The 144,179-nt window shown below is 41.3% G+C and overlaps 8 protein-coding genes and 3 pseudogenes across 18 annotated transcripts; 6 read left to right on the top strand and 5 right to left on the bottom strand.

Moving 5' to 3' along the window:
• Positions 1–3,948, top strand: part of LOC118392726 (UDP-glucuronosyltransferase 1-2-like) — an 8,501-nt pseudogene extending 4,553 nt beyond the window's left edge.
• si:dkey-165a24.9 (probable G-protein coupled receptor 132) lies at positions 3,844–6,284 on the top strand. The gene is made up of 3 exons (XM_035783668.2): positions 3,844–3,983; positions 4,195–5,153; positions 5,491–6,284. Exons 2-3 carry the CDS (start codon positions 4,567–4,569, stop codon positions 5,885–5,887), a joined length of 984 nt encoding a protein of 327 aa, XP_035639561.1. The 5' UTR covers positions 3,844–3,983; positions 4,195–4,566; the 3' UTR covers positions 5,888–6,284.
• A 92-nt stretch (positions 6,285–6,376) lies between these two features.
• Positions 6,377–10,386, bottom strand: LOC118392043 (prostaglandin D2 receptor 2-like). The gene is made up of 2 exons (XM_035783667.2): positions 9,887–10,386; positions 6,377–8,120 (listed from the first exon to the last, which is right to left on the bottom strand). The coding sequence occupies exon 2, from the start codon at positions 8,071–8,073 to the stop codon at positions 6,994–6,996; it is 1,080 nt and encodes a 359-aa protein (XP_035639560.1). The 5' UTR covers positions 8,074–8,120; positions 9,887–10,386; the 3' UTR covers positions 6,377–6,993.
• An 11,587-nt stretch (positions 10,387–21,973) lies between these two features.
• Positions 21,974–51,026, bottom strand: fxr2 (FMR1 autosomal homolog 2). 4 transcript variants are annotated; one of them, XM_035783664.1, is made up of 17 exons: positions 50,373–51,026; positions 47,613–47,665; positions 44,561–44,654; positions 43,523–43,609; positions 41,432–41,580; positions 40,957–41,050; positions 40,595–40,711; positions 40,305–40,475; positions 40,104–40,182; positions 39,723–39,880; positions 39,273–39,359; positions 26,737–26,965; positions 25,792–25,971; positions 25,134–25,334; positions 24,918–25,022; positions 24,647–24,732; positions 21,974–24,556 (listed from the first exon to the last, which is right to left on the bottom strand). In XM_035783664.1, the coding sequence occupies exons 1-17, from the start codon at positions 50,421–50,423 to the stop codon at positions 24,449–24,451; spliced, it is 2,049 nt and encodes a 682-aa protein (XP_035639557.1). In that variant the 5' UTR covers positions 50,424–51,026; the 3' UTR covers positions 21,974–24,448. The 4 variants fall into 4 exon arrangements, with proteins under 4 accessions (XP_035639557.1, XP_052315652.1, XP_035639558.1 ...); XM_052459692.1 differs by having other exon boundaries at positions 39,771–39,880; XM_035783665.1 differs by having other exon boundaries at positions 43,538–43,609.
• Positions 51,027–60,960: 9,934 nt separating this feature from the next.
• ponzr6 (plac8 onzin related protein 6) lies at positions 60,961–64,764 on the top strand. Of its 2 annotated transcripts, none has more exons than XM_035783662.2 (4): positions 60,961–62,205; positions 63,270–63,398; positions 63,600–63,757; positions 64,054–64,764. In XM_035783662.2, coding segments are annotated over exons 1-4 (504 nt in total). In that variant the 5' UTR covers positions 60,961–62,204; the 3' UTR covers positions 64,270–64,764. The 2 variants fall into 2 exon arrangements, with proteins under 2 accessions (XP_035639555.1, XP_035639556.1); XM_035783663.2 differs by having other exon boundaries at positions 60,962–62,209.
• A 382-nt stretch (positions 64,765–65,146) lies between these two features.
• LOC118392040 (RNA-binding protein 4B-like) lies at positions 65,147–70,589 on the top strand. Of its 5 annotated transcripts, none has more exons than XR_004827288.2 (5): positions 65,147–65,312; positions 65,831–66,258; positions 66,370–67,019; positions 68,547–68,643; positions 69,604–70,589. XR_004827288.2 is itself a non-coding variant. In XM_035783661.2 (4 exons), the coding sequence occupies exons 2-3, from the start codon at positions 65,850–65,852 to the stop codon at positions 66,993–66,995; spliced, it is 1,035 nt and encodes a 344-aa protein (XP_035639554.1). In that variant the 5' UTR covers positions 65,147–65,312; positions 65,831–65,849; the 3' UTR covers positions 66,996–67,019; positions 69,604–70,589. The 5 variants fall into 5 exon arrangements, 3 of the variants coding, with proteins under 3 accessions (XP_035639554.1, XP_052315678.1, XP_035639553.1); XR_004827287.2 differs by having other exon boundaries at positions 68,547–69,771; positions 70,288–70,589; XM_035783661.2 differs by lacking the exon at positions 68,547–68,643.
• A 2,331-nt stretch (positions 70,590–72,920) lies between these two features.
• On the bottom strand, positions 72,921–76,618 carry LOC118392039 (TRAF-interacting protein with FHA domain-containing protein A-like). 2 transcript variants are annotated; one of them, XM_035783658.2, is made up of 3 exons: positions 76,330–76,618; positions 75,048–75,120; positions 72,921–73,962 (listed from the first exon to the last, which is right to left on the bottom strand). In XM_035783658.2, the coding sequence occupies exon 3, from the start codon at positions 73,901–73,903 to the stop codon at positions 73,307–73,309; it is 597 nt and encodes a 198-aa protein (XP_035639551.1). In that variant the 5' UTR covers positions 73,904–73,962; positions 75,048–75,120; positions 76,330–76,618; the 3' UTR covers positions 72,921–73,306. The 2 variants fall into 2 exon arrangements, with proteins under 2 accessions (XP_035639551.1, XP_035639552.1); XM_035783659.2 differs by lacking the exon at positions 75,048–75,120.
• Positions 76,619–82,110: 5,492 nt separating this feature from the next.
• On the bottom strand, positions 82,111–83,359 carry LOC118392725 (uncharacterized; annotated as a pseudogene).
• An 18,299-nt stretch (positions 83,360–101,658) lies between these two features.
• Positions 101,659–109,364, bottom strand: LOC118392638 (immunoglobulin alpha-2 heavy chain-like). The gene is made up of 4 exons (XM_035784679.2): positions 109,175–109,364; positions 103,534–103,899; positions 103,024–103,374; positions 101,659–102,461 (listed from the first exon to the last, which is right to left on the bottom strand). Exons 1-4 carry the CDS (start codon positions 109,230–109,232, stop codon positions 102,337–102,339), a joined length of 900 nt encoding a protein of 299 aa, XP_035640572.1. The 5' UTR covers positions 109,233–109,364; the 3' UTR covers positions 101,659–102,336.
• An 11,991-nt stretch (positions 109,365–121,355) lies between these two features.
• LOC118392724 (uncharacterized) lies at positions 121,356–123,753 on the top strand. Of its 2 annotated transcripts, none has more exons than XM_052459720.1 (6): positions 121,356–121,430; positions 121,865–122,209; positions 122,369–122,410; positions 122,610–122,663; positions 122,829–122,863; positions 122,974–123,753. In XM_052459720.1, exons 1-6 carry the CDS (start codon positions 121,358–121,360, stop codon positions 123,091–123,093), a joined length of 669 nt encoding a protein of 222 aa, XP_052315680.1. In that variant the 5' UTR covers positions 121,356–121,357; the 3' UTR covers positions 123,094–123,753. The 2 variants fall into 2 exon arrangements, with proteins under 2 accessions (XP_052315680.1, XP_052315679.1); XM_052459719.1 differs by having other exon boundaries at positions 122,532–122,663.
• Positions 123,754–127,280: 3,527 nt separating this feature from the next.
• Positions 127,281–128,827, top strand: LOC118392722 (Ig kappa chain V region K29-213-like; annotated as a pseudogene).
• Positions 128,828–144,179: the final 15,352 nt, after the last annotated feature.

Genomic DNA, 144,179 nt, shown 5'->3' with positions numbered 1-144,179 from the left:
AAATGTGTCCTTGGTTGTGTTACCCATTTGGAGGTTGAATGTTACATTCGTTTGTAAGGTAGCCTTAACTTTAGGCTATTTACTGTATTTCAAAAGTTATATTGAATTGTGTTTGGTTGGCAACACAACCAAATATCAACATTTAAAGGAGATGTACAGTGTCGACTGCTTGGATATTTCCATCGGAGTCACTGGCTTAATTCTATTCTTTAACTTGTATTTTCGGTTGAGTTGGAGATGTGAATCCAACATATCATTTGTTAACCTGTCAACAAAAGGGATATTGAATTGTGTTTCATTGTCAACGCAACCAGATATCAACATTCAAAGGAGATTTATCTTCTGCTTGGATAGTTCCATCTGTGCCTCTGACTAAGTCTGTCTAATAATGAACGTCTGCACCTCAACCAAAAATCTAAGTTAAAAGAATAGGACTAAATCAAATCAAACTTTAAATGCACTTTCAATAATGTTTTAATATAAACCATAGCTGTTGCCAGCAAATGTTATATAGGCCTAAATAGTATCATTGACATGAGTGATAAAGTATGGTCGCATTTCATTTGCTCTGTTAAACCTACCCCTTGGAATGACTTCAATAGCAACAGTGAATCTATCTCGTTTTTAATTGGAGATCTCTCAACAATCACTCTCACAATTGCACATTGGCAATAGTAGTTACAAATATCAAAGCTGGGTTTAGTTTAAAAAAAAACCTGTATGGGAGACCAAAAGGTTGCTGAAGATAGATCAACTCTCCAGTAGGAGGTGCTGCCCAGCCTATAGTTATTTTTTCTGATAGTGGATATAACGTTGAAGATCTGACGTTGTTTCTAAGGTACAAATTCGAAGGTTTTTCAATGTTGAAAATTGGGTACCATGATGACATAATACTGTGGTTGAAATTTCACTCTCAAAACAACTGTACTTTTTTCAAATCCGATGTATTTACCACGTAGATTCCACGTCACAATATGTTGTCGAATTACGTTGAAACAACTAGTTTGTCCCCAGTGGGTAGTAACCAATGTTCCCTCTTTGTTTTCCGCACTGAGCAAATTTCAGGTCTTCAACTTCAACTTTGTGAAACTTCTGTGCAACTTCCAGCGCGTTTACTGTGAACACTGAGGCTGTACTCGCTTTAAGTAACAGTTGTAACAGTGGCCAAGTAGGCTTCATAATATAGAACTACCAGAGTGGCCTACCGTCAAAAGCAATGGAGAAAATGCATCACATCACATGGAAATGGTTGTTCTATCATTCAGTCTACAGTAGTAGCCAATGTGTGGTGGTCAATGTAGGCCTACATTCCATGAGACTTTTGAAAAAAACATGCAGGGCTTGAGATTATTGACCTGTTCATCTACTTGGCCCTCAGGCCTACTGCAGCTTTGATTGATTATGCCACACCGGTCTGTGTAGAGTGTGGGCTGAGTCATGCTCAACAGAATCCTACTCTGATGCATCCTGTCTACAACAAAATCTCTTTCATAGTTTGTTTTGTTTCGACATGTTGCATTGGAAGTGGCTAATATTGCGTTGATTCGATCATAATTGCCACAGTAAAGGGAAACGTTGATAGTGATAACTTACATGGAAAACTCTAGAAAGTTGAGTGAAGTTCAACTTGGTACTTCTCTCCGTGGGCTACTGCGCGCCGGCACGCAGTTTAGAGTGAACATTGGTAGCTCAACTTCGAGTCTCATAGCAAAGGGTCTGAATACTTATGTAAATACGGTATTTCTGTTTCTAAAAACCTGTTTTCGCTTTGTCATTATGGGGTATTGTGTGTAGATTGATGATCATTTTTTTCAATGCATTTTAGAATAAGGCGGTAACGTAACGAAATGTGGAAAAAAGTCAAGGAGTCTGAATACATTCAAATACATTGTATTAGTGTTTTATTTTTCATTCATCTTTAAAAGTTACATTATAGAGTATTTAGTATAGATCGTTGACAAAAAAATGAAATTAATGTCACGCCCTGACCTTAGAGATCCTTTTTATGTCTCTATTTGGTTTGGTCAGGGTGTGATTTGGGGTGGGTATTCTATATTCTATTATTTGTATTTCTATGTTTTGGCAGGGTAGGGTTCTCAATCAGGGACAGCTGTCTATCATTGTCTCTGAGAACCATACTTAGGTAGCCCTTTTCCCACCTGTGTAATTGTGGGAAGTTGACTTTGTTTATGGCACATATCCTTTAGCGTCACAGTTTGTTTTGTAGTGTTTATTGTTTTGTTCGGCGTCTTTTCATTCTAATAAAGAAAATGTACGCTCACCACGCTGCACCTTGGTCCAGTTCTTCCAACGGCTGTGACAATTCAGCCAATTGTAATTACACTTTGTAACACAATAACATTTTAAGAAATCCAAGGTTGGTTGAATATTAATGATATCCACTGTACATGATTCAATAAAAACGGATGAAAAGCTTGTTCTATTCAAACTGCCCTTAGGGAAGATGGTATCTTGGAACTGTCAGCACCTATTGGATTTCAGTCTGGTGACATACAGTATTTGAAGGAAAATACAAGATGAGAAAGATTACACTATGATATCATGTGTTAAAAATACAGCCTAGCCACCATTGTCTCACACTCCCATTCTCCTCAAACAATTTCAATTGTGCAGTCGGTGGCTTTTTTCCTGTGACTGAGCTACAAAGTTAATTTAGGGTGGGTGGGGGGGGGGTGTCAATGTAAATTGTATGAATTGTTCAGCAGTCTAATGGCTTGGGGGTAGAAGCTGTTAAGGAGCCTTTTGGTCCTAGACTTGGCGCTCCGGTACTGCTTGCCATGTGGTTGCAGGGAGAATAGTCTATAACTTGGGTGACTGGAGTCTTTGACAATTTTATGGGCCTTCCTTGGCCCCAGTGATGTATTGGGCCGTACGCCCTACCCATCAAAGCAAAGGGTGGCTACTTTGGAGAATCTCAATATATATTTTGATTTGTTTGGTTACTACATGATTCCATATGTGTTGTTTCATAGTTTTGATGTCTTCACTATTATTCTACATTGTAGAATAATTAGTAAAAGTAAAGAAAAACCCTGGAATGAGGTGTGTCCAAACCTTTGACTGGTACTGTATATATATTTTTAAAACTCCATTTTCTTTTCCACCTAAAGGCCATAAAATAAAGTTTTAGTAAAGATGCCTGTCATCTGAAAGGAGTCCATTAACTTGTGTTGAATGTTGAGATTACACTGCCTATTTGGTCCACAGACGAGTGTTGAATGTTGAGTGTTGAGTTTATATTGGTCTCTTTGTTAAGCTCTTATCTCAGCCTGTCAATCACTTCCACATCTTCCGATGCAGAGGCTGATCCTCTCATCACAGAGCCTCTGTGGCATGTTATCTCTGACCTGGAAATACACCTCATGCACACACACACACCTCTGAGGAATGCATTGTTTTAGAGGAGACAAAAGGGAAATATGTCATGTTATAGAATCTAACCAAAAAATCTCAGTTGTTTCTCCAACCAACAATAAACTCACAGATTGTTAGAAGAAGAGAATCCATAACTGTTCATCAAATTACTGATTTCAGTTACACCTTTATTATGTGAGGACAAAGGGAGCCTGAGAACTACTCAATGACACATCACCCAAATGACCACCCTTGGCCCCCATAGACCTAATTTCTTAATTTCCTTTCCTTTCCTACACTCATAACAACCCTCTCCTTCTCACTCACTTTCTCCTCCTCTAATGGTCAGAGAACGAGGGAAGAGGGAGGAAAAGGGAGGAGAGGAGTGAGTGTTTTTGTTCAGGAGGAGAAAGGCGTTCTCCTGTGTTCTCAGGATGTGGCTGTTAAAGCCTGGAGAAGTGGGCTTCCTGTCTAGGGAAACGATCAGAGAACAGACAAGGCCCTGAGGTTAAGACGCTGTGTTCCCTCAGAGGACGCAGACACTTTGTGCTGCACAGATCACCAACAGATTGAGCGAAGAAGGGGTTCTGTGGAACGATAGTGGAGAGGTGAGTGAAGACTCTCAAAATGTTTTCTTGTGCTAAATCTCTTTTTCATGCTTTAGTTGAGTGCGTTTTACCCTGAATATCATGCACCATTGCACCTGTTGACATGGTTGCATTGTACATGCATGCGTAATGTTCTGATTGAACGTTGTAGAAATGTTGTAGTAATGTTGAAAAATTATCCTTTCATCATCATTATCATCACTCTCCTCAGGTTTTCCACAAGGACTAGAGACACCCAATCAATAGATCCTAAGCAGAGCAATATATTGGTGCTGGACACCTGACTCTGGGAGTTAATAGAAACAATATGGACAGATCACAAGCATATGCATTTATGGATGACTTCGATTAGAGACAACTTCATTGGTCAAAAACATCTATTTTCACCTTTTCTACCATTCTACCAGTGCATTTGTGAATGAATTTAATGGATATAAAATGCAGAGACTCTCACACCACCGTCTCTCTCTGGGAATATAGATCTGTATCAGAGGGTGATGTAAGCACCTGTGTACTGTAGCACCTGGTTTCTTCTAAAAGGACTTTTAGGGTTCCGGCCCTCACCCAGAGACTGTCAGAGACCATGTCCAACAACAGTGACAGCTGCAACCTCCCCCTGAACACTGACACACTTGGTCTCACCTACATCTACAGCCTGGCCTTCTCACTGGGTCTCCCTTGCAACCTGCTGTCCCTCTGGGGACTGTACCAACTGGGCCGCTCCGGTGGGGGTGGCTGCCAGCTGGTATACATCCTCAACCTGCTGCTTTCTGACCTCCTCCAGCTGCTCACCCTCCCCCTATGGATCCTGTACCTCCAGGGGGCTCACCGCTGGCCCTACGGCCGCCCCGCCTGCGAGTTTGTGGGCTATGTCTTCTACGTCAATGTCTACGCTAGCGTGGTGTTCCTCTGTTTGATAGCATTGGACCGTTGCCTGGCTATAGTACACCCGTTGAGTAGTCGTGGCGTGCGGACGGTGCGGGTGGCGGCAGTGTCTGGAGTGGCGGTCTGGACGCTGACCTTCCTGTTCTGTTTAGGCGGGTTGCTTCCATCGGTGTTCGACGCAGAGAGGCTGCTGTGTCTGGAGCAATACCCCGTCAGCCTCAGATATGCCCACTTTAAGATTGCTACAGTCATCATGGGATTCCTTCTGCCCTGTGGTATACTGGGGTGAGTGGGAAACTGAGTATGAGGAATGATTGGCTGCCTGAATGTATGGTTTCATGAGGAAAAGGAGGAATGTTGCCTGTACTCCACAAAATGTATGTCCCTTTAATGTTTTTTAATAACAATTTGTCTATATTTGTTGATATTAGACACCCAACATTAAGTTGCTTTTATATACATGTAGTAACTATAGAAACTAGAAACACCACCATAATAACATTTTCTTGCATGGAAAAGTTTGTATGGCTATCAGAAAAGTATTGTCAAATGGTCAACATCTAACATATTTATCTGATACGGACACGACCCTTGACCTTTGTATTTTTCTCACTTTCTTCAGTTACACCTCCGCCCGCATTGGGGTGACCCTCCAACAGTCGCCCTCCGTCTCCAACCAGGACCGCCACAAAATCACAGGCATCCTTGTCGTTATCACCGTCATCTTCATTGTCGTCTTCGGACCCTACCATCTGGTTGGGGGGTACCGTTTTGTCTCCCTCCTCCTCATAGACAACCCCTGCGAGTTGGAACGGTCCATTTTCCTGTGCTACCGGCTGTGCTACGGTCTGACCAGCCTCAACACTCTGCTGGACCCTCTGTTCTACATCTTCCTGTGTCACAACGCCCGCCTGGAGCTCCGCAGGTCCCTAACGCCCTGTCTGGGACGGGGGCACACAGCCCCCAAACAGGTCCGACTCAGTCTCAGAGGGAATCCTGATCCTAGTGACAATGTGTAAAAACACTGGATTGGACAAACTGTTTTTGAATGAAGAAAACCTGGATAATCTGTATTGTGTTTCCTGTTTCCTGTTCTTTGATGAGTTTGAATTCAGCAGGAGGACACATTGTGTAGCGAGACTGGACATACAGACAGTATATTACAGTGTTTTCTTGGACTTGCTCAAGGAACTGACTCCACTGGTTTGACTGCTGAGCATTAGTGATGGAAAAAAGCAGCAATTGTGCCACCCAGTGGGGAGAGCATGCATGTTGCTAGCTGAAATTGGAAATAGCGTTCCATCTACTTCACTTTTCTGCTGTGCCCGTCCTCTCTACCTGTTGATGCAGTGCCATAGCTGCCTCAGTTACTACTGTCATATGAATGCACTATATTAATAATAATGTCATAATGTCTTGACTGTTTGCTTGTCATGATTTTTATACTTTAATTTGCTTATCGCAGTAAATAACGTCAATTGAAATACATTATTTATTCATTATAGATATACAGAATCAAACCATTCCTCGCAGCTGTTCTCTCTTAATCAGTACAGTAAAGGTTGTCCAGCTTCAGGGCAGAGGTTTGAATAACGGGATGCCAGTGTATTCTGAGTTCACTGGTAGAGCTGAAACCGAGTGACCGTCATGCAGTTTTGTGGATCATTTTAATGCTCCTGATTGTCTGTCAAGGCTGTACTACAAGACCATCGGAAATATAGCAGATGTATTTCGCCTATTCGGAATGAGTACCGTAAAAAACATATCAGCAAGCAAATATAAAAGCATACTAGAGTACAGCTGAGCCTATACTTCACAGTTCACATTGCTCTACATATCAGTAGATTAAACACGCTATGAGAAGCATTGCAAAAACACACAAAACATGTCCCTCAGTACTTCTGGGTGTATGTTGTACATGATACTGATTCAAAATTCCATGACATATCAATCGATCATTATGTATCCCACAGATGCAGAACCTGGACCGGAACCAAATTTGACAGACCTCTCAGTTAGCAGGGTGTTTCTTCTCCTACTTCGGCTCCAGCTCCTCCTCCGCCCTGGAGTCTTCTCCTCTCAGGCAGGGGGTGTTGTTGTGGGACCTCATCCCCCTCAGCAGCAGCTATGAAGCACCGATAGAGGAGTGTCGGGTGCTGCGTTGCCGTGAGAACTCACCTAGGTCTTCCGCCAGCACGCTCTCAAGCACCGCTCCCAGAGACTGTCTGATCTTACCACACAAATCCGGGCAGCTGAACACATAGAGGATGGGGTTTAGCACACTGTTGAGGAAGGCTAGACTGGCGGCAGGGGGCAGGCCGTGGGCCACGAGGCCCCGGAGGGAGGGTTGGTACTGGGCTGCAGCCTCCAGTACGCTGAAGATGTGGTACGGAGCCCAGCAGACCACAAAACTCACTACCACAGCTACCACAAGCCGCACAAAGCGGAAAGAGCACCTTCTGCAGCCACGCCGCATGATACCAATGTTCACCAACACGTAGCTCCCCACAATGACCACCAGGGGAGGTATGAAGGCCAGGAGGAGCTTAGAGAAGGCCAGGAGGAGCTTAGAGAAGGCCAGGGCATCCTGGCGAGCCTCACACAGCTCTCTTAGGTCAAACTCCCTCACTCCCAGGTACTGGGCGTAGTTATAGTAACACATGACCCGCCCGTCATGTCGGCGAATAGTATCCCGGAACAGATAGTACGGTAGTGTACAGAGTATTGCCAGGGCCCAGATGACCCCGCACACTCTTCCGACCAGGCGTACATTCCTCCGGTTCTGGGCCCAGACGGGCTTCAGCACCACCAGACAGCGGTCGAGGGAGATGGCTGCCAGCAGGAAGGCGCTGACGAACATGTTGAGGAAGAAGACGGAGGAGTGGGTCTTGCAGAAGGTGGTACCCAGGGTCCAAGTGCCTCCACGGGCCAGGAAGATGGTGAAGAAGGGGAGGGAGGCTGTGGAAAGGAGGTCCGAGGCAGCCAGGTTGAGGATCCAAACACTGATGACTGTGCGGCGGACGCGGAAGCCCACCACCCCCAGGATGAGGAGGTTCTCTAGGATACTGAAGGCGGAGACCAGGCTGTGGAGACACACCGTAACCAGGCTCAAAGCCCCCACCCTGGCCGAGGAGTTGGATGGCATGCTTACGTTCACCATGGCCTGGATGAGAGGGCAGTAGACAGGGCTGCTGGAAGTGGTCATTTTTCAGATTCTGGTTCTGACACCTTGTCCACTTTGGCTCTGAATTCCTGTGCCCAACATTGCAAAGAAAACACAAAGAGTCATTAAGGATTGTAATGTTGTTGGTAGTCATGGCGATCACGAACTTGGCAGGTGACACTGTTGTGCAACTGTTGAACATATTATTAGTCATTGTGGTTTCTGTACAAAAAGTTAGCTTGAAAACATTTCCCTGCCATCTCAAACTAATAAGAGAGAGAGAGATGTGGTTTATCTCTCCATCTCACCCTCTCCACATCCTCTGTTCTCATTGTAAACACTTTGTAGGCTGGCTTTGCCTGTAAAGATGAAAGCCATCGTACAAAATCACATTCTTCCTTTCATGTGTTGATGAAAATGTAGTCTATAGTAGACCTTTTCCAATCTTTAATATCAAATTGAGAGCTTTTGTGTAAGCCTACATTTCAAGTTAAATGGATCCAGATCCAAAAATGAGTCTGTATTCTGGAATTCAGCTACACTGAACATAAATATAAATGCAACATGTAACATTTTATACGATTTTACTCAGTTACAGTTCATATAAGGAAATCAGTCAATTGAAATAAATTAATTAGGCCCTAATCTATAGATTCCACATGACTGGGAATACAGATATGTATCTGTTGAGGTTGTGAGGTTAGGAAACCAGTCCGTATCTGGTATGACCACCATTTGCCTCATGCAGCGTGACACATCTACTTCGCATAGCGTTGATCAGGCTTGTAGTGTCTTAACACTTAGTACTTATTTATGTAATAAGAAAGACTCTGAATACAAGCAATTGAACTGGAGCTTCACATTTACACACTTACTCAAACGAGTTAGTACCAGAATAACATAGAACAACCTGCGCATGACCAAGGGTGTTCCCGCCTTAAAGGGGACATCAGTAATTAACAGAACATAACAAGGCTGTTGATTGTGGCCGTGGTATGTTGTCCCACACCTCTTCAATGGCTGTGCGAAGTTGACGGATATTGGCGGGAACTGGAACACGCTGTCCTACAAGTTGATCCAGAGCATACCAAATGTACTCAATGGGTGAGTATGCAGGCCATGGAAGAACTTGTGACATGGGGTTGTGCATTATCACGCTAAAACATGAGGTGATAGTGGTGGATGAATGGCCATCTCACAGTATCTCTGTGCATTCAAATTGCCATCAATAAAATGAAACTATGTTTATTGTCTGCAGCTTATGCCTGGCCATACCATAACCCCACCCCACCGGTACTCTGTTCACAACGTTGTCATCAGCAAACTGTTCACCCACATGATGACATAAATACTTCCTGCCATCTTCCCGGTACAGTTGAAACCGGGATTCATCCATGAAGATTACACTTCTCCACCATGCCAGTGGCCATCGAAGGCGAGCATTTGCCCACTGAATTCGGGTTTACGACGTCGAACTGCAGTCAGGTTAAGACCCTGCTAAGGACGACGTGCATGCCAATTGCACGGTCCCTCAAAGCTTGAGACATCTGTGGCATTGTGTTGAGTGACAAAACTGCACATTTTAGAGTGGCCTTTTTATTGTCCCCAGCATAAGCTTCTTGATATACCACACCTGTCAGGTGGACGGGATTAACTTGGCAATGGAGAAATGCTTACCATCAGGGATGTAAAACAAATTTGTGCACATTTGAGAGAAATATTTGTGCGTATCTAACATTTCTATGATCTTTTATTTCAGCTCATATATCACTTTACATGTCGCGTTTATTTTTTCCCCAGTACATTTTAATTAAACATTTAAAATGAATGGATTACAAATAAAAGCACATGTTACCTGAGAATTTTGTCTCCACTGTGAGATACAACAGTGTTTCTTGTGCTGAGTCCACGTTGGGAGACATGTTGCGCTGGCTGTGATGAGTGTAGTTATGATGGGTGTGCATTCAAACGCACTGACGCACCTACAGTCACACCTGCTAGTCAGTTGAACAAAGGGATGATAAGCTTTTGACAGATTGAAGACAAAAATCTTAATTTCCTCATTCCTCACTGTAACCTTGTCGTTCTGATACGCTCTATGAATCTTTTGATGCATTCAATCTTTTGATGCATTCAATCTCTCTCTCTCTCTCTCTCTCTCTCTCTCTCTCTCTCCTCTCTCTCTCTCTCTCTCTCAAACACACACACACACACACACACAAACACACACTCTCTTGGAAATGTTGATGAAGAGATTGCTGAAGACCACAGCAAGACAATGTACTGCAATAATCATGTTTTTCTGCTGGCTTTGTTGGTCGCTATGTTTGGTGTGGAAACTTTAAATGCCTTTCAGCAAAGCTCCAAACCCAACACTCCAGTAATCAAAATCAGCGTAGCACTAAAAATAACATAAGATAGAACAACAAAAAACCTCCATAGACTCCTATGGACCCTGCTCAATGGAAGTGCACTATATAGAGCAGGACTATCCAACCCTGTTCCTGGAGAGCAATGGTCCTGTTGGTTTTCACTCCAACCCTAATCTAGCGCACCTGACTCTAATAATTAGCTGGTTGATAAACGAAATTGGGTTAGTTACAACTGGGGTTGGATTGAAAACCTACAGGAGGGTAGCTCTCCAGGAACAGGGTTGGAGAGCCCTGATATAGAGAATTGGGTGTCATTTGGTATGTAGCCCCACAATGCACACTGTGATCTGAGGGTTGCACCTGTGCTCTTCTTCAAATAATACTGCCAATCAGATCCCTTGCCACCCATTTGTAGCACAAATATGTGTGTACTCTGTTTTCTTATACAATTTCTACATGTAAAGGATAATTAAAGGACAACTACTATCAAAAACGGCAAATCCTATCCAAGCAGTTAATGTGTTGTTTTTGTCAATCTTCTAGGTATAGGAGTTGCAAAATGTATGTTCTGGCACTGTGGTATACATCCTCCCCCAGTTCCACTCTAATCTTGAGAGGCATTTCTTTAAAACATGTATCCAATCCCCTTGATCCCTCACATAACTAGACCAATCATATGCTTCAATGTGCCGCGGTTGAAACAGATGTGGCAAGACAGGACAGTGATAAGAGGTTCTGCTCGTGATGTTACATTGCAGGCGCAGATCCTCCGATTTCAAAACGATTTGGATCCTAGTTGAAAAGTTAACGCGCTAATGGACTAATTAGATAAATAAATGCAGTAGTTTACGATGCGTGAGATATGAGGTGTTCTGTGGGAATAGGGTCAGATGCGTGTGTCTCACGGCCAATGCGTGAGACAACTGAACTGTTGGCAGCTCTGCATTCAGATGTTCCGAACTCACTTCACTCGCGCTAAAGAGGCCTCGCTCGGCTGGTGCTAGCAGACGAGCAGATCAAATACACCGCAGGAACACCTTTTCCTAACAATTCGAAATATTGTGTATTTTAATCGGTGGGAATTTATTTCGATTGCTTTTACGCCGATTTAAGATCAACAGGTAAAGTGGTTATATGACTGTTGCATAATCTGCCTACTGGCACAATCAATAATAATATTGTGCATGTAAACGTACTCAGTGGCAATAACACACAGCACACTTGAGTGAAAGGTACTTGTAAATAGGGATGATGGCAAAATAACAAGACATGCTGATCATATAAGGCAGAATGGCAGTCTAGTCTCGCAAGAGTCAGTGGCACTTATGACAAATACACCCCAGGTAATTGCAGAATGTTTCAACAGTCGTTTTTCTGGGGCTCACTCATGGAATGGAGAGACAGTGTTCTCTGCTGATTTGATAAAACTTTAAAAAGAACAGCATGGTAGCAGTGTTTTATGTAAAATGTCAACTAAATTTGGTTGCTGTTACTCCCTTCCATAAATCTATTGCAGAATGCAGCCTTTTGACAGCATGTAGTAAAGCATATTTAATCCACACATTCATTAAATCAAATCAAACTTTATTTGCCACATGCACTGAATAAAACAAGTGTAGACTTTACCATGAAAAGCTTACTTACAAGCCCTTAACCAACAGTGTAGACTTTACCGTGAAATGCTTACTTACAAACCAACAGTGCAGTTCAAGAAGAAGAAAATATTGACCAAGTAGGCTGAAATAAAAAAGTAATAATAAAAAGTAACACAAGAATAACAATAACGAGGCCATATACAGGGGGCACCAATACGAGTCAGTGTGCAGGGGTACAAGCTAGTTGAGGTCATGTAAATTGTCCGGTGGCGATTTGTATGAATTGTTCAGCAGTCTAATGGCTTGGGGGTAGAAGCTGTTGAGGAGCCTATTGGTCCGAGACTTGGCGCTCCGGTACCGCTTGCCGTGCAGTAGCAGAGAAAACAGTCTATAATTTGGGTGACTGTAGTCTCTGGATGGCAGGAAGTTTGGCCCCAGTGATGTACTGGTCCATTCGCACTACCCTCTGTCGCGCCTTACGGTCAGAGGCCGAGCAGTTGCCATACCAGGTGGTGATGCAACCGGTCAGGATGCTCTCGATGGTGCAGCTGTAGAATCTTTTGAGGATCTGGGGGCTCATGCCAAATCTTTTCGGTCTCCTGAGGGGGAAAGGTTTAGTCCCCTCGTTAGATCTAATGAGTGGACTAAAAGTTTTAGTCGTCTCATTAGTCCACTCGTTTGGTGATTGGGATTTAGTCTGTGACAACAAAAATGCAACAGACAGACCTACAGTATGTTTTATCATGGAAGTTTGACCTAATTTGTAACTATGAAAATATTTTTTTTAAACATATTGGGAATCCCAAAAGTTTATGTTTGATTCTAGAGTGGGAAAACAAATAGAAAAATCATTTTGTTAGGGTGTAGGGGCAGATTTATGTCATCATGTCTACAGGAGATGTTATTGTCTATTTACTTTATTTAGTCTGATCAGTAGAACAATTCTCATTCTTAACAATGGTTTAAAATATAGGGTAATTACTGTGCTTGTCAGCAAGAATAGTACTGTTATTCCCCAAACGTATTTTATTATTATTCCACTTCTCCCCAATTTTGCCAGTGTAATCACATATTTTAAATCTGATATGCCTACTCGTGTATTTGAAAATGAATGATAGGAGGCTATATATTTTTGCAGCCATACAAATAAGCATTGGATATTAAATACTCCAGGAATTAAATCTACTTTTTGACATTTTAGTATTGTGCACATGCTAGGCAGAGATGGTGACTCACAACTCATAAACACATCATATTGTGTCTATGTAGAGTAAAATGATGGAAAGGATCTTCAACTAGTAGGCGTAAACCACATTCCTATATTCATTAGATTGTTCTTGAAGTTTGGGTGATTTTGAGAAATGAATTGCTAAACAAGAACATTTTCAAACACCCAGCACTTGGGAAACATAGATCAGGGGGGGGCCAACCGTCCTGGAGAGCAAACAGGATTTTCTTCCAGATCTATTTTAAAGAGATAGTTCACCCAAATTACAAAATGTTTGTGTCCTAACCTTGAAAGCAGTTTATGGACAAGGAGATTGTGGTCTATGATTTGGTTCCCCTCTGCCATCAACCATGAATATAAAACATTCTTGTGCAGAGCCTTGATGTAGTGGAAACACTCCATGGTATGAGTCACATAAACGTCCTCTCACTGTCAACTGCGTTTATTTTCAGCAAACTTAAAACCTCTTGCCGCTTAGATCCCTTTAGCGGGATAATTTTTGTCTACATTCGGTGAATTGCAGAGCTCCAAATTCAAATTAAATTACAAAAAAGATTTCATTTTCATGAAATCACAAGTGCAATACACCAAAACACAGTTTAACCTGTTGTTAATCCAGCCGGTGTGTCAGATTTCAAAAAGGCTTTATGGTGAAAGCAAACCATGTGATTATGTGAGGACAGCTCTCAGCAGACAAAAAAATTACAAACAGCTAGCAGCAAAGTAGATTGGTCACAAAAGTCAGAAAAGCAATCAAATTAATCACTTACCTTTGATCTTGGTATGTTTGCACTCACGAGACTCCCAGTTACACAATAAATGTTTGTTTTGTTCAATAAAGATTATCTTTATGTCTGTGTCCCTGAACAAGGGGGGGAGGGTCAAAATCAGAAGTAACAGTCAGTATCTGGTGTCTCCTTATCTCAGTGGGAAGTGTGCAAAAGGGGGCTACTTTGAAGAATCTCAAATATAAAATATATTTTGATTTGTTTAACACTTTTTTGGTTACTACATGATTCCATATGTGTTATTTCATACTTTTGATGTCTTCACTATTAATCTACAATGTAGAAAATAGTCCAAATAAAGAAAAACCCTGGAATGAGTAGGTGTGTCCAAACTTTTACCTGGTAATGTGTATATTTTTGTTGTTGTTGCTTGTTTTGCATGTTATTTTGGCATTAATTATGTGTCACATATCAGTTTGCAAACAATGTCAAAAATATCATAATGGAGTTAATAAAGCTGCATACAAACATAGTCTCTTTTTTGTTTTCTTGAGTAAGGCAGCTCCAAAATGCAGGTGTTTCAGCCTAGCTCAGTGCTTTCTGTGGTGGTGGGTTTGGTAATGTTCTCTAGTTGCACCGTGATTGGCTCAGTGTTCTGTCACTCATGGGGACACTACATTACCGCAAAATCTACAGATAGAGCTTGAAAATTCAAACCCCTTGGGTGCTGCCATAGAGGTACATTAGAAGTGCATTAGAAGTGCTCATCCAAGGAGGCTCAAGGTCATTGGCCATAGATCAAATTTGGTCAAATCACGATATACATCTACATTGGACTGATCATGTCAACATCATACTTTCAAAATCTTAGCTAGCAAGCTAGCAGTCATCATCACGAATTATGTCGACAATCTACTGGCAAATCATTTTCCATACTTGTCAAATTATAGATAAAACATATCAGTGTTAATTGGTGCTCATTGGACACATTACACAACAACACAGCAAATTCAACACTGAGTAGTTTGAAATGAATCAGTGGCTAACTGCAAGCATTACCTGCCTGCTATTCAGTGAAGTGGGTGTGTGGTCCAAGTCTGGGTTTAAGGGTCTCTTTTTACAAGCTTAAAAGGATAAACATTCAACATTGGCCATGCTGTCAATCCAGCATGATTTATGCTGAGCTCAGCCAAGCTGAAAACACCTGGAAACTCAGAACTGGGAAATCTCAGACTTCGGTGAGTTAAAAAAAACTGGGAACTCTGAAAAAACAAGCTCCGACTAGGAAAATACGTTTTTGTAAGTTGGGAACTCGGGCCTCTTTCTAGAGCTCCAACCTGAAAATGACTGACGTCATCATGATTCAACTTAGTTTTTTTCTCAAGTTCCAAGGTCTCTTGAAACCACCATAAATCCTGGGAATGCCAGACTTTGATGACAAAGTTTAATGATAAAGGTCCACCGCGCCACCTTCCTGTTCAAGTGAGCACAGCACAACAAGGTGAGACCAAAAATGAATTTTGTGCTGTTGCATAAATTCTGTAATATGCCAGGGAGACATGTATACTGTAGCTAAGAAAGTAATACTAAGTGTATGTTGTGTAGTAAGCTGTTAGTAGCCCATGTGCCTCACCATAATAATTTTGTCAATTTTCCCCTCATAATTTAGCCTACTGTTCTGACTTGGTGGTGCACATGTAGCCTATAGCATCCTATAACATCCTATGGCGTTCTGCATTAGCATCGAACAGCCCCCTGTGATATGCAACTTTTCAGGGAAGCTAGAAACCATTATACACAGGTAGTTAGAAAAGCCAAGGCTAGCTTTTTCAAGCAGAAATTTAAGTCCTGCAACACAAACTCAAAAAAGTTCTGGGACACTGTAAAGTCCATGGAGAATAAGAACACCTCATCCCAGCTGCCCACTGCACTGAGGATAGGAAACACTATCACCACCGATAAATCCACTATAATTGAGAATTTCAATAAGCATTTTTCTACGACTGGCCATGCTTTCCACCTGGTTACCCCTACCCCGGTCAACAGCACTGCAGCCCCCACAGCAACTCATCCAAGCCTTCCCCATTTCTCCTTCTCCCAAATCCAGTCAGCTGATGTTCTGAAAGAGCTGAAAAATCTGGACCCCTACAAATCAGCGGGGCTAGACAATCTGGACCCTTTCAAAAATGATCTGCCGAAATTGTTGCAACCCCTATTACTTGCCTGTTCAACCTCTCTTTCGTGTCGTCTGAGATTCCCAAAGATTGGAAAGCAGCTGCAGTCATCCCCCTCTTCAAAGGGGGGGACACTCTTGACCCAAACTGCTACAGACCTATATCTATCCTACCCTGCCTTTCTAAGGTCTTCGAAAGCCAAGTCAACAAACAAACAGATTACCGACCATTTCGAATCCCACCATACCTTCTCCGCTATGCAATCTGGTTTCAGAGCTGGTCATGGGTGCACCTCAGCCACGCTCAAGGTCCTAAACGATATCTTAACCACCATCGATAAGAAACAATACTGTTCAGCCGTATTCATTGACCTGGCCAAGGCGTTCGACTCTGTCAATCACCACATCCTCATCGGCAGACTCGATAGCCTTGGTTTCTCAAATGATTGCCTTGCCTGGTTCACCAACTACTTCTCTGATAGAGTTCAGTGTGTCAAATCGGAGGGCCTGTTGTCTCTATGAGGGTGCCACAGGGTTCAATTCTTGGACCGACTCTCTTCTCTGTATACATCAATGATGTCGCTCTTGCTGCTGGTGAGTCTCTGATCCACCTCTACGTAGACGACACCATTCTGTATACTTCTGGCCCTTCTTTGGACACTGTTAACAACCCGCCAGACGAGCTTCAATGCCATACAACTCTCCTTCCGTGGCCTCCAATTGCTCTTAAATACAAGTAAAACTAAATGCATGCTCTTCAACCAATCTCTGCCTGCACCTGCCTGCCCGTTCAACATTACTACTCTGGATGGTTCTGACTTAGAATATGTGGACAACTACAAATACCTAGGTGTCTGGTTAGACTGTAAACTCTCCTTCCAGACCCACATCAAACATCTCCAATCCAAAGTTAAATCTAGAATTGTCTTCCTATTTCGCAACAAAGCATCCTTCACTCATGCTGCCAAACATACCCTTGTAAAACTGACCATCCTACCGATCCTCGACTTTGGCGATGTCATTTACAAAATAGCCTCCAATACACTACTCAATCAATTGGATGCGGTCTTTCACGGTGCCATCTGTTTTGTCACCAAAGCCCCATATACTACCCACCATTGCGACCTGTACGCTCTTGTTGGCTGGCCCTCGCTTCATACTTGTCGCCAAACCCACTGGCTCCAGGTAATCTACAATACCCTGCTAGGTAAAGTCCCCCCTTATCTCAGCTCACTGGTCACCATAGCCATAGCTACACCCACCTGTAGCACGCGCGCCAGCAGGTATATCTCTCTGATCACCCCCAAAACCAATTCCGCCTCTCCTTCCAGTTCTCTGCTGCCAATAACTGGAACGAACTACAAAAATCTCTGAAACTGGAAACGCATCTCCCTCACTAGCTTTAAGCACCAGCTGCCAGAGCAACTCACAGATTACTGCACCTGTACATAGCCCATCTATAATTTAGCCCAAACAACTACCTCTCCCCCTACTGTATTTATTTATTTTGCTCCTTTGCACCCCATTATATATATCTCTACTTTGCACATTCTTCCACTGCAAATCTACCATTCCAGTGTTTTACTTGCTATATTGTATTTACTTCACCACCATGGCCTTTTTTTTTGCATTTACCTCGCTTATCTCTCTTGTAAATGAGAACTTGTTCTCAACTTGCCTACCTGGTTAAACAAAGGTGAAATAAAAAATAAATAAAATAGCCTGTTTTTAGAGAAATGTAATCATTGAATATTGTAAGAGCATTCATTGTCTGCTTATATGCTCCCTTTTCTTATCCTACGGTTCTGACTTGGTGTACATGGAGAATAATGTAAGAACGGGCCATGTTCTGAATTCTTTTGCTGTACATTTCAAAAGTGCTGAATAAATAGTTATATTGACTATGTCCGTCCTAGCTCGCTCATTTATGTCTTAATCGAAATTACGGATTCCCTCTCCTCCGCTCGTCGTCACCTTATGCCATATTTTGTACATCTCAATTGTCAGTAGAAACCACATTTGTTTAAGCAAGTTAGCCATATCAGTTATGTTTTTTTTAAGACAGTAAATTAAGCTGAATGAACTGTTTCGATGCCAGACAAGGCTCCACTGATTGCCAGGTGTGGAAGTGGTAAGGTGTTGGGACTGCTGTTGTGGGACTTTATGTTGGCCCTAACAGTTTGTGGGCACAGTTTGTCACCGTTATAGTGCAATTAATGTATTGTTTCATGTTGTGTTATGTAGTGACTTTGCTGGCATGCATCCCCCCCAAAAATATGGGCTAGTTTGCCCCACCAAGATTTACATGATAAAATTGCAACTGGGCATAAACCATGGCAAAATACATAACATTGCTGGAAATGAGCTTTAAAACAGTAACATTTTCCAAGTTCCCCTTCTAGGGATTGTGCAAGGGGGGCAATGAAATTCACATAGCAAATCTCACTCCAAGTTTCTTCAAAAGTTGCCAGCCCTGCTGAATGTATGTACCTTAGAAATTGTTCACACACACACATTTTATAGGTCCGAACTCAAAAATAGCTCATTTTTTTCCTGAGATCCCAGTTGTCTAGAATTCACTGAAGTCTGGGATTTCCCAGTTTCCAGTTGTTTTGAATGGGCAGAAGTCATGCTGGATTGAAAGCATGGCCAATGTATTTAACCTTTTCCGGCCCATGGTGTTGAATGTGAATGTTTAACTTTTAAGTTTGGAAAAGAGACCCTTGAACTCAGACTTGGAATTTCCAAACCACTCATTGTTGAATTTGCGATTTCCAACTTGTGTAATATTTATGTCCAATGGCCGATGAGCACGGATACATTTTATCTATCATTTCTCTTCATATGTAGAATTGAAAAGGATTTGCCAGTAGATTGTAGTCTTAATTCGTGATGATGAAAACCTGTCTAGCTTGCTAAGATTTTTAAAGTATGATGTTGACATGATCCGCCATTTGTATTTGTATTTTATTTTACATTTCAGTCATTTATTAGACGTTCTTATCAATAGCGATTTACAGTAGTGATGCATACATTTATATACTATTCGGTTTTTTTGTACAGCCCAATCGAAGCTATGGTAGATATAACGTGTTTTGACGTCATTGCATCTGTGGCCAATGACCTTGAGCCTTCTTGGATGGGAACGTCTGATGTAAATCTATGGCATCACCCAAGGTGCTGCACCAATCACGGCGCATCTAGAGAACATTACCAACCCCTACACTCTGTATTTCCGCTGGCTGCCCCACCACAGGAAGCATTGAGCTAGGCTGAAACACCTGCATTTTGGCACTTGCTCAAAAAAATAAGCAAAAATGAGATCATGTTTGTATGCGGCTCTATTAATTCATTTTTTTTATTGGTTGCAAACTGATGTGACACGTATTCATTCCAAAATAACATGCAAAAAGGTCGCCACTGTGTCAGTGTGACTCCCAATTGTTGACAATACAATACATGCTTTAATTGAATATCATGTGCCCTGCCCGACGCAGCTGCAGGAGGCTACATCCAATACTACCACTCAGCCGGGCCAGTGGTATTACAACTCTGTCACATTCATTAGTCGGATTCCATTTTAAAACGTCTGTTGCAAAACGTTCTGCAACAGAAACCGTTTACTCCAAACGCTCTTCAACGTGATGTAAAAGCTGTTAGGTTCTTAAATGAAGTTGTAGTTTCCACACGTTGCCATTCCAATCCGAATAGTCTGCAATGTGTTTGGGACAAGCTCAGCTGCACATCTATACATTATCGATTCTTCCACGCTCTAAAGTGGAGTGAAGTCCACAGGTTTCCTTCCAACTTCTCCCAGACATGTTATTTTTTGGAAGACTCAATTGAACTACAATTTCAGTTTAAGAACATTTGGAGTAAACAGCCAAAAGTCTTGCAACAGAATCCGACTAATGAATACACCACCGATTCCTCCTTGGGCAAGTGTACACTGCAGCCCCTTGTTGGACTAATTCGGATCTGCCACCTAACTTCTGTAAAAAACTTGAGGCAGCCTACACAATTTACTTTACTCAAATCTGGGACATGATTAACCTTGGGGAGTGACTATCGCTGGGTTTACTTTTTCCACTACTTGGTATTGGCAGCAGATCTTTTTCAGTGCTAATCTGATTGGCCAAAAGACCAATTAGTGGAAAAAATATAAATTGGGCTTCATGTCTGAACGGAGCCTGTACTGGTTTCATAGTAACCTGGCCATTCATAAAATTAATCCGTCCCATTGCTGGCAGTCTTCTGGCTATAGCATCACATCCCTCCTGAGTTCCTTAATCCACAGGCACAGAACAGGCTGTATCGTCATTCTGCATCCTTAATGGAACGATTTTCCCTATATAAACACTGAACAAAATATAAATGCGACATGTAGTGTTTTTTTCATGAGCTGAAATAAAACATCCCAGAAATGTTCCATTTGCACAAATCTTCTCAAATTTTGCACTTTTTTTTTACATCCCTGTTAGTGAGCATTTCTCCTTTGCCAAGATGATCCATCCACCTGACAGGTGTGGCATAGTAAGAAGCTGATTAAACAGCATGTTTACACAGGTGCACCTTGTGCTGGGGACAAGGCAACTAAAATGTGCAGTTCTGCACAACCCAATGCCACGGTTCAGGGAGAGTGCACTTGGCATGCTGACTGCAGGAATGTCCACCAGAGCAATTGCCAGAGAATTTAATGTTAATTATCTACCATAAGCCAATTGCATTGATTTAGAGAATATGTCAGGTTGTTCAACCAGCCTCACAACCACAGAGTTGTGTGGGTGAGCTGTTTGACGTCAACATTGTTAAGAGTGCCCTGTGGTGGTAGGGTTATGGTATGGTCAGGCATAAACAATGAACACAATTGCATTTTATCGATGGCAATTTGAGTGCATAGGTAGGTACCTGACAAGCTCCTGAGGCCCATTGTCGTGCCGTTCATCCGCCGCCATCACCTTATGTTTCAGCATGATAATGCACATCCCTGTCGCAAGGATCTGTACACAATTCCTGGAAGCTGAAAATGTCCCAGTTCCTCCTTGGCCTGCATACTCACCAGACATGTCCCCCATTGAGCATGTTTGGAATGCTCTGGATCGATGTGTGCTCCAGTTCCCTTCAATATCCAACAACTTCACACAGCCATTGAATTGGGACAAGATTCCACAGACCACAAATTAACATCCTAATCAACTCTGAAGATGTTGCACTGCATGAGGCAAATGGTGGTCACACCAGATACCGACTGGTGTTCTGATCCACGCCCCTACCTTTAAAAAAAAAGTTCTGTATTCCAGTCATGTCAAATCCATAGATTAGGACTTACATTTATTTCAATTGACATTTCCTTAACTCAGAAATTGTTGCATGCTGCGCTTATTTTTGTTAAGTGTATATATAATGCCATAAGACTAACAAGATCCAGGGTGACGTGCTGCCTCAGCGATAATGGACCAGATCTAAATGCTCAGCGACTGCTTTTTTCCCCTTATTAACAAAGCTCCTTTCTGTATGTAGACATTATCAATGTAAGCTGCTGTACAACAGGGTTTCCTAGGGCCCGCCGGGAGCACATTTAGGTTTTTGCCCTAACACGACACAGCTGACTCAAAACCAACTCATCAAACTTGAATTATTTTCAATCAGCTGTGTAGGTGCTAGGGCAAAAACCAACCCAGGACAGAGTTTAGCGAAATTCTGCTGAAGGCTATCAATTGTAAAGGTTGGCATTAGACTAACCTATTCAATTTACATGTCATCAGGTGAGTGATAACGGGGATTTCAGTTATCAGTCCCAAGGTTTGTGTGTCAAATGTTCTTGATTTAGCCAAAGGGACAAATGCTTATCAAACAATGAAGTCCTTTATTGCCATCAGAACATGTGTGAAGACCAGCCTACCTGACACTGAGGAGTTGACAGTACCTGAACAGTACTACTAGCATACACACACAGAAAGGTCAACATTCTCTCCACCCAGAAAGACATGGGGATAGTGAGCCACAAGCGGCAGATAGTATTAAAGACAACGGAGCGAGGTACACATTTCACACTATAACAAGACAAAAGTGATCCATCTTTCTCAATCCTACATGCAGGCATGCACACATGAACCAAATATAGAAATACTTAGTGCGCTGCTGACGCATTAACACGCAGACAGTTGAAAAGAAAAAGGGGTCAATCAATCTGGGTGATTGTAATTCAGTAAACACAATCCCTAACTAGCCTCAATACTTGTGTGAACATCTATCATGCTCAATGTTACACTGAGTATTACAATAAGTATTTAATGAGGGTAAGAAAACAATTACACTAAGGAAATGGGGGTTCTTTTATTCTTAGTCATCCTTGTAAAAAGGCAGCCATATTGTGGGTGAATTTGAGTGGTGGAAAGGTATTCCGAAGCCACAACAGTACTTAAGTGTCTACGGTATGGATTCTAAAACACATTCAAGGTGGACATTAGCAGCAGTTCTAGTAGCGGATAAAATGGTGAAACTGAAACGTGAACCCTCTGCCTCGTGCAAAGCTACTGCTGAATGACCATGCAGTTGGTTTGTTGATTGTTTTAGAAAAATAGTGCAAACTCAGAAGAAATCAACCAGTTAATCTCAAAAGACAGTTGATTTCATTTCCATTTTATTTCATATTTTCTATGTGGAAAGAACAAAACGCAGTTGAGAGAGGTAACCAAGACAGTAACATGAGCCACCAAGGGTTTCTGAGTCACACCCCCCCCCCTATCGACCGCCACCTTTAGGAACCGGACAACCATCTCGCTTATAGTTCCATCTCAAAACACTGTAATTTCTCCTTTGACCACAACGCACAGTCGACCACACTGACTGAAGCCCTCCGCCCGTGACTGAATTGCAACAGTGTCGTGGTGCAGTCGTGCATCTGTGTAAGCCCGTGTGTGTATGGCTCTACTCATTCCTTTTGAAGCTGTGAGCATCACAGTCAGTCTAGTCTGCCTGTCTCCTCCCCCAGCCACGGCCACACGGACCATTCTAGAAGGGTGAAACAACGTGGCTCGCCTTCAACCCGTCTACCTCCCTTCCCCCGTGGTCGTCGTGGCATGTGCGTTCAGACCGCAATTCTGCAGTTCACCCAGGCATTAGTAAGTGTGGCTGGAAGCTAGAGCGCCGTGCTACCCTACCTCTCTATTCCACACTGCTAGTGGGCCATGAGAAAAAGAGGCACTAAAATTCTCATTTGTTTAAAGTCTAAATCGATCCACATATCATCAAGTCCTTAACCTCTCATTGTTTGTCGGTCAGTCGGTCTGTCAGGATGTATAGGGACAGCCCTGGACACTAGTGTCGAGCATGGGAGACGGGAAGTGATGCAACACTTCCTCCTACCCCGCCCGGCCAAAAGAGCGGCCTCGCCTGCCTTTGTGACCTCACCACCGACCCAGGGCTATGTTCCAAGAATTCTGTGTTCCCCCCCCCCCATTTTAATCCTGTGGTTGCCAGCTCTCTCAACTGTGCACACGTACGTACAAACACAATCTCTCACGCACACACACACACACAGTCCAAACACTGTCCAGTCCACTCTCACTGAGGACAAGCGCCTTGAATTTTTTTGTTTGGCACCAGACTTTCTGGCCAGTCACTCGTTCCCTTGTTTTCTGTCCTACCACAGTTAACACCTTTACACTCTTAACTCCCATTCCCTCACTACTGGTCTGTTCTCTGAGCAAAAATAAAATAAAAACCTCTTTCCTGTGACACAAAACTCAACAATGAACTTTTTCAAATTCAAGGCACAATGTCTATCAATAATCACATCGGTCTGTCCGTCATCACCAACCGACATTTAGGCCAGGGTACGTAGCACTCCTGACACTTGTTCTTCACCGCTTGGACTCATCCGCCTATCCCTCCCTTTCCCCAGCTGGCATCTATTCTCCTCTCAACTTTTAGAGACGCTTCTGTTTGAATGGGAGAGCGACCACAAGTCCAAACCAGTAATAACATTAAAAAAAAAATTGTCTCGTCCTGTTTTCTGAGATTCAGTTCTCTTTTAAATCAAGTCATATCCACCAGCCCTTTTGGCAACCTAGTTGTTTTTTAAAATAAGCACTAAGTACTGATAGATAGGATAACATACACCGTTACGTGTGTTTAAGTAAGATGCGACTGTCGTTTTTTTGTACTTTTTCTCTCCCCCCTCTCACTCAAAGTATGAATCCGGTATTTTGTTGTTTTTCACTCATCTGTTTTAAGGTTTAAGTAAATGCAAGCAGGGACAGAGTTTGCCATGAAGTCTTGCTCTAGACCTGGGTTTTTAGGGGGTGGGACCTAGTCCTCTACGAGACGCCGTTGACCAGGGTCTCGCTGGGCGTGGCCATGCCGTTGCTAGGGGAACGCTTGGAGGGCACCATGCGCTCGTCCTTCTTGGCGCTGCTTCCGTTCTCCTGGGGGAACAGCAGAGGGGAAACTGTCAGTTGAACAAGTTGCTATAAGCCGGTATTTTCTACTTTGTGTGTGTGTGTGTGTGTTTGTACTTTAGGCTCGGAAGCAGCAAGTGTCTCCTGGGGAAGGCTCTGTCGGCTCTGCGACTCGGCACGGGATATGTAGTCTGCCACGGTCACTACAGACAAGAACCCAGAGAACAGTGATTTAAACAGGATATACTGTTTAATGACAAATCCAGCACAACACAGTGACGAATGAGACTAAGGAAGGATACGCTAGACTAGATCAGACTACCATTTTCCTCTAAGGTCTAGACTGACAACAGGGAGGGAGGTTTGGGACGTCTGACACACTGCTCACCCTCGGCTGGCTGTCTGTCATGGCTGGGGGATCCTCCCTCGGGGTGGTTGCCGCGGTTACGACGGCGGCGGCTCCTGTTGCGGCGCTGGGGTCGGCCCTCCTCATCTGATAAAGGAGAGAAAAAAAAGAGGAAGTATGAGAGACGTAACTTTAACACTTCCAACTTCAAACTAGTCACGCAGCATAACTAACACTGGTACTCTCCAGACTTCCTACCCAGTCCGTTCTCGTTGGGTCCGACCTGGCTGTCTGACTCTGTGGCGGCGGCGTCCATCACGCTTGGCTCCTGGTCATTACGGCGACGGCGGGAGCGTCTCCTGCGGTCTACTCCTCCCACTCCCTCGCTGGTGTCAGTGTCGCCTTGCTCACTCTCACCCTCCAGCAGGGAGAACGGATTGCTGTCTGGGTCCCTCAGCACTGGCCAGGAGAGAGGAGAGAAAGAGAGAGAGGCCTAGCATATCAAACTGTATCACCTTCCAGTCGAAATCAAGGAAAACTTGGCCATTAGGTTTGACCCGAAACATCCCAGTATCACCAAGGACCAATTTGATTCATTAGAGCACACCGGAACACAACATTGTTACAGAACACTCAAAAGAGCATTTCTCATTGGACAAGGTCACAAAGTCCCTCCCAATTTCAGTTTGTTTCCTTCTATATTTGGTGCACAATGAATACAACCCTGTACCCCATTTGGACTATTAATAAGCCTGCTGTATTGCACCATTAATAAGCCTGCTGTATTGCACCATTAATAAGCCTGCTGTATTGCACCATTAATAAGCCTGCTGTATTGCACCATTAATAAGCCTGCTGTATTGCACCATTAATAAGCCTGCTGTATTGCACCATTAATAAGCCTGCTGTATTGCACCTGAGCTGATAGAGTTGGTAGTCCTTGAGGCGGGTCCTCCGCGACCCCGTCCGGTGTTGGATCCACGGCCCCTGCCACCCCGACGGGAACCCCTCTCATCTCCGCCCACGCCTCGGGGCCGCTGGTCACGCTCGTTGAGGTCCTCTGACTCAGAAGCATTGGACTGCTCAGAGTTAGTACCTGGAAAACAGAGTAAGGGGCAGCTAGAAACTAAACTTCAACTGACAATAGTATAGATTACGATAGTAAGTCAGCAGCCGTTTTGTTCTGACAGAGAAATGGAGTGAAATGAACAAATGGCGAGAGGGGGATGAAGACAGGAATGATGGGATGTGGAGTGTTTTGTACAAAACTGTAGTTTTTATTCCCAAGTGTGTGTGGTGTACCAGTTGTCTCAGCAGAAAACCCATGAGAGAGAATACCAAATAAATAGTCAGACCAGTTGGTATTCACTGCAGTAAAGCACGTTACCAAATCGTCATGTCGACTGACGGAGTGTAGCCTGCAAACACCAAGTTCACACAGAACCAAACTATCCACTTGTAGTCAAAATAATAATTTTCCGTTTTAGATGGAAGCATGTGAGGATTTTTGGGTTGATTGTAAATGACTGTTTTATATCTTTACATTTTCTTAACATGAATAGATCAGCCTCTCCTGACTGATATGAAGTAGGTTGATATGGATGAAGGAGCATGGAGAAATCGTGAGTGATGGAGAACTACATCTTCGTGGAAGGGAGGGGGCGAGAGTTCAGGGTACAAGCAGACACTATTAAAAAGGTATGTACACAGCTGTACACAGTCGCTGAGTAAACATTTGAAACGTCACTCAAAGTTTAGCCTCGTTTATGATAAATATGTTTGTATATTGAGATATTGGTCTTATCAGATGATAGAATGCAGTTAGCAGTAAGGGATCTTGGGAGTTGTAATCTCGTCTCACCATATCCAGAGTACTGGCTGTTGGAGGGCCTGCGTCCTCGTCCGCGGCCTCCGTAGGTGCGGGAGGTGTGGGGGTTGGTGGAGTTGCTGCTCTCGTCTGTGAGGTAGCCCTTCTCCCTGTCCCCGGGGCCGGTGCCCCCGACCCGACTAGGGGGGGCACGGTACCCCACCCCGATCTGACGGAGCTGCTCGTCAATCTGCAGCCGCTCCAGACGCAGCTGCTCCACTTCCTGTTAGAGACGGACATGTTAGGACATATATCATTAGGTATATTCCTATAGGGCAGAGAGACAGCGATACATGTTAGGACATATATCATTAGGTAATTGTGTGCCTCGCAGCTGAAAGACTCAGTGGCCACGTAACGGTTGACGGTTATATCAACCACACTGCCATGCATGGTCCGACCATGTTAGGACATAGTGCCTATTAAAAGTCTACACCCCCTTAAACTTTCCACATTTTGTTGCATCATGAAGTGGGAATTAAATAGATTTAAATCGTTATATCAGTCGCTAGGCTTCCATCCAATTTGGCAGATTTTCGTGTGTATATTCTCAAATCTGCGTAAAGGGCTGTGCGTAATGACAGTGCACACAAACAACTTTTGCCATTCAATTCCCATGTACCGAATGAAAAATAAAAAATTAAACGGGTTTCCATCACCTTTTCAACACTGCCGGTTGCATTGCCAATGTGCCAACTCTGGTCTTGGCAAATTAACTCTAGCCAATAGCTTGCAGAAGCAGTGCGGGTAGGCTAACTAATTATAGAGAAGAGCGATATTATTTGCATTTGTCAAACAGCAGCCAAGCATTGATCATCATGTCACCAGAATAAGACCCTCGATATTTGTTGGAAAGGAGGATCAAGCTCATCAGGAATACAGTGTAGATGTTGTTAATGACTATTGTAGCTGGAAACAGCAGATTTAATGGAATATCTACATTAGGCCCATTTTCAGCAACCATCACTTCTGTGTTCCAATGGCACGTTGTGTTAGCTAATCCAACTTTATCATTTTAAAAGGCTAATTGATAAATGGGCATCGGTACACCTATGCAGATATTCTATAAGAAAATCTGCAGTTTCCAGCTACAGTAGTCATTTACAACATTAATGTCTACACTGTATTTCGGATCAACTGGATCCATAAAAAAAGAGCTTTTCTTTTAAAAACAAGGAAATTTCTAAGTGACCCCAAACTTTTGAACAGTGTGAGTTATATATAAAAATCTCACACACACCGTAAAATTCTTATGAGCCCATAACCAACAATGCAGTAATTAAGAAATTTGCTAAATATTCTAAAAGGAAAAAGAGTAACAATAATGAGGATATATACAAGGGATACGGGTAGTCAAATTGCAGGGAGACAGGTTAGCCAAGGTAATTACGGTAATATGTAGGTAGGGGTAAAGTGGCTATGCATAGGTAAGAGGGTAGCAGCAGCATATGTGAAGAGTGTGAAGGAATGAGAATGTATGAGTGTGTGGCGTCAATATGTGTGTGTGTGTGTGTGTGTGTTGGAGTGTCAGTGCATTTTGTGCGAGTGTGCGGTTAGAGTTCAGTGAGTGTTCATCGAGCCTGTGCAAGAGTGTCAGTGCAAAAAACAAGGGGCTTAAGGCAAATAGTCCAGGTTGCCATTTGATTAACTGTTCAGTAGTCTTATGGATGGGGGGGTATAAGCTGTTCAGGAGTCTTTTTGTCCCAGACGTGGCGGTCTGGTACCGCTTGCCATGTGGAAACAGAGCAGTTTGACTTCAGTGGCTGGAGCCTGACTATTTTTAGGGCCTTCCTCTGACACCGCCTGGTATAGAGGTCCTGAATGGCAGGAAACTCTGCCCAAAGGCAGTGTGGAGTGTAGTAGAGATGGCATCATCTGTAGATCTGTTGGGGTGGTATGCAAATTGGAGTAGGTCCAGGATTTCTGGGATGCTGGTGTTGATGTGAGCCATGACCAGCCTTTCAAAGCATTTCACCGATACAGATGTGAGCACTACAGGGTGGTAGTCATTTAGGCAGGTTACCTTAGTGTTCTTGGGCACAGGGACAATGGTGGTCTGCTTGAAACAAGTAGGCATGACAGATGGTAAGGGAGAGGTGGAAAATGTCAGTTGGTCAGCGCATGCTCTGAGTAAGCATCCTGGTAATCCGTCTGGCCCTACAGCCTTGTGAATGTTAACCTGTTTATAAAAAGGTCTTAAAGTGGTTGCTCCACTAAAAAAAGTGTTGCGATTATGCTGCGGTACTTAGAGGTGATTTGTGGTTAAGTGCGGTACCCTGCATCACAACTTCATTGCTCCAGACCAGCGCAAGCTAGAGCAGTTAGAGCACTGATTATGCTTTTGGGTCCCAAGGCGCAACTGTGTCTCTGTAGTACTGTAGCCTACTCCTGACAGGTCACTTTGTACAGCGCCTTAGTGGCGCGGCAGTCTAAGACACCGAATCGCAGTGCAAGCTGTGTTGCTACAGAAGCTGGTTCAATACCTGTGCTGGCCTCGACTGGGAGACCCATGAGATGACTGCAGGTTTTTGGTTTCTCACCCTCAAAAGAAAACACAATTCTAAATAAAAGCTGGCTTTATATACAAATTGAACAATGTCAAGAAATACCCCCCCTCAAGTTATATATATTTTTAAACAGTGATTATTATTCATTTTGAATTATATAAGAGCCCCTTGGATATTTTCACAGATCTATTATTACCCCTGTTATTAGCAGGACAATATATATAAAATATTGGTAATGGCACCCAAATTGCGCAAAATGGGATTGCTTGGCAGATCTCCAGCTGTATCCACTGAAATAGCAGGGCGCGCGCGAGGTTCAAGGCATGGGGGCAGGGGATGGGCCGCAGAGCCACGCACAAAAGACAAACCTAGCCCACGAGGAAGGGGTGGGGGTAGACCCCCACTCCACCCCACTGGGTAGCACAGAGCAACACTTGAGGGGCATTGCACTAATCATGGTGCTGACTAGGGAAACGTTCCTGCTGTTCTTAGTGCCTGTTTGCATGTTCAAACTAAAGCAATGTAACTAATAATGGCGTGAAAAATGCTCCTTAGATATTTATTCAGAGGGCAGATATGGTTAAATATTAAAAGCATTAGACCTCTCACTAAAGGCATAAGACAAGTTATTTTAAAAAATGACATGAAATGCACACATTTGTAAATCCCAAACTCTGAAAGTAATTGGAAAGGTAGATACAAATGATGTTGACATTGTGGTTACAATAAAGAAAGCAAACAAAATGTAAACAAGATGCTGTGTTTTATTTACATTAGCGGGGGACAGCTGGTGGCATTTTGAAAACAGGTTTTCAAACACTTGTAGCCAGATTAGCAGGACACTACTCTTTATAGCCAGGCTACTGTAGGTGTGAAAGTCACCTTTCCAGTACTCTTCACCCCGGCACAAACTGCACCCATAACAGTTACCATTCAAAAACTAGCTGTTTACCCCCCAAAAAAGGACATTGTGACCAAAGAGAACAGACATCGTTTTCATCAAGCCAGCTTCTTTCTATGGCGCTACCCGTTCCAGGGTTAGGATTTTCAAGAGGACTTGAAAATGAGCCGGAACTGAGATGATCACCCGAACTAAAAAAGGAATTTTGGTTTAAAAGCATTTTCTATACAAAAAAAACAAACATGCATATTGCCTATCAATGTGGAGGCATACTGTGTAATAAAAAGCAATTAAAGGTTCAAATAAAAAAATGTGAATGTGTTTTTGCAGAGAATACAACCATGCCGACAACCATCCGTGGAGATCAGTGGACAAAGGGCTGGACAACAAGCTGCACCGAGACAAAACACAAGGTTGCCAAGAAAGCGGTTAGTTTTGCTAGATTCTTAAAATGTGTACGCAGCATGTGTGTGTTGGAATCACTTTTAAGTCTTCATTGATCTACCGTTTCTATCATAGGCCACTGTAATCGATGGGGCTCAGGGTGGTACCATTCTGCTCATCTGATGAAGGTGCACATGGATCAGATTCAAACTTTGAAGACAGAGATTGAGTCATTGAAGGCAGACCAGCAGAAAGAGAAACATTATCTGAGGGAAGAGATACGGGCGACAGCTGATGGTCCAGAGCGAGGCAGCATTGGTGGAGAATGACACGTTGAAGAGGGCGAGGAACGAGAGGAACGAGAAAGTTACAATCCATGCCAGGCACACCTGTGAGCTCTGGAACTCCACCTCCCGACAGGCAGAGTCAACATACCTGGCGGGTTCATCAGGTCATCCTGATACTTCCATTCCTCTTCTGACAACAGAACTTGACCAACTGCTCACTGGGCAGAGCAAGGGCCATCCGGACCATTATGCTGTTCTGCTATGTTTACTTGTGAGACTGCACAGTAGCCTGATAAGATGTAAGCCACCAGCATTTGTTTAAATACTTTATTATCCAAATGTAAAAGCATATACTGTACAATACTGTATTTCTTCATCAGCATCTGTATAATAAAATGATAAATACTCATTCAAAATGCAGATGTTTATTAGTTATGAATCCATAAAATTACTATGGGAATAAATATCACAGAACGACAGAAATATTGGAACAAAGATGTCTAATGAAGGTAAACTAATTTCAGTTTACTGGAAAAATACTCTTTCAAACACACACGGTCACGTTGTACAGCGCCATTATGGCTATTGGCAGGTAGCTGGACAATAGACTTGCCTACGAGGGTAAGGGTGAGAATTCTATCATCAAATGTATTTCTTAGTTAGGTTGGCTGTACTACAACTAGGCGTGATTGGATTAAACTGAAATTGCAACCACCAGAAAAGATCAAACAAAAAAAGTATTATGCATCACATCTGACCGTGATTGGGAGTCCCATAATGCAGTGCACAACTTGCCCAGCATTTCTCTCCCTCTAAAAACAGAAATAAATATTTGGCCTTTACTCAGATTACAATCACTCACTTTAATTCCCCCCCAAACAAAATAACCTCCAAAGTATTGTTATATATTATTAAGTTGATGGCACAGTCCTATAGCCCAGCACCTACATAAAGCTGAGTGACTCACTCATTCATGGCTTTGGATCAAAATAAGTACCAACATTCTTTCTGGTAGTCTTTAATAAATAAATGTTTTGGTTATCCTGACCTGGACACCATGTACAGTATTATAATAGCCCATTATGGGTTATAAGCAGGACAATATACCTTTACCAACACCTCTCTGTATTTTGTTACTTTGTGGATGGGGCCTCACGAGTGGCGCAGCGCAAAATGCATTGCTACAGATGCAGGTTCGATACCCGTACCCGCCATGAGGCGGCTTTTGGTTTTAATTTAGAATCCTCTATATGTAATTATTGGCTGCGAGTCACGCCATATTTTCCAATATACTGTAGGCCTACCGTAGGTGACATGAGTCCCACTAGTGTTGAGTAATGTGCTGTTAAAAGTGGTGTACGTCTTATTTAAAGAGCATATTGAAGTTTGAAGCAATAGGATTTGAAGCAATAGCCCACAACTATTTTAGCACAGTTTCACACTGCGCTGGGGCAAGCATGGGCACTGGTCTTGATAAATCAATGAGATTTTTATTTTCACTGAATCTCCGTTTGGGTATTGGTTAGACAAAAATTATGGTGTAGAAATGTTATGCTCTTAGTGTAACCTTTATTTAACTAGGCAAGTCAGTTAAGAACAAATTCTTATTTACAAGGACAGCCTACTCCTTCCTCCGAGTTGGGGAATTGAACCCTGGTCTCCCGTGTGCCTGCACGACACAGCATTCTTTAGCTAAATAGCCCAGTACTGTAGCCTACTCCCTTCCCTACGCTGCAACTTTTAAAGAACGAACCACTGTACATCGGCTACGGAGAGTGTGATCACACAGTCGTCCTGGACAGCTGGTGCTCTGATGCAAGGTTCAGTGTTGCTTGCCTTGAAGAAAGCATAGAAAGAATTATGCCCGTCTGGTAGGCTCACATCACTGGACAGCTCGCAGCTGGGTTTCCCTTTGTTATCCGTAGAAGTTTGCAAGCCCTGCACATACGATGAACGTCTCAGCCGGTGTAGCAGGATTCAATATTAGTCCCATAGACGCTTTACCTGTGATGGTTTGTCTGAGACGTTTTACACTTTTTTGTAATTTTGCAGACGCTCTAATCCAGAGCGATTTAGTGCGCATACATTTTTGTACTGTCAAGTATTGGTCCCCCATGGGAATCGAACCCACAACCCTGGTGTTGCAAATGCAATATTCTACCAATTGAGCCACATGCGAGACATGCATATGTATGCAACAACGCATGATTGTTGTCTGTGAAACACAGCAAATTCCTACACTTTTTGGCCTAAATGCAAAGTCTTATGTTTGGGGCAAATCCAACATGTCACTGAGTAAATACCTCCTTATTTTCCAGCACAGTGGTGGCTGCATCATTGTATGGGTATGCCTAACATCAGCAAAGACAGGATAGTTTCTCAGGAAGAAAATAAGCAGGATGAAGCTTCGAACAGGCAAGATTCTACAGGAAAACCTGCTTCAGTTTGCTTTACACCAGACACTGGGAGAGGAATTCACCTTTCAGCAGGACAATAACCTACAACAAAGCCAAATCTATACTGCAATTGCTTTACAACACAATGAACGTTCCTGAGTGGTTGAGTTACAGTTTTGACCTAAATCAGACTGAAAATCTATTTCAAGACATCAAAATGGCTTTCTAGCCATGATCCAACAACTTTACAGAGCTCGGAGAATTTCACCCAAAAATTAAAAATGGGCAAATATCGCACAATACAGGTGTGCAAAGCTCAGACTAACTCAAGAAAACTCACGTCAAATCGCTGCCAACTGTGTTAACACACAGTTTTATTTTTCATTAATCCTTTAACACATTTGGAATTGTATTCCACTTGACATTACAGAGTATTGTGAAGATTGTTGACAAAATCACAATGAAATCCATTTCAATTCCACTTTGTAACAATAAAATGTGAATAAATCCAGGGGGTGGGGGTGTAGTCTTTCTATAGGCATTGTGTGTAAGATTCCTATAGGGCAGAGGCCAAGGTACATGTTAAGTTAAAAAGCATAGGTGTAGCTAGAAGTGGAGTCAGAAGTTTACATACACTGAGGTTGGAATCATTAAAACTTTTTCAATCACTCCACAAATTTCTTCTTAACAAACTATAGTTTTGGCAAGTCGGTCAGGACATCTACTTTGTGCATGACAAGTTATTTTTCCAACAATTGTTTACAGATAAATTATTTCTTTCAAACTTAGTGCCTCTTTTGCTTGACATCATGGGAAAATCTAAAGAAATCAGCCAAGACCTCAGAAAAAAAATTGGAGACCTCCACAAGTCTAGTTCATCCTTGGGAGCAATTTCCAAACGGCCGAACGTACCACATGCATCTGTACAAACAATAGCACGCAAGTATAAACACCATGGGACCGCGCAGCAGTCATACCGCTCGGGAAGGAGACGAGTTCTGTCTCATAGAGATGAACGTACTTTGGTGCGAAAAGTGCAAATCAATCCCAGAACAGCAAAGGACCTTGTGAAGATGCTGGGGGAAACGGGTACAAAAGTATCTATAGCCACAGTAAAACGAGTCCTACATCGACAACCTGAGAGGCCGCTCAGCAAGGAAGAAGCCACTCTCCAAAACTGCCATAAAAAAAGGCAGACTACAGTTTGCAACTGCACATGGGGACAAAGATTGTACTTTTTGGAGAAATGTCCTCTGGTCTGATGAAACAAAAACAGAACAGTTTGGACATAATGACCATAGTTATGTTTGGAGAAAATAGGGGGAGGCTTGCAAGCCGAAGAACACCATCCCAACTAGAGGTCGACCGAATCATCGGAATGGCGAATTAATTGGGGCCGATTTCAAGTTGTCATAACAATCGGAAATCGGTATTTTTAGACACCGATTTTACCGATTTTTATTTATATTCAAATATATATATATTTAACTAGGCAAGTTAGTTAAGAACACTCTTATTTTCAATGACGGCCTAGGAACGGTGGGTTAAACTGCCTTGTTCGGGGGCAGAATGACAGAGTTTCACCGTGTCAGCTCGGGGGATCCAATCTTGCAACCTTACAGTTAACTAGTCCAATGCAATAACGACCTGCCTCTCTCTCGTTGCACTCCACAAGGAGACTGACTGCCTGTTACGCGAATGCAGTAAGCCAAAGTAAGTTGCTAGCTAGCATTAAACTTATCTTATAAAAAACAATCAATCATAATCACTAGTTAACTACACATGGTTGATGATATTACTTGATATGATCTAGCGTGTCCTGCGTTGCATATAATCTGACTGAGCATACAAGCATACAAGTATCTGACTGGGCAGTGGTAAGCAGATGCAGGCGCGTAAACATTCATTCAAACAGCACTTTCGTGAGTTCTGCCAGCAGCTCTTCGTTGTGTGTCAAGAATTGCGCTGTTTATTACTTCAAACCTATCAACTCCCGAGATGAGGCTGGTGTAACCGAAGTGAAATGGCTAGCTAGTTAGCGCGCACTAATAGCATTTCAAACGTCACCCGCTCTGAGCCTTGGGGTGGTTGTTTCCCTTGCTCTGCATGGGTAACGCTGCTTCGATGGTGGCTGTTGTCGTTGTGTTGCTGGTTTGAGCCCAGGGAGGAGCAAGGAGAGGGACGTTACACTGGCAATACTAAAGTGCCTACAAGAACATCTAATAGTCAAAGGTGGTCCTTCTGTGGCTCAGTTGGTAGAGCATGGCGCTTGTAACGCCAGGGTAGTGGGTTCAATTCCCGGGACCACCCATACGTAGAATGTATGCACACATGACTGTAAGTCGCTTTGGATAAAAGCGTCAGCTAAATGGCATATATTATTATTATTATTATTATTAAAGGTATATGAAATACAAATGGAAAAGAGGGAAATAGTCCTATAATTCCTATAGTAACTACAACCTAAAACTTCTTACCTGGGAATATTGAAGACTCATGTTAAAAGGAACCACCAGCTTTCATATGTTCTCATGTTCTGAGCAAGGAATTTAAACGTTAGCTTTCTTACATAGCACATATGGCACTTCTACTTTCTTCTCCAACACTTTGTTTTTGCATTATTTAAACCAAATTGAACATGTTTCATTATTTACTTGAGGCAAAATTGATTTTATTGATGTATAATATTAAGTTAAAATAAGTGACGGTCACAAGACGCAGGCCTCCTAATTGTCCCTAGAATTTCTAAGCAAACAGCTGGAGGCAGGGCTTTCTCCTATACAGCTCCATTTTTATGGAACGGTCTGCCTACCCATGTCAGAGACGCAAACTCGGTCTCAACCTTTAAGTCTTTACTGAAGACTCATCTCTTCAGTGGGTCATATGATTGAGTGTAGTCTGGCACAGGAGCGGGAAGGTGAACGGAAAGGCTCTGGAGCAACGAACCGCCCTTGCTGTCTCTGCCTGGCCGGTTCCCCTCTTTCCACTGGGATTCTCTGCCTCTAACCCTATTACAGGGGCTGAGTCACTGGCTTACTGGGGCTCTCATGCCGTCCCTGGAAGGGGTGCGTCACCCGAGTTGGTTGATTCACTGATGTGGTCATCCTGTCTGGGTTGGCGCCCCCCCCCCCTTGGGTTGTGCCGTGGCGGAGATCTTTGTGGGCTATACTCAGCCTTGTCTCAGGATGGTAAGTTGGTGGTTGAAGATATCCCTCTAGTGGTGTGGGGGCTGTGCTTTGGCAAAGTGGGTGGGGTTATATCCTTCCTGTTTGGCCCTGTCCGGGGGTGTCCTCGGATGGGGCCACAGTGTCTCCTGACCCCTCCTGTCTCAGCCTCCAGTATTTATGCTGCAGTAGTTTGTGTCGGGGGGCTAGGGTCAGTTTGTTATATGTGGAGTACTTCTCCTGTCCTCTTCGGTGTCCTGTGTGAATCTAAGTGTGCGTTCTCCAATTCTCTCCTTCTCTCTTTCTTTCTCTCTCGGAGGACCTGAGCCCTAGGACCATGCCCCAGGACTACCTGACATGATGACTCCTTGCTGTCCCCAGTCCACCCGGCCGTGCTGCTGCTCCAGTTTCAACTGTTCTGCCTTATTATTATTCGACCATGCTGGTAATTTATGAACATTTGAACATCTTGGCCATGTTCTGTTATAATCTCCACCTGGCACAGCCAGAAGAGGACTGGCCACCCCATATATGCTCTCTCTAATTCTCTCTTTCTTTCTCTCTCTCGGAGGACCTGGGCCCTAGGACCGTGCCCCAGGACTACCTGACATGATGACTCCTTGCTGTCCCCAGTCCACCTGGCCGTGCTCTGCTCCAGTTTCAACTGTTCTGCCTTATTATTATTCGACCATGCTGGTCATTTATGAACATTTGAACATCTTGGCCATGTTCTGTTATAATCTCCACCCGGCACAGCCAGAAGAGGACTGGCCACCCCACATAGCCTGGTTCCTCTCTAGGTTTCTTCCTAGGTTTTGGCCTTTCTAGGGAGTTTTTCCTAGCCACCGTGCTTCTACACCTGCATTGCTTTCTGTTTGGGGTTTTAGGCTGGGTTTCTGTACAGCACTTTGAGATATCAGCTGATGTACAAAGGGCTATATAAATAAATACATTTGACATTTGTGATCATTCAGTATTGTTGTAATTGTCATTTTTACAAATACATTTAAAAAATAAAATAAAAATCTGCCGATTAATCGGTATTGGCATTTTTGGTCCTCCAATAATCAGTATTGGTATCGGTGTTGAAAAATCATATTCAGTCGACCTCTAATCCCAACCGTGATGCACGGGGGTGGCAGCATCATGTTGTGGGGGTGCTTTGCTGCAGGAGGGACTGGTGCACTTCACAACATAGATGGCATCATGAGGTAGGAAAATTGTGGATATATTGAAGCAACATCAGTCTGAAAATTAAAGCTTGGTCGCAAATGGGTCTTCCAAATGGACAATGACCCCAAACATACTTCCAAAGTTGTGGCTAAATGGCTTAAGGACAACAAAGTCAAGATATTGGAGTGGCCATCACAAAGCCCCGACTTCAATCCTATTGAAAATTTCTTAGCAGAACTGAAAAAGTGTGTGCGAGCAAGGTCAACACTCCTGACTTAGTTACACCAGCTCTGTCAGGGGGAATGGGCCAAAATTCACCAAACTTATTGTGGGAAGCTTGTGGAAGGCTACCCAAAACCTTTGAGCCAAGTTAAACAATTTAAAGGGAATGCTTCCAAATACTAATTGAGTGTATATGTAAACTTCTGACCCACTGGAAATGAAAGAAATAAAAGCTGAAATAAATCACTCTATTTTCCTGACATTTCACATTCTTAAAATAAGTGGTGATCCTAACTGACCTAAAACAGGGAATTTTAACTCTGATTAATTGTCAGGATTTGTGAAAAACTGAGTTTAAATGTATTTGGCTAAGGTGCATGTAAACTTCCGACTTCAACTATGTGGACTGGCAAACATTTATAGGATTTGATTATTTATTTAGCAACATAATGGGACCCACCCATACTTATGGGCCCTGCTCAAAAGTAGTACACTATAAAAAGGGAATAGGGTGCCATTTGGGATGCACATTTAGTGGGGAAAACCCCATCACTGCAGAGTTGACACAACCTTAAGTCATGTGACTTTACCATGTGCAGCAGTTTGATGTGATTTCCCAGTGGTTTTGTGAAATAAGCCATGTAAGAGCCAAACACTACGTTCTGCAGTGTGTACAAGGGGGTGGTCAGTTTAGGCGTTTTAGGGATTGGGCTAAAGTACAGACAGCAGTTTACTGGGAACTTTTGGTTAGGTGAGGTGGTTGAGGGTGGAAGGGTTGGAGGGTGTCACTTCAGAATGCGACAGCTGTCGCCACTGAGCCTTGTGTGAGGTGGCTGACGATGGGTGAGGGGGTGCAAGGATGAGTAGAGGGTGCGTTATTTTTGGAGTCTAGGGTCCAGATATCCTGTAATCTACACCCCTACCCCTCGTCCCAACCCTGAGTAGGGGGCTATTTTTAAAAGCACAGGGTAAGGGCAAAATGGAGCCGCTCTCAGCAGCTTTCACATGAGGTAGGTGGAGGAGGGCGGGACAGGTGACCAATTTGGAATGATCTGACACCACCTTCTACACACTACATCTACTCCCCTCTCCCCATACAGAAGTGGTGGTGTGTAGAATACACAGAAGAACACCAACCAGTGTAAGACAACGTCTTCCATGAATGTCCACATAAGAGTAGCTAGACTAGAACTTGCCCCGGATTCAGGGTCAGATATTTTTTCCATTCCCTTTAACGGTTATGGTTAGGGGGGTTGGGTAATCTGATCCTAAATCTGTGGGTAATGGGAACTCCTACCATGCGTCTATATTCTGGCCATTGGCCCACAGGACGTATGTAAGCATGTATAAAAAATACATAGGCATAAAGGGTCAATATATATCTTAACGTGTCGTAACAGAGAGGGGTCCAATGTTTAATTGACATGAGCAGAGGTCAGGCCTGAGAGTGGCAGTGATCTGTCCCCTCTGTGTGTGTGTGTGTGTGTGCGCCTCACCTGTAGGTAGGCCACATGGTACTCCAGTAGGGCCTGGGCGTTGCTGATGTTCTCTTTAGTTCCCACAAAGACAAAGGGGACCATGCCCTGGAGAGAAGGACAGTGTAAGAGAGTGGACTGGTAGACTGTTATGCTTCATTATACATTTGGAGGTGGACGAGTCCTGATGTTTAGTCATGGACATTTGGACACATTTGTGCATTTCCATAAGGGCCAAATAACTGGTGTCTTTAAATTGATGTAGAAATACAGAGGTTTCTCTTTGAAGGGACATTTTTTTAAATAAAGTGGGGGAAAGCACACTGAACAACAGTGATATACACCAACCGAAGGAGTGGGCCCAAGCAACCCCTCCTAGAATGGGTACATTACAGACATGCAGCGGAAACTGAAATGGGACAACTGACAGCGTCGACAGACCAAGCATATGGATTGCAAAATTCCATTCACCTCTTCTTTAGGGGCAGTGTCTTCTCTGCCAGCCCCCTGCTTGCCTACCTCCTCACGGGGAAGCTTTTTGTCATTGTCCCCCTCGATCCGGACCCGCACCACCCCCGACTTGTCCACAATCTCCTGGATGACTTTGCCATTCTTGCCGATCACTTTTCCTGGGAGAGGAGAGAGAGGAAGAAGAGGGGGCATTTGGAGACCAAGGATTAGCTGGATGAATCTGTAAACATGGGCACCCTCATAGATATCCTGACCAACTTGCCCTCTAGTTTATATCAAATTATAAAAGATGCCACAATTCAGACAATCTTTGTTTCTCAGTACATGTGTATGCAGGAACTTTCCTGATTGACTAAATCATGGGGGTGGGGCGTCACTCACCTACGAGGTTCCTGGGTACCTGGAAGTAGTCTTCTTTGAACTCCAGGAAAACCCTGGCCAGCTTCACCGCTTCTGGGGTCTGCAACGCAAACACAACATAAATCCAACCTGCCATTAAACACATACAGAGAGAGATAAAGGCTGACACACACACGCTGACACACACCAAGACCCCACTCTCACCACAACATACCCACCCACCTCTCCGTAGATCCTGAAGGTGCAGCTCTCCTCCTCCAGTTCGATGGCGGTGACACCAGGCACCTTCCTGGCCTGCTGGATGTTGGCACCGTGGGAGCCAATGGCCAGACCCATCAGGTCTTCGCTTACCTTCACCTCTTCCTGGTACGCGGACGCCAGCTGCTTACTTGTCTGGGGGACAAGGACAATAGGGTGTCTGTCTACATGTTGATGGCCAGTCTCCAGGTTACATTCTCATGCGTGTTTGATTCTAACTGAATGAACATGGGGGGAGAAGTGTGTGTGTGTACCTCAAGGTGTTTAGTGGCTTCTTCGTTGCGGGACATGAGCATGAGCTTGGTACGGATGCTGCGGAAGTGCATGTCGCTCAGGAGAGCAGCACGCTTCACTGTTGTCTCATTTGTTGACTAGAGAAAGCAGAAGTGTTAGTCTGAGAAAGCTGGTTAAAGAAGAAAAAGGGACATTAGTAAAAACGCTAGCCTTGTAGCACTGCTCTCAGAGTAGGAGAGCTGATCTAGGATCAGGTCCCCCCCAGTCCATATAATTGCCTAATAATGAACTAAAAAAGGCAAACTGATCCTAGATCACTAAGCTTCTCAGAGTAGGAGTGCTGAATACAGGCCCTGAAAGCAGTAGTGGCTGTGATACTGACCAGCACGATGAGCTCGTGTGAGGCTGCACTGTAGAAGATGCAGTTGGCTCCAATGGCTTTCCTGAAGTCTTTATGGATGTTGTCGTTCGCACAGCTGTTGGTTAAAAAAAAGAAAAAATAACTTGGGTCAAACCACAGTTATTCACAACAGTGCACTATGTTGCTACTGTGAGAGGCTGATGGCTTGCCCAAAAGACAGCTCAAAGACAAAGCTCCAATGACAACATTTCGATGTGTATAACTGTCTAAACAAGAAACCCTTCACAAACAGCACCCTATTCCCTACATAGTGCACATTGTTACGAAAGTAGCCTTTCAATAAATATGGAGCCATTTCAGGTGCAGCCAATGTACTTCAATGACTAGTGGAGTAACATGTTGCCTCTGGTTGTTCAATCTGAGTACAGTACTACAGCGCCGCCTCAGTGGTGAGGATGGTGTTGTGCACTGCCGGGATCAGAGGTCAAACACTCACATGTTCCGTAGGTCTTCTGGGATGGCGATGGGGACCTTGTGGAAGGAGTTTCGGGAGGAAGGGCTGTTGGGGTTGACGGGCCGGATGCGTTCGTGCGTGACGATCTCGTTGTATGTGGCGTCGCACGCTGCGTACTCGATAACGTAGAACTAAAGGGTTCAAATAGAGAGACAAAGGTTCTCAGAGATGGCGAAATTGCAAGAGAAAGAAAATATTTTATGAATAGAAATAGACCCAGATTAATATAAATATGGGTAAAATAACAAGGATAATTTAAAAAAAAGAGTATATTTTACACAGAGCTCCACCATAAACCTTTATTAATAAACAACGTTTCAATCCTGCAAGGATCTTCGTCAGATCATTTCAAATAACAAGGGTTTTCAGAGATTGAGAAATGGCAAGAGAAATAATGTGTGCAGAATAATAATAATGGGGACTATATATAGTGTGTTAGGCTAGATGAGGTACTTCTACCAAACTACCTAGGGAGCAAACAGAGCAAACAATCAAACAGCCAAAGACGTAAATTATTCATTCCACACAAGACAACTGACATTGAATATTCATAGGGCTTTGGGTCAAGGTTAATCAGAAATGGCACTTCTCTTTAAAAATGTAATTCAGCTAAGGTTTTATTCATGTGATAAATTAACCAATAGTCATTTTCTTAGTCCCTTCTGACAGAGCGCGAGAGATGGAACTCCACACAAAGCACAAACCACACAAAGCTGACATTGCAAACCTTTATCACTGATCAAAAGTGTGGTCAAATCCAGCATCAAGCCTCACTAACGCCGTCCGCATGCTTCCCATTCGAAACAGTTTGTGCATATATTATGACGACAATGTGACGTTTCTGTTTGTTTTGGTCGCCGGCAAGGTTTTTTGGGGAACTGCTAATAATACTAGGTAAATTTCATATTCACAAATGCAAATGGTCTAATTCAAAACCAAACTTTATTCACTTTATAAACGAACTTAAACAATATGGCACTACTTTAACTAAAATGAAAAACAGAAAAAAAATTCTCGAGCCAAGCGGAAGTTCGGAGCCAAAGTCCACACTCCATTGGTCATTAGTAGGGATTCTTCAATTAAGTGTTTGTTGTCATTCAACGATACTCGTTTTCATGCACATTGACAAATAGTCTACAGCGCCAAACATCTTGGACGCAACATTGCACGACTTAGATCCCCTCTGCAAAATTATAAAAATGTACAACAGATTTCTTAAATCATCTAAGATCAATTCTGAAAACTTTGAAGAAGCATAGACTGGCTACGGCTTCTTAGGATGAACAAACAGTTCCATTACCGCCTTCTCGTTTTCCAAGCAAAGGTTGTTTTTTTTAAATGCGAGTGCACTCGTTCTGTTGGCCTAGCCGAGTTCGGTACAGCGTCAGCCAAACTGAAGCATGCGGAAGCCTTAACACCCCCCCAGTCACATTCTACTGACCCAGGATCAGTCTGCCTGTCTGGAAGACAAAGTGGTTGCGTCCCAATAGTGCACTACTTTTGAGAAAAGCCCATAGGGCTCTGCTGGTTAAAACTTAGTGAACTGTGACTATTTATTTTTAAGGTAGTTGCTTCAGCTTTCCTTCTCAAAGACTAGGTGGGATCTACAGAAGTGCTAGGGGTCAATAAGGAATGTAGAATCTGTGTGTAGTCTAGTTGACCCTACAGTACGTGCCTGCCTGCTTTAAACAAGCTATGTGCTCCCTGCTGCATTAGTTATCCCAATTAGCCTACATTAGAGTACTGTGTGTGGGTCTATACAAGGGATGACTGAGGGGTATCCCGTAGTGGACGGAGCGTGTGTGTAAAACGCTGATGCATCACACAACATGCACATGACATTGCACAAATGACTACTTGGACTGATCAAGAAAATTAAAAAAGGGGACTATTTAGCAACAATACACCAAAGTCTTGGTTGAGATACAGGGATGTTGATCACCTCTTCACACAAGAGAGTGAGACCCGACCATGTTGCATGCAAGCACACAGAATTGTTTTTAAATCACACGCACAGTGCCCCCCCCTAAAGACCCCATGCCGGCCCCAGTGTGCACCCGACCCCTAACTCACCAGTCCCTGACTCACCTCTCCCTTCATCATTCTCACCCGGGCCAGCCACCAGCCACATGGCTCCTGGTCATTGGCCCTCGAGTACACCTGTTGGAGGGGTAGACAGGATATGATTATAAAGGGACATACAGGTGTTTATACCTGTTCGGGTTGCAAAATTCCAGTAACTCGCAGGTTTTTACAGAAATTGTGGATTTCCTGATCATTTCATCCTGCTTAGGGATGCCCCAGAGCAATGATACCAGAACAATTACAAGAAGAGGGGAAACTTTCTGAAATCTACCATGTAACATTAACCAAACAGGTCAGGCAGAATATTTAGTAAAGTGATTATGTAATGATATGATAAACAGTGAGATGGAGTGTCTCTCCATGGCGATGATGATTAGAGTGCTGCTGTGCTGAAGAATGGAATCCTAGCTGGCTAATCATGTCTAAATTGGACTGTGGTTAATCCGTCTCCACATCGCTCTGCCGTAGTGAACAGGACTCTGGGTAATCTCTGGACTGGCTGGGACCCGGGCTCATGGGTAGTAATCTCCAGCTATGAATGGAATCACGACGGAGGAAGCAAACTAAACCACTGATAGCGATATGGATTAATGTGTGGTATGGAATGCTTTATGACATCACATGTGGGTAGGGTCAGTGCTATCCAGGATCCTTGAGACATCCCTACCCTTACTTAAACTTAACCATTTAAAAAATGTCAACTTTAATGCGGTAGGGACATCCCAAGTATCCGAATAGCACGGAGCGTGTGGGCAATGGACTAAACAGGAGGTAGAAACCAACCAAGGAAGGAGTTTCCACTGTTTTTCTGGTCAGTTCACACAGTGAGGAAAAACTCCTGGCCCTCAAAAAATAACGAGGGGAATTAGGTTGCAAAATTCCAGAAACATTCCCAAAATTCCCAGGTTCTCTCAGAAATCCCAGGTGGAAGATTCCTGGAATGTTTCTGGAATCTGTTTTGCAACCCTAGTGGGAGATAGTGGGATCTGGAGAATTTGGGGACATAACATGAGCGGGCAGACATACCTCCACCTCCTCTCCCTCACCGATGTCCTTGTGGTAGTCGGCTGGGGGCGGCAGCCGAACATCACTGAAGGGCAGCTGTCTCTCTGGTTGCCAGCTTTTTTTTGGGGGGGGGAGAGAGAGATGGCAGCGAGGTGGAGAGAATGAGGGAGACAGATGGGGAAAGGGGAAACAAACACCTTTCAGTTACAACAGTAGGAGGAACATCAGCTGACCCCCCTCTTCCTGTCATGTGATTTATGAAAGTTCACCTCCTGTCCAACACTTTATATTACATTGACAGACATCGCCACACCAGTTCGGTCCAGAATAAAGTCTGGGTGTGTGATAGATCAGGCTGATGGAGGACCTATAGGAGGACGAGCTCATCGCAATGGCTGGAATGATACCAAACAAACACATGGAAACAATGTGTTTGTTCCATTGATTCCATTCCAGCCATTACAATGAGCAAGTCCTCCTATAGCTCCTTCCACCAGCCGCCTCTGGTGTGTGCGCATGTGTAGCAGAAACTTCCCGGAACACAGACCCTAATGAAAGTACCATCAAGAAACAGGAGCGAGACCCAAAAGCGTGTCAACCCCGAACATAACTAAAGCTTAATAGTCATTCTGCCTGAAGCGGTGTTCTCTAGCTGACAGACAAATCACTTGGTGACAGGCAGTCAGTGGGGGCCAGGAAGTGAGATGAATGAGCATTTACAAGGGGAAAGCCATAAACCTAATAAGAGTTACTGGATTACATATGGTAATGATCCTAAGACACCACCTATAATGTACATTAGATCATTTATCTACAGGAAGACTGTGGGTGAGAATCAAGCATCATATAAAACTAGGATATCCGGTAGGTAGTAGCGTGTCCTTTTACATAACACACTCCAAAGGAGAGCTCAGTCTAAAAAAAAAAAAACAGTTCAACCTACTGGCTTCAGATTCACAGAAATATATTTATGTAAAATGTGAGGGGGTTCATCATAGTTGTATTTAGGGATGAAACGGTTACCGTTTTCACCAAAAAAAAAATCCTGACGGTTAGCATTACCGTTTCAATTTTTAATAATCAAAACCATGTTTGATTAGCGAGGTTGGAAATAACTCACGGTAAAAACTGTCCAGCATCAACCAAAGTTAGCAACAGTCCGCCACGTTTTGTGTGAAAACATGGAGGAAGGCAGTGACAGGACCAAATCTGAAGTGTGGTCGTATTGTGGGTTTTATAAGCGTGCTGAGGGAAACTGAAATCGAAGATGGTTCCCAGTCTACAGAACATGCTAAATAAATATGTTTTTATTAATAAAATAAATAGATGCGAAAAGGGGGCAACACTTCAAATCTCTTGAGTCATTTATGACCACCACCTAATAAATTACCTTGCATTCGCTATAAAATAACTTTTAGCTCATTGCATGACGTGGGGACTTTGGAAAGGGGGAAAATGTTATGGTTTGTCTGTAACTTACTAATAGTTTGTCTATAATGTAAATTTAAGCTTTCAGTGTTACCTACTCCTGTAAAAACACTACACGTTCTGCTGCTGTATGTGTCGTGTGTCTGCACACGATAACACGTTATGTAGTTCGGTCGCCCTACCTAACATATTTTGTTCATTTAATATCTGGCAGACGTCGACTTGGTTTTAAAGTGTTCCAACAGGAGAAACACTCTAGACTCCTGTATTTATGTCAATTGTTGGGCTCATTGCAATGTGTGTTGTTATTTTAAATGTCAACACAGCACATTGGATTTGTTTACATATGGTTGTATTGTTCTCACATGCACATTGGATTTGTTTACATATGGTTGTATTGTTCTCACATGCACATTGGATTTGTTTACATATGGTTGTATTGTTCTCACATGCACATTGGATTTGTTTACATATGGTTGTATTGTTCTCACATGCACATTGGATTTGTTTACATATGGTTGTATTGTTCTCACATGCACATTGGATTTGTTTACATATGTTTGTATTGTTCTCACATGCACATTGCTTTACCTGTGTTGTTTTTATATGCACATTTGATTGGCTTACTTTTTTATTTTACCTTTATTTAACCAGACAAGTCAGTTAAGAACAACTTCTTATTTTCAATGGCGGCCTAGGAACAATGGGTTAACTGCCTTGTTCAGGGGCAGAACAACATTTTTACCTTGTCAGCTCGGGGATTTGATCTTGCAACCTTCCGGTTACTTGTCCTACGCTCTGAACACTAGGCTACCTGCCCCCCCAACTTAAGGTTGTGTTCATTAAAAATCTGCACTTGGGAAACTTACCTCTCATGGCCACATGGTGCAATCTTTAAAGTTATTATTTTAATGTTTACGCACAAAAAAAGTGCATAGTGATTCTAATTTGAATGGATGTCTTTCAATATTGTCACTATAATGGTGATATGAAATTTAAACACTGTTTCATCTCTAGTTGTAATATAGGCTAGCTAGCCAATATAATATAAAGGTCAACCCTATTTTGAAATCAGTGGTTCAAATATGAAGGAGAATGGTGTCAAGGAGCAGTAGCCAGCAGTCTCATAGAAAGCATGGCTTTTCATTCATTCACGTAGTATCTCACAACCAGCTACTCCTACACTTCCACAAGGCAAGAGGACAGGAGGGAGGGAGGTTATTGGAACGGCAGAGCCATTCCAAGAATGGCAGGGGCCACTGTCCAGCCCCCCTGCCTGCATACCATAGGGAACTAAATTTAGCAGGGGACTATATTTATTTACAGAGTCAACTAGAGAAAGAGGAACAGGGGGTAGGAGGAGGGTGGCTAGCGAGATGGGATGGAACAGGACAGGAGTTCCAGAAAGAAGGGGGGGGGGTCTATAAAGGTTTTGTGGACAGCTGTGTCCGGACCACAGGTGGTTCTGAAACGGGGATTTCAGGACAGTAAAACTAGGCCAAAGAACTGGGGGAGAGTGATGACTTGAGCAGAGTGGCTAGACTGGTGATAGTGTGCAACTCGGACAGATCTTCCATGAGTCAGTAACCACACAAGCAGAGGGTCAACTCTACACGTTATGTCACGAGAGAGAATGAAAACTTACTTGTTTTCGAATACTATTGTGAGTGAGTCTTCGTGGACATCTTTGATGAACCCCTGAAAAAGAAGAGAGAAACCCCAACGTTATGTTAGGCAAACGTCTACGCCACTGACTGATGGGAGGGCAGAGGGACTAATGGGTAGACTCATAACCCATGAAAGAACTATGACTGTTACTGAAGACTGTAGCCATCTTGGGGACAGGGAAATATAACTGAAACTCTCTGGATGTGTGAGAGCTCTGGGGAAGTGGCAAAAAAACAGAATTATCTTGACAGCAGTAGACTGTCCTGCTGTGCTGGACATCTCTCATTTCAATGTAATAAATGTGGCTTTGCGTGTTGTCAGAGGGTAAAAACAGGTCTGACTATATGGGTATCAAAAGCGCACACGACCGTGCCCACTGGAGAAAGTAATGCGATACCATATCCTTGATCAACAACCATTACGAGACCCCCTCGCCCAAATCTGTTCCTCATCCATCACAGTCAGCCATTAACAGATCTATCACAGTGGCATAAACTCTCCATCAGGGTGGGAGTAGAGCGGAGACATGGGGGGTTGCCACGGTGCTCAGTGTTACACTGCCTTAAATGGGGCCGATGTCGCTGGCAGTGGCACTAGGGCCTGAGAGGGAGTGTCAGAGCTGAGGTGAGGGAGTTTCACCTGCTGGAAATGAAAGGGCCGGCACTGAGCGAGCATTAGGCTATGTATGAAAGCCCTTAGCATTAGATTCCCTCATATTACACAATCTTACAGTAACTTCACAGCTCTGCTGCCACTTTCTCAGGCCCCAAAGAGATGGCAAAATAGCCAGATGGAAGCCAGATTGAACTGCAATGTCACAACACAAACAGCCACCATTTCTGTCGCTGTCACGCAAAACTGCAGGCATGGGCACAGACTGGATAGGTAGTACCTACCACAGAGGAAAAACACTGTCCTGATAGCTGCTGTGTTGGAAGAAAGGAGGTAGGCCTAATGGCTATATTCCATTACAGGGCCTACTGAAGTAGCCACGTGTTGTGTGATGTAGTGAACAGTGTTCCATTCTATTATCAGGTCAAGGGTCAGGCAAGCCATTTGGCATGGCAGTCGTGGTCACATGAACCCAGGAGAGCACAGAGGTTAGAGTGGTCATTCACGGCCGTACAGTGATGTCACTCCTTCTCCGGCCATGTGCTGTTCCAGGAAGACTAGAACCTCCCCACATGCCCAAAGAGGGTCTCCTCTGGGGGTGCCAGGTCTGCGTAGAGTGGCGGCGCCAGGTCTACACCCCTGACATTACTGGTACAGCAGGATATTCCTTTTGGCATCTGTGTATGGGTTACTGTAACTGTGCAGAAAGGGCAGCGCTGAAGGGGATTGTAGTTTGTGTGTGTTACGCGTGTGCAAGACATCAGGCATGTCGTCTTCACCTAAATTATCCAACCAATCTGGTTCCTCTGGAAATCATAATCACACCTTTAGAATACACAGGGAGAACTTGTTCTCAACTAGCTTACCTGATTAAAAAGGTGAAATATAAATAAATAAAATCTGAACAAGAGTGAGGAGAGAAATAAGCGTGAATGGCCAGAGTGCAAAACTGTCAGCCAGTAAACAGAACAGGTGAGAGTGAGAGGAGTGTAAAAATAGTCTAAACCACGAGTCAATGAGGGGAGAGTGGAGCTAGAGAAGAGACCGGAAAAAGTGAGGAAACAAATGAGACGGGGCTAAACGAAAGAGGTAGAGAATGACAGAATGGAAAGATGAGGAAAAGAGGGATAGGAAGAGAGCATGGAAAGGGGGAGGACTATGGTGTTGACTGACTGGCGGAGTGTTGAGATTAGGATAATCTGTTCTACCAACACCTGATTCAGTCCCTCAGTCATTGTCAGCCCTGGGCCGTTCAACCCATAGCAAATCACTAGGGCCTATTCAACTGTCTGCCAGCACACACACACACACACACACACACACACACACACACACACACACACACTCTTACACTACAGCAACCATTTGGCACAGACATTGAATGAAGTAATTTGACTCAATTTGAGGAGTCACTAAATAAAATGACTGAAATCGTTGATTTCCCCTTGTTGTGTCACGTATGGTTATTAAGCCATTGTGGTGTGATGATGTGATGATTTTTTTGGAAACAGTCATGTGACTGACTGCCTGACAAACTAAGTAAGTCATTTGATTCACTGAAATAATGAAGGCTGACTCAGCCCACTCCTTGGAAAGGGAATTGAAGGGGGGGTTATTGCTCGGGATAAACCGTGAGAGCAAACTAACAGATCGATATTTCATTAGGTATCACCATTTCAGATGTGGCATCCTTCTCCAACCGACATTCTCGCCAATTTGAGAGGTTAGCTAGCAACTCCAACCAAAGAAAGGAGTGCCCGGGAAGATAGGTTAGGTGATGCCAGACAGACTAGGTAGCTAACTAGCTAACGTTAGCTAACTGAACAGCCCAAACAGAAAACATAGTTAAGACATTTGGAATTTAGCTAACAAAAACAGGCCACGACAAGCGTTCACCACAATGGCAAACCCTGATGAAGTAGAAATCTATGAATAGCGACCTTATCATTTGATGTTGGGCCTACTCAATGAATGATGCGACCCGAATCTGCCAACTAACAACGAAGATGAACTCACTACCTAGCTAGCTACTCTAGTTAAAACAAAACTATGTCGACTGATTCATATTTGTGGTTGTTTAACGTTAACGCATGACTAACCTAATTACACCGGTCATTTCCTTTACCTTGTAGAAGGCCCCGTTCGAGCCGCGAACCTCCACCGCCAACCCGTCCATAGTAGTCGGTAGGTCCCCACGGCTGGTCTTTTCTGAAGCCGCTACGACTCCGTGCGGTTCCGGTACCACCCCCAGCTTCCCTGCCGCTGGCCCGTCGCCGCTCTCCAACCGTTTGTGGATTTCCAGTGTTTCGGGTGGTGGAGGGAGAGGGGTGAAGGGGCTGGGGAGTTGGGTGTTGATGGGATCAACAGATACCGTTAGGTAGATACCGTCTCCAGCGGTCAACTTGACGTTTGCTCACACTAGTTAGCAAACTATCGATAGCTTTGTTAGCTGGCGTGCAACCGCACAATCAAGGTGCTGTCCTGCGTTGAGACGGGGACCGCCGCGGTCAAGTTGCAATGTGCTTCAAAGCTAGTAAACTAATGATGTTAGCTATCACCAACACCTTGATTCCGTCACTTGCGGGGATGTTAAAACAGGCATACAAAGGCAGCAGTCGATGTAATGTTTTTGTATAAAGTCGTCAAAGGAATTCCTTTATTTTATATTGAAGTACAATTTTGCTTGGAAGACTCCTCCCGATAAAAACGTATGTGGTGCACTATCGCCCGGCAACTCCTTTTACTCCAACCGCCCGTCCCCTCAAACGCACGCCGTGTTACGGAATGACCTCGAAAATCCCACCCCTCTTGAAAGATCCACCCAAAACGACATCCTGAATTATCATTGGTTAAAATAATCGTCAATCAACTCTAGGTGTGTTTTTATTGGTTCAATAGTTAGAGGTTGGTCAGTGTATTATCCAATAAATGAACCAAATATCAATTTTAGTCATATCTATTGGAGATGATTCCTATCAATTATGTTGGCCAAATTAACGTGCTCTTATGCTGCGTTCGTAACCAAGTGGGAATTTACCACATAAACTGAGAACTCCACTTGAACTGGCCTCCAACTCATAATTTACCAGTAGGAAACAAATTTATCATCCTGAGCTCCCACTTCTCCCACATTCTGTCCTCTGACGCCACCTACTAAGGAAATTACCACGATAACAGCATTTTCGGCAGTTAAATGCAACAACAAAACATTATTTATAAAAAGCAATCTCTTAATATGGTTTTTGAACACTATAATTTGTTTCCTAGATTGATTGCGGTACTTTTAGTGTATGGTTGACAACGTTTGTTTGCTATTAGCCACTCACTGTTTCTCAATGAGTTCAAAGCACGTAAATGCATCTAACTGGGGCCGCAGGTAGCCTAGTGGTTAGAGCGTTGGGCCAGTAACCGAAAGGTTGCTGGATTGAATCCCCGAGTTGACAAGGTAAAAATCTGTCCCTCTGCCCCGGAACAAGGCAGTTAACCCACTGTTCCCCAATAGGCTGTCGTTGTAAATAAAAAAAATGTCTTAACTGATTTGCCTAGTTAAATAAAGGTATAAAAATAAAAAATACATTCAGATTTACTACTTCACAACTGGAAATTACCACCTACCTACGTGGTTATGAACATAGCATTATGGCTAGCCAATTTTGTGGACAACTACATGCCACCATTAGTCTATGGGTGGTCTGCAGTTTCTCAGTGAAATGTTATTGAATGAAATATGCAATAAATCGGTATGACACTTCTTACTGCTCTAAAATCTATTTGGTGGAAAAACAACATTTTGACTGATTTCACTTTTCTATGCATTATTAGAATATCAGGTATAATTCAGTTAGGAAATGCAGGTATTTATATACATTTTGCAACATGTAAAATCATTTCAATTTCTAGTCCTAGTTGAAGAAATAAAAACAAAAGCTTGTAACCACAGATTCCTCCTATTCTACCCTGGTTGGTCGTTATGAAAGGACCAACCTTACAAAAACCCTATCTGAGGGACCATGGATGGCCATGACAAGAATAAGGGTTTCTTAAGCACAATGTTATGGTGTGTCTGTGATAAAGTGCTGCTTTGCTTTCTTGACATCATAATAGACCAAACAAGTCCTTACAGGCCCTAGTTTTATCATACCTGGACGAGTGCCCAGTTATATGGTCAAGTGCTGCAAAGAGGGACATAGGCAAATTACAGTTGGCCCAGAACAAAGCAGCAACATCTGGCCCTTATATGTACTCGGAGTGCTAATATCAATAACATGCATATCAATCTCTCCTGGCTCAAAGTAGAGGAAAGATTGACTGCATCACTACTGGTCTTTGTGAGAGGTATTGACGTGTTAAAAGTACATAACTGTCTGTTCAATCGGCTAACACACACCTCAGACACTCATACATACCACACAAGACATGCCACCAGAGGTCTCTTCACAGTTCCCAAGTCCAGAACAGATGCTAGATTACACACAGTACTATACAGAGCCATGACTACATGGATCTCTCTTCCACCTCAAGTAACTCAAGCTAGCATTAAAATCAGATAAAAAAACCCCAGATAAAACAACACCTCATTGCACGACGCAGACTTTGAAGAGACACACACTCTAAAACTCACACTCTACACACACCCACGCACTATTCTTAGTAATGAAATGTAGTATTGTAATATTGTAATGTAACAATGGAGCAATGTCAATTTGTATAATGTGCAATGTTTTGTATGATCTAATGTTGTATCTCTGTTTGGACCCCAGGAAGAGTACCTGCTGCCTTGGCAACAGCTAAAAATACTAAATACTAATTATGGTGTCAAGTTCTGACCTTTATTTCCTTTGTTTTGTCATTATTTAGTATGGTCAGGGCGTGAGTTGGGTGGGCAGTCTATGTTTGTTTTTCTATGTTTTGGTTGGTCAGGGTGTGAGCTGGGTGGGCATTCTATGTTACATGTCTAGTTTGCCTAGTTCTATGTTTGGCCTGATATGGTTCTCAATCAGAGGCAGGTGTTCGTCATTGTCTCTGATTGGGAACCATATTTAGGTAGCCTGTTTGGTGTTGGGTTTTGGTGGGTGATTGTCCTTGTTCCTGTTGCTGTGTTTTGCACAAGATAGGGCTGTTTTGGGTTTTCACGTTTTTGTTAGTTTGTTCATGTGAAGTGATTTATTAAAACATGAATCAAAATAACCACGTTGCGCTTTGGTCCGCCTCTCCGTCAATGGAAGAAATCCCTTACATATGGACCAGGGCCTGTATTCAAAAAGTATCTCACTGTAGTAGTGCTGATCTAGGATCAGGTCCCCCTCTGCCCATATTATATTATTCATTATAATCTCAAAGATCAGCACTCCTAGTCTGAGTTACTTAAGATGACATTAAGGGATAGTAAGTACTAGGGGGAAGGCTCGTCCGGCCTGAGGGGCAAGTTGTGGTAATCGAACATGAGGGGTCACAGGTCAAAAAGAGTGACAGCTATAACAACTTTGTCACATGGGTCTGACAAACCTATGATTAAATACATCCTTTGGTTGAAAAATAGCAAGTATGGAGATGTCATTGCATTTGCTTTGCTCCATGCAGGAGGAAGACAGGTCCCACTGAGGCACATGTCATTTTACCATGTAAATGTGGGTAATATTTGGCGAGAGATTTCAACCTTTATTCACCCACTCAAAAAGACAGTCTGAAGTTTATTGAATTCTCAATGTGTTATTACTATGGAAAAACAAGGTGTGCTTTTTAGTTAAGTTGCCATCTAAATGTGTTATCACTGTGCTTTCAACCATTTAAAAGCTTAAAAGCACAACAAAGTTCAAATGGGAATACCATGTCAGATATTTTATATTTATACAACTTAATGTGTTATCACTGTGCTTCATCTAATATCACAACTAAATGACCTGGATTATAGTTGAGATTACATTAAAAGTACACAGCGCAAGTGATCAATGCTGGTCAAGATTATGATGGATTATTATAGCAATTGTGAACATCTCCACAGACCTGCGACCTTTGCATGCTATCTTGAACATGCATGCTTTCTATGATTACATAAGAAGACATTTATAGTTACAGTAAACAAACCTCAAAATATGGCTATGGATGTGTTACTAATTTCAAGGTTGAATAAATACAGTTACATTCGTTTGTAAGGTAGCCTTAACTTTAGGCTATTTACTGTTTTACAAAAGCATTAATGAATTGTGCTTGGTTGACAACGCAGACAAACATAAACATTTAAAGGATATCTAATACTTGAATAGTTTCATCTGAGCCACTGGCTTAATTCTATTCTTGAACTTTTATTTTTGGTTTAGATGGAGACGTGAAGCCAACATATCATTTGTGAACTTGTCAACACTTTAGTAGGCTATTTACTGTAAAAGTGTAATTGAATTGTGTTTGGTTTTCAACGTTTGAAGAAGATGTATCTTTTGTGCCACTGATTTAGTCTGGCTTTAATTCCAGTTGGTCTGCAATTTAATAATTGATATGTTGGATTCACGTCTCCATCTCAACCAAGAATCAAAGTTAAAGAACACGACTAAATAAAATGAAACGTTACTTAAAGTGCATTTAACGTTTGATTAGATTCAATTCATTTTTTATTTAGATTTTTGGTTGAGATGGAGACATGAATCCAACATATAAATTATTAATTTGTAGACAAACTAAAGCCAGACTAAATCTGTCACTTTCTGACCATAGGTCTTGTGTGTTTTCCTTGTTTTAGTGTTGGTCAGGACGTGAGCTGGGTGGGCATTCTATGTTGTGTGTCTAGTTTGTCTATTTCTATGTTTGGCCTGATATGGTTCTCAATCAGAGGCAGGTGTTAGTCATTGTCCCTGATTGGGAACCATATTTAGGTAGCCTGTTTTGTGTTGGGTTTTTGGGGATGAATGTTTCCTGTCTTTGTGTTCTCTGCACAAAATAGGACTGTTTTGGGGTTTGCCATGTTTATTGTTTTATAGTGTGTTCATGGTTGATTACCTCTTATTAAAGAGCCAATGACACTTACCATGCTGCGCATTGGTCCTCCGATCCTTCTCGCCTCTCATCTTCAGACGAGGGAGAGGAAAACCCTTACAAAGTCAGTGGCACAGATGGAATTACCCAAGCAGAAGATCACCTTTAAATGTTGACATTTGGTTGCATTGAAAAGCAAACACTTAAAAATCCAGTCTGGTTATAAATTAATAATTGATATGTTGGTGTCACACCCTGACCTGAGTATTCTTTGTTTTCTTTATATATTTTGGCTAGGTCAGGGTGCGATGAGGGTGGTATGTGTTTTTGTCTCATCTAGGGTTTTTGTACTTTCTAGGGTTTTTGTAGGTTTATGGGGTTGTTAACCATCTAGGTGTTTATGTAGGTCAATGGTTGCCTAGAATGGTTCTCAATTAGAGGCAGGTGTTTATCGTTGTCTCTGATTGGGAACCATTTATAGGCAGCCATCCTCTTTGGGTATTTTGTGGGTTATTGCCTATGTTATACGTTAGTGCAGTGTTTCGTTAGCAGTCATGGTCATCTTATCGTGTTCTTCAATAAAGAATGTATTCACACCACGCTGTGCTTTGGTCCCCTCCATATGACAACTGTGACAGTTGCATTCATGTCTCCATTTCATACAAAAATAAGCATATTTTATTCAAGGTTTGTCTACGTTGGAAATTTGTTACAATGATCAAATTGTATTTGTCAGACGTGCCGAAAACAACAGTGAAATGCTTACTTACAAGCCCTTCACCAACAATGCAGTTTTAAGAAAATACCCCCCAAAAAGTAAGAGATAAGAATAACAAAGTGCAGCAGTAAATAACAATAGCAGTTGAAATGTCACCCTCAAAACAAAACAACAGTTAACTTTTTCAAATTCAATGTCTTTTTGACAGATTCCTCATCACAACATTGATTCAACCATTTTGTATCCAGTGGTGTACTGCATGTCAAGTTCAGCCATTTCAGACATCAGCTCAGTCAACTAAAGGGGTCTGCTCTCAGATTTCCTCAATGCTTCTCCATGGTTGGTTGAGCAAGCTCAACAAGCATCCAATGATAGATTTGGGCCCATTTTACTCTTACAGTATGTAAGAGGGGCGGCAGCGTGGCCTCGTGGTTAGAGCGTTGGACTAGTAACCGGAACCGCGAGTTCAAACCCCCGAGCTGACAAGGTACAAATCTGTCGTTCTGCCCCTGAACAGGCAGTTAACCCACTGTTCCCAGGCCGTCATTGAAAATAAGAATATGTTCTTAACTGACTTGCCTGGTTAAATAAAGGTAAAAAAATAGTATATTCCCATAGTATGATTGATAATTTAGTCATTCACATATAGGCTTAGAGAAAGCTTTTCTTAAACCCAAACACTTCATATAGCATGGGGCAAACTCCCCCTTCCCCCACCAATAGTCTCCACCCAGAACCACATAAGGCATAATACCATATTGCTGATATTTGCTCAATCTCAGGGCGTAGGCTTGCTGCCATGGCTTTCAGGGTCAGTAAATATTAGCAAATACATTAGTAAAGGGTGACATACACAGACAATAGTAAATGGGCTGCCCATAACAGTAACGTAGTATGTAACAAGGCACTTTTGATCCCTCACAATCACCTCCATATTAACACCTGACAGTCACCAAGTCAAGACCAGCACCGACCTCTCAATAGGTGGGTCATTTTTCCTTGTTAACTCTCTGATGTTGTTACATGGACTGTTATTGCCACATACATATGGCAGCAAAGACATTACTGTGTTACAGAAAATTGACACCGTGTGCTAGAAATCAAGATTGATTAACGATTCTGTGTTTGGTTTATGCCAAGGTGCCATTTCAGTTCATATAAATCTAGCACTTTGTGACATCTGCTGATGTATATATATGCCATTTAGCAGACGCTTTTATCCATGTAGTAAAAAGGGCCTTATAAATACATTTGAATTCAATTGATTGATGTACAATAGTGTTTTGGCTGTTAGAAGTTAATGTACAGTGTACAACAATGTCATGATTATGGTATTGGATCATAACCAGTGGAGGCTGCTGAGGGGAGGATGGCTCGTAATCTTGTCTGGGACGGAGCAAATGGAATGGCATCAAACACATGGAAACCATGTGTTGATGTACAGTATTTGATACCATTCCACTAATTCCGCTCCAGCCTTTACCACAAGCCGCCCTCCCCAATTAAGGTGCCACCAACCTCCTGTGATCACAACATCAAATTTAATAGCCTGCATAACACTCAAAAAGTGGTATTTTCCTTCTAGACATTTTGTGGTCTTAGCAGAGATGGGAGACGTTGGAGCAGTGGTCTCTTTGCCTGCTGTGAAGACATGGGCAGCTGTAAGAGCACAAACCTGTCTGTCTGTCTGTCTGTCTGTCTGTCTGTCTGAGGGACAGTCCTATCTCAATTCCATATTGAAATTAACTCAAATTATGATCATATAAGAAGCCTTCATCAGCACTATTTACTCTGTTGAATTATATATAACCTCATAAACACCCAATCCCTCCTACGGGATGCTGTGGCTCCTGGTGCTCCTGTTGTCTGTGGTGTCTCACGGATAGTGAGCTTGGCCAGTGTGCGTGTCTCCCCCTGCTGGACGTGTTCTGCTGTGCCCCAGTCCAATCTGTTGCTCTATCTGTGAGTAGCTCAATGAGGGAGAGTTACCACATCCAGATAAATACAACAGGTGTCATGACAACTACAGCCAAGTGTTTTTCCTGACCAAGTCACCTGACCGGGAAAACCTCTAGTTAGCTCTAGTCCTAGTTTTAAATTCTCTCTCTGTAAGACCGGCAGACAATTTTTAAAATTGGCCTACCCCGGCCAAACACTAACCCGGACGACGCTGGGCCAATTCTGTGCTGCCCTATTGGGTGGGTAGTGGACTGAATGCCATCACAACTGTCCATTACAGACAGGTCCCTGACCTGTTCCTGAATTTCTCTCTCTCTTCCCTATAGGGGTCAATGTGTGATAACTGCCTAGTGGTCACATTCTGCAGGCTTTGTGCCTCGTGTCAGATGTCTCGGGAGCTGAAGACACGTTGGATTTTCACAAAGTCAAATTAATTTGGGTTATATGGTTCATGGTGATTGTATTTAACCCAAAGTAGATTGTTTTGTACATCAGTTGGGGTCTCTATAAGTTACAATATCAGGTCCTAAACCTAGTATGAAAGTACAGTACATCCTTGTAGCGGTGTTGGCTAATAGAGTCTAAATGTTTGCCTTGGGTTAAATTGAGCCAATGGCCGCCATACCCAATACAAATTATGATTACATTTTGTCAGTTTTATGCATAATATGCATAGTGTTTTTGCAGTGTCATGCGTATAAACTCAAGATAGTGCATTTTTATTCTTTCAGAGCAGACATCGTCATGCATCTCCCGTGTATACAAACACAAAACAACAAGGGGTTTAGCCCCTCTTGAGGTTCTTGAGAGAGCAACCACGGTAGTGAGAGAAGGGAAGAAGTCCATTCTAGCAGCAGCAAGGGATGAAAAATAGACCATGACGCTGAAGAGGTACATTGACAAAAAGGTTTAAATGTACTGGTGCGAAAGATAGGCTATGATAGAGTAGCAGAGGCACTCAAGGTCTTATCTGATGACATTGGGTCTGAGCTCACAAAATATATCAAGAATCTCACAGATCAGTTTCATGGTACTTTTAAAAATCTTTACTGAAAGACATGTTACTACTGTTTTTTAGTAAAGCCAGTGTGTCTGTGCATATGGATGTCTCAGCAATATACACGTCAGCTACTACAGCAACTGAAATGACTGCAACACTTAACAAAGAGCTGCAGTTAGTTTCAGAACGGGTGGCAAGGAATAAGTGAGTCCCAAATATTTCAAAACTAAAAGCATTCTAATTGGGACAAATCATTCACTAAACTTCAACCAAACCTTGTATGAATAATGTGGAAATTGAGCAAGTTGAGGTGACTAAACTGCTTGGAGTAACCCTGGAGTGTGAACGGTCATGGTTAAGACATATTGATTCAACAGTAGCTAAGATGGGGATCTCTCCTGGCTCAAAGTAGAGGAGAGATTGACTTCATCACTACTTGTATTTGTGAGAGGTAATTGACATGTTGAATGCGCCGAGCTGTCTGTTTGAACTACTGGCACACAGCTCGGTCACCCATACATACACCACAAGACATGCAACAAGTGTCACGTTGTATAATGCTAGGAGACAAGTGCCGGAATAGGTAATAGGGTTTTTTATTTTCCCTACCCAAACAAAAGAGCGAGGTGTAAACCTCTAAATAATGCACAGGACGAGACCCATAAATAAATGCACAATGACACGTAGCATGGAAGCCAGTACACCAGCACAGGTGCTCACAAGACCAACGGACATGGTAACAATAACCGACAAGGACAATGGGGAACAGAGGGCACATACAGTGCCTTGCGAAAGTATTCGGCCCCCTTGAACTTTGCGACCTTTTGCCACATTTCAGGCTTCAAACATAAAGATATAAAACTGTATTTTTTTGTGAAGAATCAACAACAAGTGGGACACAATCATGAAGTGGAACAACATTTATTGGATATTTCAAACTTTTTTAACAAATCAAAAACTGAAAAATTGGGTGTTTAATTAGTCTAGAATGCTGAGAACTTGCCTATGAATTGGCATATCGAAACAACATCCCTGTCCCAAACAACTGGTCAAGAAATGGAAGGGTAAGTGATATTGAACAGAGAGATCGACACTGAGTATACCAAACATTAGGAACACCTTAATTTGGAACACGTTGCTAATATTTTGTCCTCGGAACAGCTTCAATTTGTATAGGTATGGACTAACTCTACAAGGTGTCAAAAGCATTCCACAGGGATGCTGGCCCATGTTGACTCCAATGCTTCCCACAGTTGTGTCAAATTGGCCGGATGTTCTTTTGATGGTGGACCATTCTTGATACACACAGGAAAATGTGGAGCATGAAAAATAAAGCAGCGTTGCAGTTCTTGACACAAACCAATGCGCCTGGCACCTACTATCATACCCCGTTCAAAGGCACTTCAATCTTTTGTCTTGCCCATTCTGAATGGCACACATACACAATGCTTGTTTCAATTGTCTCAAGGCTTATCTGGTCAGTCTATGTCATCAAAAGAGCAGGTGTCCTTAATGTTTTGTGCCAAGAGACCACTTTTTTTGGACAAGCTATGTTTTCAAAACTGTTGTGTTTACATGAATTCTGATTTGTTTTCCCACATGTACACAACATTCTGAAATATATATGAAAACTGAACAAAAATATGAATTCAACATGTAAAGTGTTGGTCCCATGTTTCATGAGCTGAAATAAAATACATTTTCCATACGCACAAAAAGGTTATTTCTCTCAAATGTTGTGCACAAATTTGTTTACATCCCTCTTCGTGAGCATTTCTCCTTTGTCAAGATAATCCATCCACCTGACAGGTGTGGCATATCAAGAAGCTGATTAAAACAGCATGATCATTAAACAAGTGAACCTTGTGCTGGGGAAAATAAGGAGCCACTCTAAAAATGTGCAGTTTTGTCACATAACACAGTGCCACAGAGGTCTAATGTTTTGAGGGAGTGTGCCATTGGCATGCTGACTGCAGGAATGTCCACCAGAGCTGTTGCCAGAGAATTGAATGTTAATTTCCCTATCATAATCCACCTCCATCATTTTACAGAATTTGGCATTACGTCCAACTGGCCTCACAACTGCAGGACACGTGTACCCCCTCCAGCCCAGGACCTCCACATCCGACTTCTTCACCTGCAGGATCGGCGGAAACCAGTCGTCCTAACCAGGGTCTTGACCAGTTTGGCGTCGTAACCGACTTCAGTGGGCAAATGCTCACCTTCGATGGCCTGGGGAATTGGATGAATCCTGGTTTCAACTGTACCGGGCAGATGACAGACAGCGTGCATGGCATCGTGTGGGTGAGTGGTTTGCTGATGTCAACCTTGTGAACAGAGTGCCCCATGGTGGCGGTGGGGTTATGGTATGGGCAGGCATAAGCTGCATTTTATTAATGGCAATTTTAATGGACATAGATACCATGACGAGATCCTGAAGCCCATTGTTGTGTCATTCATCCACTGCCATCACCTCATATTTCAGTATGATAATGCACGGCCCCATGTTGCAAGAATCTGTACACAATTACTGGAAGCTGAAAACATCCCAGTTCTTCCATGGCTTGCATACTCATCAGACATGTCACCCATTGAACGTGTCTGGGATGCTTCGGATTGATGTGTACGACAGCGTGTTCCAGTTCTCGCCGATATCCAGCAACTTTGCACAGCCATTGAAGAGGATTGGGAAAGGATTCTACAGACCCCAATCAACAGCTTGATCAACTCTAAGTGAAGGAGATGTGTTGTGCTGCATAAGGCAAATGATGGTCACACCAGATACTGACTGGTTTTCAGATCCACGCTCCTACCTTTTTTTTAAAGATACAGATGCATATCTGTTTTCCCGGTCATTCATGTGCAAGCCTTAGATTATGACCTAATTTATTTATTTGAATTGACTGATTTCCATATATGAACTGTAACTCAGTAAAATCTTTGAAATTGTTGCATGTTGCGTTTATATTTTTGTTCAATGTAGACATCTTTGTTAGAAAGAATACTGTATTTCCCTTGATGTAGCGATTCTAAATGTAAAAAATGAACTCTTACCCCACTCTCCCCTATGACAATGCAAATTTCACAAGTGATAGTGACACACACACACACACAGGTTCCACCCACCACACCGATACATTTGGTTGCCAGAGAGAACCTCAGGTATACACTAACCTGTGCTCACCTGAGATATCGTTAGCTGTGCGTCGACCCATCCGTCCATGTGAATTGGATTCTGTGCATTCAGCCTTGTTTCCTGCATCTCCACCCCTCCGAGACACGCCGTAGACCTGACCATCACCATCACATCCAGAAGTAGGTAGGCTGAGATGTATTTTGTGGTTCTTTCCATGATAAGTCAACTTTTATTTTTATGCCATAACTGAAAACAGACAATATTAATGTTGATGTGCAATGTGAGGTATCTTTCAAGCAATTTGGAAAGAAAAATTGTTTACAGAAATATAATGGGTTAAACGCAATATCATTACCATTAATGTGGTTATATCATAATCAATATAGTATATCCGGTAATTTGTATGTGAAATAAATGATGGATGGTGTTTTTGCTTTTGAAATAATAATTTTATATTCGGCTGTAGAGCTGTTGATAAGTTATTAATAAGAGACGGAACGCTGTCATTGCATATAGTAATACGCCAAAGTAAATGCTAAAGTTATCATAACAGAAAATCTGTGACATTTACAATAGATCAGAGCATTAACTGCACACAAAGTTGACCCATGCTGTGAGTACCTAAACCAGTTTATAACCACACCACAATTGAACAACAACTTCAATTGTTTTGAGTGCTCTGAGAGACCAGTTCCGTAGTCTCTAAAATCCCAGACCTAAAGCAACACATAGGCAACAGCACTAGTGAATGCTGGAACATTGTTAATGTGGGAGGCAACCTGGCAACTGACTAACAAGACTACCAGTTCCCTAGAGATGAATTGAAGGGGAGGAGACTTGTTTCTGTTCTTCTGTTTACTGTGAAAAGACCAGGCCCGCCCCTCTGAGCCGAGTATACACATACTTCCTGACAACCAGCCTGCTACTACAGTTTTTGCTCGTCATACCAACCAATAAACACTGTTGTATTAGCTACTGGCCTGCTCCCTCTGGCAATAGTGAAATGAGATGTATTCTTTGTGACCTCAAGTGTTTAAATTCCAGGTGTATCTTAGCTGAATAGCAGAACAACCTGATAACAAAAATACAATTTAATAATTGTGTATTGAATCAGCATGACTCATGATATATATATATATATTCATGTATATTATTTTCAGTTCCTCATACAACTAAACTCCATATTACCTGAGCAGATCTCTGGCAGTGCTTTTGATTTGCATTGTCCTCTGTATATCCATAGTGATGGCAGTCCAGCCCCAGCCGATGCCTGTAGTGAACATACAGCCAGGCATTTTTCGGTCCCCTGCTGACATAAAGACTGAGGTGTGGAGCAGCAGCATCTGTGACTGCTGTGATGACATGAAGATCTGTGAGTGTATTTAATGTGTGTGTGTGTGTGTGTGTGTGTGTGTGTGTGTGTGTGTGTGTGTGTGTGTGTGTGTGTGTGTGTGTGTGTGTGTGTGTGTGTGTGTGTGTGTGTGTGTGTGTGTGTGTGTGTGTGTGTGTGTGTGTGTGTGTGTGTGTGTGTGCATGTGTGTGTGAGTAACTTGGTCTGTCTGTCTCCTGTCAGGTTGCTTAGGGTTCTGGTGCCCATGCTGTCTGAGATGTCAGACGAGTACAGACTTTGGGGAGTGTTTCTGTCTCCCCTTGTTGGACATTTCCACCAGCTGGCTCCCAGCTGCTTCTCTGGCCCTCCGGAGCACCATGAGGGAGAGATACCGCATCCAGGTAGAGTGAAACACCCTTGACATTACTCTTTGCTGATATCGTAACATCTCCTATTATACAATTAACTAGTGCCTCATACACACAGAGCTGTCAGGTGATGCTAGACAAGATCAATAAATACATAATCATAATGACTGCAATAATAGGGCCAATGGCGTATATTATATAATGGAATAGGGTCAGTAGAAGAGATGTGATCATGGGAATGAAAGCCACTGTATTAACATGATCTGACAACCCATCTGTCTAATTAATATCTGTCTCATATCCTCCCCACCTACCACCACCGCCTGTAGGGGTCCATATGCGACGACTGCCTCTTGGTCACCTGCTGCACCCCCTGTGCCTGGTGCCAGATGGCCCGAGAGCTGAAGTTACGACAGCGCCCTCTCCTCCTCGTCAATGTCCCATCCCCTGTCCAGATCAACATGCATCCCCCTCAAGCCTTTTCTAACCCCTCTATGCATCTACAGCCTATGCATGTAGGACTCTACCCCTCCGCGCCACAATAGAGCCAGCATAAGCAAGAGACAAATTAGGGGGTTGTAGATGAGTGCCATTCTAGAATGTGAAACAGGCAGCACAGCCAGCCAACAATGCATCACATTGATATCTGTTTTTTTTTATTGTAAGAAAGCAAACACTTTTAGAGAAATCATAACATGATCAGGAAATCATAACACTATCAGAATGGCATTGATTGCAGTGAATTAATTAAACAAATAAACGTCCTTAGTGTTTTATATAGCTTGTTAAAAAAATACAGGAAAGCAAACACTTTTAGAGAAATCATAACATGATCAGGAAATCATAACACTATCAGAATGGCATTGATTGCAGTGAATTAATTAAAAAACGTCCTTAGTGTTTTATATAGCTTGTTAGACGCTAACACTTAAATTGACACGATTAACACAACCATGCAACTACGGTATCTGATTCATGTAACATATCCATTTTGTACTTTAGAGAATATTAATGTAATTAATAAAATATTTTAACTTTAATTGTCTGAAAATGAATTTATTGGGTGTAGGTATACCGAGATGTGTGAGCACCTATTTACATTGGTTAGCACTGAGCAGCACATGGGTTGAAAAAAGAAGACCAAAGTTGAGTCAATTTACCGGAAGATTAATTTGAAAATCACTTTGTTGTGATTGGGCAATTGGTTTCATATGGGTCGGTTCCCCGGTCTAAGTGGAAATTTCACTAAAGGGCCAATGGAATGGTCTAAAAAATGCAAACGCTACATACGCGGAGCACCGGGCGTTACAAAACGAATTGATCCCTTTTTGTCCTCTGTAAAAAAATGTTTTTTGCCAGTTTGTCCAATCACGCTGCGTATATGACAATGAAGACTTTACTGGTAAGGCCATTCACCAATCAAACTTGTTAGTGGGCGGGACTTATTGCATTGTTAAAAAAAACGGACGTGAGGTGTTATATCGGCTTCATGCACCTCAAACGTTTGTTTGTGGACCGCCATTATACGCACAGAAGGAAGGGTTGGTGTAACGTTAACGTGTGTCGTCGTCGTCCTAGTAGCAGTGAGGTGAGTTTGTGGAATCTTACTACGGCAATAATGTGTTCTTTATTTCTATATTTTTATGCCAAATTAACTGTCTGAACTTGCTTTACGATAATTGTATTGCATGAATTTGACATTTTTCTTTTGGTCGTTATATTGAGCTAGCTAGTTAACTATCATAGCTAACGTCCTTAGCTAGCTAGCTAACATTAGCTAAGTTGGCTTGCTAACGTTGTTAGCCACCCAGTCGACGCTGTGATGGAGGAAGTCTTGCCTACTTTCGATATTCCACAGCTAACTCCGCTTTCCAACTTTGCTTACCAGACAACAGCTTGCCAGACTTTAGAAATGTGAACTTAGACATTGAAGATAGTTTAACTAGTATTCAGCAATTGTTCGGCCAGTTTGAATTCAATTGCACTAGTTAGCTAGCTAACATAACGTTAACCATTGCACTTCCTGTCCATGCCGCCCACTCACTTGACATCACGGTTTTATTTGCAGCCTAACTGGTATATTGACATGCCTCTCCTATCTCACAGGCTCTGCGTTAACATAAAGATGGTGAAAATCTTTATTGGAAACCTCCCTAACGAGGTCGAAAAGGATGAGATTGAGGCCCTGTTTACTGAACATGGCACAGTGACAGAATGTGCAAAGTTCAAAAACTATGCCTTTGTCCACATGGATGACCGCAAGTCTGCAACCAAAGCCATCCGCAGCCTGCACCTCTTCAAGCTTCATGGCAGGCCAATCAATGTGGAGCCTAGCAGGGGGAAGAACCAGGGTCCAGTGAAACTTCATGTGGCCAATGTGGAGAAAGGCAACGGTGATGAGCTCCGCACTCTGTTCGAGGAGTATGGAACAGTGACAGAATGTGCCATCATAAAAAATTTCGCATTCATTCACATGTCCAACTCAGATGAGGCCAAGGATGCCATAAAGGGATTAGACAACACTGACTTCCAAGGTAAGAAAATTACCCTCATTAAGATTTACGATTGAACTGTTGGAAAGTCCTGATGTTAAATATGGACTTGCGTGTCACTGTCTGACTGTTAACCATAGTTTTCCTCTTTAGGCAAACGGATTCACGTTCAGATGTCAAAAAGCCGTCCCAGAGGGGAGGAAGAGGATTACGGCCCCCCACCAGATAGGGGTGGATACTGGCCACCACCCCGTGGCTACCCTGGGGACAGGGGTCTGCGTGAGCCCCCTCATTACAGAGGTCGCATGTCAGGGGGTTACCCTGGCCCCCCTCCACCTCCCCCTAGACGAGTCCCTTACCCCCCAGAGCGTGCTTATGAGCGTGAGAGGGAAAGCTACGGGGTGGTCGATTACTATGAGAAGTACAGAGCGCGCCCTGCCCCTTACGGTGGCCTTTCAGGCTATGGAGATGAAAGGCGTGTTGGCGCCATACCTCCTCCACCACCACCCCCTTCTGCCATGGTTAGGGAGCGCCTTGGGGCCTCCTCCCTCAACCCGTACGAGCGTCGCCCCCTCCCGCCTCCGTCCTCCTACTATGCCCGTGATCGCAGTCCCATCAGAAGACCCCCTCCCCCCATGCCCCCCGCAGGTAACGGCTACTCCTATGAGCGCTCTCGGCTCTCTCCTCTGTCCAGGCCAGCGATGTACAGCGTACCACGTACCAGAGACCCCTATGCTGAGAGGGTGCCTCTGCCCCCTCCTGCCCGCTACTCGTATTGAAAGCACACTGGTGCTTGACTCAAGGTGAGATATCAGAAACAGGATAGTACACTATGCAATTACACTCCATATCTAGCTCACTTAAAACAATGGGGAGTGGAAGGATTGAATTAGGGGTGACTCCTCGCATTGACGTTCAGTGTCTCGCTTAAAATACCAGACTAGAAAAGCTCCAAATGCATTGTTTCACCATATCCTTAGCTTTTTACAAACTCTCCAAATCTGCTTCAACTGAACAATGTAAAATCGTAATATGCCTTTTAAAGAATGCTGGAAGTTTTACTGAACCTCAGCGCGTTCCTCCATGAGTAAAATGCGCTTGACTTGTGTGGTTTGCTCTCTTTCCAGGGTTAAATTATCCGACAAGATCGTCGTCTCCTGATGCACGTGGCACTATACCCCCCCTTCGTCTGTGGCGTTGCGTTCACCTGCGACTTACTGGAAGATACTCTATTGCTTGCGGCCACCCATACAAAAAAATACGCTTTTGTCTACGGTTTCGTCCTCTTTCTTGAACTGTTTTACATTTGTTCTGCTTGATTTTATTGTTCGAGGTTCATAAGCTGTTTTGGGGCAAAGGATAAAGGCAGAGGGGGTTACTGTATTTGAGGTGTTGTTCTATTTTGAAATGACGCAGTACTCCTAAGGGCTCTATGTTGGCCTAAGACCTAACATAAAATTTCTTCCTTCATAAAATAATTTTCATGGATACAAACCCTCTAAACTGTGATATTCATGAAGGGACTATTTGAATGTTAATTAAATAGCAATCCATGTCATTTTGGTAAACATGAATGTTACGAAGATTCTGCAGATGTCTTTTTCAGAGCTGTACCTAGCTTCAGTTTGATTAATAAACCACACACTCATTTGCATAATTAGTCCAACAACGTGTTAGTGTAATATCGCTTTAACTGGTGTGATCTTGGTTTTGGGTGGTACTTACCAGTATTCAAGACGTTTTGCGACGCAACTGTTAGCGTAGTGATTTAACTACCTATGCAAATTTGATTTGTTAGACATTTTGTGTTCAATTATATGCCGATTTTACATACCTAGATACCCCAAAGCTGCGTTTTATGTATGGTTTTCTTTTCTTTACAGATGCCATTTTTGATTTCAAAGCTTTTTAATAAACAGATTTGAACTATCGTCACTGAACTTCCCCATCTTTCCTCGTTATTATAGGCGCTTCATGACGATGCTCATTGCAGTCAGTGAAAGCCAATATGCAGCAGCACTAACTTAATCTATGGCATTTCGGTCCATTCTGAAAAATACGCTTTTCAATGTTTAATTTATATTCAAAGTAGTATGGAAATTACCCTCTTTTTCTTTGCGATGGCAAATGTATTATCTCTTGCGATCTCTGAAGGTGCTTAATTTTACAATGTCAAGTTTCCATCTTTCAACCACTACATACCCTACCATGTTCTTCACCATCATTCTCTTAAATAAATGTAATATTTTGGCTTAGTGATCTAACTAATGCCCTCCCATGATACATAGGACAATAATCCCTGGTATGCTTAGCACTTCTGCTTTTTGTAGGTTGTTAGAACCATGATCTGTGGATAGGTGTTGTGGACACAATGTAGGAGACGGTCGTGCTCTCTTTTGCTGTATCCTACGATATGGACATGTGGAGGTAATGTTCAATTAAGGTCATTTATACAGAACTAAGATTTATTGTACTTTAAAGGTGCTACAAAGGATAGATTATTTTTTTTTTTTTGCATTGTAGATTTCAGGTTTTCATTATCTGCAGTAATAGTGGAATGATAGTGTTTCACAGTATTACATACCCACCAGTGTAATTTGCTGTGCTATTCGTCTATTGGTTTCCCCGCTGAAGCGACACTTGTCAAAATGGGAAAGCTGTTCTGACTTTGGCTGTTTTCCTAGTGGAAATCCCTCTGTCATTTCCTGGTTGGTAAAATTCTACACTGTTCGCTCAATTTCAGTTTGTGAAAATAAGCCCTGAATAATGAAGCGACTCATTGTACAATCTTAATCGCTGTGAAAAATCTTTTCAGTGAAACAAAGGTTCAGCTTCAAACAGCTGTACAAACTATTTGTTTTTGAAAATAGATTTTGCAGCGATTTAGATGGTCAAAGTCAAACAGCTTTCCCAAATGATAGGCAAATATCACAGCCAACATTAGCGGGTAAGTGTTTCAGAGTATCATTCCACTATTAGCGGCAGATATATTATGGAAATTCTGAAATGACAATGCAACAAAAATAAAAATCCTATGTTTAGTACCTTTTTTAATTCCCATTTGACACTTTGCCCATGCTTAGTATCCTTTTCTATCCAACTGATTCTCCCATCTTATTGCTCCAATCCCCCGTATCTCGGCCTCTTGTCTTGCACAAGAGGTTGGTACGGACTTGGAATTCTGCTAGGGAAGGTATTGTGAAATTAATTTAGCAGGATACTGTAACCATGTAGGTATCCGTAATGAAATGTTGGAATAAATGTCATGTTGGATATACTACATTTATTTTTGTAATTGTATGGATGAACAGATTTCCCCAATGCTTAGTATGTCCTTTTTAATGATACTTGCCTTCCATCCTATTTCTCCCATCTCTTCCTCTCTAGGCCATGGTCTTCTTTCCAGTGGTTGGTACAGAAGTGGACTTCTGGTACAGAAGTGGACTTCAGCTCCTCTTGATATTCTGACACTCCTCTTCAGGGTTATGTATGCTGTGAATGGGTGCCACCACTACCAGAACGGTCCTTATGCAGGAAGTGCAATGGCCCATCACGGTCAGACATCTCTCTGCCATTTTGTGCCGTAGGTTTAATATTTCAGTGAGGTAAAAAAAATGCATCTCTTCAGGCCTCCTGAGTGGCGGCATCACTACAGCCTGGGCTCGAATCACAGGCTGTGTCACAACCGGCCGTGACCGGAAGTCCCATATGACTGCACAATTGGCCCAGCGTTGTCTGGCTTAGGGGAGGGTTTGGGGGCGAGGCTTTACTTGGCTCATTGCGCTCTAGCAACTCCTTGTGGCGGGCCAGGCGCCTGCAAGCTGACTTCGGTCGTCAGTTGAACGGTGTTTTCTCCGACACATTGGTGCAGCTGGCTTCCGGGTTAAGCGAGCAGGTGTGGAGAAGTGTGGCTTGGCAGGTGATATTTCTGAGTACTCGACTTTTGTCTCTCCCAAGCCCATTGGGGATTTGCAGCAATGAGACAAGATCGCAATTGGATATCATGAAATTGGGGAGAAAAGGGGGGGGTAAAATTACACTTATTTTATTTTAAATCTCTTCTTTCTTCAGGAGGGACTTGGGCAGGACCAGCTTGAAGAAAGAATACTGTCTGACTTTTGCCTAATCATTTGCTGACCAGATGAGACTCCTTGAGTTGAAGTGGCATCAGCATACTGTTGTATACTGTACTGATGCTCACCATTTCTTTGTACTGTCACCATTAAAGTCATAAGTTGTGAATTTTTTTTACTGTTGCCATTAGTTTTGCTTGCATGCTCGACTGTAGAAATGTTACTTGAAAGCACTGATTTTCAAATGTATTTATTTACTAATCTAACTACCAAAAAATGAATAAATTATTTTATGTATAATTGATTACTTTATTTCTTGAGTATGGACAAAATATCCTGTCTTTTTGATGCACCGTTCACACTATCACAGCTGTTTGAGATCACAGAATGGTAAAGGACTTCCTAATATAACTGGGGAAGTACAGAGGCATTGAAATGCAACACTCAACGGTAAAGAACTGCAAATGATCCCTGAGTAGGTGCTTTCCAGACATAAAAATACTCTAGGCTAGTCCTGGAGGACAATGAATTTTGTTACTGTGAGCTTATTGGCCATGCTCCTGTCTGGGGTGTGGCTTACTGTTTTGCTGAAGCCCGATTGGTTGAGTGTGGCACTGGCAATACCTGCACTGTGGCTCTACTCAGCCCTCAATCCTGCCACTGGTTTGCCCTGGTTCCTCACTACATCCTTTGAGACCTGGGTTCATGACTCTGGAGTCTTATTTATTCCTGCCAGTCAGGTGATGTAACCCTGGCTTGTTTGGAGCTGGGGTGCAGGGAGAACTTGACAGTGAGGTGGTGGAGGTGTTTACATCAGGGGTGCCTGGCAGGGTTGCAATCGCTGTGGGGAACTTTGAGAGAGGGTTGAGTGATTCAGTGTGTAGTTGCATAAATGCTGTTAAGAAAGAAGATACTATGATATTAATAATACATTGATACCACTTTTTTTCAATTTTGCTACTCCCTGTGACAAGAGTTGTAGTGTCATGTTACACCCTCTGAGAAGTGCTATTTCCTAGTTTCCTCTATCCTTTACCTAGGTTGTGCTATACACACTATGTGAGCACAGGAGAGGGGAAGCCCGGGGAAGCTCTCCATGTGGGATGGTTCAGAGACATCTAGAGAGGAGGTTGCAAGTTTTCTCCATTGTCCGGGGCCTAAAGCTCATAGTGACATGTCGGCAGGACTGCCCGACCTCTCGTCAGCATGACGACCATGACGTTCCCACTCTACAACGGATGCTCCACCTGTCACTCCTGAAGCCTGTTGAAATCACCACCTCCTTGTACATTGCTCACGTGTCCCTCCGTCTCTGTGTACAGGTGAGCTGATGGACCCTTTCCACTTCAGGGGCTCTTTAGTAAAGTCATATTAAGGGAGCGCCGTCAACATACCAATCAACACATCTATAATGGCTTATTCGTGAACATTAAAATGTATAACTGGATATTTCCGAGCCCACTAGCCACTTGTTATAACTCACTCTTTATTACATTTCTGTCCACATCCCTGTATACAGGGAACGAGACGCATAGCCTCTAACCCAGTTGGACCTTCTCCAAAAGAACAGAACCCACTCCCTGGATCACTCACATGGGGGAAATGGCTACCTCATCCACCGGTCCTCTCCGTCCGATTCTGGGGTTTATTGCTGTTTCCAGGAGGGGCAGCTGACAGGGGGTTAACTCCTGCGGATGGATGAGCAAAAGAGAACTGACAGGAGCAAGCCCAAGTCCAGATGAGCCATACCTTCCTCAGAGCTAGTGGCCCTTTGCCTGGCTACCCAGACGCCTTGCTCAGGCCAAACGGCACGCTACTTCTCCACAGATTTCTGGATCACAGTGCATTCGGAAAGTATTCAGACCCCTTGACTTCTTCCAAATGTTACGTTACAGCCATATTCTAAAACGGATTAAATAGTTTTTTTCCCATATCAATCTACATAAAATACCCCATAATGACAAAGCAAAAACAGGTTTTTAGAAACAAATGGATTAAAAATACAAAACTGAAATATTACATTTACATAAGTATTCAGACCCTTTACTCAGTACTTTGTTGAAGCACCGTTGGCAGTGATTACAGCCTTCCCCAGATCTGTGCCTCGACACAATCTTGTCTCGGAGCTCTACGGACAATTCCTTCGAACTCATGGCTTGGTTTTTGGGTGTGTGCCTTTCCAAATCATGTCCGATCAATTTAATTTACCACAGGTGGACTCCATTCAAGTTGTAGAAACATCTCAAGGATGATAAATAGAAGCAGGATGCACCTGAGCTCAATTTCAAGTCTCATAGCAATGGGTCTGAATACTTATGTTATGTATCTCTTTATTATTTGTAATAGTGAGCAAAACAAAAATACCTGTTTTTGCTTTGTCATTATGGGATATTGTGTGTAGATTAAATAAATAACAATTCTCAGCAATCAATTTTAGAATAAGGCTGTAACTTAACAAAATGTGGGAAAAGTCAAGGGGTCTGAATACCACTGTATGTACCTCCCTGACCCTTCACCAAATGCAAACACATTCAGGGCCGTCTGATTGGTTCAGAAACCTTGGTGCCTTGCAAATAAAAGTTGAATTACTTGTTAAAGGCTTTGGTAAGTATACGACATGTAACACAATAATCAAATAAAAAGAGTTTTATTATTATAGTCAACATTTACAAAACAGTTACAAAACCATATGTTCCTTCCCCATCTTTCATTTAACACTGATACTTGAACTACATGAAAAAGGTCAATATTCTGAAGCTTTAGTTTCACATTTGATTTAATAACGTAACAGTCTTAGTAACACTTGCGGAGTGATAAGAAAAACTACACTTGAGGTCCCAATTGCTTGCCCCTACATTCAGTCAACAGTATGATTACGTTTACAGAATGTTTAATCTCGGTTACCCAGAAGTAAGATTATTGTTAAGGTTTGTCACTTCCTGTCCACGAGATTATACAATGTTTAACATCAATATTGTTTAAAGACAACTGCTACTAGGTAAAGAGAAAATCATTGTCTATGAGAGAAACATACTGCATGATTGGTACATGATTGTCTCATCCATCTCTATCGGCCCATGGCTCATGAGTGGTGGGATGTCTTTGTTTGAATGTTCTGAGCCTGTATCCATGACGGGAACAATACTTGGCACGCCCACCTCTCTGGAAGGAGGCACTGCCAGCACCCCAAACTCCACCTCGAAGCTCCCCTTTGCCTCTCCATTCTCACGACGTATCAGCAGCTCATACTCCCCGAACCGGACCAGGGCCTTATTCGGCAGCTCTGCCCTCTCCAGGTACCCCAACTCTGACCCGTTGACCGTCACGTGTCCCTTCTGGCTCAGGTTCTGCACAGAGAACAGCATGTCAGGGCTGTTGGCGGTGAGGTAGGCCTGCAAGGCCAGCTGCTTGCGGGAGACCCGTGGGTCGGCCAGGGCAAAGGTGCATCCGTGGGCGTCCCGGCCCAGCCTCAGGGGGTCCTCGGCTGGGTGCTTGTGCCTGGCGTCCAGGGGCAGCAGGCGGTAAAGAGCCTTAGAGGCCTGCTGGGGGTGGTAGAGCTGGATCTGGAGGTAGGTCATCAGCTCCTCTGTTTCCATGGTGTGAGGCAGCTCCATGATGTGTGTTATGATAGCTTTTGCAATTGAAAGGATGCTGACTTTCAGTTTCAATTGGTCTGAAAGAAAAACAGAGATAATTATTAAATTGACTATTTTTTTGTTATTCTGGCACTTAAACAAGTCTTATTAATAGAAATAGAATAACAGCTCAGACAGGGTACTGAAATTAAAAACATTTCATTCTATTGCACAATTCCATAGGGAGAAATGTCAGGGTATTTCCATGAAGCAGTAGAAAATCTCTTGTTTTGTTAACACTTTTAGTTCTCATTTTAAGGAAGACTTGTCAGAATTGCATCATTCCACACACCCAGCCTCATTCAGCATTTCCTCTAAAACTTTCACTTGATGAAAGTAATTTCACTGTGCTATGAATGTAGCCTATTTTATATGGGTCGTTCCATGAAATGAGTGCCTTTTGCCTCAGATATTTTAAGTAGAAATTATGCACCAATGTTGAATTTTAAAAGCCTGTTATATTAAATGACGTGCTCTTTACTATAGACCACATGGAAAACGCAATACATCAAAAACAAATGTATGAATAAAGACTTGCTAAAGTGTCAATATTCAGCATTTTGACATGTTCCACTGCATCCTCTATATAGATCCTAAAAAGGGTTATTTGGCTGTCCCCACAGGAGACCCCTTTTTGGTTCCAGGTAAAGCCCATTTGGTTCCAGGTAGAACCCATTACACAGAGTTCTACATGGAACCCAAAATAGTTATACCTGGAACCAAAAAGGGTTATTTCATGGGGACAGCCCTTTTGGAACCCACTCAACCCCAACATTTATCCATGTTTTCACCATCATTGGCTAGTTTTCCATCCAATTGGCGACATATTTTAATGCAAATATTCTAAAATCTGCATAAAGACAATATTGTTTGTGAATTTTCCCACTGGTGGTGTGCTTCCACCAAAAAGACGTTCTGCAGATAAAAATCACTGCTTGATGACAGTGTAACAGTGTTGCTTACTACGTCCCTCTCCGGTTACAATTAGCACACACAAAATATACTTTTTAGCAAATTTTCATGTACTGAATAATAATCTAAAGTTCAATGTGGTTCCATCACATTTTCAACTCTATCAATAGTTTTGTCTCAAAAACTGTTATGTTAAATGAAATGTGCTTACTCTGGCCTTGGCATGTACTCTCTAGCGAACAGCTCGCAGATACAGTGCAGGTTGGCTGTGCGGGTTGTCTAGTCTACATGATGAGATTATTTTGGATGAGAGAGAGAATATTAGTATTTGTCATACAGCAGTCAAGCATTGATCATCATGTCACCAGAGTAAGACCCTCGATATTTATTGGAAATGGAAAGGAGCAACAAGCTCATGACCGTGCACATTCACCACTCTGTGCAATTCATCCTAATTTATTTCATTGGTAGTTCAATAAACTGCATGGTTTTCCGAATAGTAATGGGTGGACCACACAACATATCATCGCGTGACTCCCAAGTTTACGTCGATATGATGGTTATTAAATCAATATTTGCTCATAAAGGCGTTTCCACGGTCATTTCTCGAATAATAATTGTTATTGTCACAAAAAGTTCCCTCGTGGGGATTTATGGGTGATTTAATAGGCACTCATGGTTGTCGAATTATGGGCGAGATCAGGTCCGTCGTGTGCATTATTTCTCCCAAAAATAGTTGCCAGAAATCGGGCAAATTGGTCCGTTTATTTTAGTAGAAGTTCAGTCTACCATATTATAGTCATTCTAAAAACATGACAATACAATTCGTTGAAATAAAACGTTATTTCACATATATACATATATATATATGTTTTATATATATATATATATGTATAAAAAGTTATTTCACATACGTTATTTCACATATATACATATATATATATGTTTTATATATATATATATGTATATATATACATATATATATATGTTTTATATATATATATACGTATATATATACACACATATATATATATATATGTTTTATATATATATATACGTATATATATACATATATATATATATATATGTTTTATATATATATATTTTATATATATATATATATATTTTATATATATATATTATATATGTGAAATAACGTTTTATTTCAACGAATTGTATTGTCATGTTGTTAGAATGACTCTAATATATATATATTATATAGAAGTTACACTACTCAAAATACACCTAATTGGTGGAACAACCCATACTCCGCCAGTTTAGGAAACAGTTTTTCACAACAGCCAGTCTACTATATTGTCAGAAGTGAAGAACATGTTCGATCTGCAACATTCTTGCACACATGTTTTTCTATAGCTCTAATAACATGACTAGACTTGTCGAAGATTTTACTGATATTGAAATGTCATGACATTCAATCAAACAACAAAACCATTCTGAATGTTCACTACCAAACTTGCTAGGCTATATCTTACCTGTAAAATTAGGTAGTTGTAGCAATTGTACACGCAGCGTCTGCAAAGATCAGGCTACATACAGTAAGTATGCGTCTCCGACTGTTGACTTGCTTACTTGAAAGGGTACAACAACTATTGCCTGCCTACTGGCGCAACAACCTTTGTGCGAACTATAATGGGTGTCGGAGGATAGTAACAAAGATATGTTCTATCTATGATAGTTCAACAGAGTTTCTAAACCATACTGTACTGTGATAGTACTGCCGAGAGCAAAACAACAGGAAGGGGATAACCGTTGAGTCAGCAAGCACGCGCTCCACCATTCATGGTTATGACTAGATGGGATACAGTTTTTGTCAGATTGGACTTTTTGTAACAGGTTAGGAGAATTTGAAGGCTATGAGAATTTATGCAACCGTTTATGAGAGTTAACGTAGCAGGTTATAATAATTAGGTTAAGGTTAGGAAAATGGTTAGTGTTAGCTAAAATGCACAAAAGGTCAACATTTTGACGTTCATTTGACAAAAGCCGTATACCTTCTAGCATTGACCATATTACATCGCACCACCGTAGACAGTGAATTGCTGCTTGCCTTGGGAAATTCCAGAATTCCCCAATAGCTCTATCTCTTTAGGGAATGTCTGTTTATGATTTCAATTTTGCAGGCTCCATGCAACTTCCTTACAAATTTCAGTAACCCCATATGGAAAAGTAATATATGGCCTTTATATATCAGCAAGGGAAGATTCTGAAAACTCTCAATGGGAAGAAAATCACAGGTCATGTCCCTAGAACTTTGGCTAGCCTGAGGATGGTCGTTTCTGGGGTTCCACCATAGATGATATAAAATAAAATGTAGAGGGGTCATGGTGGTTGAAGCCAAAAGGCTGTTCAGTAAGAAAGAGAGGCAGAGAAGTGAAAGCCTGTCAGTGTTATTCATGTTCGAGAAGGTTGAACCAAAGACAGAACAGATGGGCTTCCTGGCTTTCACTGTTACAAAGAGTTTGCCCCACCTCAATTCATGTGTTTTAAAATGCCAAAGAATGGGACATGTAGCGGCTCTGTGCAAAGGAAAGAAAAGATGTGCCAAGTGTGTAGGGGAACATGATTATGTTGAATGTGGAAACAATGTCAAGGTTAAATTGTGTAAATGGGGAGGGGGGGCACACAGTAACAGCAGTTGGTGGATGCCAGAAAGAGGCTAGAGATGCCCAAAGATATAAAATCACTCATAATGTCTCTTATGCAGAGGCATCAAGGCAGAGTGGTTTAACTATTAGGCAGAATGATGGAGCTAGTAGGGCTACTGCTGGAATTAGTGGACCTACTGTAAGAAATGTTACTTATGTTGGTCCAGACACGGATAGGATACCTGTTCAGAAATCTTGCGCTCACAAATATGTGTTGCTTCAAAGGACACCTTAATAGTTAATCAGATTGACTTTTTTAGCCTTCATTGGAAAGGTTATCAACCTGCCCGCGTTTGTGGAAAGAAGAACTGCCAAGTTGAAGATTGTGGAAGCAGCTACAGAGTTTTTAGGGGTAACAGATGTTACTGTCGCCATGATTGTTGATATGTTGACTCCTAATAATCCTAATGATGGAATGTCTCAGTATGATTATAATTAGTGTTATTGTTTTTGTTATCCATCAGTGTAATGCTAGGAGCCTTATTGCTAACGGTCAGGAGACAAATATGTCATTGATTTAGAGATCAAACCTGAAGTGATATGTGTTCTAGAAACATGGCTTTTACATCTTGATTTGATTATTTCTGGTTATTGCTCAATCAGACCTGATAGATCAACTGGACAGGGTGGTGGGTGTGTTAAGTTCATAAGAGAAGGTGTTGTATATCGTCATTTAACTGTGCCATCTGTATATGAATGTGTGATTGTGGAAATCTACATTTCAGGGAGTAATATTAAGTGACAGAATTTTTACAACCCTTGTCGTCAACTATCTGTAGTGATGTTTCATGAAATATCAGGAAAATTGGGCACTAGAGAGATGTGGTTCCCGACTTTAATGCACATAGTAGTTTATTGGAAAGCACACATACAGATGCTAATGGTACTATTGTGGAATATATGAGCATTAGTATGTCTTAACAATGGATGTGGTACAAGAGTTGATGTTAGAGGGGTTACATCCTGCCTGGGCCTCACAATGGCTTCTAACTCTATTACATTTATGTATGAATGGAATATAATGTATGTGTCACGCCCTGATCTGTTTCACCTGTCCCTGTGCTTGTCTCTATCCCCCTCCAGGTGTGGCCCATCTTCCCCATTATCCCCTGGGTACTTATACCTGGGTTCTCTGTTTGTCTGTTGCCAGTTCGTCTTGTTTGTTCAAGTCAACCAGCGTTTTGTCTCAGCTCCTGCTTTTCCCCAGTCTCTCTTTTTCTCGCCCTCCTGGTTTTGACCCTTGCCTTTCCTGACTGAGCCTGCCTGCTGTCCTGTGCCTTTGCCCCTACTATGGATTACCGACCTCTGCCTGACCTGACCCTGGGCCTGCCTGCCGCCCTGTACCTCGGGCCCCACTACTCTGGATTATCGATCCCTGCCTGCCTTGACCTGTCGTTTGCCTGCCCCTGTTTTTGCAATAAACATTGTTACTTCAACACAGTCTGCACTTGGGTCTTACCTGAAACCTGATAAAATGATTCTACTGTTGGAAGTGATCATTTCCCGATTTCATGCACCATGAACTTGGATGTTACTATTCCAGCTGGGGTAACAGTCAGAAGATGGTGCTTTCAAAAAGCAGACTGGGAAAAGTTTGGTGATCATTGCTTGAAGTCTGTTGGACAGTTGATGTATGTGCTGCCTCTGTGACCTCTCTGATTTTGAGTGCTGCAAATGTATATGTGCCAGTGAGTGAAGTGGGTGAGAAAAGCAATGTGGCTCCTTGGTGGACTGAAGAGGGCACTGTGGCTATTTGAGAAACAAATAGGGCTTACAGAGTGTTGCGTAGGAATATGACTCCTGAGAATCTAGTAGATTTCCAAAGGAAGAGAGCTTTAGTACATAGGGTCATTAAGTCTGTCAAGAAATGTATGGAGACAGATCTGCTCTACAATAGGCAGGATTACTGAGCTGGGGGATGTATGGTCTATGTTGAAGAAGATGACTGGAAGAAGCAAGCATCTCGAATTCCATTTTGGTTGTGGGTCAGAAAATGGACGTAACTGATAAAGAAAAAGCTGATGGGGAAGACATTTTTTAGGGTACATAGTGGAGTTACTTTGGATGAAGTATATAAGCAACGCAGGTGTGCGATTTTAAATGCTCATGTTAATGTGTATAAGAACAGGGATACTGTTGAATTTTCTTTGGATGCTGTTTTTAACATACATGACATGCATTCAGCCTTGATAGGCTGTGGATTTCCAGCCCCAGGTCATGATCAGTTGTGCCATGTAATGTTTAAGCATCTACCCGATGAGGTCATACATGTTTTCCTGGGATTATTTAATACAATTTGGAGTGAGGGAGTTATACCTTCTGGTTTGAAACGTGCAGTAATGTTAACTTTTGTAAAGCCTGGTAAGAACCCTTCATGTGCTGATATAGTTATAGACCAATAGCACTGACCTCTAACTTGTGTAAGCTGTTGGAACATAGAGCATAGAGGTTTATAGAGTCAATGTCAAAGTGGATTGCATAAAGGTAGATAAACTATGGATGCATTAATAAAGGTGAGCAATGAAGTAAAAAAATATATATATACACTGGTCATGAAAGAAGTAGTGGCTACTGTCTTTTTTTACATTGAAAAGGCTTATAACACTATGTGGAGAGAAGGCCTACTGATTAAGATGGTTAAGATGGCCTTATTTATTCGCTCTTTTAGGCCGCTCAGCAAGGAAGAAGCCACTGCTCCAAAACCGCCATAAATAAGCCAGACTACGGTTTGCAACTGCACATGGGGACAAAAATCGTACTTTTTGGAGAAGTGTCCTCTGGTCTGATGAAACGACAAGAGAACTGTTTGGCCATAATGGCCATTGTTATGTTTGGAGAAAAAGGGGGAGGCTTGCAAGCCGAAGAACACCATCCCAACCGTGAAGCATGGGGGTAGCAGAATCATGTTGTGGGGGTGCTTTGCTGCAGGAGGGACAGGTGCACTTCACATATAGATGGCTTCATGATGGAGGGAAGTTATGTGGATATATTGAAGCAACATCTCAAGACATCAGTCAGGAAGTTAAAGTTTGGTCGCAAATGGGTCTTCCAAATGGACAATGACCACAAGCATACTTCCAAAGTTATGGCTTAAGGACAACAAAGTCAAGGTATTGGAGTGGCCATCACAAAGCCCTGACCTCAATCCTACAGAAAATTTGTGGGCAGAACTGAAAAAGCGTATGCGAGCAAGGAGGCCTACAAACCTGACTCAGTTACACCACCTCTGTCAGGAGGAATGGGCCAAAATTCACCCAACTTATCGTGGGAAGCTTGTGGAAGGCTACCTGAAACATTTGACCCAAGTTAAACAATTTAAAGGCAATGCTACCAAATACTAATTGAGTGTGTGTGAACTTCTGACCCACTGGGAAAGTGATGAAAGACATAGCTGAAAATAAATCACTCTACTATTATTCAGACATTTCACATTCTTAAAATAAGTGGTGATCCTAACTGACCTAAAACAGGGAATTTGTACTAGGATTCAAATGTCAGGAAAGGTTTAAAACTGAGATTAAATGTATTTGGCTAAGGTGTATGTAAACTTCCGACATCAACTGTATATTGCAGCCTATATTGTGAATAGTTGTAGTGGTTTTTACAGCTGTACTACTTGAATACTTGGATTTAAAAGTATATAGTCCTAATAAACTTTTTTTCCCTGATATGTCATGCACTCATAATAAAATAATTAAAACCATAATCTTGTTTCTTCACTCTGGTTTGATAGTGTCCTTTCCAAACAACGGTACTGTACATAATGTTGGAAGGCTAGCCAGGCCACACTGCAGATAATCTATCCTTTTCTATAAACCAACATATGGCCATCATCATATGACTGGTAACGAAAAAGTATGAACATGTAATGCACTCACTACTGTAAATCGCTCTGTATAAGAGTATGCTAAATTACTCAAATGTTTTAAAAAAGCAACGTGAATGATGAGATCCTTCCTTTGCCTGTAGTCTGTTCCCTTTGTGGAAGTTTTACTGCCCTCTGCTGGATAGGTGGTGTACACACAGATCAGGGAAGTCAAGACATCGCCGAAGAGCAGGGTTTTCCAAACTCGGTCCTGGCTAGCCCAGATTCCCAATCACCGAACCTCATAACTAGCTACCAAGAAGCCATTTCAGGCTCTCAATCATGTTAGAGTAGCTAGCTTGTCTTACGATCTTAGCTGGCATGCCTGCTGACAAGGTTGGTAGACTTTAGAAAAGCAAGCAATAACTAAATGTACTGAATAAGACTCACATTCCCTTCAATCTTTTACCCAGATTTTAACAGAAGATGCAGAGAAGTATGCAGACAAAGAAGTAAGACATGCAGAAAAAAAATATATATACATTTTTTATATATATTTTTTATATATAGAATTAAGCACAATGATTATGGCTCTAGATTGCAGGAAAAACGTTTTAATGTGTTGGAACAAATTAATGTACGGACGGGGCCTAGCCCCCCTACGGACCACCACTCAGACATTCTCACATACTTTGTGCGCCCTCAGATTTTTTGGGTGCATGACGCCCCTGGTCACATGTGAATGACCACACAAAATGGCAGGAGCCATTTAAGTAGAAACACAAATCACTAGTAAAAGAGTTTTACCCTGTAAGGACAACGATGGCGATCAAACTCAAGATGTTGGACACAATTAAAGCTAGGAGTTTGGGGTTTAAAGGAAGTTGTTGATATTCTTTCTTAGAAACACAGGAATACATGTCAAATTTTGTAAGCTTTGTCTTCGACCCTTTTCCAATTCAGAGTTGCATCAGCAAATTGATTTTAGAGTTTGATTTGTCTTGTTCCTCTTGGGGAGGTTGTAGACATATTAATCACTCCTATTTTCATGTGGGTAAATTATTCTGGATGGGATTCTCCTGTGCCATGTCTGAACCAATAGACACTGTGTTCTCCTGCACAGATCTCAGTGTGTATTATACAGTTCAGAATCACAGAGTCTCCTGGCTGGACTGACTAAGACATAGGCTGCTGAGTAAGATGCTGGTTCCTGGAATCTGCACCCTTTATAACACAGTAAAACCAAGGTTATCATAATTGTTTTAGTTTTAATATAACCGCTTAAAAGAGCCTGATAACCACATGATAATACACATATTACCCTAATGCAAAAGAAACACACCCTTTCCGAAGATCATGGCATCAATCTCGTGTGGCACAGTAACACATCCCCTTATCTGATGGTCTGGCGTCTTCAATAGTCAGCACAAAACTAGCTCCACTTTCCTTGCTACAAACCAGGTGCTGTTGTTAAACTCCCCATAGAATGTTGGAGTGAATGTAAAGTGATAGCATGCAGACTGAAGCTTGTCCCACTGTCATCTTGAACCAGTTGAAGTAACTTCCTTCGGTTTCTGAGATGAAACATCTCAAACCAACTGTGTATCCAGAGATGAATGTATTTAGGACATTAGACTGTCTGGTGGTAGTAGACCACCCTTTAGAAAGGACAAAAACAAAGATTTACATGACTTGAGTATCTTCACATGTTTTTAGTCTCATCTCATCCCTCTATTCTGTCAGCATTTTCTAATGCAGTTAGTTTTCATACATATGGATTCCTTAAACCTACCTGTACTAAATGTCAGCAAAGAAAATAAACGTAGTTGGGTCATTGTATAATTCCACCTCTGATGACGGCATCTTCTCATGCGTAGACTAGTCGTCCTGTGTTACAGATGGGAGTGAGAGTCAAGAGGTTATGGGTGTCTTTTTATACACTACTGGAGTGTGGGTCCACAGGCCTGATTGGCTGCTGTGACATCAGTAAACAGACAGAACAGACAGAACAGGACAGCCGTACCCTCCCCTCTGACCTTTTTCTGTCCTCATGCTACATGTCTTCAAAAAGATATCGAGAGAGAAGCACACCCTGTGGAACACATGCAAAAATGCTTGCCCTCATTTTAGATCTTGAATTTGAATGTTTATGGTAATACGGCATGATTATTATTGGAAAGCTCCAATTTACACACTCAAACAGTGGTGGAAAAAGAACCCGATTGTCATACTTGAGTAAAAGTAACGACACCTTAATAGAAAATGCCTCAAAAGTGAAAGTCACCCAGTAAAATACTACTTGAGTAAAAGTATTTGGTTTGAAATATACTTATGTATCAAAAATAAATGTAAATGCTAAACAATAGTCAAGTATCAAAAGTGAAAAAAATTATTTCAAATTTCTTATACTAAGCAAACCAGACAGCACCCTTTTTCTTTTTGAAATGTACAGATAGCCAGGAGCACACTCCAACACTCAGACATCATTTACAAACAAAGCATTTGTGTTTAGTGAGTCCGCCACATCAGAGGCAGTAGGGATGACCAGGGATGTTCTCTTGATAAGTGTGTGAATTCATTAACTAGTACTTTTGGGTGTCAGGGAAAATGTACGGAGTAAAAAGTACATTCTTTTCTTCAGGAATGTAGTGAAGTAAAAGTTGTCAAAAATATAAATATTAAAGTAAAGTACAGATACCACAAAAAACTACTTGAATAGTACTTTAAAATGTTTTTACTTAAATACTTTACACAACTGCTCATAAAAGGTATTAGTAGCATTAACATTAACATTAACATTATTCATTGGTATCACAAATGCTTTCTCCAGCAGTTTAATTCAGGAATTTTGGACATTGTGGCAAATCATTTTACATCAGACAGAATACTATTGGTGCACATACATACATACATACATACATACATACATACATACATACATACATACATACATACATACATAACTATTGAATGTACACACTGAAGACTGCTTTTACGTTTACATATTGTCTAATTCTGATGGATCTCAAAATTACCAATATAGGCCCTGACCTGCAGGGGGAAGGTTGCTCTGTACTTCCTCATACCTACTTTCACTACATCTCTATCGTGCTCACACAAAGAGATTGTATCTATACTATTTGTATATCCTCTCAATACTTTCTCAAGTCATCGAAAGCATTCTGATAGATATCAGGCATCAAATGTGATAAAGTATTTTGTTTCCTTTGTCAGATGACTATCGTAACAACATCAGGTTCTGGTCTGCATATAAACATGTGTTATGAGTGTGGTTCAGGAAGGAGTTTTGGTGTGATGGTGGGGGCTGAGACCTTGGTTGCATCCAAAATTGCACCATATTCCCTATATAGTGCACTGCCTTTGGCCAGAGGCACTTCTTTTGAGCAGAGCCCACAGGGTGCCATTTCAGAAGCACACGTGTCATTTGGTTGATGCTGTAGGTAGTGTGACAAACCTCTTCAAGGTTAGGAGAGTTTGTCATAAGTTTAGCAGGAGACCGTCACCAAAATCACCCCAAAATGAGAGTTCTTTCGAACAGGACAGTACCTGTATGTTGGTTTCTATGTCCTAGTCCACCCAGGCCTCAGGCATGGTCAAGGATAGAAGGGTTTGGTACACGAATCGGGTTCTCAGTCGGTCCAGGTTCAAATACCAACAGGTAAGTCCAAACAGTCCAGGTCATATACGGTTAATCCAGATGATATATATTGTCTCTTTTTCCCCCATCCCCTTCTTCTCTCTCTTCCTAGTTTGTCTTGACCCGTTATCTGTGAGTCGGCCCCACCTTCCGAGCACTCTTGCTTCTGGAGATTGTAGTTTTTGGAGGCCGGCCATTTTGTGATCTGTAGTTCTGGCCGGGGTGGCCATTTGAGTGAGAGGGCAGAGCCTGTTTATTAGTTCTGCGGTCACATATCTGCCATTTATCACCCCCTTCTTTGCCACAGTGTGTTTTTGTCAGCTAAAAGTAAACCAAGCCTTGATGAGTGCACGGTCCACCCTCCTGCCTCCCTGAAAATAACAACATGAAAACTATGGGCTGAAAGTGTTGGACCTGAGGGCAGGTTATCAACCTCCTCAGAATCCCTCAGTGCAGCACAAATAGTGAAATCGAGTGCATGTTGAACAAAGACATCACAAGGCTTTTCAAAGGCATTATCAACACAATTAGCAACATCATTATTTGCATGCAAATCAAACTGCCTTGGTAACAAACCATAACAAATGTCAGAAAGAGCTCACACCTAAAAAGATACTCCTTCATATTTGTATTGTGACGTAGAAGTCCGTCAACTGGCCGCGGGCAGCATTTGGTTCTTTAACGCACACACATTCATCACTCCTCCCTGCGCCATTATAAGATAAGTTAACAATGTGGGTCGACACACAAATTAACTTCTGTCTTGGTGCATGCATTTCACACTTGTCAATGTTCATATTTGAGAGATACAATAATTATTATACTTATCAATGTTGTGGATGAGCGCATTGTTTGTTTGTTCTGTTCCTCTCTCTCCATCTCTGTAGCTTCCGGGTATGCTGGAAAAGGACCCGAGCTAAGGGAATTGGGTTGGCTTTATAGTGCCTGTCCCAAATGGCTCATTAATGCATATGGGCATATTGAAAGATATTGTCAGTAGTGATGTAATGTTGTAAATGTTATGTTGTGATATTGTTTAAAACCGTGTTGCAATGTATATCCTTTAGTATGTTTAGTTCATGGAAAATGTAGGTTTGTATTGTTAATTGATTAATTAACCAGGGTTAATTGTTCTAAGGGGAGGGGCTAGCCCTACAAAAGGAGCCTCTCTTTCAGTCATGGAGAGGCATTTTTTTTTGGATTGAGCTGTGGATGGGGCAGCATGGTTTTTAAGCTGTCCCATAAGGTAGACGTTGATGGCAGTACTGTTGTTTTTTTTGTTCCGGAATCACTTGTAAATAAACACCTTTGCACAGAAGAACTTTTGCGGTTCCGCCATCTTTTTATTTTGATAGAGGTTAGGTTATCCAGTTTAGCCTTCTGGCCTACTCTACGTGACATGTATACTCCCCAAACGTTCTCAAGTCATTGAAAGCTTTTACGTTATGTCATTTATGTGTTATGCCATTTATAACACACTATTTCCTCTGCAAGATGAACATCGTGACAACAACAGGTTGTGGTCTGCATAAATGTGGTACGAGTGTGGTTCGGAGAGACAGAGTTTGTAGAAGGTGGGGGTGGTTTCATCCAAAAGGGCACCCTGTAGTCCTTACATAGTGTACTACTTTTTGCAAGGGTCCATAGGGCTCTTGGTCCATGGGTCCTGCATGGTCAAACGTAGTGCACACCCCAGAAAGTATTCACACCCCTTGACTTTTCCACATTTTGTTGTGTTACAGCCTTAAAACATTTATTACGTTTAGATATCTTGTCACTGGCCTACACATAATACCCCATAATGTCAAAGTGGAATTTTTACAAATTAATTAAAAATTAAAAATTAAAAGCTGAAATGTCTTAATTAAGTATTCATTATGTTTTCAATCCCTTTGTTATGGCAAGCCGAAATGAGTTCAGGAGCAAAACTTTGCTTAACAAGTCACATAATAATAATGTTTAACATGAGGTTTTCCAATGCCTTGCAAAGAAGGGCCCCTATTGGTAGATGGGTAAAAAAAAAGCAGACATTGAATATCCGTTTGAGCATGGTGAAGTTATTAATTATACTTTGGACAATACACCCAATGACTACAAAAATACAGGCATCTTTCCTAACTAAGTTGCCGGAGAGAAAGGAAACAGGTCAGGGATTTCACCATGAGGGCAATTGTGACTTTAAAAATTCTTCGGGATCGGTGTCCTGTCAATTGGACAGTTGTAAATCGTGTGTCATGTACGCAGATTTTAGCGAAACAAAAAATGTCGGTACATATAAGAGTCTTATATCGGTTCAAAGCTTAAATTCTTGTTAATCTAACTGCATTGTCCAATTTACAGTAGCTATTACTGCGAAAAAATGCCATGCTATTGTTTGAGGAGAGCACAAAACAACAAAACACTTTTTCACAGGGATAGGTTTCATACATTCACATCTAAAGGTGAAATGTGGACTTACATTCTGAAATCTTGCTCTGATATGTCATCTTAAGGGTCCCAGAGATAACATTTAGTATTGTTTTCTTAGATAAAGTCCTTTTCCATATCCTAAAAAGGTCCATATAGCATTCACAATCGATTTTGTATTTCCACACATTCAACTTGCAAAGAAAGGAATCTGTGAAATGTTGTTTCAACCAGTCACATTATGTTCGTATTTATTCCTCAGACACCCTAGAATGTAACCAGACTTCACTATATCGTTTGACATGTAGTATATCCTATAGGACACCAATTTTAGTATTTTAGTAGTCATGGCGTGCCGATGACACGGGCAGTGTTCACTTGATCGACTGTAACTTTGTCAAATGAGCACCAATCATGTTCAAACAAAGCTGGCTAGATAGCCAATGAGCTGGGCTTTACAGGAGTATGTGGAAACCCTGTATCCATCGCACAATCGTCCAGCTAATCTTGTGCACAAGAGGGCTTCTTCCTTTTGGACATTCATGCAAGAATATGGCGAAGCGCGTGTGGTTACGCATATCTGTGAGTTATGAAGTTATGAACACTAAGTGTTTTGCAAATGTTGAACAATATGGCTACTAATACTGGAAAAGTTATCTCAAAGTCCAAGTATACAGATTTTGGACGATATTCTTGCAGAAAAATGTAATAGATAACAGCTAAAGGAGAGAACGCTAACGTTACCTGCTAACATTACCATAGACTGGTAAGTAAAATACGAGTCTTTATATTTAAATGATTTTATATTGTAAATCCGAAAGCCACAACATGTCAAAGTCAACATACAATACACATTGGCCACCCGACTGGCACAGTCGTCTAACACACTGCAGTAGCAGGTTCGAATCCAGGCTGCACCTCCTCCATAGGGAGGCGCACAATTATAAGCGTCATTGTAAATAAGAATTTGTACTGACTTGCCTAGTTAAATAAAGGTTAATTAAAAAAAAAAAAAAAGATTGGTACACAACCTTCACCACAGTGTTCTCCACTCAAATATAATATATGTTTATAGATATGCTGTTGTTTATTTGATGTATTGCTAAAATAAAGGTTCAATATAATAAGTAATAAACTTGAGTTCTTACTGATTTTTCTAGTGGTAAAGACTGACTTCAAAGAGACCTCATTCAAGCTTTCCATCCCCCACTCAGCCGAACTTCTGCTCCCTCTGGCTCCACAACAAACCCCCGCCTGGCCACCTAGAGGTGTGAATACCCAGCCAGCCTACAAGTAGAGGATGGTAAGTGCTTTACAGCTGAAAGGGACTTGGGCCCAGCAGCATAATCTTGTGTAGAGGGCGTGTTGTAGGTACAGTCATTGTAAATAACGTGTACATTAATTTATTCATTTATTTATATTTTTTTTTACTTTGTGTTTGTAGTGTCTTCACTAAAGACATTAGATCAGTGTTGGCTGCTAACTTGGCCCTTGTCCTAAATATTTCACCTCTGTGTTTGGAGACATTGTATCAGCATTTTTGTTGGGTCTCCTGTTAGTACATTTTATGTAGGGAAGCTAATGATCCATAATATTTGACATTTCTGGGAGTGTGTAAACTTGTATTTTTTATTAGCATAGAATTTTTGTATGTTTTCTATGTAGTTATATTCTTGAAAATGTATCAATTTACCAATTTGGCTACTTGGTTACATTTGGGCAAATTGTGAAGGACACCTGGGTGACTTCATACTAAATGTCATGTAGTTTGCTCATTCTTCAAGTTATCAGTACAACAAAAATAAAAAAATAAAGGTTGTTTTTGTCTTTGTATTTTCTTCTACCAGAGCTATTGTGTTATATTTTCATACATTCATTTCACATTTTCACAAACTTCAAAGTGTTTCCTTTCAAATGGTACCAAGAATATGCATAACCTTGCTTCAGGGCCTAAACTACAGGCAGTTAGATTTGGGTATGCCATTTTAGGCTCAAATTGAAAAAACTATGCTGATCCCTAAGAAGTTTTAAAACAGTTACAGAATTGAATGCCTGAAATAGGAGAAAACTGAGAATGGATCAACAACATTGTAGTTACTCCACAATACTAACCTAATTGACAGAGTGAAAAGAGGAAGCCTGTACAGAATAAAAATATACCAGAAAATGCATCCTGTTTGCAGCAAGGCACTAAAGTAATATCGCAAAAAATGTGGCAAAGAAATTCACTTTCTTTCCTGAATACAAAGTGTAAATGGAATGGAGCTAAGCACAGGTAAAATCATAGAGGAAAACCTGGTTCAGTCTGCTTTACACCAGACACTGGTAGATTAATTCACCTTTCAGCAGGACAATAACCTAAAACACAAGGTCAAATCTACACTGGAGTTGTTGAACAAGAAGAGAGTGAATGTTCCTGTTTTGACTTAAATCGGCTTGAATATCTATGGCAAGACCTGAAAATGGGTGTCTAGCAATGATCAACAACCAATTTGACAGAGTTTGAAGAATTTCTTACAGACTTACAGTTGTAATTGCTGCCAAAGGTGATTATAACATGTTTTGATTCAGGGGTTGAATACTTATCTCATCAAGTTATGTTAGTGTTTAGTTTTTCATGAATGTTTTACACATTAGAATGTGTCTTCAACTTTGACATTAAAATAGTATCTTGTGTCGATCGTTGACAAAAAAAAAAAGACAATTAAATCAATTTGAATCCCAATTTGTAACACAACAAAATGTTTAAAAAATCTAGGGGTGTGAATACTTTCTGAAGGCACTGTATAAGGAATAGTGTGCCATTTCGGATGCAGACCTTGTTTGATTGATGTTATAGGTAGATTTACATTTACATTTAAGTCATTTAGCAGACGCTCTTATCCAGAAGCGACTTACAAATTGCATTCACCTTATGACATCCAGTGGAACAGCCACTTTACAATAGTGCATCTAAATCTTTTAAGGGGGGTAAGAAGGATTACTTTATCCTATCCTAGGTGTTCCTTAAAGAGGTGGGGTTTCAGGTGTCTCCGGAAGGTGGTGATTGACTCCGCTGTCCTGGCGTCGTGAGGGAGTGTGTCCCACCATTGGGGAGCCAGAGCAGCGAACAGTTTTGACTGGGCTGAGCGGGAACTGTACTTCCTCAGTGGTAGGGAGGCGAGCAGGCCAGAGGTGGATGAACGCAGTGCCCTTGTTTGGGTTTGGGTGTAGGGCCTGATCAGAGCCTTGAGGTACTGAGGTGCCGTTCCCCTCACAGCTCCGTAGGCAAGCACCATGGTCTTGTAGCGGATGCGAGCTTCAACTGGAAGCCAGTGGAGAGAGCGGAGGAGCGGGGTGACGTGAGAGAACTTGGGAAGGTTGAACACCAGACGGGCTGCGGTGTTCTGGATGAGTTGTAGGGGTTTAATGGCACAGGCAGGGAGCCCAGCCAACAGCGGTTAATCCAGACGGGAGATGACAAGTGCCTGGATTAGGACCTGCGCCGCTTCCTGTGTGAGGCAGGGTCGTACTCTGCGGATGTTGTAGAGTATGAACCTACAGGAACGGGCCACCGCCTTGATGTTAGTTGAGAACGACAGGGTGTTGTCCAGGATCACGCCAAGGTTCTTAGCGCTCTGGGAGGAGGACACAATGGAGTTGTCAACCGTGATAGGAACGGGCAGTCCTTCCCCGGGAGGAAGAGCAGCTCCGTCTTGCCGAGGTTCAGCTTGAGGTGGTGATCCGTCATCCACACTGATATGTCTGCCAGACATGCAGAGATGCGATTCGCCACCTGGTCATCAGAAGGGGGAAAGGAGAGATTAATTGTGTGTCGTCTGCGTAGCAATGATAGGAGAGACCATGTGAGGTTATGACAGAGCCAAGTGACTTGGTGTATAGCGAGAATAGGAGAGGGCCTAGAACAGAGCCCTGGGGGACACCAGTGGTGAGAGCGCGTAGTGAGGAGACAGATTCTCGCCACGCCACCTGGTAGGAGCGACCTGTCAGGTAGGACGCAATTGGGCCGCGCCGGAGATGCCCAACTCGGAGAGGGTGGAGAGGAGGATCTGATGGTTCACAGTATCGAAGGCAGCCGATAGGTCTAGAAGGATGAGAGCAGCGGATATTAGATATTAGATAGATAGATAGATATTTTTGTCAGTTTGTCAGGTAAGTGTAAACAAGGCTTAGATTGGCGGCAATATGAAACTATGAACAGAAAGTGTTGGAGGTCAAATAAGGTCAAAAGTATTGTTTGTGGGTTATCAGAATCCCTGTGTCCAGAAGAAATACAGATTTCCTAAAAGTGCATGTTGACCAAAGTTACCACACGGCTTATCACAGGCCCTAGGAGCACAATTAGCAACATCATTATCTAGTATGCAAATCAAACTGCCTTGGTAACAAACCATAACAAATATAACTCAATGTCTCAGAAAAGATGAGGTGTGATCTCAAAAGCACTGAAGAAAAAAATGTTGATGCCAAATTTGTGATGGCTTGATGTCTGATTGTTTTATTGTTCCGTGGAAACTTCTGACCACAAAGATGTACGTACACAAGGCTACAGCCTATCAGAGTTAGTGCTGGTTATGCATTATTTAGATAGTCCCCTACAGATGGTTTATAGATGTTCAACTAGCTATCCACTTACCCTAAAGCGATTCCATAACCCCTAACCCCAGCCCCAACCAAAGACCTAGCCTAACCTTAACCCTAACCCTTGCCTGGCTGTAGCTACAGCTACAAAAGTAGACAGTTTTTTTCAGAAACGGGGCTTTTGGCTCATGATCAGAGCCTTCAGATAAGTCTGGGTGTCATGGCTACTAACCAATAATATCAGGCCATCACTGGCTCCAGCCTTCACGTTCCTGTCACCTCACGCTGTGGTTGAGGCACTGTAAAATTGTATATTGTCAATTAGACCACGAAGAACAAACTGCAGGATATGGGCGTTAACTGACACTTATAGAGGACCCCAATCAGGCCTGTGGATCATCACTCCATTCATGTAAGACCACCAACCCCCTGACTCTCACTCTCATCTGACAGACCAGTATGCACGACCAGTATACACATCATGGGGCTCTATCTACAGAGGACAAAACTCTGCCTGGCCAACTCTCAGTTATTTGCAGCAGTAGAGCCAGCTGTATTAATGCAAACTTATTATTCAAACGAAAGGGGGGATCATGCCTATGTACTTAAGATTTAAACATATTCTTTCTGACAATACACTTTGTATCTACTGTATTTTACAGTATAGTACCTGAACTAGATTGAGATTGAGGTCTTGAATTAACATTTTATTGCTCTGGAAAAGGTGCAGATTCCAGGACCCAGCATCTTATTCAACAGCCTGTGATTGAGTAAGTTATGTTATTTTACAAGGTGACTTGGGAATCCTCAACATCATAATAACTGGAGTTCTCCTCTGCTGTCTGACCATCTTCATCATCATCCACACCACCAGGAAATAGATACATATAAGAAAAAACGTCAGTAGATTTATGTAATATGTTACTTGCTTTTGCCATATCCCTGTGTATATGCAGCTATTGTATGTAAACATGAATAAATATCACTCTGCACATTGATACTGATTAAAGTTGTTCCAGTATGTCTTGAGCGCATTGGTCAGAGGTGCCAGAGGTTATCATGAAGGAAAATAGTTTTTTATTTCACGAAAAGTGAGAGAGAATATGGATGTTGTAGTCTTGTTGAATGCTTAGGGTATGAGAAATCATTTTAGCTTGTTTATATTCTTCACGTACTTTTCACATCTAACTGAGGGGCATTGGTCTGGTATTTATCGTCCAGATGAACAGATGAAGAGAAGTGTAGTGCTGGGTGCTCGTCTTAAGCAGAGAAAGAGAATGATGCATTAGGCCTAATGCAGTGGAAAGTTACAAGTTACAGCTGATCAGTGTCTCTGTCTCACATCACCTTTATTGTCAAATGCCTCTCAAACCACCCACACATTTACACATGGTGGAAAAGTGACCAGGGTCCGGTTTCCCTAAAGCATCTTAAGGCTAAATTCATTATTAGAAACACAGGATCCTATGGTTCTAACTATTAACTTTGCCTTAAGATGCCTTTGGGAACCCGGACACTGGTTCGTTTGGATCTGGGTTGAGCAGGCAGAGTAAAGTAGAGGCGGACAACAGTTTCAACAAACAACACTTTTTAATAGGGAATAGTGGTGGTCACACGTTCCCTTTCATCATTGTTTTCTAAATTTCCAAATCACAAACAAAACACAAAATTGAAAAAACAAAACAAATAGAAAATGACACAGGAAGTGGTGAAGCCCTGAAAACATATTCTCTCTTTAGTACCATTGCTTCAACTGAAAGTCCTCTGTATGATCTCAACAAACACATGCGCTCTCAGCCAACAAAGGGATCCACCATGCCCCTGGACTGCCTCAATTCCTGTGGGTGGCCGTACCTCAAACAAACAGAAACAGGGGTTAAAAGGGATATTTAGTGAGGCAATCAGTCACACCTGTGACACACACCTAAATATTTTGCCCATTTAAAAAAAAGATTCAACGATTAGATGCTTCACCAACAACACTCGGTTGGCAGGTGGACAGTAAATCTGGCAAAACATACTCAGAGAGAGAGAGAGAGAGAGAGAGAGAGAGAGAGAGAGAGAGAGAGAGAGAGAGAGAGAGAGAGAGAGAGAGAGAGAGAGAGAGAGAGAGAGAGAGAGAGAGAGAGAGAGAGAGAGAGAGAGAGAGAGAGAGAGAGAGAGAGAGAGAGAGAGAGAGAGAGAGAGAGAGAGAGAGAGAGAGAGAGAGAGAGAGAGAGAGAGAGAGAGAGAGAGAGAGAGAGAGAGAGAGAGAGAGAGAGAGAGAGAGAGAGAGAGAGAGAGAGAGAGAGAGAGAGAGAGAGAGAGAGAGACATAATAGGCATCTCATCGCTCAGTCTATGAGAGGCCCAGTGATGTTCACCTCAGCAGGTTTCACTCTACACTGAGCTACTTCTTCTTCTCACTCAAACTACAGGAAGTGATGTGTTCCTCCCTTGCCCCTCCTCTAACTCAGACCCCAATCATATTCTCCTTAAAAGGTGCTTCTCGAAATAGGGGGCTGTGATCAGTGCAAAGCCAAAGGCTATTTTGGCTTAACTCTTTATTTATCTTTAGAAGTGATCAGTATAATACAGTTGTCTACTGCTGGGTACTTTGACCCTCAGGGTCACCCTATAAAAAAATAACCAAATCACCAACACACACAACAGAGATCTAAGTTAAGAGAGGCCAAAAAAGGCAACTACTCTGTGGCTCTTAAACAGTTGTGTTTTTACTTCTAACTCCTCCTCTCTAACCACACTCTATACCACTGACCTAACTGAGTTGGAGAGGGCTCCAGTCACCCTGAGGTACAATTCACAATTAGAAACTGGGTGCTTCGAGCCCTGAATGCTGATTGGCTGACAGCCGTGGCATATCAGGCAGTATACCACGGGTATGACAAAACATTCATTTTTACTGCTCTAATTACATTGTTAACCAGTTTATAACAGCAAAAAGACACCTCTGGGGATTGTGGTATATGGCCAATTTACCACGTTTAAGGGCTGTATCCAGGCACTCCGCGTTGCGTCGTGCGTAAGAACAGCCCTGAGCTGGGGTATATTGGCCATATCACACACCCCCTCAGGCCTTATAGCTTAATCATACACTGCAGAGATTTATTTAGATTTCAATACATTTAATTTAACTATACAGATACAATATAGCAAGATTTGAACTTATATTCAAAGATTTGGCCAACTAATTGTCCTCCTCTTTCATCCTCCTCCACTTTATCATCTTGTAGCAGCATACACTACATGGGGGTCCAGCTCCTTCTCTCTTCTCCTCTCCATCTTCCTCTTCTTGTATCTGTAGATTTATAAATATCATCACATACAATTATAATTTACAGTGTTTCTGAATTGTATTTAAAAAATATGGCTGAACATACAGTATTTAATCATACAGTGTTTACCTGGTCAAGTTGTGGTTGTCGTTGAGAATCAGTTCCTGAATAGGATATGAAAGAGAGATGGGATGAGAGAAGAGGTGAACAGATAATTTCATTCTAGTTCACAGGCCCCATATTATCATGAAATGGGCTTCTACTTGTGTTGTGTCTTTTTGTGTCTCGTCTAATCTTGAGGACCAGGATGAGGAAGACTACAGGTAGTGTCGCAGTTACAACACCCAGGATCACAACCAATGGAATGAGGTACATTTCTACAAAATCGATTTCAATCAGAATCAGAACTATTTAAAACATTACCCTGTTTGCTACCAATGGAAGATTCTCAGTCTGGATTGCTTTAAGATGCCGTTGCATTTTATTTATATTCTGCTGTACTTTAATCGTAGATAATATTAATTCATTTACGAAAGATTCTCACTTAACATAACAGAATAAACATACCTTCTTCACAGTTCTCTGTAAGGTCCTTTTCTGAAATGTTGTGACCTTTTGGACGATTAGGAGAGTTAAACATTCCTGCAGTTATTTCCACTGTAGTACGATAGAGTTATATCTCCAACATCTTCTCAATAATATCTCTGATACATCAGATACATGTTAGTGCAGTTGGAGTCATAGCAGACAAGTTGTTGAAAAGATTACCTTGGACCTTCAGAACAGTCACATTGGTGAAGATGATGTATTTATCAAACATCCCACAGCAGTAAACACCAGAATCAGCTTCATCCACCATCCAAGATGTTTCTATTGCTGATGAACATTTCCATATGGCTGGGCTGAAAACCATTATGATGTTGGACAGTTGACTCAGAGCTGTACATAGACGCGATGCATAGAGGCTCTGAGCCGTTGTCTTGTTTGAACCAGGCAACATGTGCTGGAGCACCAGTGACATCCGTGCAGTGAAAAGTGACATTATCTCCAGGTTGGGCTACCACTGAGGGCGGAGGAGAGAAAACAAAGGTTTAGAAACAATTCCAAACATAGAACGTTCTGTTCACTCATGCACTACTATACCTAAACCTAGTCTTAACTATGAATCACAAAATCATAATGGCTTAGATAACTCACACAAGCCGTAGATGACAAGAGCTGATAAATATATGTGTACCATTCTGTGTTTAGATACACACTGCCAGTCCATGAAGGAAGAACTATGTCTTTAGATGAAAGTAATTTGTGATTAGGGGCGGGACATGGTGTGAGAACTATAGCTGCATAAAATGACAAAAGATAAAAATGTTCTTACCACCAACCACTGATTTTCCACTCTTACATTTGGTTTGAGAGAGAGAATGATAAGATATTAGTCTGTAGGCTGTAGTTTATCATAGAAGTTCCCAGAATTGACCATTTTAAGTTTGTTAAACATAGTGTATATTGTCAATTATAACATTTAAACAAATGTTCTGGGTTACAGTAAACATAAAAAATATGTTTTCACAGTGATGACACCAATTAAGGTTGCGTCTAATCATTATTTTGGGCATTCTATCCACCCCCTGAGGTAGATAACTATTGGCTAGAATTGGTGGTTGTTAACCAATAGGTGGTGCTCCTCTGACTGCACCAAGTAGATCACTGAACTGAAGAACTCATGCAGTTAGCAGGAGCCTTGGCTTTCAGTCCACCTATACCTTAAAGGTATTCTGAGTTTCGCTGCATTACATTTGATCATAGAAGATAAACATGGTAGTGTCAGCCCAACAGGACGCTCAGCTCTGTCTATCTGGCCTCTTGTAATCTGGATTGTAATTCTGCTTGTGAATATGTTAGTTGCAATCAAGATGATGATGATGATAACAACCAAAACAAATGTTATGTAGTTCAGCAATCCGGTATGATTCTCTTGAGAAGGAGAAATATATATATATTAAGTACAGTATACAAGCAATCTTACTGAAGCAGTATATTTTCCTCTTACATGGACACATTGTCGAACATTACTGTGCAACATACACAACAGTAAGTCAAGTAGAAGCTGTTAATATGCACATTAGATGCTAATGATGAGTCTTTCTATACCTCTAAGTCCTTTGTTCCTTTCCTTGCATATTCCCCATGACAGTAGAATGACAGTAGAATTACAATGACAATGTTTGATGCGTCCAGACAAGAGCGGTAAGAGTCAGGGGAAAATGATACTCTGAAACCAAAGGATTTTATTATTTGAATCTGCTCATTTTCAATAAATGTTTTATTGGAGGAATATATTTATTTGCAAATTATGGTGGATATTTATTTTTATATGGATTTCATGTAATGGACATGCACAAAATAGTCCAAATTGGTGAAGTGAAATGAAAAAAAAAAACTTGTTTTAAAAAATTCAAAAAAATCTAAAATGGAAAAGTGGGGCGTGCATATGTATTCACCCCCTTTGCTATGAAGCCACTAAATACGATCTGGTGCAACCAATTACTTTCAGAAGTCACATAATAAGTTAAATAAAGTCCACCTGTGTGCAATCTAAGTGTCACATAATCTGTCACATGATTTCAGTATTTAACTTAGTGGGACGCTACCGTCCCATTTTGACAATTTCCGGTGAAATTACAGAGCGCCAAATTCAAATTAAATTACTATAAATATTAAACTTTCATGAAATCACAAGTGCAATACATCAAAATAAAGCTTAACTTGTTGTTAATCCAGCCATCATGTCAGATTTCAAAAAGGCTTTACCGCGAAAGCAAACCATGCGATTATCTGAGGACAATGCCCAGCACACAAATGCATAACTAATCATTTTCAACCAGGGAGTTGTGACACGAAAGTCAGAAATATATATGCCTTACCTTGGAAGATCTTCTTCTGTTGGCACTCCAAAAGGTCCCAGATACATCACAAACAGTCCTTTTGTTTGATAATGTCCTTCTTTATATCCATAAAACTCAGTTTTGCTGGCGCGCTTCAGTCAATAGTACATTCGGTTTCCCTCCTTCAAAATGCATACAAAATTAATCCCAAACGTTACCAATAAACTTATCCAAACAAGTCAATCAATGTGTATAATCAAACAATAGGTACCCTAATATGCAAATACACAATCACATTTAAGATGGAGAATCGTTGTCTTTACCGGAGAAAAATACCAAAGAACGCGCTCTCATTCACGTGCTTCGAAACACTAAAGCCAAAATGGGAGCCACCTAGAAAAACTACAATTTCTGGCTCATTTTTCCAAAAACCAGCCTGAAACTCTTTGTAAACACTGTTGACATCTAGTGGAAGCCCTAGGAACTGCAATCGGGCACGATTTCATCCTATTATAAAAGTGCCAGCCACTGAAATCAGTGGTAGGATGATTTTTTATTTTTTTGGGATGGTTTGTCCTCGGGGTTTTGCCTGTCATTTCAGTTCTGTTATACTCACAAACATTATTTTAACAGTTTTAGAAACTTTAGAGTGTTTTCTATCCATTATGGGCCTGAGTAGCAGGCAGTATTCTTTGGGCACACTTTTCATCTGGACGTCAAAATACCGCCCCCTATCCCAAAGAAGTTAATAACAAATTTGTATGCCATCTGTAAATACGAATACAATTGTTAAATAACAAGCCTAGTTGGTTAAGCCAAATAAAAATAGTTTCAGAGCACTCTCGTCTGAGTGTGCCAGAGCGCAGAATAATTGATGAATTTACAAACGCCAACACCAGATGAATATGCCCGGTGTCAGTAAACATTGGCAAAAAAGTGTAAATAAATTGTTGCCAAGAGCCCAGTTACAGTCACCAATGCTCTGGATAACATGAAAACCGCCTAACCAGCTCTGTTAGGGTGAGTAAAATGGTCAGAGTTTGAGTGGGGGTTAAAGCTTAAGATGATTTGTACAGCATTGCACATAGTCAGTGTGACCCAGAGTGACTTGACATAACAACCGGCCAAGCAAACTGTACAAACAAAACAGAAACGACATAGGACGTCTTATTTAATGAAAGGGGTTGCAGTCTGCCGGGGTTGCAGTCTGCCGTCATCCATGTATATGGGTAAGAGTCTCGCTACAGTTTCGGATATTATACATTTCTAATTTTGTCAGAAAGTTGTTTTCATTGCAAGTTAAAGCTTACTGTTAGCTAGCTAGCTAGCTAGCTGACATTAGATGGCTGGCTCACTAGCTAACATTACGTTTATGATCTTTGTGTAGTAATGTTATCTCAGAATGCCATTTCGCATTGCTAGTTATAGCCTAATGTTATCTAGCTAACGAGCTAACATTGAACCTATTTGGATCATTTTAGCTAGCTATGACAACCAGTTTGTATTGCTAGTACTCTATGGATTAGGATTCTGGTTCATTGTTTAGCTAGTATCTCAACAAAAGACTCCAACCTGCCAGATGATACATGGCCCATCAAGTTAGCCAGTTGTGTCTGACGGTGATTACGGCTATCTATTGTATAATAATGCCAAAATATATGCATCTGTAATTTGTCTTTCAGCATCAGTAGAACACGCCTGACTCTCCTCCACCAGTCATACAAGGAGAATATTCTAACGCATCCCATCAAAAAGAGAGCTGACCCAAGCAAGCACAGGTTACACCTGAAGCATGAGGACTTGCAGCGAGTGGTGAACTTCATCAACAACTACGCAGAGGATAATGCAATAGTATTACCAGGATGCCACCCAGGACACAAACACTTTGGTGCAAAGTTGCTGCCATCCCATGTGACAAAAGCAGCCGTGTGGCATCTCTACAAGGAATTGATGGCAACACATGGTATATAAAGCTTAAACAACATGTTTTGATTATTTAATTGACCAACCAACATGATTGGAACTACATTTATTGAGCTCACATTATTTCTGTATTTTCCAGAGGTATGTGTAGTCGGGCTGTGTGTTATCACTTTAACTTCCAATTTCCAAGATTATGTTGCTGTATGCAGTGATGCTGCTCCGCACATTTGTAGGTAAGTGAAACGACAAATTATTAAAAACATACATTATGTTTTACGTTACATTTTCATTTTCGCTACATTACATTTTCTTTTCATAAATTCATCTTAATGTTATTTTGTTGTTTGCAGGTGCTCTATCCTTCTGACCCTATGCAGCCAGGTCCCATCTACTTTTTAACTCCCCGCAAGTGTGGCTTGTTTGGTGTCCACTGTGAAGGAATACCACAACAAGTCAACTACTTGATTGATGAAGGTATGTCATCCAGCAAAGGCAGCAGCGCAGTCAACAACTACATGCACCATTTCTTCACCAACTACGAAGTTGGGGAACCACATGTGGACCTGAGTTGTGATAACTGCAGTGGCCAAAACAAGAACAACACTCTGGCATTGTGCCTGGCGGACCATGCTTAAGCTCCACCACAGTCTGGACTTCACTTCCTGATCACAGGCCACACCAAGTTTACCCCCGACTGATGCTTCGGCCTCATCAAGCAGCGCTTCAGAAAGACCAGAGTGAACACTGTCTGAGATTTATGGTGTTGTGAAGGACAGCACTGTGACAGGGGTCAACATCCCACAACTGGTTGGACTGGAGGATGGTACGGTGCTGGTGGAAAGCTATGGCTGGCAACAACACTTGCCGTACTACAGGCTACTGCCACAGATCAAGCAGTACCAGCACTTCAGGTGAATATCATTTTCATTGTATGAGGTTATTCTTCTTATCTAAACTTGGGAGGTGAATTGATGTTGTGCAAGGTTGTAATGTCTACAATTATTTTGTTATTTCCTGTTTTACAGCTTCGATGTTCTGGACTCTGGTGTTCTTGATGCCGAAGGAGCGTTCAGACTCAGTCGGGACCAGGTTTCAGCTTCTGCGCAACGCTGACATCCTTCTTCCCATAGATGGTCTGCCTGTACAAGCACCACCTGGACTGGACACAGCTAGACAAATGTATCTTTTGAGAATATCAGGGAGTTTTGCGATGAAGAGGCTATTGACATCACATGCCCTGGATAGATTCCTTTGTTCATGCATAGTTTGGACGGACCAGTCATCAGCACTATCTGCAGTGCCTCTATTCAAATTACTCTCTCCTAACACACACACCATATGTTTCTGCTACTATTTTATCCTGCTGCTCAGCCACTTCACCCCTGATTGTATGCATATAACTACCTCGTCTATCACTGATATCATTGTTGATATTGTTCTTGTACAAACTGTATATTATTTTATTTATATTGACGCTATCTTTTTCTGATATTGCTACTATGCAAATAACCATTGGTCATCCCTACTGCATCTGATCTGTCAGACTCACTAAACACAAATGCTAAGTATTGGAGTGTGCCCCTGGCTAAAATTGTGCCAACTGGTTTGCTTAATGTGACGAATTTGTAATTATTTATACTTTTACTTTTACTTTTGAGACTTAAGTACATTTTAGCAATTCCATTTACATCTGGTACTTTTAAAACCAAATACCTTTTGACTTTTAGTCAAGTAGTATTTTAGTGGGTGACTTTTACTTGACTCATTTTCTATTAAGGTATCTTTACCTTTGCTCAAGTATGACAATTAAGTACTTTTTCCACCACTGGGTGTGGCCGGGGGGTTAAAGCATTTATTTCACATGACCCATCAATTTAGACAAGTGTGTCTGGGTAAGCATCATCTAATATTTGTAAAAAAATAAATATCTGGACACTTTGTTTACCTGGGATTTTTCCTTATTGTAGGCTACTACTTTTACCACTTTTAGTCTTAATCTTTACTACACTACTCACAGTTTAGCACAGGACCTCATATGTGAATCGTTAAAGAGATGGGTGTGGCTGGCTTAAGAGGGTGTGAACACTGCTGAATGTAGACAAAGGAAAGTTCTCCAGTAGGTTCCAAAACATTCAAAGGCCATTTTCTCAAAAGTGAGGTTACAAGTTTATCAACTTTCAAAGCAGAATTACTTTCCCATTGTTCCTCAAATGCAGTGTATGATTTACAATTTTGTTGCTCTACTTTTATCCAATGTAAAAAAACACAATTTAAAATGTTGAAACTGAATCATAGAATATATCTATTTCCTGATGAGGTAGATGAGGAAGATGATGGTCAGACAGCAAAGGAGAACTCCAGTTCTTATGATGGAGAGGAGGACAAGGATTCTCATATCCACTTCAGTCGCAACCTGAATGTCACCACCTGAAAGAATTAAACCTTTTATATTTCCCATTTCTGTATAATTCTATACAATCAGGGTTGGCTAGGTTACTTTCTAAGTGTAATTCATTACAGTTACTTGTTATCTGTCCACAAAATTATAATCAGTAACGTAACTTTTGGATTACCCAAACACATTTGATGTCTCGTCATAGTGGTCTCTGACCTGTGGTCAGACTCAATCAGGTGAAAACAAATTTCATTTGCGCCTTTTTTTCAATGCTGAATTGAATGTCATTGAGAAAGCAGAAAGGTGTTATAATGTATTTTTCCCCAACCATCCTTTCTGAATTTACGTGTAATCCAACAATTAATCATCTAGTTTTTCAAAAGTACCTGAAATCTGATTACAATATTTTTGCTGGTAATGTAACTGATTACGTTTTTGTTTAAACCTGATTACATGTAACTGATTACAGTTACATGTAATCTGTTACTACCCAGTTGCTCCACAACCCTGTATATAATATAGTATTGGCTAATGCAGTGTAATAACTAAGGGTTATGTTTGTATATTGTTAATAAACAAGCTAATTATATTTACCATGAATGTCCAGCTTGGTCCCGTCTCCAAACAGTATCTCCCCACATGAAGCCACAGCACAGTAGTAAGTCCCATCATCAGAGAGGCTGAGGTTCCTCTTGGGGAGGTTGTAGACACAGCTCTGTGTAGGAGACCCAGACTCAGGGCTCTTCTCACACTGATCACTCTTGTCTCCATGGGTGTAAATGATTCCTGGATGGGATTCTCCTGAGCCATGTCCGAACCAATAGACACTGTGTCCTCCTGCACAGGTCTCAGTGTGTATTGTACAGTTCAGAGTCACAGAGTCTCCTAGTTGGACTGATTCAGACACAGACTGCTGGAGCACAGACATGCTGTTGGACTCTGAACCTGACAAGAGTGTGTTTAAATATGTCAGCAAATTGCATTGAATATGCTGTAGTAAGACTATATACAAAATGTAACTTTTATTTTTACGGCTCTTTATCTATCAATTCAATTTTTTGGGGAATGTCTGAAAATATCAAAATACATTTCTCAGCACTATACCTTTTACATTGAGAATGGTCCCTTTTCCAAATTCCACCACATTTGAGTGTGCGCTCCCACAGTAGTACGTGGCTGAATCCGAGCTTTTGATGTTTGAGATGCTGAGGTGATTTACCCCGTTGCTGCTTTGCACTGAGAACCGAGGGTTATCCTTAAACTCATGGTAAAATGTAGCATATTTGTCATACTTATAGATGGTTGAGATGAGATGAGGTTTTTCTCTGAAGGGCTGCTTGTACCAGGAGAAATGCATGGCCATGTCGCCTTTATAGAGGCATTGCAGAACCATTGTGTCTCCAACATTGGCTGACATGAGACCACTCTCCTGTTGTATGGCAGAGGGCTCAGTCCCAGCTAGCGCATGAACTTTAAATAAAACAAAGGAAAACGTCTTACAAAAATATATTAAACCTTAAAAGATTGTATTGCCTGCACCTTAGAGGCTGCTGCCTATGTACATAGACATGGTCACTTTAATAGACACTGGTCACTTTAATAATGTTTACATACTGTTTTACCCACTTCATATGTGTATACTGTGTTCTAGTCAAGGCCTATGCTGTTTAACTATTGATGTGCATATACTATTCTATATTACGTATTCTTCAGATATATTACATATTCTGTCCATACTGTCTATACATCCCATCACACACACACACACATATACAGCTCGGGAAAAAATGAAGAGACCACTGCAAAATGATCCGATTCTTTGGTTTTACTATTTATCGGTATGTGTTTGGGTAAAATTAACAATTTTGTTTTCTTCTATAAACTACTGACAACATTTCTCCCAAATTCCCCCCCAAAATATTATCATTTAGAACATTTATTTTCAGAAAATGACAACTGGTCAAAATAACAAAAAATATGCAGTGTTGTCAGACCTAGAATTATGCAAAGAAAATAAGTTCATATTAATCTTTAAACAACACAATTCTAATGTTTTAATTTAGGAAGAGATCAGAAATCAATATTTGGTGAAATAACCCTGATTTTTATTTAAAAATGTTTTTTTTAACCTTTATCTAACTAGGCAAGTCAGTTAAGAACAAATTCTTATTTTCAATGACAGCCTAGGAACAGTGGGTTAACTGCCTGTTCAGGGGCAGAACAACAGATTTGTACCTTGTCAGCTCGGGGATTTGATCTTGCAACCTTCCGGTTACTAGCCCAACGCTCTAACCACTAGGCTACCCTGCCGCCCCCTTTCAATCACAGCCTTCATGCGTCTTGTCATGCCCTCCACCAGTCTTTCACATTGGTGTTGGGTGACTTTGTGTCACTCCTGGCGCAAAAATTCAAGCAGCTCAGCTTTGTTTGACAGCTTGTGACCATCCATCTTCACCTTGATCATATCAATGGGGTTCAATGGGGTTTAGGTCTGGAGATTGGGCTGGCCATGACAGGGTCTTGATCTGGTGGTCCTCCATCCACACCTTGATTGACCTGGCTGTGTGGTATGGAGCATTGTCCTGCTGGAAAAACCAATCCTCAGAGTTTGGGAACATTGTCAGAGCAGAAAGAAGCAAGTTTTCTTCAAGGACAACCTTGTACGTAGCTTGATTCATGCGTCCTTCACCAAGACAAATCTGCCCGATTCCAGCCTTGCTGAAGCACCCCCAGATCATCACCGGTCCTCCACCAAATTTCACAGTGGGTGCGAGACCTGGAGAGGCCTACAAGCCACAGTGTTATCATTGCCAGCCCAATCTCCAGACCTGAACCCCATTGAAAACCTCTGGAATGTGATCAAGATGAAGATGGATGTCACAAGCCGTCAAACAAAGCCGAGCTGCTTACATTTTTACGCCAGGAGTGGCACGAAGTCACCCAACATCAATGTGAAAGACTGGTGGAGAGCATGCCAAGAAGCATGAAGGCTGCGATTGATAATCAGGGTTATTCCACCAAATATTGATTTCTGCACTCTTCCTAAGTTAAAACATTCGTATTGTGTTATTTAATTGTGTAATTAATATGAACTTATTTTATTTGCATTATTCTAGGTCTGACAACACTGCATCTTTTTTTGTTATTTTATAACAATATTTGGAATTTGGGAGAAATGTTGTCAATACTTTATAGAATAAAACAAAATATTCTCATTTTACCCAAACACATACCGATAAATAGTAAAACCAGAGAAAATGATCATTTTGCTGTGGTCTCCTCATTTTCTCCAGAGTCGTATATACAGTATATACATACAGTGGAAAGAAAAAGTATGTTAACCCTTTGGAATTACCTGGATTTCTGCAGAAAATAGTTAGAAAATTTGATCTGATCTGATCTTCATCTTAATCATAACAATAGACAAACACAGTGTTTAAACTAATAACACACAAATTATTGTATTTTTCTTGTCTATATTGAATACATCATTTAAACATTCACAGTGTAGGTTGGACAAAGTATGTGAACCCGTTGACTTATGATTTTGACTTATGACTCTGTTGGAGTCAGGACTTTATTTTAAGAATGTGAAATGTCAGATTAATAGCAGAGAGAATTATTTATTTTATCATTCTCACATTCCCAGTGGGCCAGAAATTTACATACACTCAACTAGTATTTGGTGGCATTGCCTTTAAATAGTTTAACTTGGGTCAAATGTTTCAAGTAGCCTTCCACCAGCTTCCCACAATATGTTGGGTGAATTTTGGCCCATTCCTCCTGACAGAGCTGGTGAAACAGTGTCAGGTTTGTAGGCCTCCTTGCTCGCACATGCTTTTTCAGTTCTGCCCACACATTTTCTATGGGATTGAGGTCAGGGCTTTGTGATGGCCACTCCAATGCTTTGACTTTGTTGTCTTTAAGTCATTTTGCCACAACTGTGGAAGTATGCTGGGAGTCATTGTCCATTTGGAAGACCCATTTGCGACCAAGCTTTAACTTCCCGACTGATGTCTTGAGATGTTGCTTCAATATATCCACATAATTTTTCTCCCTCATGATGCCATCTATTTTGTGAAGTGTACCAGGCCCTCCTGCAGCAAAGCACCCCCACAACATGATGCTGCCACCCCCATGCTTCACGGTTGGGATGGTGTTCTTCAGCTTGCAAGCCTCCCCCTTTTTCCTCCAATGATGGTCATTATGGCCAAACAGTTATATTTTTATCCCACCAGACCTGAGCGGTATGATGGCTGCGTGGTACTATGGTGTTTATTCTTGCGTACTATTGTTTGTACAGATGAACGTGGTACCTTCAGGCGTTTGGAAATTGCTCCCAAGGATGAACCAGACATGTGGAGGTCTACAATTTTCTTTCTGAGGTATTGGCTGATTCCTTTGATTTTCTCATGATGTCAAGCAAAGAGGCACTGAGTTTGAAGGTAGGCTTTGAAATCCATCCACAGGTACACATCCAATTGACTCAAATGATGTCAATTACCCTATCAGAAACTTCTAAAGCCATGACATCATTTTATGGAATTTTCCAAGCTGTTTAAAGGCACAGTCAACTTAGTGTATGTAATCTTCTGACCCACTGGAATTGTGATACAGTGAATTTTAAGTGGAATAACCTGTCTGTAAACAATTGTTGGAAAAATTACTTGTGTCATGCACAAGGTAGATGTCCTAACCGACTTGCCAAAACTATAGTTTGTTAAAAATAAATTTGCGGAGTGGTTGAAAAACAAGTTTTAATGACTCCAACCTAAGTGTATGTACATTTCCGAATTCAACTGTATATAAGAACTCCAGACTCTGACGTTGCTCGTCCTAATATTTAATCATTCCATTTTTTACTTTATAGATTTGTGTGTATAGTTGTGCATTCACAAATGTTCTGAACCTTTCTATTCTCATAGTTTCTAATGATTGCAAATTAAAGATATATTTTTTTGCTAAGAGTATTATTTTATTATTGATCTATGACAAATCCCCCAGCACTGTTATTTGCAGTGTTAACTCCAGGTATTAATTGCAATTCTCCATCCATTCCTGAACCTCCGACCAAAAACAAGCTACACATGGACAGTACCAAAACAAATGATCTAACGATTCTGTCTCTTTTTAGAAAAATCTGCAGAGCTGGGATGGTTGTATCCCCCCATATGTTTAACATTGTATTGGTTGCAAGAATTTTGTATAATAATTGAAATGGAAATACTCTAAGTTTCGAATCCAGCATCGTTTTGTGTATCAGTTCATAAACTATGTGACATGGAATCGGTACATCTACAATCTACATTGTACAGCTGTCACTTTTTTGGTCCTTCAATTAAACTGGTATACATTTCTATTTAGCACAATTCTCTTAAACCAAATTGGCCTTTAATGCAGAATCTCCCCCCCCCCCCTTAAAAAGATTTAGATGCACTATTGTAAAGTGGCTGTTCCACTGGATGTCATAAGGTGTATGCACCAATTTGTAAGTCGCTCTGGATAAGAGCGTCTGCTAAATGACTTAAATGTAAATGTAAATGTAAAAGTTTCTTACTTTCTACTCTTTCCACTTGCCTCTTCCATTTTTGAGTTAATGTTGCAATTAGTTGGTTGTAGTTTTGAGTAGAACAGACATTTCCATATATTTTTGCTAGCTGCATGTGTGACATAACTCCGCCAGTCCTATTTATGATAAGATTTACATAGATTATACCGTTTTTAAACATTTAAAAAAATATATTGTATATTTTCTGGTGGATTAAACAGAAATTGCAACCAACTTTCCATGGCTTGTTTTAAAAATAGCAAAATTTTGGAGATTATTTCCTTTTCAAATAACTGAAAGTGAGAGGTTCTAATCTGAATAAAGGGAAAAAGGCCTTTCTTGAACATTGGGTGAGACATTCTTACTAATCTGCTAGAGAACCAATTCGGAATCAGGTATAACTTTTGTATAACTGAAGCCTTTAGTGAGAGGTCTAATGCTATAATATTTAATAATTTCTGCACTCCGAGTTCATATTCATTATATAAATAGGCCGGTTTAATTTTGTCTGGCTTGCAGTTCCAAATCAAATTTGATTTAATATTAATTTAAAAAACAAGTCATTAGGTGTGGGCAAGGCCATAAGCAAATTGGTCAACTGGGATATGACTAAAGAATTATTCAGGGTGATTTTTCCACAAATAGACAGGTATTTTCCTTTCCACGATAGCAAGATCTTATCTATTTTTGCTAACTTTCTATAAAAATGTTTTGTAGTGAGATCATTTCTTTCTTTCGGGATATGAATAACGGTAAACTACACGGTAATGTAAAAGTTTTATATTGTTGTGATCCAATATGTAATATAGTACATTTATCATAATTTGGTTGTAATCCAGTGAGGTCAGAAAAATAATCTAGATCCTCCAAATTCTGGATTTAAAAGAAAACATGAATAATTAGTGTACAATGATACCTTTGTTTTTGTTGTGTATTGTTAGATATTACTGCACTGTTGGAACTAGGAACACAAGCATTTCGCTTCATCCGCAATAATATCTGCTAAATATGTGTATGCGACCAATAACACTTGACTTGATTTGCAAGATTAGGTTGCCTCAAAGTGTCTGTGAATGTTAATTAAGTCAATTGTACCGTTATACTCCCTGATGAAGTGTATGCTGAAACGTGTTGGAGTTTTTTTTGTAAATTTTGTTCTATTGAACATACCATCACAATAAAGTTAATAAAACTTACCCATCTCTCCAAGAAGAAGAAATTTGCACAGTGGTGTGAACATCTTAATAGCTGTCATCCTCTTCAAAACCTGTGTCTTCTGTGGAAAATTTGACCCCTGTTAGAACAACCCTTCTCAAATGAAGCTAATTAGTTTCTGAGATGCATTGTATAGTCTACGGTATGTAATTTAGCATTTCAGCAGAATTTTCTAGTTTCCCCAGTGGTTGGCTAAGTGCCCCTGTGGTGGCTTCGCCTAACCCAGATTAAAAGAGACCGGATGGATAGAGCTGAGCGTCCTGTTGGGCTGACACTAGTGTGTTTATCTTCTATGATCAAAGCTCAGAATGTCACTTTTTTGGATGAACAATGAAATTTAGCTAATGCCTGGCCTTCAATTTCAAACGATGACAGATACTGTTATAGTTGAGACTAGGTTTAGGTATAGTAGTGCATAAGTGAACAGAAAGTTCTATGTTTGGAATTGTTTCTAAACCTTTGTCTTCTCTCTTTCAGGTCTGACCCCTGTTGTGCCTGCCTCTCCTCCTCCCTCAGTGTTGGACCATCCTGGAGATAATGTCAAATTGCAGTGCACCAAAGTCACTGGTGCTCCAGGACACGTTGGCTGGTTCAAGCGATTCAACGGCTCAGAGCCCCTATGCATCACATCTATTTACAGCTCTGAGCCAACATCATGTCCAACATCATAATGGTTTTCAGCCCAGCCATATGGAAATGTTAAGCAGCCATAGAATATTTTTCCTGAAAAGAACAGAGTTGGATGAAGCTGATTCTTGCCTGTACTTATGTGGAATGTTTGATAAATACGTCTTCTTCACCAATGCGACTGTTCTGAAGGTCCAAGGTAATCTTTTCAACAACTTGTCTGCTTGTCCTGTCGAACGCGGCTTTAAAAAAACTTTTATTGTGTGGTGGAGCTGCATAAGTGTTGTCCTCCACTTTCTGGAGGATCATATTTTGAAATCAGTGGAATTAGAATATGATAGCTAAAGAGATGGAGAAAACACCTGTCTCCAGATCACATATTCAAATTAAAGGCAACGGTGGCATGGCATTCGTGACAGGGAGACACGTCCATCATGCATGATGATGTATACAGGTAAGATAGTCTAGCGTTAGCTAGCTACATTTTCAGATATTACACGTTTCTAATTTTAACAGAAAAGGGTTTCATTTCAAACTAAAGTGTACTGTTAGTTAGCTAGTTAACTTCAGCTGGCTGGCTTCCTAGCTGGTGTTATTATTTGTATCCCAGAGCCATTTGCTTTTCTAGTTAGAGACTAATGCTAGCTAGCTAACATTATACCTGGTTGGTTAGCTCCCAACATATTCATGCAGAATCAGAATTTGTTTGGTAACATAGATAAATAAGATGTTTTATTTACATAATAATCCTTATGTGAGATATTTGTCATTAGAATGTATCCCTTTGGACTATACTGTTGGCAGTTGCACTTTCCCTTCTCAGCTAGGGCTCAGTCACTTGGGGCCCAGAGAGGGGAGAGGTCAGGCTTGTCTTTCACATGTCCGTGGTGATATGCAGAATATCAGAAAGGGAAGAGAACAGAATGGGACATTGTCTTCATATGTGAATGTGTCTTTACCTATTCTTAAACCATGTGAAGGGATGGCGTGATTAAGGGGGAATCAATTACTTGTCTCCACAATGTCTGTGCGCAAGTCACTCCCCTCAGTGAGCTTGTCCAGGAGTGGGGAGAAGAGGTGGTTTACTTGAGATGGGAGTACATAGAGTTGACAATTGAGTTATGCCCTAGATGAGGTAATGTTTTGGTACTATGAAGTACCAGGAATGAGATTAGAACCTCACCTTAGAGACCAAACTGAACGATAATTTATAGCTAATGCTATCTGGCTAAGGGATACTCCTTTCTCACGTAAAAGTCCCTTTGTGAAGAGTTCCTAAGATCTGTGGTTCATCATGTAAGTTGAGAGTGGTGTATCTTGGCTATAAAATATATTTGTATTCTACTGTTGGGACTCTCAGAATTCATTATAGACACTGAATTGATCAGAGAGTCAAAGGACTATTGTGAAGCTCATATTATTAAAGATTAAGTTTAAGTGTAACTCTGACTGGTGTGTAGTTTGTAACTCTCCTCATTTGGTAATACAGGAATTTGCCACGACAGTATTAACCACATCACACGGGTGTGATCATTCTACGGTGGTCCCTTTAGCGTACGATCACACTGGTATGATTAGAATGCTTATTTAGAATGGCCAGTTTCGAATTAAGCAACAATCAACATTTGAGCTAGCCACACTTTTTTCAGAAACCTTTTGCACAAACACAGTTCTTGTAAAGTTATGTCCAGAATGTGAGCAGTTTATTTTTGGATGCAATGTTCAGACATTCACACAAGTATCTACAGCATAACACAATCATCCAAACCGGAAAAATGTAGGCTACATTTGTACTAGCGCTAACTGAGGAAAGATTGACGTAACACAAGTGGTCATATTTGTATAACTCTCGCTGACAAACTACAATATAAATTAGCTAATAGAAATTACTATTTTGAATTAATCACATCACGGGTGAGCTCATCATTGATCTAAATAATTGAGTAAAACTCTAGAAATCGAAAGAAATCCGATGATTTCACAGATACCTAAGAGGAGACAAGATGAGTCTGTTTATAGTATGGATGTTGAAGTGGGTGGGGATCGTCTACCATCGGTCACATCCAACCATTCAATCATTAATTTCCGGAAGTCCTCAAAAAAAGTTGTGAACCCTTACTCACCTAATTTTGTTATAACATCTTTGGGCCAACAGATGATTACGTGAAACCCAGAATGCATTGTATATCAACAAACATGGCTACACACAGCTGGAATTAGCTTAGCTCATCATAATCAGTACAACCTTCAAAACAGTACACACGTAATATGTGCCCATTACAATCTATGTAAGAATCAGAGGCATGATTTGTCAACAGTCATTGAAAACATGTGAATAAAACAGTAGATGTATAAATAATTACCACACAAATAATTTTCTGATAGTGAGTTATTGATACGCGTGCCGGCAGTCAATCTGGCGCATGGCCGGCAGTCAATCATGTAACCACTCACTCCCACTCTGAGCCATTCAGTGTTGTTGTTTATGTATGTAGCTAGTGAGGTAAGCTGTAGCATTAGCAATGTCTTTCAAAAGGAGACAACTCACAAATGTGGAAAATCTGGAGATTATTTACAATTCTGACAATGAGTCTGAGTATGAAAGTCAGGAATCAGATTCTGACAGTGACAGTGAGGAGCTGCACCACAACCTTGTAGCCATTGAGAACCCTGAATCTGAGGATCCCTTGTCCACTGACAAAGTCTCAGGTGGTGATGGAGGCAGACCGACAGTGGATGAAGTACAGGAGTTCTGTGGTAGCTGGAAGGACGCCAGCCATTTCACCCCACTTGGTCCTGCTGTTTGCTTTGATGAGTTCCAGTCTGGAGTGCAACACCCCTTGCCATTTCCAACTGAGTGCTTCAAGTTGTTTCTGACAGAGGAGCTGGTGGGAGACATAGTAGAGACCAATCGCTAAGCCTTGGAGCTACAGGAAATGTATACCTTCCTGGTGACAGTCCTTCTCATGAAGAGGAGAAGAACTCCCTAAGAGAATACTGGAGCACAGATCATATGTTTGCAACTCCCTTCTTTGCCACCCTCTTTTCCCAAGACTGCTTCCTAGTTCTGCTGCGATGTCTGTATTTCATCAGCAATGCTACTGCCATCCTAAATGACCCGTTATACAAAGTAAAAAATGTCAACAGCTGGCAGCAAAGTGGCATGACAAATGAGACATCCATGTCCTCTCCACTGTACATACAGCAACCATGTCGGCCACAGGGAAGGTGGACCACCTGACGGGAGAGAGAAAGATCAAACCAGACTGCGTGCCCGACTTTAACCTCAAAATAGGGGCATTGGTTAAGGCAGACATGATAAACAGCTTTGTGAAATGCACTCATAAACGACCAAGTGGTATAAGAATATATTTTTTACATTTTTCCAGGGTCGCTTCAAAATACAACAAGCCAATACTTCTCTCACGCAATTAGCATTGTTTTACAGAGCTAATAGAATAATGTAGCTAGCTACATAAGCACGATTGAATATAACAGCATAAAGGTAATGAAAGGAGTAAGGTTACCTCGCGTGTCCACGGTTGTAAGGAATATACACAAATCTATTATGCTCCATACACATGTGAGCTACAGTAGAAACGGTGTTACACGAAATACGGAAACTATTATAAGGTAATAAAACACAGTCTGTAGTGACGCCTCTAGCACTGAGACGCTGTGCCTTAGACAGCTGCGCCACTTGGGAGTCATTGTAGCTAGCTACCTAAGTATTGAGTATAACACCATAACGTTTATGAAATGAGTAACATTACCTCGCGTGTCCAGGGTTATAAGGAATATACACAAAAAAAATAGCTACAGTTGAAACGACATAACAGACATGCAGAAACTATTATAACGCAATAAGGCACATACTTTGATAGAAACTCATACATTTCCAAAGTTATTATTGGTAACGAAAACAACTATGACTACGATGCAGGCAACAGACGGAAAATATGAACACCTGTGTGCAGGAAGGGACATGAGCAAAAGTCTGCAGACTTGAACTGCACAAACAATTGTAAAGTGTTTGGGGAATTTTGTCCGGTTCAGAAATGTCAAAAATATTTATTGGTCTGCAAAAGTAAAAATGACTACTTTTATGTGAATGAATGAGGCAGAACACAACTCAATTCAAACTGTTCTTAGAAAATAAAAAATTTGTTCGAAAATATTTTGAACTTGCCTTGGTTTGACGGCAGTGCGGATTAAATGGACTGTTAGGTAACAATCCCTTTCTGGAATGGAGAGAATGTTCTAACATCACTGGCATAAAATAATTCACACTGGGGCGATCGTTAGAGATATTTTGAACTCACACATGAAAGGGTTAACTAGCTAACGTTAGCTGGCTGGCTTGTTAGCTTACGTGACATAACGTGTGTGATCTTACACGTTGTTTACCTAGCTAGGTTCATTGTTTACCTAGCTAGCTACTTGTCATAAGCTAAAGGGTACAACACCCGTTGAATATGGACAGTGTCAGTAAACATCTGAATAAAAGCGTAATGAAATTGTTGCAAGCAGAGCTGGTTAGGCTGTTTTCATGTTATCCATAGGTAAACAAGTCATCGGCCAGAGCGTCAAATGTGCGCTCTGAATTCTCCGAGAATGAAACGAGATGGGTGGGGCTAAAGCTTAAGAGGGTGTGAATGATGCTGAATGGGTGTAGACAAAAAAGTGCTCTTCACTAGATACCAAAACCTTCAAAGGCCATTTTCTGAAAAGTGAGTTTTCAAGTTGATCAACTTTCAAAGCAGAATTACTTTCCCATTGGTCTTCAAAAATGCAGTATGTGATATACCATTTTGTAGCTCTGAGTCTCTACTTTTATCTATTGTAAAAAACACAATTTCATATTTTGCTACATAAGAGCGCATACAGGTGGTGAGTCACAAATATATAAACAGTGCATTCAGAAAATATTCAGACCCCTTGACTTTTTCCAAACGTTGTTACGTTACAGCCTTATTCTAAAATGTATTAAATAAATAAAAATAACATTTCTCATCAATCTACACACAACCACAAATTGACAAAGTGAAAACAGTTTGAGACATTTTTGCAAATGTATTAAAAATAAAAAACAGAACTAACTTATTTACATAAGTATTCAGACCCTTTGCTACGAGACTCAAAATTGAGCTCAGATGCATACTGTTACCAAAGATCATCCTTGAGATATTTCTACAACTTGATTGGAGTCCACCTGTGGAAAATTCAATTGATTGGACATGATTTGGAAAGGCAAACACCTGTCTATATAAGATTCCACAATTAAAGGTGCTTGTCAGAGCAAAAACCAAGCCATGTGGTCGAGGCACAGATCTGGGGAAGGGTACAAAAAATGTCTGCAGCATTGAAGGTCCCCAAAAACATAGTGGCCTCCATTATTCATAAATGGGAGAAGTTTGGAACCACCAAGACTTGAACCGCCCGGCCAAACTGAGTAATCGGGGAAGAAGGGTCTTGGTCAGGGAGGTGACCGATTAAATGAATAATGCAACAATTAACTCATTATGACCTGGGGCACCACGAAATCGGTACTTTAAAGAGCTACCATCTCCTGAATTAAACTTTACCTACCTTTACCTATCACATCTATAAACAGTCAACTTATTAATCATTACCTCGTATCATATCATCATTCTGAACAGTCGTAATCTCCTTTCATCCTCAAAAACCAGAACCTCACTTACTTACTTATTCAGTTCTACACAAATGGGTTTAATTATTTATTTACTAGCTAACTAAATGGTAACACAGGATAAACATACACACTTAATACATTAAAAACAGGTCCCTAGCGGACTGGCAACAATATGGCTGCTTGTTACAAAAGACATGGAGAGGGCGAGAAAGAGGGACAGAGACATGTATCGCTGGAATGTTTTAGAAACTACTCTCACTTACAGTATTCCTATACTTATAGTACTCCTATACGAACCACCACCCACTTGGAGTAAGAAATCATGAATTTATTTACGTAAAAATGCCTTGGTTCTTCTCGGGAACGGGGACGCCTTGGAAAGGGGGGTTTGGGCCTTTTCACGCCATGCTTGTAAGGCTCTGATTGTCCAAAGGGGGTTTCTCTGTTGTTCTCCCCTGCATTCATCCGGTATCCAGAGACTTGTCATGTAGTCCTGAAAATAACTACAAGTTTATTCTCCTTCCATTTGCTCTGGATGATAATTCTTTGTAGATAGGCTAGCCAGGTTCCCAGTGGGGTGATGCGAGTAGTGGAATACGATGGTTTGAAAAGAGTAGTAGAATGGTCCCACTTAAATGAGCTTTTCTAGATACTTTACATAGGACAGTTAAACAGAGTCATGCTGTGGTGATGTTTTTCAGCATCAGGGACTTGGAGAATAGACCAGTTCAAGGGAAAGATGAACAGAGCAAAGTACAGAGAGATTCTTAATGAAAACTTGCTCCAGAGCGCTCAGGACCTCAGACTTGGGTGAACATTCACCTTCTAACAGGACAACAACACTAAGCCCACAGCCAAGACAACGCAGGAGTGACTTTGGGACAAGTCTCTGAATGTCCTTGAGAGGCCCAGTCAGAGCCCGGACCTGAACCTGATCGAACATCTCTGGAGTGACCCTCCCCTTTCAACCTGACAGAGCTTGAGAGCAAAGTACAGAGAGATTCTTGATGAAAACTTGCTCCAGAATACTGTGTAATTGTGAAAATTATATAATGTCCTTTTCGTGTAAGAGCTGTTGAAAAAGAGCTCCTGAAATATCAGTCAGTTTTGGTGGGAAGGAGCTTTGTCCTGCCTGGAAACATCACCAGGCTGTAAATTAGACCAATAAGAAAGAGAGTTCCAGTTCTCTGCCAATAACAGCTAGTTTGCAGTTTTTCCCTCCCCACTGAGATCACTCCCAGACAGTCCTAGCAAAATTATAGCTTGAGAAGGTTGTCACGATCTTTGGAAGCATACTCAGACCAACGTGCAGCGTGATCTGGGTTCCACATCTTTTATTCGAAATAAGTGAACCACACAACAAAACAATAACGACTAAACGATACATGACAACAATGGCCTGCTAGCATGCTACTACACATAAACAATATCCCACAAAACACAGGTGGAAAAAAGCTACCTAAATATGATCCCCAATTAGACACAACAATTACCAGCTGCCTCTAATTGGGAATCATACAAAATCACCAACATAGAAAAACAAAACTAGAACCCCACATAGAAATAATAAACTAGACTAACACCCAGTCATGCCCTGACCTACTCTACCATAGAAAATAAGGGCTCTCTATGGTCAGGACGTGACAAACGTGCTCTTCACTATGAAGTCATTTTTGTTTATTTTTCATGTAAACAATCAAAGTAAGGTATTTAATTGTTATCCATAAATGATTTTATATTGAGAAAAAAAAAGTGAGATAAAATGTACATTGTACTCTCGTTGAATGATTTATGGTATGGGAAATGATATTATTCTTCAAACACTCTATACTCTACACCTTAATTGAGCAGCTGGGGTCTGGTGTTTTCGCCCAGATTAACAGATGAAGAGTTGTGTGAAAAGAGCTTGTGGTTTTGATGCACTGAGATGAGAGGTGTGGTGAGAACTGAATGCCGGTCTTCCTGTAGTGCAGGGTGCTCGTCTTCAGCAGAGACAGAGAATGATGCATGTTAGGCCCCTTATCGTCAACCCCCCCTTCCTCAAATCATCTATGCAGTTACACTTACATACTTAAATATTTTGCCCATTTAAAAAAAAGAGATTCAACTACTAGATGCTTCACCAATTACGCAATCTGTTGGCAGGTCTACAGGAAATCTGTCAAGACATACTGAGAGAGAGAGAGAGAGAGAGAGAGAGAGAGAGAGAGAGAGAGAGAGAGAGAGAGAGAGAGAGAGAGAGAGAGAGAGAGAGAGAGAGAGAGAGAGAGAGAGAGAGAGAGAGAGAGAGAGAGAGAGAGAGAGAGAGAGAGAGAGAGAGAGAGAGAGAGAGAGAGAGAGAGAGAGAGACATGAGGTCTGTGAGGGGCCCAGGGATGTTCACCTCAGCAGGTCTCATGCAACACTGAGCTGCTCCTCCACACTGGCCCCTCCTCTATCTCTGACCTATATCACATTCTCTTTAAAAGGCGACTAGCTGCTTCTCAGAATAGGGGGCTGTGATCAGTGCAAAGTAAAAACAGGAAATACTTAAGGGACGAATAACATCATGAGAATGCCAATTTTGATTTAACTGTGTATAAGTGACCCCTACAATACAATACAATACAATACAATACAATACAATACAATCATCAACTGCCTGGTGTTTTGCCCTTTAAGGCCACCTTATTAGAAATTACCAAATCGCTAATATACACAACAGAGATCTAAGTTAAAAGAGGCCAAAAGAGGCAACTACTCTCCTGCGGCCATTAAACAGTTGTGTTTTGACTTCTAACTCCTCCATACTAACCACACCCTTACTAGCTAGCTAGCTGGCTAAACAATTAACCATAATTACCCTGCATGAATCTATAGGTAGCTAAAGCTAACCAACTAGTTAGGTTTAATGCAAATGGCACTGACCAACCGTCATTTTCCATTGCGGTAGACTTAACATGCATCATTCTCTCTCTCTCTCTCTGCTAAAGACAAAAATACCTGCACCACAGGAAGACTGGCCTTCAGTTCTCAACGCTCACCACACCTCTCAGTGCATCAAAACCACACATGTTCTTTTCACACCTCTCTTCATCTGTTCATCTGGATGATAAACACTAGAGCAGACCCCTGCCGCTCAATAAGATGTTCAAAATATAAAATTAAAAATATACCAACAAGATAAAAGTATTTCCCGTACTATAAAGCATTCAAGAAGACTACACAGTACAGATACCTTGTAACTTGACAACAAAAAAGTATAATTTATTTATCGATTTGCCAACTCTTTCCCTTCATGAAAAACATCTTCAGTCAGTATCAATGTTCACAGTGATATTTATTCATGCTTATACACTGTGCTTAAGTTGTAAATTGGGACATGCCGGGGCTCTGAAGTACAGGATGAAAGTAAAGTATCTTTGTAATAAAGCAGTGCATGCATATCATCACATTTGCGCAGTGGCATATAGCAAATAGAGGTGCTTACAGAATTTGCAAACATGGGTAGAATTTAGCCTTTTATACAGGTAAACACATTTCATGCAATTCTATGTCAAATTTATATGATTGGAGAGTTTAGCAGAATCTTTTTTAATACCACACAAAAATTTGAAATGACAGGATACTTTGACACCGAAAAACTGAGAATCTGAGTGTCACGTTCTGACCTTTATTTCTGTTGTTTTTGTCATTATTTAGTATGGTCAGGTGGTGAGTTGGGGTGGGCAGTCTATGTTTGTTTTTCTATGATTTTGGGATTTCTATGTTTCGGCCTAGTATGGTTCTCAATCAGAGGCATGTGTCATTAGTTGTCTCTGATTGAGAATCATACTTAGGTAGCCTGGGTTTCACTGTTTGTTTGTGGGTGATTGTCTATGTTAGTTGCTTGTGTCAGCGCAGGTCTCATTTATAGCTTCACGGTCGTTATTTGTTTATTTTTGTATAGTTTGTATTCAGTGTTCAGTGCTTTCATTTATTAAATATTCATCATGAACACATACCACACCGCATTTTGGTCCTCCGATCCTTCTCGCTTCAGATGAAGAGGAGGACGACCGTGACACTGAGGTCAATAAAAACGACCTTCTCTTGAATTATCTGTGAAGCAATAGTATTTGTATCTCAGAGCCATTTGCATTACTAGATGTAGACTAATGTTAGCTAGCTAACATTGAACCTGGTTGGTTAGCTACCTGAATATTCATGCAGGGTAGTAACGTTATGAGTTGGGATTATGGTTAACTATTTAGCTAGCTATCTACATGTCTAAACAAAAGACTCCACTATACGATTAACCATTTCAATAGAATGTCCATGATGTCACTGTGACAACTGTCAATTGACATATCTGGTATATTCGCTCTGGCTATATACTCCGACTTCAGAGCACTATCATCTGAGAGTGCAGAATAACTGACAAATTTACGAACGCTCAACACCTGTTGAATATGTCCGGGGTCAGTAACTCTAGCAAAAGAGCACAATTAAATTGTTGCCAGCAGCACAGTTTCAGTCACTCTGAATGACATAAAAACAGCCAACCAGCTCTCATTTGTGTCTGGAACTAGCTAGCCAACATTAGCCAGTTAGCTTGGGTGCTTGACTGTTGTTAGGTCAGAATGCTCGGGTCAACCCTATTCCTCGACCAGAGCATCCGGTATGTGCTCTGAATGCTCCAAGAGCGAAACACTCCGAATTTACAAACGGACAATCTGACAACACTCTGAGTTTACGAACGTCCAGAGCACACTCTGGCAGTCCATATTGAATTTATGAAGACACCCGTAGTGTAAACCAGTCTTTAGTCTTTAAATCTTTGGTTGTATAGTACACGGCCTCACATGTGAATCCTTAAAGTGATGGGTTTAGAGGGTGTGAACGATGCTGAATGGGTGTAGACAAAGAAGAGCTCCCCAGTAGGTGATTAAATATTTAAGGGCCATTTTCTAAAAAGTGAGGTTACAAGGTTATCAACTTTCAAAGAAGAATTACTTTCCCATTGTTCCTCAACTGTAGTGTATGATATACCATTTTGTAGCTCTGAGTCTCTACTTTTCTCTAATGTAAAAAACACAATTTCAAATGTTTCTACATAGGACCAAATCGATCCGGTTGGTCACATATGACTCTGGCCAAATAACAACACCTCCTTCATTTGCATTGCTATCTTTCCTGTATATGCTATAACCATGTATAGCTGCTACTGCATCGTCAAATGAATTATCTAATTGTGTTTCAGAGATGGCCAGAATATGAATTTTTCTGATGGTAGTAAGTTTTCACTTTCATGAATATCATTATTAAGTAGATAATAATCATTTTGTGCAAATAAAACGAGTTAGTCAGACCCATTGGGCTAAAGATGAACCAGCCCGCCCATCTGGCATTTGCACAAAATGCCAGATGGCCAGTCCGCCCCTGGGTCTTGCCAACTGTAAGAGTTCCTAAGTTTAGTGATCAACTTGGTGCAGTCAGAAGAGTGCCCCCTAATGGTTAACTACCACTAACTCCAGCCAATACTTACCCACTCCAGGGGGTCTCCCGACCAATACAATTATTAGATCCAATGCAATTCATCATCATTGAGAAAACAGATTCAGATTTGGAATATATGCTCTCATACTATCTTTTTTTCAAAGTTTATTACTTTAAAATGGATGAAATATCATTAACCAGCTGGTCTACTGAAATAAATGTTATACATTTTGAGAACTTACAATTGTATATTTTGAGAACCTCTATGATTGATAAACATCAGTCTACAATTAAAATATCTTACCCATTCTATCTCTCAACCCAACTATTAAATTGTGGTGTAAGCAGCTGTTTGGTTATCACACTATGTCCCGCCCATTATCAGAAATTACATTCGTCTCTCTTACTTGAAGATTCAGTCCTTCCTTAATGGTATCTCAATGCAGACCTACACACAGCATGGCACGTATATATGTACCAGCTCTGGTCCTCTACGGCTTCTGTAAGTTTCTCTATCTTCAGTTCAGATTTTAATAGATTTGGTCATTCAAATAGTTGTGACTGTGTCTAGGTGTGTATGTAGTATATGTGTGCAAAAACACTGTTGTGTGTGAACAATAGCTTTAACTACTGTATCTTGCCTATGCCGCTATGTACCATCACTCACTCATATATCTTTATGTACATATTCTTATCCCCTTACACTTGTGTCTATAAGGTAGTAGTTTTGGAATTGTTAGCTAGATTACTTGTTGGTTATTACTGCATTGTCGGAACTAGAAGCACAAGCATTTCGCTACACTCGCATTAACATCTGCTAACCATGTGTATGTGACAAATAACATTTGATTTGATTTGATATGAAACCACACCAGATATACATTCCATAAGAATTACACAAAAGTTATGTTTCTAAATCTGTTTTCTCTCCTCCAGGTTTGACCCCTGTCATCTTGGTCTCTCCGCCACCCTCAGTGGTGGTCCATCCTGGGGATAATGTCACCCTACAGTGCACTGATGTCCTTAAAGGACCAGGACACGTTTCCTGGTTCAAACAAGTCAACGTCTCAGAGCCTCTGTGCATCGCGTCGATGTACAGCTCTCAGGCATATGTCAAGCATCACAATGGTTTTCAGCCCAGCCATATGGAAATGTTCATCAGCAATAGAATAATCGTCCTCAAAATCACAGAGGTGGATGTAGCTGATTCTGGTCTGTACTGCTGTGGAATGTACGATCAGTACTTCATCTTCACCAACATGACTTTCCTGATGGTTAAAGGTAAATCTTTTCAATAATTTCTCAGCTGTGACAACTGAATGCTATGAAATGTTGTGCTATAGGTATGCACATAAAAGAGTTGGAAACAAGTTAGTGTTCAATCAAGTTTTATGTAGCTGGAATATTAAACTCTATTCAACTCTCCTATTCATCCAAAAGGTTACAAGGATTCTGACAAAGAGCCAGAGCAATGTTCTGAAGGTATGCTTAGTCTGTTATTGTATGGTGAAAATCATTTAAAACATCAATTTCAACCCATATCTTTAATGTGAGCTAGTAATTGTTAGATTAATGGGGTCTAGTTTAACTATTGATCTTGTAGGACAGGATGATGATGGAACCATGTACCTCCTTACCCTGGTTGTGATCCTGGTTGTTGTGACTGCTGTTCTACTGATAGTCATCCTCATCCTGGTCCTCAAGATCAGACGAGACACGAACAGACACAACACAGGTAGAAGCCCATTTCATGATAATATGCGACCTGTGAACTACACTTCAAATGTGAACATTTTTCCCATTATATACTCCACACTGACAATCAGAAGAGACAGTGTGCTCATTAGAATGGAATGATCCATTAATCCGTTCTCTCGTCTCTCTTTTATATCATATTCAGGACCTGATTCTCAAAGACAACCACAAAATGATCAGGTAAATACTGTATCGTTAAATACTTTATTTTCAATGACATTATTTTGTAAGCAAATCAGAAACAGAAAATTACAACTGTAGCCTATTTCATGATGTTTGCAAATCTACAGAACCAAGATCCAGATTCATTGATTTATGCTGCCCTGAATTTCACCTCCAAGAAGAGGAAGATGGAGAGGAGAAGAGAGAAGGAGCTGGACCCCCATGTAGTGTATGCTGCTACAAGATGACAAAGTGGAGGAGGATGGAAGTTTGGTTGGCCATATCTTTGAATACAGTGATTTGCCATATCTTTGAATACAAGTTTAAATCTTGCTACATTGAATCTGTGTCGTTATATTAAATGGATTGATGGATTTAAATGTAAATCAATCAGTCTCTGCAGTGTACGTTTGTTAGTTGTCCCTCAGGGCTACTGTAGCCCTCTCCAACTAAGTTAGGCCACACAGCTCCGTAGTACAGGAGGATGGAAGATGAGAAAATTGGTTGGCCGTATCTTTGAATACATTGATTTGCTATATCTTTGAATACAAGTTTAAATCTTGCTATATTGTTTGTGTAGATAAATGAAATGTTTTGAAACGTAAATCAGAAAATAACTCTGGAGTGTTTGTGAGTTGTACCTCAGGGCCACTGTAGCCTTTTCCAACACAGTTAGGTCACACAGCTCAGTGGTTCAGGGTGTGGTTAGAGAGGAGTTAGAAGTCAAAACACAACTGTTTAATAGTCACAGGGGAATAGTTGCCTCTTTTGGCCTTTCTTAACTTGGGTCTATGTTGTGTGTGTTAGTGAATTGGTATTTTTTTATAGGGTGACCCTGAGGTCCAAAGTACCCAGCAGTAGACAATTGCATTGTATTGATCACTTATAAAGACAAATGAAGAGTTAAACCAAAATTGCCTTTGTCATTGGTTTTCACCCTTTATTATTTCCTGTCTTGGTTTTGCACTGATCACAGACCCTTATTATCAGAATATGATGGGGGGTCTTAGGTAGAGGATGGGCCAGTGAGCAGCTCATGAGACCTGATAAGGAGAATATCCCTGGCCTATCATCATAGACTCTCTCTCTCTCTCTCTCTCTCGCTCTCTCTCTCAGTATGTCTCACCAGATTTACAATCCAATTGCCAACACAACAGCATGGTTGGTTGGTGAAGCATTTAATTGTTGAATCACTTTTTATAACGGGCAAAATATTTAAGTGTCTAAATGCATACACCGGGGAACAGCCAAATGCAGTGGAAATGTTTTTTTTGGGGGATTCAGTTCATTTGCATGGCAAAGAGGGACTTTGCAATTAATTGCAATTCATCTGTCCACTCTTCATAACATTCTGGTGTATATGCAAATTGCCATCATAAAAACTGAGGCAGCAGACTTTGTGAAAATTAATATTTGTGTCATTCTCAAACTTTTGGCCACGACTGTTCTGCCAATGTTTGCCTATTGAGATTGCATGGCTGTATGCTCGATTCTATACCCCTGTCAGCAACGGATGTGGTTGAAATAATCAAATCCACAAATTTGAAGGCGTGTCCACATACTTTTGTAAATACAGTGCGTTTGGAAAGTATTCAGACCCCTTGACTTTTTCCACATTTTGTTTTGTTTAAGACTTATTCTACAATGGATCTAGAAACAAAAATGTCAATCTACACACATTACCCCATACTGACAAAGCAAAAACTGTTAAAAAAAATAATTATAGCAAATTTATTACAAATAAAAAACTTTGTCTTTGTGTAAGGCACATACTCTAGTTCTTCAAGTCACCTCTCCACGGAAACGTTTTGTCCTCTTTCAGATGTGTCGATATCATGCCACTCACACCAACCTACATGCAGGGAACCAGTTTATAGGTACTTGCGGTCTGCACGATGGGGCCGTATCGATGCTTTCCAGGTCTGCTGGCCTTGTACACACGGGACACTGCAACCTGCTCTCTTTGTCTCATTGTGGTTTTCAGAAGGATGTCTACTTGGTGTAAGACTTTTTTTCTTACAATCTTTACTTGTTGTTAATGTTGCCACTGAGAGTTTGCAGCCATGAACTTACTTGGATATGTGTCTATTATCTGATCTGAAATCAGTTCCAAACCACAAGGAACTGCTAACGAACTCTATTTGAACCCCCTGGGTTAACCGTGCACCGTCTATTCTAAATCGTAGAGGCCAGGGGGGAGGGACCTGTTTGTGATGATGTCATGGGAGAATTTTCAGTACTTTCTCAATCAGACAGTTTTTGTAAAGCGCAAAGACTACTGCCGAGTCCTCTGTAAGACAACCAAAAGAGGAGGAGCCTCCTTCTGTTAGATTGCCTCCTATGAGAACAACATTAACCAGAAAGTGAAACAGAGTAAATAACATGTCATGTAGTTGTTGGCTGAAGCTTTCAATAAGACACACACTCTCGGGTGTTACACTTCAGTTATTGGATGTTTCAGTGAATCATAGGGAATCAGATTAACATACAATTGACTTGTTTTATCTGATGTACTGGAACTGTTAAATTACTTGGTCAAAAGAGTATTTGTTAACTTAAGGGGCACTTGATTTATTTTAACCTGTGCAATGGAGACAAGATAGCTTAAATCACGTGCACCTAAAAAAGTGACTGTTAGAACACAAATGGTAAACAAATTGAAAATACAATTTTTACACAGGTCTGGCCAGAGTGAATGTGAGAAATACAAACGACAATTACTTGCAAGACCATTCAGGAGTCAGGGTACGATACAAGACCAATAGACGTCTGAATGAGACGTCAACAAAAATGACGCGTCCAGTTTGACCAATCAACAATAACCCCATTGTTGAAGTGTTATACACATGGGTAGACATTCTCCACTGAAGATGATACCTTCAAAGATGTTCACATTGTCTATGATATTTCTCGCCCTTAAACAAATGGCTATGTCACATTTTTATATTTCTCTGCTCGTGTGATGTGTACAATGAAAAAATACATGGGGTATAGATATTACAGTCGATGTCAGTCAATCCACATTGAATGATTGCATTTTTAAGTATGTGATGGCTAATATACAGTTGAAGTCGGAAGTTTACATACACTTAGGTTGGAGTCATTAAAACTCGTTTTTCAACCACTCCACAAATTTCTTGTTAACAAACTATAGTTTCAGCAAGTCGGTTAGGACATGCATGACACAAGTTTTTCCAACAATTGTTTACAGATAGATCAATTCACTTCTAATTCACCATATCACAATTCCAGTGGGTCAGAAGTTTACATTCACTAAGCTGACTGTGCCTTTAAGCAGCTTGGAAAAATTCCAGAAAATTATGTCATGGCTCAAGAAGCTTCTGATAGGCTAATTGACATAATTTGAGTCAATTGGAGGTGTTTCCAAACGCCTGAATGTACCACATTCATCTGTACAAACAATAGTACGCAAGTATAAACACCATGGTATCACACAGCTGTCATACCGCTCAGGAAGGAGACTCCTGGAGATGATCGTACTTTGGTGCGAAGTGTAAATCAATCTCAGAACAACAGCAAAGGACCTTGTGAAGATGCTGAAGCAAACAGGTACAAAAGTACCTAAATCCACAGTAAAACCAGTTCTATATTGACATAACCTGAAAGGCAGCTCAGCAAGGAAGAAGCTACTGCTCCAAAACCGCAATAAAAAAGCCAGACTACGGTTTGCAACTGCACATGGGGACTAAGATCAAACTTTTTGGAGAAATGTCCTCTGGTCTGATGAAACAAAAATAGAAGTGTTTGGGTCTTCCAAATGGACATTAACCTCTAGCATACTTCCAAAGTTGTGGCAAAATGGCTTAAGGACAACAAAGTCAAGGTATTTGAGTGGCCATCACAAAGCCCTGACCTCAATCCTATAGAAAATTTGTGGGCAGAACTGAAAAAGTGTATGTGAGCAAGGAGGCCTACAAACATGACTCAGTTACCCCAGCTCTGTCAGGAGGAATATGCAAAAATTCCCCCAAGCTTGTGGAAGGCTACCCGAAAAGTTGGACCGAAGTTAAACAATTTAAAGGCAATGCTACCAAATACTAATTGAGTGTATGTAAACTTCTGACCTACTGGGAATGTGACGAAAGAAATTAAAGCTGAAATAAATAATTCTCTCTACTATTATTCTGACATTTCACATTCTTAAAATACAGTGGTGATTCTAACTGACCTAAAACAGGGAATTTTTACTACGATTAAATGTCAGGATTTGTGAAAAACTGAGTTTAAATGTATTTGGCGTAGGTGTATGTAAACTTCTGACTTCAACTGTAGGTAACTAATGTTTATTTTGTGTGTGGTATAGATCATGTTCCAGCTGTGGCACAATCATCAGCCATTCACGTCACCCAATGTTAGAGACACAGTGACATTGCTCTGTATCTATCTATGAAGGTGACATGATATTCTCCAGGTCATGTCAACATTTGACAGTGGTTCTACATTCTACCATGAATTTAAAGGTAACCCTCGCTTCTCAGTGGAAAGTGACAAAGGAAAAAAACCACCTAAGAATCTCAGACATGGAACTCTCTGATTCAGCCTTATACTACCGTGGGAGCGCTTATGGAAACAAGGTGGAGTTTGGAGAAGGAACCATTCTCATTGTAAAAGGTACAGAGATTCCTTTTTTTCAGATAGTTAAAAATCTTAGATTTTAAACAAAGGGTGTCGAAGAATAGCTAAAGTAAATTCAATTATTTTGACAATGAAATGTACATAAAAGGTTGATGTCCGCGCCCCCGCTGAAATATAATTAGCATCATGAAAAATACCTATAAATATCCTTCAATTTAAGCTAGAGATAAGTTTGTGAAAGGTGACAGAGCTAGAGTGGTGTTTGTCAGACCATGAGACATTCCAAAAATTGGTCTTCTCACAAAATTGTCTGTATCATTCGATCGATTTGGCCTACAAGCTGTTATGGCCTACCCCTCTATGGAACGATGAGACTCTCACGAACATGATGGTGTTCTCCATTTTGTTCTACGGCCCCCACAACCATCTTCGGACTCGTCTGCAGTCGGTACATGTCTGTATGTAACGTCCAAACAGTTTGGGCTACACACTAATATGACCCCTCTGTAGAAAGGCGAGACTCTCACGAAAACATAGATGTCGGTAGCTTTGCTCTAGACTTGTCTGAATGTCCCCCAATACCAGTTGAAAAAAATAAATGGAAGTATATATGGAGACTGTTTACTGCTAAAAATAAGGGGTTAAATAAATGTTTTAAAAAATAGCGGCGCCCCTGCAGATCCAGGTTTGATCCCAGGCTGTGTCGCAGCCAGCAGCAACCGGAAGACCCATGAGGCGGCGCACAATTGTCCGCGTTTGGGGAGGGTTTGGCTGACCGGGTTGTCCTTGTCCCATCGTGCACTAGCAACTCCTGTGGTGAGCTGGACGCACTGCACGCTGACACGGTTGCCAGGTCTACTGTGCTGACAGGGTCGTGTTTCGGGGGATGCACGGCTATTGACCTTCGCCTCTCCCGAGTCAGTGAGGGAGTTGCAGCAATTGGACAATACTGTAACTACCAATTGGGGAGGAAAAATGTTACAATAAAAATATTACTTAAAAAAATATGATTTAATGACATGATATTTATTTTCCAACAGCAAGACAGTTCTACAGCAGTCTGTGTCTAAATCTGTCCAGCCAAGAGACTCAGTGACTCTGAACTGTACAATACAAACTGAGACCTGTGAAGGAGAACACAGTGTATATTGGTTCAGGCGTAGCTCAGGCGAATCCCATCCAGGAATAATTTACTCCCATGGAGATAGGAGTGATCAGTGTGAGAACAACCCTGAGGCTGGGTCCCCTACACAGAGCGGTGTTTACAACCTCCCCAAGAGGATTCTCAGCCTCTCTGATGCTGGGACTTACTACTGTGCTGTGGCCTCATGTGGGGAGATACTGTTTGGGAATGGGACCAAGCTGGATGTTGAGTGTGGTCACTGATGATCCACAGATGAGAATCCTGGTCCTTCTCTCTGTCATAAGAACTTGAGGTCTCCTCTGCTGTCTGACCATCTTCATCATAATCTACACCACGAGGAAATACATCAATCTAAGACAAATGTTGATGGACTTTGGTTTTGCAGTAAATGTTGGAAATATCATCACAAAGTAATGAAAAGTAGTATTTATTGAGATTGCTGAGTCGTTTCATATTGCATTTGTTTTTATTAATGGCCTGTGACCTTGTTGATTAAATTGTACTTTTGAAAACCATGTATATGTTGCTTCTTTTAGCATTAAGAAATATACATTTTAGCAACTGATACTGAATAAAATAGACTTGTTCCTTCTTTTGTGTTCTGAACATAAAGTATGTCAGTATGAATGTGTGCAGAGGGCTTCTGCTGACCCAACCTACTGATAAATGCTAAACCCACCCATGCATGTACCCACACAGCAAGATGTTTACAGGTACCTGCACTCTGTGGTCTGCTGTGAGCACAAAACAAGTCAGTCTCTACGCTTTGGACAGGCCTGCTGGCCTTTTACACACTCTGTGTCTCTATGTGGTTTTCAGCAGGATGTCTATGTGGTGTCTCTTTTTTCTCTCATTCTTTCATTGTTGTTCACAACCATGACAATTAGCAACACAGTCCACATATGTACTGTATGTCATTTAGCCTATATCTTGTCGCTTACAAGATCATAGGTTTTATTCATTCAAACTACAATCATTTGTCTACAGAGTTTAAAGTAGAAATTGTATCAATGTACAGCGAAGAGGCCTAACCACGAGTTACACCCCTACTAAAATGCTCAACTAGAAGGTTACCCTTGAGTTAGTACATGCATGACAGGGATAAGACTGACTTTCATTCTGGAGGTGTTTCCTCCACATACCCTCACAGTAATGCTCCACCCATGTTCACCTTACAAATCAGTATATGTTCTATGTATAACAGTCCTCCTATAGGTCATCAGGAGTACTGCTTGTAACTGTTACATGGGGTGGGGCTAAATCTATCTAAGGCACACAACTGAGTTTAATAACAAGAGGATACAGGTTTATGTATGTGTAATGTATGCTTGAAAATGTATTGCATGCATACCAGATAACATAATTTTAACCCACTTTAATAAGGGACATTCAAATATTCTATTTTCACACTGCCTCAGTATTGGACATATTTGATTCAGTTGGTGCCCACATAGCAAACAATATAATGTTAAAAAATAAATACAAAGTAATTATCATCTAGACACCACAAAGTGTGTATGCTTCACCTACCCTCAATAAGATATCCTACACAGTAAGCATTGGTTCACTTTGCATGGATTAAATGAGAGATTTTCACTTACAAAGAACATGGTTGGCTGAATAAATTGTTATCAAAAATGATATGTCCAGTTTGACCAATCACCAATAACCTCATAGTTGAAGTGTTGTCTGCATTGGTGGACTTTTTCCACTCAAGACACAAGTTGTGAAGAGGACATACTGGCACTTCTTGTAGATATGAGGAATTCCAACTTTGATATTTCTCTGCTTAATTAAGGGATGTAGACTCTGGTTCTTTATTGATACAATTCATAGATTAATTTTTTGGGGTATATAAAGGACTTGTGTATGTAATGGATCATGTCTCCGTGTGTATTTTAGCTGCTGCACAATCCTTGGAAATGCATCTTATTATGGCCAATGTTGGAGAGACAGATACTTTACACTGCTTCTATAAAGGCAACCTGGCACGGTACTTTATGTGGTACAAGCAAACATTGGGTGACAATCCTCAACTCTTATCAGTCTTTTACAAGTATAACAAGAATGCAACATTTTACCATGATTTTAAGGGTAACACTCGCTTCTCAGTGCAAAGCGGTGAAGGAATGAATCACCTAAATATCTCAGACATGCAGCTCTCTGATTCAGCCACATACTATTGTGGGAACTCTTATGCCAGTTTTTAGAAGGAGTCGTTCAACATCTGAATTTAGAGAGAAAGGAAATAGTAACTAATGTTCTGTAACTATAGTCTTGAGGGCTTTTCCCACACGTTTTGGATACGATGGCTTAATTATGCTGTATTTGCATAATCCGATATGACTGTGTATGATTTCAACAATGTTAAGTTGGGACACAATATTGGGAAGAGATTTACTGATTTATAAACCTTTGGAAGTGATCAGCCGGATCAAGTGGTCCGACTGCACCCTCTCCTGGAGGTGGGCCCCAGTACAGCCACTACTGATGAGCTCACCTGAGATCAATTGACTGATTACGGTTTGTGCTCTCTTAACTTGGCATTCTTGGGCACAGGGACTATGGTGTTCTGCTTGAAACATGTAGGTATTACCGACTCGGCTAAGGACAGGTTGAAAATGTCAATGAAGAAAGATGTGTGTATATATATGTGTATATATACACAACTCAAAGTGAATTTGGTCAGGTCGTCAAAGTTACACATTGCAGCTTTAATTTGTAGTGTTAAACCGTTTTTTTCTCTTATCATGCTGCTAACACGCCCTCAAACTCACAGCAACCTATTTACAGTTACTCAGTGATCTGTGATGAACACAAGATGAGAATGTATCTTCACTTTTTTTAGGGCCTGTTGGCTTTGTACACAGGACCCTCTGCCCTCTTTCTTTCTCTCTGCTCTTCTCGCTCTCTCTCTCTTTCTCTCTTTCTGTGGTTTTCAGCCGGATGTCTCAGAGCTCTTAGCTCTCTCATGCTGTAGGCTATATTACTTTCTATTCAAGTTGACCATTTTAACAACAGTAAACCAACTCTTTTGATGAGGCAGCGTATCAACACCTATTCGACTGAAATCTGTGAAACACAATGAGCTATTTATTAGGTTATTTCAACTAGATCTGTAGTCAAACACAACACAGTTTTAACAGTGAAGTATTATCATCACCTATAGGCCTAGAGGAATCTGCCTCCTCAATAACAAAATCATGGGAAGGGATTCTATGTATCCAATACAATTGAGAGTAAGTTCTGAATTATATTTTTTAGTGAGGTGATGAGGTGAAGTGACTGTGTGGTGATAGAAGCCCTAGTGGATGACAGTGTCATTGCATGCATCACAAATGAGTCTCTTGATGTTGACCACAGTAGCTGTAGTGATAAAGAATAAGGGATGCCAAACTACATTTGTACAAAATCTATAAGGATAAGAATTTAATACAATCTTTGTCTGATTTAGTCCAGCCTGTGACTCTGTACAATGCGAAGAAGATTGTCCTTCCAGAATAAGGCGTCAACAAAAATGATGCGTCCAGTTCGACCAATCACCTGTAACTCCATTGTTGAAGCGTTGTCAGCATAGGTGGACTTTTCCCACCAAAAACAGGTTGTGAGGAGGATGACAACTTCAAAGAGGATCACACTGTGTCTGGTAATTCCACTTCTTGTAGAGATGGTTAAATCCAACTTTTATTTATCTCTGCTTATGAGATGTTCGCCCTTGATTTGGATGCTTGAGATATCATATGTAATACTTTACAGATACTTTGAATATGCTATGTTGTATTTTGGGTATGTAACATCAAATATACTACACTACCAAAAATATAAAGGGAACACTTAACTTCTTGTGTCGAGCCATCCCGGATCCGGGATCGTGAATACAGCCTCAAGCTCATTACCATAACGCAACGTTAACTATTCATGAAAATCGCAAATGAAATGAAATCAATATGCTAGCTCTCAAGCTTAGCCTTTTGTTAACAACACTGTCATCTCAGATTTTCAAAAATATGCTTCTCAACCATAGCAAAACAAGCATTTGTGTAACAGCATTGATAGTTAGCATAGCATTTAGTGTTAGCATTCAGCAGGCAACATTTTCACAAAAAAACAGAAAACCATTCAAATAAAATCATTTACCTTTGAAGAACTTCTGATGTTTTCAATGAGGATACTCTCAGTTAGATAGCAAATTTTCAATTTTTCCTGAAAGATGATTTGTTTAGGAGAAATCGCTCCATTTTGTGCGTCACGTTTAGCTAAGAAAAAAACCTGTATCCAGGATTGTGTAAATCTATCCGCTAGTTCATTAGCATAACACAACGTTAACTATTCATGAAAATCGCAAATGAAATTAAATCAATATGCTAGCTCTCAAGCTTAGCCTTTTGTTAACAACACTGTCATCTCAGATGTTCAAAAATATGCTTCTCAACCATAGCAAAACAAGCATTTGTGTAACAGTATTGATAGCTATTGATAGCTAGCGTTAGCATTTAGCGTTAGCATTCAGCAGGCAACATTTTCACAAAAACCAGAAAACCATTCAAATAAAATAATTTACCTTTGAAGAACTTCGGATGTTTTCAATGAGGAGACTCTCAGTTAGATAGCAAATGTTCAGTTTTTCCTGAAAGATTATTTGTGCAGGAGAAATCGGTCCGTTTTCTGCGTCATGTTTGGCTACCAAAAAAAAAAAAATTCATTCATCAAAACGTCAAACTTTTTTCCACATTAACTCCATAATATCGAATGAAACATGGTAAACGTTGTTTAGAATCAATCCTCAAGGTGTTTTTCACATATCTTTTCATGATATATCGTTCCTGGAATTCTCCTCTCTGTCTCAATCACATGGATGAATGCGAGCAGCTTGGAGATTACGCAGCAATTTCAACAAAGGACACCGGGCGGACACCTGGTAAATGTAGTCTCTTATGGCCAATCTTCCAATGATATGCCTACAAATACGTCACAATGCTGCAGACAACTTGGAGAAACGATAGAAAGGGCAGGCTCATTCCGGGCGCTTTCACAGCCATATAAGGAGACAATGAAAAACAGAGCCTCAAAAATCCTGCTCATTTCCTGTTTGAAGTTTCATCTTGGTTTCTCCTGTAGCATCACTTCTGGGGCACTCACAGATAATATTTTTGCAGTTTTGGAAACAAGTGTTTTCTTTCCAAAGCTGTCAATTATATGCATAGTCGAGCATCTTTTTGTGACAAAATATTGCGCTTAAAACGGGCACGTTTTTTGATCCAATAATGAAATAGCGCCCCCATAGGTTGAAGAGGTTAAACAACACAATGTAACTCCAAGTCATTCACACTTCTGTGAAATCAAACTGTCCACTTAGGAAGCAACACTGATTGACAATTTCACATGCTGTTGTGCAAATGGAATAGTCAACAGGTGGAAATTATAGGCAATTAGAAAGACACCCCCAATAAAGGAGTGGTTCTACAGGTGGTGACCACAGACCACTTCTCAGTTCCTATGCTTCCTGGCTGATGTTTTGGTCTCTTTTGAATGCTGGCGGTACTTCTTTATTTTACCTTTATTTAACTAGGCAAGTCAGTTAATAACAAAATCTTATTTTCAATGATGGCCTAGGAACGGTGGGTTAACTGTCTGTTCAGGGGCAGAATGACAGATTTGTACCTTGTCAGCTCAGGGATTTGAACTTGCAACCTTCTGGTTACTAGTCCAACACTCTAACCACTAGGCTACCCTGCCACTTTCACTCTAGTGGTAGCATGAGACAGAGTCTACAACCCACACAAGTGGCTCAGGTAGTGCAGCTCATCCAGGATGGTACATCAATGCGAGCTGTGGCAAGAAGGTTTGCTGTGTCTGTCAGCGTGTCCAGAGCATGGAGGCGCTACCAGGAGACAGGCCTGTACATCAGGAGACGTGGAGGAGGCCGTAGGAGGGCAACAACCCAGCAGCAGGACCGCTACCTCCGCCTTTGTGCAAGGAGGAGCAGGAGGAGCACTGCCAGAGCCCCGCAAAATGACCTCCAGCAGGCCAAAAATGCACATGTGTCTGCTCAAACGGTCAGAAACAGACTCCATGAGGGTGGTATGAGGGCCCGACGTCCACATGTGGGGGTTGTGTTTGGCATTTGCCAGAGAACACCAAGATTGGCAAATTCTCCACTGGCACCCTGTGCTCTTCACAGATGAAAGCAGGTTCACACTGAGCACATGTGACAGACGTGACAGAGTCTGGAGACGCCGTGGAGAACGTTCTGCCGACTGCAACGTGCTCCAGCATGACCGGTTTGGCGGTGGGTCAGTCATGGTGTGTGGTGGCATTTCTTTGGGGGGCCGCACAGCCCTCCATGTGCTCGCCAGAGGTAGCCTGACTGCCACTAGGTACCGAGATGAGATCCTCAGACCCCTTGTGAGACCATATGCTGGTGCGGTTGGCCCTGGGTTCCTCCTAATGCAAGACAATGCTAGACCTCATGTGGCTGGAGTGTGTCAGCAGTTCCTGCAAGAGGAAGGCATTGATGCTATGGACTGGCCCGCCCGTTCCCCAGACCTGAATCCAATTGAGCACATCTGGGCATCATGTCTCACTCCATCCACCAATGCCACGTTGCACCACAGACTGTCGAGGAGTTGGCGGATGCTTTAGTCCAGGTCTGGGAGGAGATCCCTCAGGAGACCATCCGCCACCTCATCAGGAGCATGCCCAGGCGTTGTAGGGAGGTCATACAGGCACGTGGAGGCCACACACACTACTGAGCCTCATTTTTACTTGTTTTAAGGACATTACATCAAAGTTGGATCAGCCTGTCGTGTGCTTTTCCACTTTAATTTTGAGTGTGACTCCAAATCCAGACCTCCATGGGTTGATACATTTGATTTCCATTGATAATTTTTTGTGTGATTTTGTTGTCAGCACATTCAACTATGTAAAGAAAAACGTATTCAATAAGAATATTTCATTCATTCAGATCTCGGATGTGTTATTTTAGTGTTCCCTTATTTTTTTTGAGCAGTGTATATTGTTCATGTTCCTTAATAGATGTGGTAGCTGGTACTGAATCCTCATCCATACTTCAGGACTGTGGTCTCGTATCAGCCAACGTTGGAAACACAGTGATTGTGCACTGCTTCTATAAAGGCCACATAACCATGCATTTCTCCTTGTTTATTCATTCACTCCTTGTTGGCTAAAAGAGGCAACTACTCTGCGGCCATTAAACAATTGTATTTTGTCTTCTAACTCCTCATTTGTAACCACACCCTGTACCACTGAGCTGTGTGGCCTAACTGAGTTGGAGAGAGCTACAGTGGGCCTGAGGTACAGCTCACAAACATACACTGAAAGAGACTAATTGATTTACATTTCAATAAATTTAATATAACTACACAGATAGAAAATAGCAAGATTTAAACTTGAATTCTAAGATTTGGCAAATCAATATTTTCAAAGACATGGACAACCAATTTCTCTTCCATCCTCCTCCACTTTGTCATCTTGTAGCAGCATACACTACATGGGTGTCCAGCTCTTCTCTCTTCTTTTCTCCATCTTCCTCTTCTTGGAGGTGAAATTCAGAGCTGCATAATTCAGTGTATCTGGATTTTGGTTCTGTAGATTTGCCAACATGTTATTTTCCCGATTGCTGAATTGCTTATATTTCAGTATTTAATCATGCACTATTTACCTGTCCAGTATTACCTGATCATTTTGTGGTTGTCTTTGAAAATCAGGTCCTGAAAATGATATAAAAGAGCGACGAGAGAATGGATCATTCTTTTTAAATGTGCACACTTACTCCTCATGGGAAAAACATCCACATTTGAAGTGTAGTTCACAGGTCCCATATTATCATGAAGTGGGTTCCTACCTGCGTTGTCTGTTTGCGTCTCGTCTGATCTTGAGGACCAGGATGAGGATGACTATCAGTAGAACAGCAGTCACAACACCCAGGATATCAACCAGGGGAAGGGGGTACATGATGGGTTCATCATCCTCTCCTACAATACCGATAGTTCCATTACACTACCACCCATCACAACTAGTGGGAAAAGGTTCATTGATCAATCATCCTTTCCTATCAAAAAAATGTCATTTAGAATCAGAAGTATAAAAACTATACACCATAATTAAACAATTATTAGCTCAGATTAAAGATATGGGTTAATATGGATGTTTTAAATGATTTTCACCATACAATAACAGACTAAGCATACCTTCAGGACATTGCTCTGGCTCTTTGTCTGAATCTTTGTAACCTTTTGGATGAATAGGAGAGTTTAATATTCTGACTACAATAAAAGTTGATTGAACATTGCCTTGTTTCCAACCCTTTCCAAACCTGAAAGAGAGAGAGAACAGATTTATAAACACACATTTCTGTGAAATTATTACAGAATATACATCTGGTGTGATTTAATAAAAAGCTATTGTTCACATGCTAAATATTTTGCACACTTACACATATACTACACACACACACACACACACACACACACACACACACACACACACACACACACACACACACACACACACACACACACACACACACACACACACACACACACACACACACACACACACACACACAGTCCCAACTTTTTGAAAGACCAAATCTATTAAAATCTGAACTGAAGATAGTAACTTACAGAAGATGTAGAGGACCAGAGCTGGTACATATATTCGTGCCATTCTGTGTGTACATCCACACTGCCAGACCATTTAGGAAGGACTGAATCTTCAAATATGAGAGATGAAAGTAACTTGTAATTATGGGTGGGACATAGTGTAACAATCATATAGCTGCATACACCACAGATTGATAACAAGCTACTGGTTTTCAATTTTTGCATTTGATTTGAGAGAGAGAATTATATTGTATCATGATCATAGAGGTTCCCAGAATGTAACATTGTAAATACTCAGAAGTTATCAAATGTTTTGCAATAGACCACATTTTGTCCATTTTAAAGTAATAACCGTTGGAAAAAAGTCTGGATGAAAACAAATACTTAAAATCTGAATCTGTTTTGTCAATGATGATGCCCAGCATGGTTGGATCTAATAACTGTGTTGGTCAGGAGACACCCTGGAGTTGGTAGGTATTGGCTGGGATTGGTGGTGGTTGGCCAAAAGGGGGCACTATTCTGACTGCACTAAGTATATCACTAAACTTAGAATTTCTTACGGTTTGCAGAAGCCATAAAGGGCTGGCCATCTGGCATTTCAGGCAAATGCCAGATGGACTTGTCCATCTTTAGCCACATTGGGCCTCTATAACTTTTTTTTTTTGCTGCACAAAATGATCATTATCTGGCTAATAATGGAATTCGTGTAACTGACAATTTACTAACATCAGAAAACATTCATGTTCTGTACTGTCTGAAACACACTTCGAAGATTAATTTTGATGATAAAGTAGTAGCTATACATGATTGTAGCATATACAGGAAAGATAGGAATGCAAATGGAGGAGGTGTTGCTGTATGTCCAGAGTCATGTTCGTGTTAGGCTGAGAGAGGATCTGATGTCAGATGATGTGGAAGTAATATGACTACAGGTTCATCGGCCTCACCTAAAGCCTATTCTTGTAAGAAGTTTCTATAGACCACCGAGTGCTAAAAGTCCGTATTTGGACTATATGTGTGCAATGCTCAATAATGTATGTAATATCAGAGGTATATTTTCTAGGTGACCTAAATATTGACTGGTTGTCATCAAACTGTCCTCTCAAAATGAAGCTTCAAGTTGTAACCGATGCCTGCAATGTGGTTCAGGTTATCAGTCAACCAACCAGGGTATTTACTAATGTGGCAGATATCTGCTCTAAAGCAGAATCCACACCCATCAGATGTTGTTATCATAATATAATAGCTACAGTGGGAAGAACAAGTATTTGATACACTGCCGATTTTGCAGGTTACCCTACTTAACAAAGCATGTAGAGGTCTGTAATTTTTATCATAGGTACACTTCAACTGTGAGAGACAGAATCTAAAACAAAATCCAGAAAATCACATTGTATGATTTTTAAGTAATTAATTTGCATTTTATTGCATGACATAAATATTTGATCACCTACCAACCCGTAAGAATTCCGCTTCTCACAGACCTGTTAGTTTTTCTTTAACCAGAAGGAGATTAGGGTTCCAATTTGGGAACACCCCAAAACTCTCGTGAGCGTGCGATTCTCACAATGAGAAGCCCCATTGGAAGCAGACATCGCGCTGAAGACAAAGAGACTGTTCCCAGACCTGTAGGTGCTTGGGAAGGGTGGGGGCGATGACGTCAAAGTTGGGCCAACTTTTCTGATGACAAGAGAGTTTGGGAGAATGACTGCCCTGAGAGTTCTGCTTTACATACAGACATAATTTAAACGGTTTTAGAAGCTTTAGAGTGTTTTCTATTCAATAATATTTTTTTATTTGCATATATTAGCAACTTTTGACAAAAATAAATTCTGTTTACTATGGGCACGCAATTACTCCAGAGGGGGCAGTAAAACAGCCCTATCCCCAACAGGTTGAGGCCCTCCTGTTCTCCACTCATTACCTGTATTAACTGCACCTGTTTTAACTCATTACCTGTATAAAAGACACCTGTCCACACACTCAATCAAACAGACTCCAACCTCTCCACAATGGCCAAGACCAGAGATCTGTGTAAGGACATCAGGGATAAAATTGTCGACCTGCACAAGACTATATGTTGAAATTCCAAGATTCCAAAGTGTGGTAATAAAAATGTGTATAAGCGATCATACAAGAGGTTTTGAAATTATTACTATGTCTAAGATATTAAAAATATTTGCTGGTGTGATGTGTGTAATGAGGAACAACCTGATTCCACACTTGAAGCACTTGTAAAATTGCTACTTCCGGTTACTGATAGGCATGCGCTCATCAAGAAATTGACTTTTAGAACTGCCAAATCCTCATGGATAGATGACGAATTGAAAAACTCTATGGCTTAAAGGGACGAGGCAAAGGGAATAGCAAATAATTCTGACAACATAGCAGATTGGAAAACATAGCAGATTTCCACTGGGAATGTGATGAAAGAAATAAAAAGCTGAAATAAATAATTCTCAAAACACATGCGAGTCAGCATGGCATTGTCCCCCATTGTCCTCCAGCATGGCATTGTCCTCCAGAAAGTAGTCTCTCTACTTAAACCCAACTATTTTTAGGGAAGTAATGCTTTTGAGGGCTGTAGCAATACTTTTGCAATTGTCCAAAGCTACATATTTCCAAACATCTGCAGAAGCAAATATGATATATATATACAGAACAGCAAAGCCCCCAATCTTTTATAGACAGAATCATGACTAGCCAGGAAGGATAATTTATTTCTCTCTGTATAGCTCAGAGCTCATAACTAAACATCTTTATTCATATTAACAGATCCAATACAAGTTTTTAAATAAGGTTCACATGTCCAAGAAGGCATTTCTGCAACAACAACAAATATATATATATATATATTTATTTATACAGTGCATTCGGAAAGTATTTACACCCCTGGACTTTTTCCAGATTTTGTTACTTTGCAGTCTTATGCTAAAATGGATTAAATATAACATTTTCATGATGAATTTACACACAATACCCCATAACGACAAAGTGAAAATAGGTTTTTAGAAATGTTAGCAAATTTGTTACAAATAAAAAACAGAAACAACTTATATACATAAGTATTCAGACCTTTTGCCATGAGACTCAAAATTGAGCTCAGGTGCATCCTGTTTCCATTGATCATCCTTGAGATGTTTCTACAACTTGATTGGATTCCACCTGTGGTAAATTCAATTGATTGGACATGATATGGATAGGTACACACCTGTCTATATAAGGTCACACAGTTGACAGTGCATGTCAGAGCAAAAACCAAGCCATGAGGTTTAGGCACAGATCTGGGGAAGATTACCAACACATTTCAGCAGTATTGATGGTCCCCAAGAACACAGTTGCCTCCATCATTCTTACATGGAAGAAGTTTGGAACCACCAAGACTTTTCTTAGAGCTGGCCGCCCGTCCAAACTGAGCAATTGAGAAGGAGAAGGGCCTTGGTCAGGAGGTGACCACTCAGAACCCGATTGTCACTGACACAGCAAAGACAACGCAGGACAAGTTCGGGACAAGTCTCTGAATGTCCTTGAGTGGCCCAGCCAGAGCTCGGACTTGAACCCGATCTAACTTCTCTGGAGTGACCTGAAAATAGCTGTGCAGCGACGCTCCCCTTCCATCTTGACAGAGCTTGAGTGGATCTGAAGAGAAGAATGGGAGAAACTCTCCAAATACAGGTGTGCCAAGCTTGTAGCGTCATTCCAAAGAAGACTAGAGGCTGTAATCACTGCCAAAGGTGCTTCAACAAAGTACTGAGTAAAGGGTCTGAATACTTATGTGAATGTGATATTTCAGTTTTGTATTTTTTAAACATATGCTAACATTTCTAAAAACCTGTTTTTGCTTTGTCATTATGGGTTATTGTGTGTAGATTGGAGAGGGGAAAAAGCAATTGAATCAATTTTAGAATAAGGCTGTAACTGTCATGTTCTGACCTTAGTTCCTTTGTTTTGTCTTGGTTTTAGTATGGTCAGGGCGTGAGTTGGGGTGGGCAGTCTGTGTGTTCTCTATGATTTGGCATTTCTGTGTTTGGCCTGGTATGGTTCTCAATCAGAGGCAGGTGTCGTTAGTTGTCTCTGATTGAGAATCATACTTAGGTAGCCTTTTCCCAGCTGTGTGTCGTGTGTGATTAATTTCTGTTCTGTGTTTTATTTCACCATTCAGGACTGTTCGTTTGTTATTTTATTTATTTCAGTGTTCACTCTTCTTATTACAAAACTAGATGAACACTTACCACGCTGCACTTTGGTAGTCTCCTTCATACGACGACCGTTACAGTAACCTTACAAAATGTGGAAAAAGTCTGAATACTTTCTGAATGCACTGTATTTTTTCAAACAGCCCTACTTTGACAGGAACGCCTCAGTTCCTGTCACTGGTCACATTTAAATTCCACACTATGAGGTTGGAATAATACTGTGTAATTGTGAAAATTATATAATGCCCTTTTAGTGTAAGAGCTGTTTAAGCTGTTTTAAATGTCAGCCAGTTTTGGTGGGATGGAGCTTTGTCCTGCCTGGTGACATCACCAGGCTGTGAGTTAGGTAATAGATCAATACAACAAAGAGAGTTCCTGACCTCTCCACCAAATAACAGCTAGTTTCCAGTCCCCACTAAGACTGCTCCCAGACAATCCTAGCAATATTATTCTGAGAAATGTACTTTGCTGTGAAGCAATTTTTGTTTATTTTCATTGTAAACAATCAAAGTAAGGTACTTAATTAATTGTTATTGTATATTGAGATAAAAATGGCTGAATTGGACACTGAGATGACAGAGATTTTCATGAAGAGAAAGAGTTATTGATATGATACTTTTTCCCCTGAAAAGTGAGAGAAAATGTACATTGTTTTCTTGATGAATGATTTATGGGAAATGCTTTTAGCTTGTTTTTTGTATTCTTCAAACACTCTATAATCTACACCTTAATTGAGCAGCTGGGGTCTGGTGTTTTCGCCCAGATTAACAGATGAAGAGTGGTGTGAAAAGAGCTCGTGGTTTTGATGCACTGAGATGAGAGGTGTGGTGAGAACGGAATGCCAGTCTTCCTGTAGTGCAGGGTGCTCGTCTTTAGCAGAGAAAGATGCATGTTAAGTCCCTTATTTATGACCCCGCCTCAAATCACCTATGCATTTACACTTACATACTTAAATATTTTGCCAATTTTAAAAAAAGAGACTCAACTACTAAATGATTCACCAACTACCTGAGGGCCATCTCATCTCTCCGTGTTAGTCTGTGAGAGGCCCAGGGATGTTCACCTCAGCAGGTCTCACACAACACTGAGTTGCTCCTCCTCACTGGCCCCTCTACATCTGACCCGTATTCTCCTTATAAGGCGACTAGTTGCTTCTCAGAATAGGGGGCTGTGATCAGTGCAAAGTAAAAACAGGAAATACTAAAAGGACGAATAATATCATGAGAATGACAATTTTGATTTAACTCTTTATTTGTCTTTATAAGTGACTAATACAATACAATACAATTGTCACCTGCTGGGTACTTTGCCCTTTAAAGCCACCTTATTATAAATAACTAAATCACCAATATACACAACATAGATCTAAGTTAAAAGAGGCCAGAAGAGGCCAGAAGAAGCATCTACTCCTCTGCGGCCATTAAACGCTTCCCTCTCTAACTACACCCTTACTAGTGGAGTCTTTTGTTTAGACATGTAGCTAGCTAGCTAAACAATGAACCATTATGCCAACTCATAACGTTACTACCCTGCATGAATCTACAGCCAGCTAACTTTAGCGAGCTAGCTAACAGTACGCTTTAACTTGCAATGAAAATGACTTTGACAATTAGAAACGTATAATATCTGACAAGATAGCTAGCTGGACTCTCTTACCCATATACATGGATGAATGCTTCTCCCTCTCTGTCATGGATGTCATGGTTGCCCTTAGTTTGAAGATGTAATCCAGAGACAGGTGCTTTATACAACAGCCTTCAGTGTAAGTTGACTGAGAACACTTTCTCATTTACAGCAATGACCTGGGGAATAGTTACAGGGAGAGGAATGAGCCAATTGGAAGCTGGGATGATTCATTGGCCATTATGGTATGAGGGGCCAGATTGGGAATTTAACCAAGACACCAGGGTTAACACCCCTACTCTTACAATAAGTGCCATGGGATCTTTAGTGACCACAGAGAGTCAGGACACCCGTTTAACATCTCATCCAAAAGACTGCACCCTACATAGGGAAATGTCCCTAATCACTGCCCTGTGGAATTTGAATATTTTATTTTAGACCAGAAGAAAGAGTGCTCCCTACAGGCCTTCCAACACCACTTCTGTCTGCATCTTGTCTCCCATCCAAAGACCGACTAGAGCCAACTCTACTTAACTTCAGAGGAAACAGCAGTGGGATGCAGGGTAGTATGCTTCTGGCCCTAAATCAAACCGTATTGGCAGGATAATTTCTTGGTTCTCTTTGAGAATGTCTTTGAGTCTACTGTATCATCAGTCCTGCTTCGAACAGTGATCCATGAAGTTATATGAAATTCCTGAATAAACCCTATAGGTGTACTTTGACTCAAATGTGTGAAAAGATCCTCTACAGATGTCAGCTAATGCCCATTTTTTGCTGTTTGTACTTCATTGTCTAAGTGCATCAATCACAGTGAGACAGCGATGACCTGATATTATTAGTTATTGGCTCTGGTCATGAGCTAAAATGGTTAGGGCTATACAGCTATGGTTAAGGTTAGGGTTAGGGATCTGGTTAACGTTAGGGATAGGGTTAGGGAGAATGGGATTGGGTTCTGAGGTAGAGGAGGCACCATTGAGCAACACATCACTTCCTGTGGAATGAGTGACAGGAAGGAGCAGCTTGGTGATGAGTGAGACCTGCTGAGTTGAAAATCACTGGGCCTCTCATAGACTAACACCAGGGGATGACATGGCCTTTTTTCTCTCTCTCCAGATTTGCAGTCCACCTGCCAACACATCAGTAAGGTTGGT

The sequence above is a fragment of the Oncorhynchus keta genome, chromosome 13 (genome assembly GCF_023373465.1).
Source record: "Oncorhynchus keta strain PuntledgeMale-10-30-2019 chromosome 13, Oket_V2, whole genome shotgun sequence".
Taxonomy (NCBI): Eukaryota; Metazoa; Chordata; class Actinopteri; order Salmoniformes; family Salmonidae; genus Oncorhynchus; species Oncorhynchus keta.
This window is presented reverse-complemented; position numbering and strand designations above follow the sequence as displayed.

Bases quoted from the DNA above. Each gene is read 5' to 3' on its own strand.
- si:dkey-165a24.9 (XM_035783668.2), top strand. From the start codon at position 4,567: ATGTCCAACAACAGTGACAGCTGCAACCTCCCCCTGAACACTGACACA. The intron at 5,154-5,490 runs GTGAGTGGGAAA...CACTTTCTTCAG, and splicing joins CTGCCCTGTGGTATACTGGG to TTACACCTCCGCCCGCATTG.
- LOC118392043 (XM_035783667.2), bottom strand. From the start codon at position 8,073: ATGACCACTTCCAGCAGCCCTGTCTACTGCCCTCTCATCCAGGCCATG.
- LOC118392039 (XM_035783658.2), bottom strand. From the start codon at position 73,903: ATGGAGCTGCCTCACACCATGGAAACAGAGGAGCTGATGACCTACCTC.
- LOC118392724 (XM_052459719.1), top strand. From the start codon at position 121,358: ATGGTATCTCAATGCAGACCTACACACAGCATGGCACGTATATATGTA. The intron at 122,210-122,368 runs GTAAATCTTTTC...TTCATCCAAAAG, and splicing joins GACTTTCCTGATGGTTAAAG to GTTACAAGGATTCTGACAAA. The intron at 122,864-122,973 runs GTAAATACTGTA...GCAAATCTACAG, and splicing joins GACAACCACAAAATGATCAG to AACCAAGATCCAGATTCATT.
- fxr2 (XM_035783664.1), bottom strand. From the start codon at position 50,423: ATGGACGGGTTGGCGGTGGAGGTTCGCGGCTCGAACGGGGCCTTCTAC. The intron at 39,881-40,103 runs GTGAGTGACGCC...CTCCTCTCCCAG, and splicing joins GGTACCCAGGAACCTCGTAG to GAAAAGTGATCGGCAAGAAT. The intron at 24,733-24,917 runs GTGAGCAGTGTG...TCTTGTCTGTAG, and splicing joins TGACAGACAGCCAGCCGAGG to TGACCGTGGCAGACTACATA.
- ponzr6 (XM_035783662.2), top strand. The intron at 63,399-63,599 runs GTGAGTGTATTT...GTCTCCTGTCAG, and splicing joins CTGTGATGACATGAAGATCT to GTTGCTTAGGGTTCTGGTGC. The intron at 63,758-64,053 runs GTAGAGTGAAAC...CACCGCCTGTAG, and splicing joins GGGAGAGATACCGCATCCAG to GGGTCCATATGCGACGACTG.
- LOC118392040 (XM_035783661.2), top strand. From the start codon at position 65,850: ATGGTGAAAATCTTTATTGGAAACCTCCCTAACGAGGTCGAAAAGGAT. The intron at 66,259-66,369 runs GTAAGAAAATTA...TTTCCTCTTTAG, and splicing joins AGACAACACTGACTTCCAAG to GCAAACGGATTCACGTTCAG.
- LOC118392638 (XM_035784679.2), bottom strand. From the start codon at position 109,232: ATGACAGCTATTAAGATGTTCACACCACTGTGCAAATTTCTTCTTCTT. The intron at 103,900-109,174 runs GTAAGTTTTATT...TTTTATTTAAAG, and splicing joins TCTTCTTCTTGGAGAGATGG to TTCATGCGCTAGCTGGGACT. The intron at 103,375-103,533 runs GTATAGTGCTGA...CACTCTTGTCAG, and splicing joins GACCATTCTCAATGTAAAAG to GTTCAGAGTCCAACAGCATG.